The sequence below is a fragment of the Vipera berus genome (assembly GCF_964194415.1).
Source record: "Vipera berus genome assembly, chromosome: 3".
NCBI classification, from domain to species: Eukaryota; Metazoa; Chordata; class Lepidosauria; order Squamata; family Viperidae; genus Vipera; species Vipera berus.
Genome location: NC_138204.1, coordinates 21,469,872 through 21,601,120, shown reverse-complemented (window position 1 = coordinate 21,601,120; position 131,249 = coordinate 21,469,872). Strand labels below are relative to the sequence as shown.

Here is a 131,249-nt window from a genome sequence, read left to right as displayed (position 1 = left end):
CATTCCTCTCAAAACCTAAAATTTCCTTATATGTAGTCACATCATGTTTAAATCCAACATTTATATTTTCTATTGCGGAGCCCATTAGATATTAACATAAACATTTTCATGAACAGAACTATATATTTTTAACAAAACATGAGAAGAGTGATTGTTTTATTTTTGCAGATACCTTTAATATCAGGCAAATATTTTTGATTTCCTGGACATCTGAGAAGGTATTGAGGCAACCCCAGGGGTGTTCAGATGACATTAAAAAAAAAGTCCCAGAGGAACAATCCAGTTATTATGTCTATAGGTAACATTTCCTAATGGAAATATTAGAAGAATGTATTTGGAACAAATCTCACTTGAAAGTACTGTGGGAAGAATCCAGAGAAAAATATTTTTGGAAATATTAAAAAGGCAGAATATATTTCCCCAAAGGAATAATGGAGAAGAGTTTTTTTTAAAGACAGAAACTAGCCCCCAGAAATCAGTCCCAGCCCCTAGGCAGAGGCCAGCTTTTAGAAATGCAAATTCAATAATCCTTTCAGAAACCTTGGAGCCTTCCAGCTAGAAACTGAAGAAATTAGGAAGACAAAGACCCTTAGAATCTACGTACCCCCACCCAAATTTTAAGGACAGGAAACATAATAGCATTAACCCACCAGTTCCAAAAAGGGCACACTCAGACTCAAGTCAAAGTACATGACACAGGAAATACAAAATCTCAAATGGGAAGAACTCCAAACAAAAGCTCAAGAAGGTATAAAAACCCACCATTCCCAGCTACATGTGGTCAGTTTTTCCCAGAGCCATCTTTCTGTCTGGCTCTCTTCTTCAATAAACTTCAACCTTCTTTCTAAAGCAGTCTCCATTTTGTTTATTCCCGGCTTGGACTGGTCCGATGAAAATTTTTCCTTCCAACAGTACAGTATAGTAACTCATATCCTTTTAGTTCATAAACTTAAGTCAACAAAGGATTATCCCTTATTTTTACATTAAGGAAATTGGTGCTCAAAGGTCAAATGTTGCTACTATTCTGGGAATGCAGCAAAGTGACATTGCGATCCTCCTCCCTCTCTTGGCAAACCAATTAAAGAAAGGATGGGTGACAGTAGGTTCTGCCTTTAAACTGGGAGATGCATCCCTTTCTCTTTGTAGGCTGTTGTGAATTTATTGACTGATTGACTTCCAGTTCAGGGTTGCCTCACTCCAAACCAACTCCGGGTGACTTGCAATATAAAGAGAACAAGAAAAAGCTCAACAAGGTAAAGAAGACAGTAAAAGAAATAAGACAGAAATCCAGAAAACCAACAGCAAAATATATGCAATAGATGGCAAAGACATCTAACCTATGCCAAGACTTGGGAACCAGAAGGCCATCTGGGAGAATGTACACTGATTGCCAGCCTGGAGACTTAGATAAACAGTACCTCTATTAATGAGAGATGGCTTTGTGATGCATGGAGTTTCTCCAGACTCTGCCATTCCTAGAGAGAGAAAATCTCTCTTTGATTTACCTCCTTGGACAGAACTCCAGAATTGTTCATGAACCAAGGTTGGAAAAGAGTGGAGATTTTCATGTTCCCATCAGCCTCCAATTAAAATTTGAATATGGATATCTCCAGGCTCATTTCAGGATGCATTATGTTGCAAGATCTTTCCTTTGGGGATGTGCATGTGACATCATAATGTACCTACAAAGGTGACAGGGCTTGCCTCACAATAGTGTGGCATTGCTTTCTTCAGACCAATCTATTTTATCCTTCACAAAGATGTAGCTGGACAAATGTAGGGAAGTAAACAAAGAAACTTCCATATTTCTATACAGGTACAGAGATAAGAGCCAGTTTGTTATACAGGTACTCCTGGACTTAGAACAGCTCATTTAGTGACAATTTGAAGCTACAATGCATTGGGGGGAAAACATTGGAAGAAGGTGGCAGGGAAAAACTACTTCACAAATCTTGCTCAGAAAACCTCCAGGGGTTAATCAAGGCAGGCACCAGAAGACAGGACTGACTGGAAAGTCACACACAAATGATAAACTGCATAGTCAGGAATTTGCTTTAGGGTTTTCTCTCTTCTGTGAGATGTTTTATACTCTGTAACATTTGGAGAATTAGGTATAATTTCAGCCTTTCATCATCCTTCAGGCTGTGTTCAGAATGATATATCTTTTTCTTTTAGAATTTTCTTGTGATCTGATAATAATCTGAAACCACTCTTGTGGTTAAGAGATTAAGGCAGACAGTTTTCCATTGTCATAGGCCCACATCATCCTGTGGTCTGTCTGGAATATGGTGTTTTTGTTTGGATTTTTTCTTTCAAAATTAATTTGTAAGCTGATGCATGCTACGATCTGGCCAGTTCTATATTTTATGTTGATATTACATTGTTATGCTTAAAGTAAAAAGGCCCTTTGTCTTTTTAAAACATATTAATCATTTTTAAAAGAATAGAGAATGAATAAATAAAAATATTTTTTAAAAGAATAGAGAATGAATAAATAAAAATAAAAAATAAAGGTGATAAAAATAATTAATGCAGAAATATAATACGATATCAGTAAGTGGACAAAGGAATTAACAAGGTTATACAGTGCTAAGTGCTCAAGTGCTAAGGAAATTAATGATAAAAAACAAAGTAAGTTGAATTATTTAACAATAGAAGAAAATATCTGAGTGCCCAAATCTCCACTGTTTTGTTATTTAAAGACACAAAGAAAAAAGAAAGACTTCTAAAACATTATAAATAAATATTTAGTTTCCAACTTCCCCTTTGTTATACTCCTATAATATACAATTTTATAAACATTCAAAATGTTCCTGTATTTCTGTTCTTAGTCCTTTAGTCAATTCTTTTTTCTCTTAAAAACTACTCTAAATATTTATATCTGCCTTGCTGCATAATATAGGATATACTCTTGCTTAAATTTGGTAAACCTGGGTTGTAAGTATGTGCTGTTGAATTGCCATTACTTCATATTTTCCAAGTTGAAGTTCCCAGTTTTACATTGTTGGTAATGTATTTCTTTTCCAATGTTGCACTAAGTTTAATAGTGCTAATAGTTGTTAATATATATTTTAGTAAACTGTATTTTTATTCATACATTTTGGAATTATACCTAGTAAAAAAGCATCATAATACTTTCTAGTTTTTATTTCTTTTTTTAAAAAAAATAAAATTAGATTTGTTTCTTTCTTGTGAGATTGAGCTGGTTCCCAAAGTGGGGTAAGTAGGATTGATCTGCACCTCTTCACTATATGGCCAAAAGATTTTGACCTTTTATTCACCAAGAAAATAGCAGATGTCTATCTTCTACCCTCTCTCTCATACTTTGGGCTTGTGGGTTGGGTACCAGGTAAGGTGTCACCTGGAAGGTAGTTGGTTGCAGCAGGAACTGCCAGACCACTACTCAAAGCAGGAGACGGGGTCAGGATATGAAAACCCAGAAGCCTTCAGAGAGAGGAGATTTGAGCATTCCACCATGTAAACCTCAGCAATCTACCATATAAGTACTTGGAGATTCTTTGACAAAGAACAAATATAGGTTACTGTATTTAAGGAACTGATCTAGAACGCAATGTTCTTCCCATCTCACAAATGATCAAGAGAGAGATTTGATTTACAGAAAGCAAAAATCATATAGAAAATAACTTTATTTGTTTAGTCATACACCATCGCAGGAGAAAAAAAATGATACTGATAATGAAACTATACTCAGAAGTACTGTATGTATAACATGTACAGATCAATAATATATTCAAAAGACTCATAACTTTCTTTTCCTTTACCTGCTGAATTGCCTATACAAATTAGGCAGTCCGATGACCAGCAAACTGAAACTCACATACTTTAAACACACTATGTACCCAAAAAATAAAATTGTGCTTGGAAAGACTGAAGAAAATAAAATAGGAAGCAGTAGGTACAGTGGATTGATAATATCATAGAAATTACTGGAAACTGCTTGGAAAATTTCTGAATGGAAAGTAAATCATGATGTGTGCATCCATCCATGGAATTAAATTTTACTTTGTGCAACCTAATTAACTTTATTATAAAAATTTTATGATCGCTTCCTATCTAGGTATTATTGTTGTTATTGTTTCTAGCACTGTTCCTCTTCAAAGAGTCTATCCAGAGCAGTAGACAACAATGAAACTGTTAGACAAAATAGTAAGTAAACAATAGTAAAACAATTAATCCAAAAAACATGCAAGAATTAAAACAAAACTCATCCTTAAGGTCATCCTTTATTAAGTGATATAAACTATTCCTTTAACTGTGTAGGGCAGACATGTCAAACACAAGGCCCGGGGGCTGGATCCGGCCCATGAAGTGGTTTCATGCGGCCCGCGAATCCATCCTGGAAACAGTGAGGGAATGGCCCCCACTGCCTTGGCCCTGGCCCAGAGACCCTCCTTCTGCCAGAGACCCTCAGATCTGTCCCACTCCTGCCCAGGCCCCCATAGGCACCCTTGATGTGAACGATGTAGAGCTGGCCACGCCCACCTAGTAGGCCATATGCACTCTAGCCACGCCCACCCAGTAAGCCACGCCCACCCTGGCCATACCCACCCGGCCCCCTGAGGGCAACCGCAATGCTGATGCGGCCCTCAATGAAATTGAGTTTGACACCCCTGGTGTAGGGAACTAACAAAAGAGTGAAACATGAGTTATATCTCTGCTTCTATGGATCCATGAGGACAGGTACAAAGGTCCCAAAACTGTACAGCCGTTCCAGCACTGATGATTTTGCTGCATAACAGGGAGCTAGTAAAGTTCTCTTTATAGACACCAAAGGAGTCCCAACTGTACAACTCAACCAATTATCTGCTATAAAAAAGAATATTTTCTTTTCTTCCCACTTAAACCCCACCAACTGTTCCACCAATTTATTCAAAATTAGAGACGTCAAAGATGTATAAGGGAGAGTCGAATGTAATTTTGGCGTTTAGTTTAAACTGTTTATGATATTAGAAATACTGTGTATTATTGTTATTTTTCAAGTAAGAGGTTAATGTATTTTATATCTGTGTAATGGAGAAAATTGAAAGTTATTCTTTTTCTTCCTTTCTCTCTTTTCTTTTCCTTTCCTTTTGCACCTTTGTTTTTTTCTTTTTCTTGGACCTTTCTTTTCCCTAAGTCTCTTTTTTAAATCATATCCTTTTGAGAGATAATAATAATAATAAAAAAACTGAGCCTAAAAAGAGAAAAGAAAGAAAATTGGAGGGGCTAAATGGGAAATTAGGTTTTCCTGCATCTGTAACAAATTTGCTAATTTAAGATATTTAATCATTCACATAATCTGAAGATGTTTTCAGAAAGCAAACAAAAACATTGTGGCTTAGATTATTTCTTTCTCTTAAAGCGTGGCTTGTATTAGTCAGAACTAGAAGAAGTTAGTCATACATCTTCCTCAGTCTGGTGCTACTTGATCAGGGGATATGTGGATTATTCCAAAATGTTTGTGGATTGCAGGTCAGGATAGCCTGTTTTATTCCCACTGGTAACTGATGGAATTTAAACTTTTACTGGGCATGTTTCACTGATTCCAAATTGATTCTTTGCTTCTGTGATGCCACCTTCTCATTTGGTTTTGGCAGTGGAGCCAAATTAATTTATGTCTCATGGAAGCATATTCAAAACAGCAGTAAAACTTACCTTTTGTTTGAAATGTTGTAGAATTTTGGGAGCATTCAATTTCAGTGGAGCATCTTGATTCATTTTATCTCTCAGGTTCGGGACTTCAGTCACCCTTAGCTATTCTAAGGGGGAAAGTACGTAATTTGATGGCTTTTCAGTTCCCCATCCTGAAACGGCTTAGATTTCCAGATATGTAATTAGGAAAATACACAGAGCATGAAATAGGAACTTAGGTGGGACAAATTGATTTATTTCACTTTTGTATGGGAGCCGAGGTGAGTAGCTTTTTTTTTAACTGCAGGACTAGTGGCAGTTGTGTCTTCAGCTCCTCAGTATTTAGAGCAGAAGCCTTTTAAAAATCTAAAGTCTTAAAGGTCTGAAACCTCAGACTCCTTCCCAGAAAAGTATAAATACATAGGATATGGACTGTATTACAAAGGATGCCAATTATGCACCAGTACACTTATCAAAGTATTAAATATATATATAAATATATGTGAATATTTATGAATGCATTAAATCAAAAGTAATTCAACAAGGCTTTTAGTGTATAATAGTTTTTGATAGTGAGATGTATTAAAATTAACATTTTTGGAATCGAGAGACAATAAATAGCTTCATTGCTGACATTCATTGTTGAAAAGCTGAATTTCCATTATAGGTTAGTCAAAACAAAGTTGTAATTATTTGGCATCCAAATTCATATCCTGCCCCCCACCCCACCCCCGCCTTCAAATTCCTCTGGTTTAGAAGTTGCCAGAAGTGCCATTATCATTTATTTCAAGCCACTTTTGAAAGACTAAGAAGTAGAAAAAAATGGCAATAAGGTAATATCTATTATCCAGAAATCTAATTTGTTCTACTGATGTCAAAAGAATTAATGCGTTTCGGTTTTTTCCAATTTATAATACAGTTTTTTTATACTGTAATGTACTTGAGATTTTTAAAGAGACTTTTATTATCATTACCACTATTAAAACACTTTCAGGAAACTATGCTAAAATAAAAGAATATGGCATTAGAATTTTTGTTGAAAAAACACCCCTAGCTATTGAAATTTCAATCCTATTTCCATGCAAAGTGAATACTACTGTGTTCAGTTGGAGCTCACTCCCAAGTAAGTGGATATATCCACTTACCTGGGTTCAAACTCTATTAACCTGAATGAGGTATACTCCCAAATAAGCTAGACTGGAATTTCTATTTTTAATTTCTTTTTAATATTTTAAAATACTAGAAAAAATATTTTAAACTGGAATGAATTAAAGTTTGATCAGGAGCCAAAGTACTAACTGGGACAGTGATTCCTGAAGAAACATGTGACCACTTTTTCATTCAAAATATTCCCAAAGTTTTCACCACTAAACTGCATTTGCCAAGAAACAAGTGCATGCATGCATAAGCCTGAGCTTAGAAAAGAGGAAAGAAATCCAAATGGTGGAGTTTCTGTGTTGTTAACTTTTTGACCTGGCAAACGTCATCAGCCACTCCCTGGTGCACCTACAGAAGGTGCATGACTTAACAGATGAACGCTTCCTAGGGAAGATGACACAGATGGCTTAAATAGCTCAACTCGGTTTCTCTTCTATGCAAACAGGAAACTCCTAATGTTGGAGAATAGGTTTAGGGGTGAGGAGGAGGGAAACAAAGGCTGGAAACAATTTTCTTGATCCAATTTAACCAAAGAATCCAACTACATTTAGGGCATCAATATAATAAATTAACAACTCTCTTTTTGCTACATAGATGTATGGAGAATAGAAGAGAGATGCCACACAGTCGCTTGGTCAACCTATTCTTCATGTTCATCAAACATATACCTTCTTACTGGAGCAGATGGAATCGAAATATACCTGGATTTGTGCCTTGTACCTTTTTGCTGTTTCCCACTAACATTTTTGCCATTGTTCTCTAAACCTACAGAAAGAAGCTGGTTGTTGTTTATAGCATATTCCCATATCTCTGGCTCTGGGCACTAGTCTTTCTGCCATATCTGTTCCCTGTTTATATGCAAACAGGATTCATCCATTCAAATTTTCTCCTTTTACATCCACTTTGCTTCTTCTGCTAGGATCAAAACTCCTCCCGTTTGAAACTATGTCACATGGTGTATTTGGACCACACACCCTCGCACCCCTACATTGTGTTTCTGGTTGGAATCATTTACCTTTGATTAAATATATACCATGAAGTCACTGCCAACTTTTATCAACCACATGCATTTATCTTTAATGTTTATTTTTTAAAAACGCCCACCAGTAATCTGCTCATTTTCTCATAATTTCCTTGTCTCGCTAGCAAAGTATATTCAGATCTTGCCTCACAAAGTATTCCTTGGCAGTTTGGGATTTTCCCTCTTGTCTGCATGTTTCATTAACTGAACCTTTAGGAATAAGGAAACACTCATTTAGTAAATCCATCCTCCCCCATGTCTTCCACATCATTCCACACCATTGTGTATGTAAAAAGGCATTGGGTGGGTATGCTCACTCACTTCTTCCTAAACTACCATCTGGGGTTGAAGCTTTGCCTGATTTCTATGCAGGATTGCACCCTTCCAAAATTCTTTTAAACTATAACCACATCCTATTCCAGCTAGTGTGACTAATTCTACTGAGTACAATTTAGGCAGCTTTTCGTGAGCTTACCCTGTTTTTCTGTAAATACATCTGTTTCCCTCACTCCCCCATTCGTTTGTAGGAGAAAACCTTTTGCTTCTTTCTCTTAAAAAGAAATCCAGATGTTATTTTGCTTGGCGTACTCTGGAAAAACTCTTAGCAGTAATACATACCCTAGAGTTAGGGTGTGCTCAGCTGATCCAAAATTGTGCTAAGTGGTTTGTGCTCCATATTTGGATGTAGCGACAACAGGAGAGATGAGAAGGCACAAGAGAAAAAGAAAAAAGTCAGAAAGTTTAGATGTTGAGAAAGATTTCCCCCTTTTTTTCTTTTTTAATTCCTTATCCCAAAAGGGGAGAAATGACACAGTTGATTATCAAATATTTCCCACTGTTTTATTTTTAAGTGATAAAGTGATAAAGACTGATAAAGTGAAGAAAACATGAAACCAGGAGACTGTGAGTTCTAGCCCTGCCTTAAGCACGAAAATCAGCTAGGTGACTTTGAGCCAGTTACTCTCAGCCCAACACATCTCAGGGATGTTGTGGGGAAAATAGGAAGAAGAAGGAGCATTAGGTATGTTCACTACATTGAGTTTGATACAAAAACAGGGCAGAATAAGAACCTTGTTAGGGGCAATATGCTGACATTTGTAAACTGTTCAGAGAATGCTGCAAAGCACTATGGGATGGCATGAGTCTAAGCGCTATTGCTATTAGTTTCATACCAAGCACCACCTTATAAAAACAGTGAAGGTTGGTAAGCAATGGAACATCTGGTGAATGTAATGTTATTGCAGAACTAATCTTGATAAAAAGTGAATCTCAGGACAGGATAAACGCCTTACTATGTAAACATTTGGACTTGTTCAATTCTTTTTTTTTCTATTGCTAAGTAGAAATGATAGATTAAATATAATAAAGTAATTGGATGATATAACTGGTGTAGTGCATAAGAGAGGTATATTCTCTGGCAATTTCTTTAAAAAAAATATTTTTAAAGTCATTTACATTGTCCCTAGGGAAATATGCTGTCCATAAACATAAACTATAACTAGACAATTACTACATAACAACAAAGGGTGAAAGCGAGGAGTTCCTGCCACCTAAGATGTTTAATGGTCTTGTGCTTGTAAAAATAACTACAATAATTTAGATTCTGGACTGAATGATATTTTAAGAGGCCTAACCTTTAGCTGGCAGTTCATATTATTTCATTTACTTTATTTCATTTGCTGGTTGTCCTGCAGTGGGGTCCATCAAGCACGCTACTGAGAAGAACTCTAAACTTCCACAGCAGTGACTGTACAGGGGTGTTAAAGGGTGGATGCAGACAAGCTTAATGATGGCATTATTTAGAATGGCAGGTGTTAAGTTCGGACAGACGAATGACACAGTGAGGTTTCACAGTAAGAACGTTTATTAATGCACATATGTCAACTGTCAACTGTCGGTTAAACTTTGGCTTATATACTCCGGAACGTTTGAACTGTAGCCAATCCCCAACCCGGAATTTCCCGCCGTTTAAACATTAACCAATAATTGCAACCGTGATTCCCGCTTCACAGAAACCTCTCATTAATTAACTACTGACACAACACCCCTTCCCCCCCAGATGATGTTATTTGTTAACGTAATCTTTCAAATATTTTGGTGGCTTGTGAACCCTTGAAGGATATCTATTGGCCTTGCAACTTACATTTGTGTTTGCAGACTGACTGATTGTTATGGGCCTAGATGTTTGGGACACTGGCTCTGATAATGCTCTATCAGATAATTGTTGTTGTTGTTGTTGTTGTTGTTGTTGCTGATGTTGTTGTTGCTGTTGTTGCTGCACAGGAACTGCTGGTCTTTCCATTGGAAACAACTCCCAATCGATTTGACCGTGCTGTGGAATTGTTTCTGCTAACCTGGGTTGAGTTTCCACTCCCCCCTCAACAGCTGTAGTATCAGACTGGTTATGCCTAAACGTAGTGTCGCACATGAGTTCATTTTGACCCGCATTGTCTAACACACTTTCGGGAACCCTCTTCCTTAATTGGTCAATATGTCTTCTGATTACTCTATTCCCTTCCCCCTCAATGGTGTAAGATAACGGCCCCGTTATGTCAGTGACTACCCCTGGAACCCATTTGTCCCCATGTCCATAGTTCCTGGCCCAAACTAAGTCTCCAATGTTGAGAGACCGGTTTGGCATGTCAGGTTCAGCAGATGTGGGCATTCTGTCAGGGTGTAACCTGTCCAATTTAGTGGTTAGCCGTCTGCCCCACCTCATCTCAGCTGGGCTTTTACCGGTAGCCGTGCAGGGGGTCGTGTGCTGAGCCAGCAAGAACTTTGCAAGTCTCTGGTGCCAATCGCCACGTATGATCCGCTTCAGAGCGTCTTTTGTGGTTCTGACGTTGCGTTCAGCCAAGCCATTGGTAGAAGGGTGAAAGGGTGCCGACGTCGCGTGCCTAATCCAATTGGCCTTGAGGAAATCCTGAAATTCAGTAGAGGTGAATTGGGGCCCATTATCAGATACAATCACATCAGGTAACCCATGGGTGGCAAAGAGGCCCCTCAAAACCTGAATTGTTTTAGCAGATGACATAGTGGTAACAGGCACAACCTCCAACCACCGGGAGAAACTGTCCACCACAACTAAGAATGTTATGCCTTGAAATGGCCCCGCAAAATCAATGTGTATACGAGACCATGGGTTCCTGGCCATCTCCCACTTATGTGTATGTGCGTGTGCCTGTTCAGGCCTAGAGCGCTGACACTGATAACACCCTGATACGCACTCTTCAATTGCCTTGTCTAACCCAGGCCACCACAAATGACTTCTAGCTAATGCCTTCATGCGGACAATCCCAGGGTGACCCTCATGTAATTCTGCTATTACAGTATTCCTGTGATGTTCAGGAATGACAACTCGGTTACCCCACAAGATGCAACCCAAATGAGATGATAATTCATCTTTTCTCCTAAAATATGGAGTGAAGTTAGGGTCAGGATTCTTATTTGGCCATCCACCTTGTACCCAGGTTGTAATTCTATTGAGGATTCGGTCTTTTTTAGTGGCATCAGCAATGTCTGTAGCTGTCAAGGGGCATTCAGGTATTTCTTGTAACGACAGAATTTGACCAACCGGCGCGGGGTCATCCTTTGTGTTAGATAAAGGTAGTCTGCTAAGGGCATCTGCATGACCCATCTCCTTGCCAGGTCTGTGTTTCAAAGAGAATGAGTAAGCTGACAGGAAAATTGACCACCTAAGCATCCTAGGAGACATTATCTGGGGTGTCTGTTTGTCTGTGGTAAACAGTCCCAATAATGGTTTGTGGTCAGTGAATATGGTAAAGTTCCTACCATAAAGATAATCATGGAACTTTTTTACTCCTGCCACTATAGCTAATGCTTCTCTGTCAATTTGTGCATAATTCCGTTCAGCTTTGGTGAGCGTCCTGGAATAGTATGCAATTGGCTTTTGATGGCCCTGATTATCCATATGGCTGATGACAGCCCCAACACCATAAGGTGAAGCATCACACGCTAAATAGATTGGTTTATTTTCTATAAAATATGTAACCGTGGATTGGCTAGATAGAATATCTTTTAAGGTTTGGAAGCTAAGTCTATGTTTTTCTTGCCACTGCCAAGGGGTTTTTCTGTCTAGCAATCTATGTAATGGTTCTGCGATAGCAGCTTTATGAGGCAAGAATGTGTGATAGAAATTAACTAGCCCTAAAAAGGCTTGTAACTCAGCCTTGTTTTTAGGTTCAGGTGCTAATTTAATTGCTCTAATTTTTTCAGCTGTAGGATGTATCCCCTTTTCATCAATTCTAAACCCTAAGAATTCAGTGGATTTATTTATTTATTTATTTATTTATTTATTTATTTATTTATTTAATTAAATTTTTATACCGCCCTTCTCCCGAAGGACTCAGGGCGGTGAACAGGGCATATCTTAAAACTACAAAAGTACAAAAGTTAAAAAAGAATTAAATTATTGCCCACAATAAAAACAATAAAATATATATATAAATATTAAAACCCTAAGTAATTCCCCATCAGGCCAGGCCAGCTTGTTCAAATAAATGGGTCTTTAACCCGCGCCGGAAGGAGCGGAGATCCGGTGCCATCCGGAGCTCAACCGGCAGCTGATTCCACAAAGCCAGAGCGCCCACAGAGAAGGCCCTCCCCCTGGGGGCCACCAGTTGACATTCTCTGACTGGAGGCACCCTGAGGAGGCCCTCTCTGTGGGAACGCACGGGGCGGAGGGGAGTCGACGCCGGCAGCAGGTGGTCCCCGAGGTATTCCGGACCCATGCCATGTAAGGACTTAAAAACCATCACTAAGACCTTGAACCTCACCCGGAAGACAACTGGTAACCAATGCAGCTCGCGGAGCAAAGGTGTAACATGGGAGTACCGGGAAACTCCCAAGACAACTCTCGCGGCCGCATTCTGTACCAGTTGGAGCCTCCGAGTGGTCTTCAAGGGAAGCCCCATGTAGAGAGCATTGCAATAGTCAAGACGAGAGGTCACGAGCGCATGAGTGACCGTACACAGAGCATCCCGGTCTAGATAGGGCCGCAACTGCCGCACCAGGCGAACCTGTGCGAAAGCCCCCCTGGTCACGGCTACTACATGATCTTCTAAGGTAAGCCGTGCATCCAGGAGGACTCCCAAGTTGCGAGCCCTATCTACGGGGGGTAAAAACTCACCCCCCATAGAAAGTGATGGAACGTTTTGAATGTCCCGGGATGCCGGAATGTACAGCCACTCAGTCTTGTCAGGGTTGAGTTGAAGTCTGTTCCTCCCCATCCAGACCCGAACCGCCTCCAGGCAACGGGACATCACAGCGAGGGCATCACTGGGGTGGTTTGGGGTTGAAATGAAAAGTTGGGTATCATCAGCATATTGATGATACCCAACTCCAAAACCACGAATGATCTCACCCAGCGGTTTCATGTAGATGTTGAACAGGAGAGGCGAGAGAACCGAACCCTGAGGAACTCCACAAACGAGAGACCTAGGGGCCGATCTCTGCCCCCCTGCCAACACCGACTGCGAACGTCCCAGGAGATAGGAGGAGAACCACCGAAGAACTGTGCCTCCCACTCCCAATCCCCTGAGACGCCGCAGCAGGATACCATGGTCGATGGTATCGAAAGCCGCCGAGAGGTCTAATAGGACCAGGACAGAGGAATATCCCCTATCCCGAGCCCTCCAGAGATCATTCACCAGAGCGACCAATGCCGTCTCCGTGCTGTACCCGGGCCTGAAACCCGATTGGTACGGGTCCAGATAATCCGCTTCATCCAGGACCAGAGGGAGCTGATGCGCCACCACACTCTCAACAACCTTCGCAAGAAAGCGAAGGTTGGAGACTGGACGAAAGTTGTTCAAGACAGCTGGGTCCAAGGCAGGCTTCTTGAGGAGAGGTCTCACCACCGCCTCCTTCAAGACGGTGGGGAAATTACCCTCACTCAAGGAAGCAGATATCACCGCCTGGAACCAGCCTCGTGTCCTCTCCCTGGCTGCATAAACCAGCCAGGAAGGGCACGGATCCAATAAACATGTGGTGGAGCTCAACCTCCCCATAATCCTGTCCACTTCATCAGGGGTCACAGAATCAAACTCTTCCCAGATAACATTGACAAGACCGCCCGTGTCCTGATCGTCAGATTCTGCCCAGCTGGAGTCCAAACCGGTCCGAATCCGAGCGATTTTATCCGACAGATGTTGACCAAACTCCTCGGCACGACCCTGCAAGGGATCCTCCTTCACCTCCTGATTAAGGAGGGAGCGAGTCACCCTAAACAGGGCGGCCGGGCGATTATCTGCGGACGCGATGAGGGCAGAGAAGTAATTACACCTCGCTGCCCTCATTGCTGCGAGATAAGACCTAATATAGGTTCTTAACCGCAACCGGTCGGATTCGGATCGGCTGGACCTCCAGCAGCTCTCTAGGCCCCGTTTCCGACGCTTCATCTCCCGGAGCTCCGCGGAGAACCATGGAGCTCGATGGAATCTGCACCGGGTCAGGGGCCGCAGGGGTACAACTCGGTCCAGTGCCTCAGTGGCTGCCCTTTCCCAGGCTTCCACTAAGGCATCCGCCGAGCTGTGAGCGACGGAGGCAGGTGGGGATCCCAGCGCTGCCTGGAACCCGAGAGGGTCCATTAAGCGTCTGGGGCGGTACCATCTAGTTGGTTCCACATCCCCACGGTGGGGGGTGGCAAGACGGAAGACCAGCCGCAGGAGGTGATGATCGGTCCATGACAGGGGCATAATAAATGGAGAGCCCCCACCAAGATCATCCAACCACCGTCCAGATAAAAAAGCCAAGTCAAGGGTGTGGCCTCCCTCATGAGTTGGTTCAGAAATTACCTGCGTCAGGTCCATGGCCGTCATGGAAGCCATGAACTCCCGGGCTAACTCAGATGACCCTCCCAGGGATGGCAGATTGAAGTCACCCAAAACTAGAAGTTTGGGGAACTCAATCACCAAACCGGAGAGGACATCGAGTAGTACGGGCAGGGCTGCCGCTGTGTGACTAGGCGAAACGTACACCAGCAGCAAGCCCAACTGCGCCCCCGAACCAAACCTCAAAAAGAGAGACTCACACCCGACTATCTGAAGAACGGTGGTCTCCCGCGGACATAAGGTCTCCCTAATAACAACTGCCACTCCCCCGCCCCTACCTTGAGCCCGAGGCCGGTGTAACGCTCGGAAACCTGGTGGGCAAATGTCAACCAAAGGGACCCCACCCTCTGGACCCAACCAGGTCTCGGTGATGCAAGCCAGGTCCGCATGCTCACCCTCCACCAGATCCCGCACAAGGGGAGCCTTATTAACCACGGACCTGGCATTCAGGTACACCAGCCGGAGCTCAGGAGGCTGCACATCTTCGCTCCCGGCACCTCGGGGAAGAACCAGAGGGTCAGAGCGCCTCACCGCTTGCAAACAGCGGAGACGGCCCTCCCGGTAACGATACGGCCCTCTGTCCATACGCCTGCTGCCATACCCCAGTGTCGTGGGAATCGGTAATCCCACGACCCGCTCCCGAGCCCCAGATGTAACCACAACCCGCTCCCCCCGAACGCCGTCAGACCCAGGCCTGGCCTGCAACACGGTTGTATGGCCACCCCCCACAGCCAGACAACCATTACCCCCCACCCCCCTCCCCAACCCCCTAAAAATTTGACTAAAAAATTAACCAGGGGCCTCTTATTAAATTTATATCGAGAGCCCCTGGCCTTACCCGGCCATCTCTCAGGGTCCCAATAATTTAACTCCAATAAAACATTTTTCCTTTTTTAATTTAAGTCCTGCCTCTCTAAATTTTCCCAGTACCTGTTCCAGACGATCAGCTAAAATTTCTTCAGTTTTTCCAGCAATCAGGACATCATCAAAGTAAGGGCATACACCTGGTATGCCCTTTAATGTCCTCTCCATCACCTCCTGGAAGATGCCTGGAGCTGCTGCAATGCCAAATTGCAATCTGTGGACTCGGAACGCCCCCTTGTGGGTAACAATCGTTTGAGCTTCAGCAGCTTCCCTGGAAACAGTGAGTTGCAAATACGCCTGCGCCAAGTCAAGCTTGGCAAAGATGGCGCCGTCCTGGATCGTCGCGAGGACCTGCTTCACCGTTGGGACCGGGTAAGCATGCTTTTTCATTCCTAGGTTCAGGGTGGCTTTATAATCAGCACAAATCCTCACATCCCCATTAGGTTTTAGGGGTGTGACGATTGGTGTCTCCCACAAGCCTCCCTCGACCGGTTCTAGTACGCCTTGGCCTACAAGCTTATCGAGCTCGGCCTCGATTTTTTGTTTAAGGGCAAAAGGCACCCGTCGGGCCTTAAGCCTAATGGGTTTTACTGCGGGGTCTAAATTAAAATTAATAGGGGGCCCTTTGTATTTACCTAAAGACCCATCAAATACGTCTGCGAACTCATCGCAGACAGACTTGAGGGTCTTATTATTAATAGTATTTATTCCCCTGACCCAAATTCCTAGGGCTGGGAACCAATTAAGGCCAATTAAACTAGTTCTCTGGCCTTCAGTGACTAATAAGTCTAAGAAGCCATTAAATCCCTTATAATTAACCCTAATGGTGACCTTTCCCTTAATGTGAATTGGAGTTTTTTGGAAATCCGCTAACTGAATCTTAGTCGAATTAAGTGGAATTCTACGGCCACTTCTAAGTTCAATAAGTTTAAGGGTTTCACTAGAAATTATTGAGACTGAGGCTCCAGAATCAACTTCCATTTTGCAGGGAATTCCTTGCAAATGGACTACAATTTTTAATTTAGGCCTCAGAATATGATTAATTTTTGGGTTCCCTATGTGGTTGACTCGCGCCACTTTCCCACGGTTGGGGTAACGTGCCCCAGGTCTGGGGGTCTCAATGCCACGACAGTAGGGGGTTACCTTACCTTCGGCCCAAACGTCAATTTCATGGAGGCGATTGTCGCGAGGTCGGCTATGGCAAATGGCCTGGATGTGGCCCGTTTTTCCGCACATCCTGCATTTTGCGGAATGGAATCTACATGTTGCTCTGGGGTGGTTGCCCCCGCAGCTTCCACATCTGGTGTCTGTGTCACACGGTCTGGTCGGGTTGTCCCTCGGTTGTCTTTGCGGTGTTGTTGTCTGGTATCTGCGTCCCGGTTCTGGTGCTTCGTTGCGAGAGGGTCTTGCCGACATTTTCCCGAATCTTCTGGCGACTTCGGCTATGTCGGCTTCCCATTGTGGATCCACCTCCCCACTGTCCACATGGCTTTCCAGATTTATTTCGGCTGAAGCGCCCATGCTACTGCGGGGGGGGTCTCGACTTCCACTTCCAGTAGATTTGTAAGTTAGCAATTCATCGAGGACTTCTTGTAGATCGCCGGTGGGCTTGGCAATAATCCGATTTTGTAAATGTTCATCCCGCAAGCCCAGCACTACTCTGTCTCGAATTCTGATTTCGAGATTATCATGTTTGCAGCGCAAAGCTGCCTCTCTGACCGCTGCAACGAACTTCGTGATCGACTCGCCAGGTCTCTGATTGCGCTTTTCAAATATACGCCTCCAAAACAGTTCAGATCTCTTAGGCGTAAAGTGCACTTTTAATTTGGCCAATAAGTCAGCGTACGAGACACTGGATACCGGCATCGGTTGGCACAGGCCAACGGCAACCCGGTAAACGGGTGTGCCGCTGATAGTCAATAGAGCTGCAGCCTTCTTCCGGTCATCAGTTATGCCGTTAACAAGCAAAAACCCTTTGACCTGGCCAACGTATTCTTCCCAATCCTCTGGGTAGTTTGGATCGAACTCTTTCAAAGAGCCAACTTGCGCCATTCGGAGGTTTGTTAAATTCCGCCGCGGCCGCCAACGGTTGACTGTGTTTTAAATTTTACCGCCTTACGCGCAGCTGATTATCGCCGCTCCTTCACTAGTCCGCCGTCAATCCCACCTTCGTCGCCACTTGTTAAGTTCGGACAGACGAATGACACAGTGAGGTTTCACAGTAAGAACGTTTATTAATGCACATATGTCAACTGTCAACTGTCGGTTAAACTTCGGCTTATATACTCCGGAACGTTTGAACTGTAGCCAATCCCCAACCCGGAATTTCCCGCCGTTTAAACATTAACCAATAATTGCAACCGTGATTCCCGCTTCACAGAAACCTCTCATTAATTAACTACTGACACAACAGCAGGACTATGCAGCAAGTTTATTTATTTGTTTGTTTGTTTATTCAATTTACCTTTGACACTTAGTTGACTAGATTAATGTCAGGTACAAAGAACCAGGAACGCATGCTGAGTTCAAAGCACAAGAATTTATTATTGCTACCAGAGACAAGAATCTGGTCAACTAAAGGCCAACACTAAATTGGTGCTAGATAAGGGTCAATGGAATTCACAGGGGGCTTGACCTAGGCCTCTTGTAGCTATGCAATGATTCCAAACTGATGACATATTTAACCTCGCTTTCCAGCTCAGCCTGCTCATCTCCAACAGTTATGAACATATCCCTTGATGCCTACCAAGATCCATTCCCCGCCTACGTAAATTACCAATGTTTATGGATTTTTTTTAACTTTCCCCTCTTCTACATTCCTCAGTCTTCCCAAACATAATGCATTTTTTCAAGCTTATCTTCTGCTTGTTTCACATGTTGCAAATATGTTGAGATTCTAGAAAGAGAGTCTACAGAGAAGAGCAACAAAGATGATTAGGGGACTGGAGACTAAAACACATAAGGAACGGCTGCTGGAATTCGGTAAGTCTAGTTTAATGAAGAGAAGGACGAGTGGGGACATGATAGCAGTGTTGCAATATCTCAGGGGCTGTCACAAAGAGGAGGGAGTCAAGCTATTCTCCAAAGCGCCCAAAGGCAGGACAAGAAGCAATGGATGGAAACTAATCAAGGACAGAAACAACCTAGAACTAAGGAGAAACTTCCTGACAGTTAGAACAATTAACCAGTGTAACAACCTGCCTCCAGAAGTTGTGAATGCTCCAATACTGGAAGTTTTTAAGAAGAGACTGGACAGCCATTTGTCCAAAACGGTTTCCTGCCTGAGCAGAGGGTTGGACTAGATGACCTCCAAGGTCCCTTCCAACTATTATTGTTGTTGTTATTGTTATTGTTAAATATGTGAGCTTTTGCTTGCTGGTTATTGCCTCAAGAGACTAATTAGTTTTTAACTGATCTAGGACCAAGCAATTTTCCTACAACCCATAGTACCCTTAGCAATGCTCTCAAATTTGTAATTCCTTCTTTCTCCTTCTCTTTTTTCTGAATAACCAGCTTTCCCAAATGTATATTATAACTGGAAAAGCTATTGCTTTATGTTAGGTTCGAATTGACGATCAACACCGTGAGGTTTAATGCAAGAACGTTTATTACACACACATAAGTCAACTGGCAATTAACCGTTTAACTCCCCCTTATATAGTCTACTACATTCAAACAGTGGCCAATCCCCAGCCCAGAAACTCCCGCCTTAAATTGCACCAGCCAATAATTGCACCCAGAGTTTCCCGCTTCTAGGATGGCCCATTTACTTAATCTACAGACACAACACCCCTTCCCCCCACTACAGTTATTTATTAACATAGTCTTTCAAATATAATGGTGGCTTGTGAACTCTGGTAGGGTATCTATTACTCTTGTTGGCAACAGTCTCATTTGCTGTCTGGCCACTGGTTATGATTCCAGATGTTTGGGCCACTGGCTCTGATGACACAATGTCAGTGTTTTGTTGTTGTGTTTTGTTTTGTTGTTGGACTGAGCGTCTATGAGATACACTTGAGCTACCCACCGGAAACAATTCCCAATCATTATTGCCCAGTTGTGGCACTGTGTTTGGTAGCCCGGTTTGCGTTTCCACTCCTACCTCACCATATCCAATTGTTGCTGAGCTAGGGTGGTCAGGATTGAATGTGACATCCTGAGCCTGTGGGTATGGGCCCACATCGTCTTGCACAATTTCTGGGGCCCTTTTCCTTAATTGGTCAATATGTCTCTTAATTACTCTATTCCCTTCCCCCTCAATAGTGTAAGATAACGGCCCCGTGACATCAATGACCGCTCCCGGTACCCATTTGTCCCCCGGACCATAGTTCCTGGCCCATACTAAGTCCCCAATGTTGAGAGACCGGGTTGGTATAGCCGTCTCAACTTCTGTGGGTAGTCTATCAGGGTGAAGTCTGTCCAGCTTTGTGGTTAATCTTCTTCCCCACCTCATTTCAGCCGGGCTCTTCCCTGTGGCTGTGCACGGTGTAGTATGCTGTGACAGAAGGAATTGTGCCAATCTCTGTTGCCAGTTGCCGCGGATGATCCTTTTCAGAGCGTCTTTTGTTGTACGGACGTTGCATTCAGCCAAGCCATTGGTGGACGGGTGAAAGGGTGCTGAAGTCGTGTGCCTAATCCAATTGGCCTTGAGGAAATCCTGAAATTCAGCAGAGGTGAATTGGGGCCCATTGTCAGAGACAATCACATCAGGTAACCCATGGGTGGCAAAGAGGCCCCTTAAAACCTGAATTGTTGTAGCCGAAGACATTGATTTAACAGGCACAACCTCCAACCACCGGGAAAAGCTGTCTACCACAACTAGGAAGGTTAGGCCCTGAAATGGCCCTGCGAAGTCAATATGAATGCGGGACCATGGATTCCTAGCCACCTCCCACTTGTGAGTTGTCGTGTGAGCCTGTTCCGGCCTAGAACGTTGGCATAGATAACAGCCAGCTACGCACTCTTCAATTGCTGAGTCTAACCCAGGCCACCACAAATGGCTTCTAGCTAGAGCCTTCATGCGTACTATTCCCGGGTGACCTTCGTGTAGTTCAGCTAATACTGACTTACTATGAGTCTCTGGGATCACTACTCGGCTGCCCCACAGAATGCATCCCAAGTGAGAGGATAATTCATCTTTTCTCCTAAAATAGTGTGTGAATTTAGGGTCCGGATTTTTATTGGGCCATCCTCCTTGAACCCAAGCTGAGATCCTGTTAAGTATTAGATCTTTCTTAGTGGCCGCTGCAATGTCCTTTGCAGTTAACGGGCACTCAGGTATTTCATGTAAGGACAAAATCTGGCCCGCTGGTGCAGGATCACCCTCAGTGTCCGTTAGAGGCAGTCTGCTTAAAGCATCTGCATGGCCCATCTCTTTGCCTGGTCTATGTTTTAGGGAGAACGAGTATGCTGACAGGAAAATAGACCACCTCAGCATCCTAGGAGACATGATCTGAGGTGTCTGCTTATCCGTTGTAAACAATCCCAGTAAAGGCTTATGGTCAGTGTATATGGTAAAGTTCCTACCATAAAGGTAATCATGGAAATTTTTTACACCTGCCACTATTGCTAATGCTTCCCTATCAATTTGGGCATAATTCCTTTCAGCTTTTGTAAGCGTCCTGGAATAATATGCAATAGGCTTTTGTTGACCCTTGTCATCCATATGGCTGATGACAGCTCCAACACCATAAGGTGAAGCATCACACGCTAAATAAATTGGCTTATTTTCAATAAAGTGTGTAACAGTGGAATGGCTAGACAAGATGTCCTTTAAAGTTTGAAAACTGATTCTATGTTTTTCCTGCCATTGCCAAGGGGTTTTCTTGTCTAAAAGTCTATGCAAAGGTTCAGCAATAGCAGCTTTATGTGGTAAAAATGTATGATAAAAATTAACTAATCCTAAAAAGGCTTGTAATTCAGCCTTGTTCCTTGGTTCAGGTGCCAATTTAATTGCTTTAATTTTTTCACTTGTTGGGTGAATGCCCTTCTCATCAATTCTAAACCCTAGAAATTCTGTTGATTTAACCCCAATAAAACATTTTCCCTTTTTAATTTAAGTCCTGCAGATCTAAATTTCCCCAATACCTGTTCCAACTGGTCTGCTAAAATTTCTTCAGTTTTTCCAGCAATCAGGACATCATCAAAGTAAGGGCATACACCTGGTATGCCCTTTAAGGTCCTCTCCATCACCTCCTGAAAGATGCCTGGAGCTGCTGCAATTCCAAATTGAAGCCTGTGAACTCGAAACGCCCCCTTGTGGGTAACAATCATTTGGGCCTCGGCGGCTTCCTTAGACACGGTAAGCTGTAAATACGCCTGCGCCAAGTCAAGCTTGGCAAAGATGGCGCCGTCCTGGATCGTCGCGAGGACCTGCTTCACCGTAGGAACCGGGTAAGCGTGTTTCTTCATTCCTAAATTTAGAGTGGCTTTATAATCGGCACAAATCCTCACATCCCCATTAGGTTTTAGGGGTGTGACGATTGGTGTCTCCCACAGGCCTCCCTCGACCGGTTCCAACACGCCTTGGCCTACAAGCTTATCAAGCTCGGCCTCGATTTTTTGTTTAAGGGCGAAAGGCACCCTCCGGGCCTTCAACCTAATAGGTTTTACTGCGGGGTCCAAATTAAAATTAATGGGGGGGCCTTTATATTTACCTAAAGTTCCATCAAATACGTCTGCGAATTCATCACAAACAGATTTGAGGGTCTTACTTTGAATTGTATTTATTCCCCCTACCCAAATTCCTAAAGCAGGGAACCAATTAAGGCCTACTAAACTAGTTCTTTGGCCCTCGGTCACTAACAGGTCCAATGACCCATTGAACCCCTTATAAGTAACCCTAATGGTGATTTTTCCTTTAATTGTTATGGGGGATTTTTGAAAATCGGCTAACTGGATTTCGGTCGGTTTAAGTGGAATTTTTTGACCACTTTTCCGTTCAATGTGCTTCAGGGTTTCGCAAGAAATTATTGATACTGAGGCCCCTGAATCTACTTCCATTTTGCAGGGTATTCCTTGCAATTGGACCATAATTTTTAATTTAGGCCTCAGTATGTGATTGATTTTTTGTTGTCCTATGTGGTTGACTCTCGCCCCCTCCCCGCGGTTGGATTGTCGTGCCCTAGGTCTAGGGGTCTCTATGCCACGAACCCAGGGGGTTACCTTACCTTCGGCCCAGACGTCCAATTCGTGAATTCGGTTGTCTCGCGCCCGGTTGCGGCAAATGGCCTGGATGTGGCCGGTCTTCCCACACGATCTGCATTTAGCTGAGCGGAATCTGCAAGTTGATCTGGGGTGGTTACCCCCACAGCTACCACATCTGGTGTCCGAGTCTCTCGGTCTGGGCTGGCTGTCCCTAGGTAATCTTTGCGCTGCTTGTGGCTGTTGTCTCCGGGCCTGGTCTGGAACTTCGGTGCGCGATGGTCTGGCTGCCATTTTACCGAATCTTCTGGAGATCTCAGCTATGTCGGCCTCCCATTGCTGGTCCACCTCCCCGCTGTCCACATGGCTTTCAAGATTGATTTCGGCTGAAGGGCCCATGCTATTTCGGGGGGGGTCTCGCGTTCCCGTTGATTCATAAGTCAGTAACTCATCGAGGACTTCCTGCAGATCTCCCGTGGGCTTAGCGATTATTCGATTTTGTAAATTTTCGTCTCACAAGCCGAGCACCACTCGATCTCGGATCCTAATTTCGAGGTTGTCATATTTGCACCTCAAAGCCGCCTCTCTCACCGCTGCCACAAACTGTGTAATCGATTCGCCAGGTCTTTGATTCCTTTTTCGAAAATCCGTCTCCAAAATAATTCAGACCTTTTTGGCGTGAAGTGAACCTTCAATTTCGCCAATAAGTCTGCATACGAGACGCTGGACACCGGCAGCGGTTGACACAGGCCGACGGCAATCCGATATACGGGGGTACCGCTGATGGTCAAAAGAGCTGCGACTTTCTTTCGGTCGTCCGTAATGCCGTTTACTAACAGGAACCCTTCAACCTGGCCAACATATTCTTCCCAGTCTTCTGGAAATCGCGGATCGAACTCTTTCAGCGAGCCGACTTGTGCCATTATTAGATTTTATTCGGCAGCGATGAAATTTGGTTGACTGCGTTTAAATTTTCCCGCCTTGCACACAGCTGTCTTTCGCCATTCCTTCACGGATCCACTGAGATCTCACCTTCGTCGCCAATTGTTAGGTTCGAATTGACGATCAACACCGTGAGGTTTAATGCAAGAACGTTTATTACACACACATAAGTCAACTGGCAATTAACCGTTTAACTCCCCCTTATATAGTCTACTACATTCAAACAGTGGCCAATCCCCAGCCCAGAAACTCCCGCCTTAAATTGCACCAGCCAATAATTGCACCCAGAGTTTCCCGCTTCTAGGATGGCCCATTTACTTAATCTACAGACACAACACTTTAACTATTTGGATCATTGTCAGAAAGGGATATCCTTATGCTTTATCATCTTGTTCTAATCTGTCATTGCCTTTCTCCCTAGGAGTAAAATCTTTATTGCTCTAGCATGTTATCATCTATTCTTATGCCAAAATCAACAAAATTGTCTACCACTTTGACTTTTTCATCATCCGCTATGAGTTTGTCAAATGTATAGAATACACTTAAAATCATAATCTATTTCATTCTCTTTGCTGGTATTTCTTGACTGGTTCAGTCTACTGAAAATACCGTAACATCCAGATTGTTTTTATAGTGGATAAGGCAATAGGTTGGACATAACAAGAAACTGAGGTGTTTCTGAGACTGATGTGCTCTAAATGAGATGGACTAGAACTCCCTTAGCCAAAACAAAAATATGTCAAAATAGAGAATATACTTCACCAGGAAGTGGAGTAACTTTTCTAATTTTATCCCAACTATTGGAGGCTGCATGAAAGAGCGGCACCGCTGCCCATTCACGCGGAGGTGCGCGCGCACCTCCCCAAACCTTTGGAGAGGTGCGCGCGCACCTCTCGGAATGGGCAGGGGCGCCGCTCTTTGAGGAAGCTGCCGCGCCCCGTCTGCGAAGCTGCCGAAAGCGGCAGCTTCGCAGACGGGCCGCGGCAGCTTCCTCAAAGAGCGGCACCGCTGCCCATTCGCGCGGAGGTACGCACGCACCTCTCCAAAGGTTTGGGGAGGTGCGCGCGCACCTCCGCCCATTCGGGGAGGTGTGCGTGCACCTCTCCAAACGGGCGGTGCCACTCTCCATTTGGAGAGGTGCGCGCGCACCACTGCCCGTTGGAAGAGGTGCGCGCGCACCGGGCGGCTGGGAGCCGCAAGAGACGGCTCAAAGAGCCGCATGCGGCTCCGGAGCCGCAGGTTGCCGACCTGTGAACTAACACAAAAGGAAAATTATACAGAACCAAGAAAAGGCAGAAACAAGCGCATGATTAACTAAAAAAAACAGAAACAAAAGTACCAATACTAAACATACATACAGACTCTATATGGAAATCATTGTTGTACAAAAAAATGTTAAAGGGTTAAAAATTAAGAAGAATACTATGCTGTTGTAAAATATCATAGAATATAAACTAAAGAACATTGCTTCATTTTCTAATTATTTGAAAATATTGTCTTTTCCAAAACATAAATTACATATTTCCAAAAGCCAATCCTTAATATCTGGAATAATATCACTTTTCCAATTTCTCAAAATAATTCCTTTAGAAACCTCCACATCCAATACAAACATAATTCTTCAGATTTCAAAGAATCACAGTAACATCTTTAACACTGAGAGATTTTGCTATAAATCTACTTATATACATTCCAAAGGTAACATGCACCTTTGACGTATAGTCATGCTGGCCACGTGACCGCAGAAATGGCTTCAGATAAAGCTGGATCCTTCAGCTAAGAAATGGAGATGATCACCAGCCCCTAGAGTTGGATATAACTGGCCAGGGCAAATCTTTATCTTTATACATTCTGAATAAATGGCAACAGTTTACTACACTAAATTATATGGGTCCATAATCACTCACATTTGTTCATTACCAACAAAGAAAATTTGATGTCTCTTCTTTCAAAGAGATTATTTGGGGAATCAAGTTGCCTCAAACTAGAATTTTTTGATCATTCCAAAAATTATTTTATTTTGACTTTTTAAACAGCTTTAAAACATTACTAATATCACAGGGTTTTCTTTAATTATTGCATCTTGTGTATAAGAGCGGGGTGGTGGCTTAGAGGTGAAGATACTCACTTGCCACTCAGAAGGCTGAGAGTTCAATCCTAGGCAATGACAGATGTTTCTTTATCAGAGCACAAAGAGAAAAATTCTGCTGCAAACTCCATGTAGGCATCAAGAAGGGCATCCGATCAGTAAATGCTCAGCTCCATTCAGCGGCCCCAGCTCCAGCCCAATAAGAAGGATTACAAGGTCATAAAAAATGGGTCAGAATGTCTAAATTTAAATGAAATTAACAAAAACAGTGGAAGAGCACAATTTTGTCTGTGAACAGTTCTGTTTTTTCTTTTTCACCTATTTTTTGCTTTATACCCACAAGTTCATATACCCCAGTTCAAAACGTGACACCTTACTGAGTGAAGGAGGAGTCATAGAAAATGAGGGAGCCAATTAATGTTTACATAATAATGTTTAATAATGTCCTCAAATTGCAACAGTTGGAAACAGAATTTCAGGTGCTAAGAGTGGTTGTTAAACGAGTCATTATGTGACTAGATCTAATTTTACCACCATTTTTACTGCAGTCATTAAGTGAATCACCATAGTCATTAAGCTAACCCAGCTTCCCCATTTGACTTTACTTGTTGGAAGCTCACTAGGGAAGCTCACAAATTATGATTTTTATTTCTTTCTCTTTTGAAAGTGCCCATTTCCCTCATAGAGGGAGTCATGATCACATGACTACAAGATGCTGCAACTGTTGTAAATGCAAGCAGGTTGCTAACCATCCAAATTGGGATCACGTGACCTTGGCAGTTGTGCAACTGTCGTAACTTCAAGGAAGGTTCATAGGTCATTTTTTTCTGAGACCATGATAACTTCATACTGTTGTAAATGAACAGTTGCAAGTTAAGGATTACCTGTCTCATATCACTTTTCTGACCTCAGGGCCTATTACCAAGACAACCTGTCTAGAAAAACAAAAGGGCGTCCAATGAACTGTAATTTTTTAACTCCAAGTGATTACAAAGAAACGTTTTCTTTATGGAAATGGTTTGCTATATTCCAGGATGTTCTTTCAACTTTCCATTCTAATTTACAGTGTGGTATTTCTACGGTCTTCCACACAAGTACTAACATGGTGTGATACTACTTAGCTTTTTACAAAAGCAGCTAACATTGGAAGTATTGCTTCCTATTGCAAAGTTTATTACATCAAATATGGCTGGCCCTGTAATTTGAGCATCACACCAGTTTTCTTTGTTCGTTGTTTTACCCATACTTATTACTTCTTGACTTTATTTGAGAGTTCATATTTTGCCTAATAATGACTTTTGCACTGTTTACAATAATTCAAACACCACTGTGTGACAAACAACAATACAACAAAATGCTATTTCCAAGAATTTAAGTCCAGCTGACAAATACAATATTTCCCAGCAAATCTACAACTTGCCAGAAGAGAACAATAGAAGAAAGCAAAAATAAATCATTGCTGGGGGGAAAGACCTCACTGAGTGGTACAGCTCCACTTCCATACTATCTACCTATACAACCTTATCCAGGAAAAGCTATGTCCTAATGGCCTTCTACAAGGCTAGAAGGGTAGGGGCCTGTCAAGTCAATGGGAGGGTAAGAGAAGTCACAGAAAATGCATATTTCTAAGATCAAACAAAATGGCAAGAATTCAGGGAAAAGACCTGGAGTGTGCCTGTGGGATAGGCAAATATTCTTAGGAACAGGCAATCCCATAAATAACCAAGTCCCATGCCATGTAGGGCTTTAAAGATGATAAAAAGCACCCGGAACTGCACCCAGAAGAAAACTGGAAGCCATTTCAGCTTGCACAATAAAGTTGTAACACAGGACAACCTTTGGTCACCTGATACTACATGTGATGCTGCATTCTGGATCAGTTGTAACTTTCATCTGGTCTTCAAGGTCAGTCCCTGCAAGGTGCATTGCCATAATCCAACTCTGAGGTGATTAGGGCATCAGGAACCATGAACAAGGCCTCCCAGTCTAGCAAAGAGTAAAATTGGTGCAAAGGCTTCCCTAACCATGACTATCATCCATTCATCAAGGAGGAGACATGATTTCAGGAGGACCCCCAAATTGTGAACCAACTCAGGGGCCACAGTCACAAAATGAGCAATCCCCATGGATCCCTATGGTCCAACGACACAAAGATCTCACATCTGGTGTCTTCTAGGGCAAAGCCCCTCTTGTCCATCAAAGATCCATGAATGACAACTACCACACCCTACCCCTGCCCCACCTTCAGTGCCCAACCAGGATTTATCTACAGTCAAATCATGGATGAGATAGGCTTTATGCAAGTCAGCCTGGAAAATGAAGGCTACATGTAGCCAACTTGCTCAGAAAACTAGAGAGAGAGAGAAATGAATTCTAAATCCACAGTTCTGAATCTCAAATGAGCCCTATTGGCTCAAACTGTTGATGACCCTATTCTAAACTGAATAGAGATTTAGATGATCATAACTAATAATTTTATTCCAGAAACTGGAAGGGAAAAACTGATATTTCAGCAATCAGGGAATATGATCCCGATACTTCACTCTAGTGAATAATTTCATAATGTAAATCTTGTCCTAGGCTGCTCATATCAGAGAGGAAGTTGGACCTTATTTTTGAACAGTCATAATTTAATAATTTACCATTTACTGTAACATTTGTTCATATTTCTTATTCATATCTGATTTATGATGGAAGAGTAACAGGGCATTTGTCTAAACTAGCTCCAGTGTTTTCCTTTGTATCTAATAATTCCCTTCTTTTGCTTCCCAACCTCAATGAGAGAAAAATTACTGAAGTCATTTTTCTTGTTTGTTTGTTTTTGCTAACTGAATTTTAAATTAATGACAATTTAATATGATCATTCCTGACTCTAAATACGTAATTCATTGGGAGCCACACAAGTTACACAACCCCTATCAATTTTGCTTAATATTTATCTTTTTTTGTCCATAACTCTGTACAAATACTGGAAATAGAGTATGTGAACGTCATAGAATTTCAAAATCCTGAAAAAAATCCAACCATGTCCTTGGCACTACATAACAGTCATGAGTCTTCTTTATGGAATTTGCGCAGTATCCGCAGGTCCAATATTTGTAATTTAATGAACTAAACAGTTATCTATATACAGCAAATAAGGATATGTAGTTCATCCTGCTACCTAGTAAAAGACAATTTCTTTGCAAATATCCATCTATCATTGTACAGAAAACCAGTATCAGTATCTTGTTCCCACGTATATTTAATCTGGATGTTTATACTGTTTTTACTGTCTTTATTGTTTTAAAATATTTTTAGTATTCTTAATTGTAATGTCTGTATAGGTAGTCCTTGAGTTATGATCACAATTCAGCCCAAAATTGCTGTTGCTAAGTAAAACATTTGTTAATGTTTTGCCCCATTTTATGACCTTTCATAAATCTCTGCAGTTGTCATGTTAGTAATACGGTTGCCAAGTGAATCTGACTTCCCTACTGACTTTGCTTGTCAGAAGGTTGCAAAAGGTGATCCCGTGATCCCTGCAAACATCATAAATAGGAATCAGTTGCCAAGTGTTTAGATTATGATCATGTGATCATGGGGATGCTGCAATGGTTGTAAGTGTGAAAAACAGTCATAAGTCACTTTTTTCAGTGCCGTTGTAACTTTGAACAGCCATTAAATGGACTGTTATAAGCTGAGGATTACCTGTAGTATGCAACATATCTCAATCTTTTTCAGATGGACCAAAAATTACTTTTACAGAATATTAAATGAGATGGTCTAACTCTGCAACTCTATAACTTTATAACTCTGTGATCAAAGACATATACAGGATGGCACCGTTAATGATTCTTTCCATATTGCAAAGGGTGCAACAAAGACCTGATCCTAGCAATTTGCCAGTGTCCTTAGCCACTCAGTTTGAAAGCAAAGAATATTTGTTTAATGCCCCCTCTCCAGGACAAAAAAAACAGAACAAAACTGGGGGGCTTAATTGGTAACTGCAGAATGTCTTAAAGCTGGCAGATGAAACAAGCAACTGATGTTTTGAATGCAAAAATTGTTCAAAGCAGTCGGGCTGCAAGAAACAGGCTGCAGGGCTCTGCGTCAAAGGATATAAACAGTTCTTATTCCTGGCTCATGGATGTTACAAATTAGTCCATTGTTTTTGCTTAATAAAAGGCCAGGAGCTGAATGTCAAGACATTTCTTTTTAGAACAGGGTGTACTTTAAAAAAAAAGCTATAAAGATGAAACATAGACAAGTAGTCCTCGACTTACAACAGTTCATTTACTGAGTGTTCCAAGTTACAACAGCCCTAGAAAAAGTGACTTATGACCATTTTTCACCCTTATGACTGTTGCAGCCACTGGGGTCATGTAATCATCTTTGCGTCCTTCTGACAAGTAAAGTCAGTGGGAAGCCACAGTCGGGTAACTAACTTAACTACGGTCATGATTCACTTAACAACTGTGGCAAGAAAGGTCACACAATGGGGCAAAACTCACTTGACAAATGTCTTGCTTAGCAACATAAATTTTGGGCTCAGTTGTGGTCGTAAGTCAAGGATTATCTGTACACCATTTTCTAAGACATGCCTTACTGAGTCAAATTCTTTGAAAGGAATACTTCGGAAGGCATACGAAGAACCTGCTTTTGAGTCATTAAAGCAGCCTGTCACTAGTTCTTTTTTAAAACCATGCCGATTTAAACCAAACTGGATTGACCCAAGGCTCAGATCCAATGAAGACACAAATGCCCTATCACCCTATAAATGGAAGGAAAGAAGACAGCACAGGTATCGGTGATTTTGTTTAAGCAGCCTTCTCTCCCACGTAGTCTTACCTCATTCAAATTCATGGAGCTACTTTGGAAACTGATTCCAGCTTCTCTGCACGCAGGCCACAAACTTTGTGACATGGTTGCATATGCAGATGTATTGAACAATCTCTTTCCAAAGTTGTCTCCAGCCCTATGTTATTCCCTATTTCTCTCAAATATGTACACAATACAAATCACCATCCTGTTAAATAAAGTTGCTGGACAGATAAAGCAGATGGAACATGCCACTTCTTTTTAAATGCTGAAGGAAAGAAAATTTTGACCCAGGTGGTGCTGGGAACGTAAGGAGATTTAACCTACCCACTCTACACCAATTCAGCAATTTATTGCCTGGACGGTAAATACTTAGATATATACATTTTCTACAGAGTGACAAATACTAGGTCCATTAAACTGTACTTCTTAGTGTTGCTTTCTCAGATCAGCTGAATGAATCTCAGGGATCTAGCACCATTCACCAGGTTTGGTCAATAGGAGAGGCCTCCTAGGAACCTTGCATGAATTGCCATTGTTAAAAGAAAACTGGGACATGAAATGAATGAATAACTCTTTACAGAACTTTCTATTCTATTATAGAATATTATTCTATCAATGGGGAAAAAGCTCCAATATGTCGCGTGACGTCACATGACATGCCTGCTATATATTTTAGTATCCAGTATGAATAGAATAGAAAGGGACGCGGTGGCTCAGTGGGTTAGGATGCTGAGCTTGTCGATCAGAAGGTCGGCAGTTTGGCGGGTCAAATCCCGAGTGCCGCGTAACAGAGTGAGCGCCTGTTACTTGTCCCAGCTTCTGCCAACCTAGCAGTTCGAAAGCACATAAAAATGCAAGTAGAAAAATAGGGACCACTGCGGTGGGAAGGTAACAGCGTTCTGTGCGCCTTTGGCGTCTAGTCATGCCGGCCACATGACCATGGAAGACGTCCTCAGACAAACGCTGGCTCTTCGGCTTTGAAATGGAGATGAACACCGGCCCCTAGAGTCGGAAACGATTAGTACGCATGTGCGGGGAAACCTTTACCTTTACCTTTACCTTTACCTTTACCTTTATGAATAGAATAGAATAGAATAGAATAGAATAGAATAGAATAGAATAGAATAGAATAGAATAGAATAGAATAGAGCTGGAAGGGACCTTAGAGGTCTTCCAGTCCAGCCCCCTGTTCCCACAGGAGAACCTATACCATCTCAGACAAGTGACTATCTAGCCTCTTTTTAAAAATGTCCAGTGATGGAGCATCCACGATTTCTGGAGGCAAACTGTTCCACTGGTTAATTGTCCTCACTGTTAGGAAATTTCTCCTTAATTCCAGGTTGCTTCTCTCTTTGATCAGTTTCCAACCATTGTTTCTTGTCCTGGCCTCTGGTGCTTTGGTGAATAACGTGACCCCCTATTTTTTGTGGCAGTCCCTCATATACTGGAATACTGCTATCATGTCTCCCCTATTTCTTCTTTTCTTTAGACTAGCCAAACCCAAGTCCTGCAGCTGTTCTTTGTATATTTTAGTCTCCAGGCCTTTGATCATCTTAGTTGCTCTTCTCTGAAGTTTTTCCAAACTCTCAACATCTTTTTTGTGATATGGTGACCAAAACTGGCTGCAGTATTCCAGGTGTGGTCTTACTGGGATTTTATAAAGCGGTACTAATACCTCGCGTGATCTTGATTCTATCCCTTTGTTTATACAACCCAGGTTTGTATTAGCTTTTTTGGCTCCTGTTGCACACTGCTGGCTCATGGTTAAGTGATCATTCATGAGGACTCCAAGGTCTCCTTCACAGTTACTGTTTTTAAGCCAGGTCTTGCCCAATTTGTACCTGTACCTTTGAATTTTCCTGCCTAAATGTAAAACTTTGTTTTTCTCCACAATGAAACTCATTTTGTTGGATAGGGCCCATTGTTTAAGTTTGTTAAGATCTTTTTGGATCCTTAGTTGGTCTCCTGGGGTGTTGGCTACTCCTGCCAGTTTAGTGTCATCTGCAAATTTGATGAGTTCTCCTTCAATTACCTAAGTCATTGATATTACAGTATGTATTGGGCTTAAGGGAACACCGTGAGCACTGGCATAACAGATACCACCAGGTGGCGCTGAACCAAAACTGTTGTGGCTGGGATCAGCTTTTGGCGGGAAACAGAGGTTTACCCTGATTGGTTGGATGTATACCTGGCCAGGTATATAAAGGGCGCAGGTAACCCCTATTCCCCAGTACAGTCCCTCCACCTAATAAAGAGCTGCTATGCTGTACTCATCGTCTTGGCATCCTTCCTGCTCTCCAGAACCCAATATGCAACAATTGATGAAGCTATTGAAGAGTACTGGGCCTAGGACGGAACCTTGTGGTACTCCACTGCTTATTTCTCTCCATGTGGATGTAGTGCCGTTGAGGACTATTCATTGAGTTTGGTTTGCCAGCCAGCTACAAATCCATCTGGTGGTGATGTTGTCTATACCACCTTTTTCTAGCTTACCAAGGAGTATGCCTTCCTGAAGTCTAAGTATACTATGTCCACACTATTTTGCTAGTCTATTACTTTAGTCACTTTGTTCAAGAATGAAATAAGATTGGTTTGCCATGATCTGTTTTTAACAAATCCATGCTGGCTACTAGTTTGTTTGCTTCTAGTTGTTCGCAGATCTATCTTTCCTAGGATCTTCCCAGGTATTGATGTTAAACTGATTGGTTTGTAGTTTCCTGGGTTTTTGTTCCCTTTCTTGAAGATGGGAACCACATCAGCCCTTTTCCAATCCTGAGGTAGTTTCCCTGTGCTGCAGGATTTTTGAAAGATGTGGCGCAGTGATTCTGAGATAACATCTGCCAGCTCCTTCAGAACTCTGGGATGTAATCTGTCAGGCCCCAGTGATTTATATTTGTCATGGTCGGGTAGGTGTTCTCTTACCATTTTCTTGCTTATTTTAATTTTTGTTTCTAATTTGTCTTTTACAGTGGTTTTTTGGGTATGTTGGGCTATGGTTTCTTTTTGCATGAAGATTGATGTAAAGTATGAGTTAAGCAGATCTGCTTTCTCCCTGTTAACCACAATTCCTATATTCTATATAGCAATATTTATCAGTTGCTATAAGTCTCTCTCTGTCTCTGTCTCTGTCTCTGTCTCTGTCTCTGTGTCTGTCTCTGTCTCTGTGTCTGTCTCTCTCTCCCCCCCCCCTCTCTCTCTCTCTCTCTCTCTCTCTCTCTCTCTCTCTCTCTCTCTCTCTCTCTCTCTCTCTCTCTCTCTTTCTTGTTTGTGAAATTAGGATTTCCTAGCAAATTCTAAAATGTTAATTTGGATGTCTGAACTGAGCAGGGAATTAGACTTGAAATACCTTCCTACTCCATAGCTCTAGGAAGTCCATGGAACCAACTTGAAGAATAAATTTTGGTCTTTGGAAGTAGCACCTACACTGACCTACTAGTCTTCCATAGGCTGCATTCACATTTGGAAAATGTAGTTTGTTCAGTCAGCCTAAGTGACCCAATGTGTTCAAAAATATACTACTAGTTGAAACCCTGTCAAATTAAATTAAAATTTAGGTTATATGTGAACCCGGCCATTTGATTCTGGAAGGCAATTCCTGGTAATAAACCCTATTCCAATGCCTTCCTTTAAATCTTGTTCTCCTTTACTCTAAATGAACTTTCATGCTCAGGCTACTCTAGATATTTCTGGAATTTTTCCCTGTATTATGTCTTAATTATTTGCTATGACATTTTCTAATATTCAGGCCAGGGTTACACATTATGCTTAGTTAAGATGAAAATAATTTGGTTTTGGCTGAAGGAATTGTCTTAATTCAACCACTGTGGTTTGGAAAATATGCTTTATGGCTGTGTCACGCAAACCTAGATGATTTTGAGTTATTCAGTGAATGATGGGTCATATCTTATGGAAATCTACATGTACTTATTACGCATATACCTTCAGCTTTGCATCAAACTTTTTACAGACAATTGTATGCAACAGCAGCATTCTGAGAGACGGTCCATTAACTTTATTGAAAAGGGAAGGGCAGCATAATCTTACAGAAATTTCAACAACAAAATACTTTCACATTTAGGAATTTATTTACTTCTGAATTCATTGGGGCGGATATTTTTTTGGTAAACGCCCTTTGATGAATAGGAGATACAGCTGTTTATTGGTTAAGGGAAAAAACTCATATTCTCAACTTGAGTGTCTATGGAGATACTCAGTCATTCAGGTCAGGGTTGTCCCAAAGGTGCTTTTTCAAGAGGCAACTGGACTTTCTTTGTTTGAAGACATTTTGCTTTTCATCCAAGAAGCAAATCTTGGATGAGAAGCAAAACATTTTCAAGGAAAAACAAATAGTTCTTTACAACCTTCGCTGTTCGATCTGCTAGCCAACTCTACCAAATTGTTGTTACATGCTATAGATATGCCTTTATTGCAGGGCTTTTCAACCAGTGGTACGGGTACCACCTGTGGTACATTGGCACCTGGCAGGTGGTACGCGACCATCCTAGAAAAGTGGTAATGGGGGAGGGCAATGAGTTGAACTGCTGGCAGCAATGCACAAGCCTGAGTGAGAGATGGCTGGAGCTGCGGGGCTGTCAGGGCTCAGAGTCTCCAGCTGGAGCTCGGCACTGATCCTGGTGCTTCTGAGCCCAGAAGAAGCGCCGATTAGCTGGAATGTTGCAGCATCTCCAGGGTCTTCTGATTTACATCAGATGCTTGGCAAATGATTCATATTTATGACGGTCACAGTGTTTAAGGGTCATGTGAAGTGACCAAAACCTGCTGCAACCACCCACCAGACAGGGGGAATAAAAACCAAACAGCCCCCACCCCACCCACACTGTCAATCCTCAACAGAAATACTCACAACAATGAAAACCTCAGACAGGAGGAAGAGTGTCACCAGATGGGCAGGCAGGTGTCTTGCTCAGCTGTGGCCTGGGGGGCACTTTTTTCAGTACCATTGTAACTTCGATCAGTCACTAAGCAAACTGTTGTAAGTCGAGGACTACCTGTACTACATCACTTTTTTCCTTTTTTTTTTTGGTCATCAAGTTTTTGACACCTTGCTAGGCGACTGGTGGTACTTGGATGTTGCCATATCCTAAAAGTGGTACAATGAGTGACAAGGTTGAAAAGCCCTGCTTTATTGCTTTAACATTTCAATTGTTAGTGCAGAAAAAATTGTTCTCTGTTATTGCAGAACTAATATTGATAAAAAAATATTTCAGCAAAACATTAGATATATTTCTGTAATTGCTGTTGGGCATCATGGCATGGGGCTGGATTACCTATAGAACTGTCTTTGCCCCATTACATCAGTCTGTCCCACCAAGGTCAGGCAGGGATGGTATATTGCAGACCCCACAGGCTAAAGAATTCTGAAATGTGGGGTCCAGAAAGAGAGCCTTCTCCACTATTGTAGAGAACATTCTCCCCTCCCACCCAAGGCAAGGTGGGCCCCCAGTCTCTCAGCCTTTCAGAAATGTCTAAAGACCTGATCCTGCCATCTTGCTTGGGGCCCATAGCGGCCATGGGGCTGGTTAGCCCTCTTCCCACTTTTAAATCAACTTTTAATGCTGAATTTTAACTATCCTTGCCTATTTTTTTTAAAAAAAATATATTTAGTTTTATGTTTTTTTAAACATTTTATTTGTATACTGCCCAGAGTTCTTTGGTGAGGGAGATGGGAGATTTCTAAATTTGATAAATAAATAAATAAAAAATAAATGCCAGCTTCGGGAAAAAAGGCATCTTCACTGAAGCAGATCCTAGATGTCTGTTTATCAAGATAGCCACATATTTTAGTGAAAAAAACTTTCACTTTTTATAGTAATCTTAGGTAAAATTTATCACCGAGGTTTAATTTTTTTTCCTTTCTATTTGAGAATTAGCTTTGCAGTGAATTTTTAATGATTATCAATTGTCTATATTCCTGTTATAACAGGGATTGCTTCCCCCCAAAATAATCATCATAATATACTGTCAGGATTAACGTTACTGTATGCTTAAGAATAACAGAGTTGGAAGGGGCCTCAGAGGTCTTCTAGTCCAACCCCCTGCTCAAGCAGGAGACCCTAAGCCATTTCAGAAAAATAGCTATTCTGTTGCAGAATCAATAGACTCAGACCTCAGAATCAAAAGAAGTTTGTTTTATTTTGCGCGCAAAAGGTTCAAAACAAAAAGCAATGTCAATGTCTGAACACCTTTTCATGGAAAAGCAAGTACATATATAGTCTCCACAAGTAGCAAAACACGGAAATGTAACTTATGAGCTCTGATTGGTTACATGAGTTCTAGGCCCTCTTCTAGCTCATCCCTAGCCCCCCTTTGTGATGCTAAATTATAGGGAAGAAATGGAGGTAGTGACAGATTTTATTTTCCTGGGCTCCAAGATCACTGCAGATGGGGACTGTAGCCAAGAAATTAAAAGACGCTTGCTCCTCGGGAGGAAAGCCATGGCAAATCTAGACAGCACACTAAAAAGCAGAGACATCACCCTGTCAACAAAAGTGCGTATAGTCAAGGCTATGGTCTTCCCAGTTGCAATGTATGGCAGTGAAAGCTGGACCATAAGAAAGGCTGAGCGCCAAAGAATTGAAGCCTTTGAACTATGGTGCTGGAGAAGACTCCTGCGAGTTCCTTGGACTGCAAGGCGATCAAACCGGTCAGTCCTAGAGGAGATCAACCCTGACTGCTCTTTAGAAGGCCAGATCCTGAAGCTGAAACTCAAATACTTTGGCCACCTAATGAGAAGGAAGGACTCACTGGAGAAGAGCCTAATGCTGGGAAAGATTGAGGGCAATAGAAGAAGGGGACGACAGAGAATGAGGTAGCTGGATGGAGTCACTGAAGCAGTAGGCGTGAGCCTAGATGGACTCCAGAAGATGGTAGAGGACAGGAAGGCCTGGAGGAACATTGTCCATAGGGTCGCGATGGGTCGGACACGACTTCGCAACTAACAACAACAACATATTGTGCAACCTTGTCTGTAGCAAAGGTCACAGGTGTCTTGCTAAGCATCTAAGTTTCTGGCCTTCCATTTGTGGTTTAGCTACAAGTGAGACCTATGTGGTTACTGTAACTGAACTTTGTGCTGGCCTACGAGGTGTGCCCTACAGTTGAAATTGTGGTTTGGCATTCTCCATTTCCTTGTTCTTCTTCTAACTAATACACGCATTTTTCTTCATGCCTCACTTTTATGTCCTACCTCACTTTTATGACATGCAGCATTTTTATGTATTCTTTGTATCTTTCTTTATGGCCTGCCTCAATTCAATCTCATCTTAAAAACCTCCAGTGATGGATCACCCACAATTTCTGAAGGCAAGCCATTCCACTGATTAATTGTTTTAACTGTCGGGAAATTTCTCCTCATTTCTAGGTTGATTCTCTCCTTTATTAGTTTCCCTCCATTGCTTCTTGTTGTGTCTTCAGGGACTTTGGAGACTAGGTTGATCCTTCTTCTTTGTGGCTACCCCTCAAATATTGGAACACTGCTATCATGTCGCCCCTAGTTCTTCTTTTCACTAGACTAGACACACCCAATTCCTGTTATTGTTCTTCATATGTTTTAGCCTCCCTAATCATATTTGGTGCTGTTTTCTGTACTCTTTCTAGAGTCTCAACACCTTTTTCAAACCTATGCCTAAACTGAATTAACAGTTTTTATAACTGGCATCAATCATAACATCCCACAGAAAGTCTGGTGATGGTAGAGTTAGAGCTAGAGCTAGGGATCCTTGAAATCTATGCTTCATCTTGGTGTGAGCATGGTGGAGGGGTGTTGTGGGAGTTGAAATCCACACATCTTACAATTGCTGAGCTTGAGCAACGCTGCACTAAATTGTAAAGGAAACAGATACCTGCCAGCTTCCCGGAATTAGAATGCTCCTGGCTTGTACAATGGAAGAATGGTTAAAGTGAAAGTGGCATAGAGCCTGCAATGGTATATTCTTAGTAGTTTGATACAACCTCAGGACTCTTCACTGGGCAAAAATAAGAGAGAAAGAGAAGCAAGAAAAGAGATAGTTCTCTTTCAAGAATAGGAAGGAAATATCTGGAGCAGAGGATGGAACGTAGTAATTTTTCATTTATTCATTGTTTATTCATTTCTTCAATCTGTATAGATGTCTGATCTGTCACTTTGAATGTGCAGAGGTTAGTATTATTTAATATTATTTTATATGATGGCATAATGATTCCTAGTAATATCTTACTCTTATCTATTCTTATTTTATTCTAACTTTATATTACATTTTGTAATGAGTGCAGAATAAACAAAGCTACTACTATTCCTACATTCTCTGTCCCAAGAGAATCAGAAGGATAGCAGCATTGTTTCTGACTATCAAATCTGATTAAAAAGCAAACACTTTCATGAGCTGCAGTTCATTTCATTAGATGCATTGAAAGAGTATGCCTTTTAATAAATAATATTAGCTGAAAAAGTGCTTCCAGATTCCTGATTTTTGCCACCGTAGACTAACATGGCTCTTTTGCTACAAGGCCCCATCAAAAGTCACAGAGTTACTCTTATGAAAAGCTTCAGATCTTTCATTGGCATTTTATTTTCCATAGTATGTATTTTTTTCTGACAGCAGTGACTTTTACCATCTGTGTCTGTTTATATTTAGAATAAAACTCTCTCTAAGACAAAGCCTAAAGAGTGCCCAGAATTATTGAACTTCCAACCTACATGTCTAATTAAGCTGTTTCTCATTCTTACTTTTCTCCCCCTTTTTTGGCTGTACTGACAATCCTTCTAAAACTCAGCTCATCACTGCCAAGCTCATTTTAATTTGTAGAAACAAATTCAAAGAGCGAAATTTTAATTTATTATGAGTTCAGCAAGAGTATCAGAAATCTTTAGATCGTCTTCAGAAGGCAGAAAAGTACATTGAAATAGTTTCAATGCATGATTTGAATTTAGTGCTGCTCAACCTGAAAAAGGTTCCTTCTCTTTTATAGCTGCCAAGGAATGAGCCGGTTCACATCTAGCACTAAACCACAATGTGCTTTGTGTGGCTTTAACTTCATATGTTGCATTATACACTATCACTGTGGTTTGCAACCCATAATTTCTGGTTTAGTATAAACTGGCCAATTCAATAAATCGTGGTTTAATACAAAGTATATGAGAAAGAGCAATGGGTTCAAAATAAGGCTCCTGTCCCAATTATCAGGTGGTTTATAAGTATCAAGGAATGTCTAATAATTTTAGCAATTGCCTCATATAACAATTGTTCACAATTACTATAAGATGAAAAAATAATTTTGCCCATATTTATGACCTTCACAGGTCTGTAAAGGAAAGGAAAGCTGAAGTAAGGTTGTAAAATCATGATATTTCACTTAGCAACCACTTTATGTAATGACCAAGTTGTTGATCAAAATTGTGGTTACTTAACGAGAACTACCTCTACAGTACATTTTCATTAGGAAGACTTTTATGCTTTAGTTTGCAAGAGAAAAAAATGGTTTCTTTCCTTCCTCCTCTTGGTTATCAATTAATAGTAAGTTTATCTTCCTGAGACAAGACATATCACAATTAGCAAAGATGCAAACAGGCAACCTTTAGCCCAGGGACTTCATTTACGAACTTCAAACCCCAGAATTCCCTAGCCAGCAGCATCTGCACATATTCAAATTGCCACGGTTGACAAAACATCACTTTAGCCAATCAGTAAATTACAGTTATACTTGGAAACCGACCACAGAGAGAAGCAACCTGGAATTAAGGAGAAACTTCCTAACAGTGAGGACAATTAACCAGTGGAACAGCTTGCCTCCAGATATCGTGGCTGCTCCATCACTGGAGGTTTTTAAGAAGAGGCTAGAGTCTAGTCACTTGTCTGGAATCGTATAGGTTCTCCTGCTCGAGCAGGGGGCTGGACTAGAAGACCTCCAAGGTCCCTTCCAGTTCTATTCTATTCTGTTCTGTTCTATTCTATTCTATTCTAAATAGCCCCTTTTATCCATATAAGGAGTGATCCTTCCAAAGTCTCCAGCTCCAAAAACTTAATACAAGATCGGCTAGAAACAGTGTGAAATATGACATTGTTAAAATACACAGAAGCTGTTGATATTAATGTACATAAGAAAACATTGGACTTGCCAAGAAAATGTCAGAATGACTTAGGAGGCCTGAAGCATGTTTACACTACATTAGACCCAGGAATTTCATTACTAACCAGAAAACGGTATATTGTAGAGCAGACATGTCAAACTCGCAACATCACATGATGTCGCGCAACATATCGGAGCTTTTTCTCTATTGCTGGCAATGGGGTGGGCACAGTTTCCTGGTGACATGTCCAGCCCATGGGCCAGCAGTTTGACACTCCTGCTGTAGAGGATTCTTTGCTTTTGGAATTTCCATCTAAGAACATATCTACCACTTTTGCTATGCTTTCCTCATGCCCCAGAATTGGGGACGGCTCCCATCATCCTTAATCAAGTGTTTTTCAAACTTGGCAACTTAAAGATGCGTGGACTTCAACTCCCAGAATTCCCCACCAGCATACAGTTAGGTCCAATCCAACTCTACTTTGCTTTAGCATTGAGTTTACACAGTGCTTTTTGTAAGAAAAAAGGTGCCGGAACTCACATCTTTTTAATCTTTTATTTAAAAATTATATATTCGGTTCTTAACATAAATTTAATTTATTGTATTTAACGCAAATGTTCATAGTAAATTCCAAAGTTTTGTCCAATTCTCATCCGGCAAATCTTGACTCCTTTGCTTGCTGTTAGTATCTATGACTGAATGTTGTCCTCTGAGTAACCACACATCAATGTACTTTGAAGGATCAAAAAGTCTCAGAGGTGGTCCAACAAGTTTGATAACAAAGTGCTGAAATTGTCTTAGTCTTTAACGAAGCTCTTGTTGGGGTGGCAATTAGATTCATCTGCAAAAACCCATGTTCACATTCATTTGAAGAAATGGGAATGGTATTCAGAGTCTGTATCAAATACAACAGTTTTTCTGGATATGTCTTTTCAAGAATGTGTTTACGGGATCCACAAATCATTTCTCTTTCATTTAGTTGCAGTCTGATTGACAAGTCTCTAATTTCTATTTCTCCAAATGTCAGTTGAGTATTAAACATCTTCAGGCCAATGTTTTTGATCAAGTATGCGAGATCAATACACCAACTCATTGTCTTTGCTATCAAGCAATCTTTTTTTGATTGACTCTTTCAATTTTGTATAAAATGTACTTGGGTCAATGGGAGGATCCTTTCTTGAATCTTTTTTGTAAAGTAAAACCTCATGGAAGCAAAGATCACATACAGCAGCAACAGCGCATTTATAATAGGGCCCAAAGTTCTGTCTTCTTTCTTCAAAAACTTGTACCAGTATTTTTATTTTCTTATTTGCCTTGTACAGGTCCATGTTGTGGTCCTGTAGGTCCAAACCTAATTCTGATAATTCTTGGAGAGTGTCACACATCAATCCTAGGTCCAATAAAAATTGTGTAGATGTGATTTTTCTTTTCAAGCCATCATGTGCATTTATCATTTTTAGCTCTTGTAGGATCATGCATTGCTTCTTCAAAATGATACACAAGGGATTCAAAATTTTGGATAGCCAAAACTGTATGCAAAGTAGATGAACCCTTTGGGTACTTAAAATTCTTCCAATTTTCAGCAGCTCAGCCCCCAGTAATTCTGCACATAAATGCAACTCTCTACTATTCTTTGCCGAAGCATGGTATATGATGTAAAGTTTATCAATAGATGATTTGAATCTATTTGTTCCTGAAGTTTCCTTGACAGCATCACATATTGATAATTCTAGTCTGTGATTAGCACAGTGCTAAACTATAATAGAAGGAAAATGTTCTGACAGCAATTTTTTCACTCCACTTTTATACCCTAACATCACAGCAGCGCTGTTGCACACCAGAGAAACCAATTTTTTAAAAATAAACTTCTGTCATCCCCTAAGAGTGGAGACATTGGAATAAGGAATCAAATACTGCTTCTGCTGTTACTTTTTCAAGTTCTACCAAGTCCTAAAACAATTTTTTTTTAAATTCCATTTATATCCCGCCCTTCTCCGAAGACTCAGGGCGGCTTACAAGCTTAGCAGTAGCCTTCATTCTATGTATATGCCTGCTTATTAGGGCTTTCACACACACCCCAAGCGGCATTATTACAAAGTCAGCTTAATTGCCCCCAACAATCTGGGTCCTCATTTTACCTACCTTGGAAGGATGGAAGGCTGAGTCAACCTTGAGCCTGGTGGGATGCGAACCTGCACTAATTGCAGGCAGCTGGTGTTACTTAAGGAGGCATTAGCCCACTGCTCCACCAAGGCTTATTATTGGTGAATTCATTCCAAAACCTTCAATACAGCATTGCACATATAGTATGAGGGTAGGTTTTTTGCTTATTGTGATTGATTCATCAATTATCAATGAAATTTTATTATTGGATTGAACAATTTCTTTAACCACAGTTTTCCTCATTTCTTCACTTGTATGATTAACAATGTTAATACACGCATTTGTAGAATGAAGAATACAACCCATTTCAACCCCGTTCAGTTCTTGCAGATCAATTTCAGTTTCAAAATGATGCAATGATTGATTTTCCTTTGATACTTTATATGCAGTTCAAAAATATTTGCAGTTATTATTTTTTCGTGAGATAATGACATTAAAAATATTCTCAAGAGTCATTTTTTTTTGCTTTCAGCAACTATTTTTAATGCTACTTTATGTGCAGCAGATTCTCTGTGATCAAAAAATTTTTTTTGAAGTGAGCTCAACTGTTGCTTCCCATCTTTGTCAGAATAGGTTATCTCATTGTTGGTCCATTCTTTGGAAAATTTCATTTCCATTTTCATTTCAACTCATTTTTCAAGCAAAAATCATTTTTTTTGATCATAGGTCCAGCAGTCCAGCCACTCATTTGTAGTTTGGCTTTGCTTCTCAAGATCAGATTCAGAAATATCAACAGGGTCGTTATTTTTGTGTGTTCTGTCATTGTGCCTGTTAATATTCTGGCCTTTTTATTAGCAGGACAGGTGGTTGAGAAGTAATTGGTAATTTTTTCCATTTTTAAATTTTTGGTCACACTTTTACACTAAAAATTTAAAAAAGATTTTCAATTCACCGATTTTTTAAAATAAGAAATTATTTACCTTTTGCACATAGTCAATCACTGTACACATACCCACACACATCAGTTGTGTAACAGAACATAATGGTCACCACCCACAGTAAGCACTCAGTGCATGGCCACATGACCAATCACAAGCCGAGCAGTGCCACAAGCCGACCAGCGCCATCACAACTAGCGCAGATGAAGTATGCATGCATCGGATTTGACACACAAGCAGCCTTCATGCACTATTTTAATGATTTTGCTGCTGACCTGCTATGCTTGACAGGGCGATTCAAGTCCACGTGGACCAAACATCAAATTTTCAAAAGTTATTTTTAAAACTTGGAAAATCTATCAAAAAAAATGTGCCGGAACGCCATTCTGGTGCATTCTATAACACAAAAAAAACTGAGTTACAAGAGACCATGAGTTTTAAAAAATAAAACCTTTCCTAACCTATTTTAGCTAAATTAGAACAGAATGTGTTATTCAGAATTTCCAAGTCAGATGTATGGAGTTGAAGTCCATACATCTTAAATTTGCCAAGTTTTAGAAACTAAATGTGGCTGGTCCCACAGAGTGCTCTTACTGCACAGCCATAATAGGACTATGTTCTGCTGTTGTTCATAGGATTGGTTTCCCCTGGGTGAAATTCCAAAATCACAAACAAAGAAAAAAGTCATCACTAGTCACTAAACAAAATGTCTACTAGAATAATGCTTGTATAGACCTGCACTTTTCCCCATCCCCCCTTTTTTGAAGGACCTGGTGATTTATCTAAGGGACGCGGTGGCTCAGTGGGTTAGGACGCTGAGCTTGTCGATCAGAAGGTCAGCAGTTTGGTGGGTCAAATCCCGAGTGCTGCGTAACAGAGTGAACGCCTGTTACTCGTCCCAGCTTCTGCCAACCTAGCAGTTCGAAAGCACGTAAAAATGCAAGTAGAAAAATAGGGACCACTATGGTGGGAAGGTAACAGCGTTCCGTGTGCCTTTGGCGTCTAGTCATGTCGGCCACATGACCACGGAGACGTCTTCGGACAAGTGCTGGCTCTTCGGCTTTGAAATGTCTTTGAGCCCCTAGAGTTGGAAACGACTAGCACGCATGTGCGGGGGAACATTTAGCTTTACCTATAGGGCAATAAAGAGTTTGGCTCTTAATTGCAACTATTAATCATCCAGATTTGTGCTGTCCAGAGGTAGTCACTGCATAAGTGTTCTTCTTTGGATTTGTAGGATTATTAGATTCGTAGATCTAAGATGGCGGTGCCTGGAATGGCTGTGGCTGCATTGGCTCTTGAAGTCAAATAGTTTTGGGAGGGATAGTAAGGGCTATAGGCCACATGATCAGGAAGATTTTAATGTGTTTGAGCAACATGGTGGAACTAAGGTAACATACGACATATGACCAACAATCTTTGCTGGCATGGCGAGTTTCTAGTTGTTTTGGAACTGTTGGTGAGACCGTTAAAAGTCATTGGCACTGTTTGAATTTGTTCTACCAGCAGCAAGATCTGACTGCTGGCCCAGTGATGGATTGTATTGCAAATCAGGGCTGTTTCCAGAGGAGGCAGAGGAGGAGAGGACCTGGAGCTTATTTTTATTTTATTTTATTTTAATTCCATTTATATCCCGCCCTTCTCCGAAGACTCAGGGCGGCTTACAGGTGCAACTGGATGAGGCTGTCGGCAGGCCCAGAGGAAGAGAGAGAGGCTTTTGGAGGAGTTGGTGGCGGCAGCAGCAGCGTGCTCCAGGGGCGAAAAGAAGCAAGGCCTCTTTAAGAAAAAGGTGGAAGAGTCAGCATCAGAAAAAGGAAAGAAGGCGAGGTTGTCAGAATACAAGCGAATTTGAGGGCTAATCCACATGGAGCCCCATTTCCATCTGTCCTGTGTGCCATCGTTCACTCCCTAGAGACTAAAATGGACAATGTGAAATTTGAGCGGGCCACGAACAAGAAGTATATATCGGAGGTGGTGACCCTTTGAGAGCTGTATGCAACGAAATTTCATTTTGATGTATGCCGATTGGTGTACATTCAAAGTGACAATAAAGTTATCATTATTATATAGCTATATATTGAGCTGTGGGGTGCTTCCAGGTGAATTCATGTGAATTTTCAGGTTATTTGTTTGTCATCCAGAAAGCCTATGAATTACTAAGTGGCAGCAGAGAGTTAAGAGGGTTCTTTTTTTTAAGCTTTTGACTACCAACCAATGGTAGTCCAGATGCATGCAGCACTGGATATGTGCCATTGAAAATTAGGAGTTTGAAATTTTCTGTATATGCAGGTACAAATGATAAGTTGATCCATCCTTCAGATGGCCTTGGAATTGCTGATTCTAGTCTTTCTTACAATAGATAGCCCTCTTTAATGCTATCATTTAATAATATTTATATATGCATTAAAGCTTTAATGCTTTAATGACTTTAATGCATAAATTAAGCTCCATGGACCACCAAATTTATATACAGCACAAGTGGAACTGATACCCAGTGGCGTAGCGTGGGGGGTGCAGGGGGGGCCGGCCGCACCGGGCGCAACATCTGGGGGGGCGCGCTCGCACTGAGCTGCTCAGGGAGCCCCAAGGGCTGCACAGAGTCATCTTGGCTCCGCTCTCGAGCTGCTCTTTCTTGCAAAGCGAAACGAGTCCGGCAGGTGAGATGGGCGGCCACATAAACTGAATAAAATAAATAGAAGCGCCCAACTCTCCGCCCAGGCTCAGGCCAACCGCAAGCGCCCCGCAGGCACCCCGGCAGGCTTGGCCGAGCGAAGATGGACCCGCCGGCCGGCTGGCCTAGCTTCGTGCGCATGCGTGGCTTTATTTAGCGGGGCTCACGTGCGAGCTTGAATGCAGCGGCTCTTGCAGGTCGGAGCCCCGCCCAGCCGCCCTCGAGAGGGACCCGGAAGCATCCCGCATGCGCGCGACTCTTCTTGGAAAGTCTACGCCGCTGCGGGGCGCGTCTTTTCGGCGGTGCCATGACGTCACCGGGTTAGGGGGCGCAAATTGCCCCGGGTGCTGACAACCCACGCTACGCCACTGCTGATACCAAGAGTAAGAATGGGGTGAATGGGTGTCCATGAATCAGGAACTGCAAGGAAAATGGCTACTGAAACTGGAGTTCTGGTCAGAATAGTCAAAGAACCTGGTGACTCTTGTAGACACAAGGGAGCAATCCCATAACTGATCTGCCTTGCTCACTGGAGCTAACCACCTCCTTCATGCACTCTTATCTGCATGAAAATTTTGAGCAGGTGTAACAAGGAATATACCATTTCCATGCAGGAGTACCTAAATCCATCTTTAGGGTGCAATAAGCTGCCTTAGAGTAAGATCAAGGCAACGTTGTCCTTGGCATACAATAAGAGGTACATCATTGCATCAGGGTGAAGAAGCTATATGGTTGGTTTTTAAAAAATGGTTGGTTGGAAATTATTAAGAGTTTTCAGAATCTCAGACGTAATAGTATTCACAAATATATCACATCTTTGATTTGTATATTTGGTTTTAGGAACATCTGCTATAAATGTATGCCATTATTTCAAAGGGACTAGCTATGTTCACCCATCATAGCAGGGAAGAATTCAGAATAATTCTATAAAACAAAAGGATTCTGTGCTATACTTTTTAACCATTCCCAGTTCCTTGAGAATCAGGACAGGCTAAACAAACTGTGATAGTTCTTTATGTAGTTAGACCTGTAGAGATGTGACAGAGAAAACAATAAGCATTTCTGCTAATATACATTTTAAATAAAATGTAGCTCCTCAGTGAAGATGGCAAAAAAGAAGCAGCAATACTCCTATTTGGTCTTAGCCTTCTCTGATATAGTCTGTCATGGAGTGGAAAGTGCTGGTTAACACACAGGATTCTAGTATTAACTTGATAAAAACCTAGCTAAAGAATAGTTTAGCTCAAAGGACTTAACTGGTTTTGACTGAGTTTAAGTCCAGCAAACTTCAAGCCCAGAAGTCATCATGATTTGGGATAATTGTGAGCAGATCAAAACAGATTGATCTCCAAACTTCTTGAAAACAATACTATGATTACTAGAAGTCATTATAGGTTTGTCCTTTCAAAATACTCTAGGATTGTATTTTAATATCCTTACTAAATTATAGGAATTGATTGGTTATATGCCATCAAATCAGTGTCAACTCTTGGGGATCACATAGGCAGCTTTTCTCCAAGATCTGTGTCAGTCCTTCAGATTTTCCAATGATGCGCTCGTTGTTTAACCAATTTGTTTAACATAATAACAGAGTTGGAAGGAACCTTAGAGGTCTTCTAGTCCAAACCCTTACTCAAGCAGGAGACACTATACCAGTGATGGCGAACCTTTTAGAGACCGAGTGCCCAAACTGTAACCCAAAACCCACTTATGTATCATCGGGTGCTGGGTGGGCATGGCCCATTGGGTGGGCGTGGCCCATTGGGTGGGTGTGGCCCATTGGGTGGGTGTGGCTGCAGTGGTAGCAGCAGATTGGGTGGGACTAAAAAGTTTAATCAATCAATTCCAACTCTGTGAGATCTTCTTTTTCCCCACAAGAAGTTGAAATTAATTGATTGATTGAACCTTTTTTTTTTGTTTTCCACACGGCGGTGGAGGCCTAAAGCAAAAAGGTTTTATAAAACCCAGCTGAAGGCCTAGGACTAGGGCGATGGCGTGAGTGCTGTTCCACTGATTGTTCTCACTGTCAGAAAATTTCTGCTTAATGATAGCTTGGATCTCTCCTTGATTAGCTTCCACCTATTACTTTTTATCCTGCCATCAGGCTTTGGAAAATAGGCTGACACCCCCCACCCCTTCTTTGTGGCAGCTCCTTAGATATTGGAACACTGTTATTGTTATGTCGTGGGCTCTGGTGAGCAGGAATGACGACACAAGGCTGAGTACAGAGAAACTCATTCTTTTATTCTTGCTGGAACTGTACTTGAGCTTGGGTCGCACCCAGCCACAATATATAGCCTAGCCCTAAGGTGGCAGCCAATAGGTTTGAACCCGTGCTTGCCGCCTGGGGCTGACCAATTGCAGGACTGGAGTCGGCCTGTCTGAGTTGCTGGAGAGCCATTAGCTCTCCAGCAACGCACGTGGTGTAATACTACAAGCTCAATACATAACAGTTATCATGTCATCCCTGATCCTTCTTTTCACTAGACTAGGCATACCCAATTCTTGCAACTGTATGTTTTAGCCTCCAGTCCATAATATTCTCAGAGGTTTTCTCCAACTCCAAATTTCAAATAATCAGTATTCTTCCTGCTTCTTCAAAATCTAACTTTTGCTGGACTATCATTAGCACCCTCAATGACTTATTGTTTACCATCATGTGTGAACCATGAACTTGGACTGGATCCTCCCAGATCAAACAGTTCAGTTGTGACCTGAAAATGTTGATGTGTTGTTTGACTTCTAATTCCTGGCTCAAGAAAATCAACTGACAGATACTGGAGTAAACAAATAACAGAAAAAAATAATAATAGAATCAATGATTCATTTAATGCAACTCAGTAAGTGCAACTGAGAAGCATGTACATGAACTCACTCCTAGGAATAATAGGGAAATGTGCAATAAAATACACCATATGAACAGATTTCATACACTAACATACATTTCCTAATGTATATTTTAATCTAATCTTTGAGAGGGACAATGAACCATTCAAATAAACGGATGCATCTATCCATCAACTAATAACAGCTATTATTGGAAACCTATTTCAGTCCATTTGTGGCTTCCAAAAAATATATACCTCAGGGTTCCAGTTCCATCCACAACAGGAAAAGCATTGGTTTTAAAATCCTTTTTACTTGTCCTAATAAAATTGACGTGGACCTCCCCTCCCTCCATTAATTATTTCAAATAATACTAGCTAAAGGTTACCTCCTAAGTTCCTGAAAGTTTTCCCTCTGTCAAAAGTACAATTTTTCCATTCCATTTTAGGGTTACTTTAGAACTTATTTCGAAATTTCCTTTGGGTTTGGAGTTACTTTATCATTGCAAGATGTGAAAGAACCCCACCCATGAAACTTTCACTGAAAAGTTTTTTTCTTTTTTAGAAACAGAAGTTGAGAGTCATCCCTTTTCCATTAAACTAAATGTTGAAAACCATACAAATCTAGAAGATCAGCACAGCATTGTTTCACATGAGTGGACTGAGCACCAAAGAATTTATTTAATTAAAATGCTGAACTAATTTGATTGTGGTAAGCTGGAAAACAATGTTCCTTCTGGATAGCTGATCTGATTGCCATCAAAGAGAGTTGGAGGACAATTACAAGAAGGAGATCAAAACATGTCAGGACAAGAGGTCTGCCAGGAGAAAAACAATTTGGCCTTCAGGTTTTACAGTGGAAAGTTTTCCATTATCTTCTACTTTTTAGTAGGGAGATTTACGTGACTGTTTGGCTGTTGGCAGCTTTATATCACTAAAGTTTATGGTCTGGACAGCTCTTTTAAACTTTCTGCAAGGGAAGAAGCCAAACTAGGATCTAGAAGCAGGAGAACACTTCGCTGCGTGGGTTGAATTTGAAATTCACCAGATTACACGAATCACTATTTTCATGAAAAGCAAACATTAATGTTTTCTATGTGGTTAAGCAAAGTTTCATAACAAATTATCTGCTCATAGCATTAGCTCTTAGTCCACATTTTAAAATGGCATTCACAGCTTCCAGTGACAAAGGATAAAGAAAAAAATAGTTTACAGTGTTAGAAAAAAGAAGGACACCTTAGCCTTCACTCTAGAGAAATTCAACATGCAAATTTGGTGAAATGTGCTGCAAAAAGATGTTGAGACACTGGAAAGAGTAGAGAAAAGAGCAACAAGGATGATTATGAGGCTGGAAGCTAAGACATACGAAGAACAGTTGCAGGAATTGTATGTCTAGTCTAGTGAAAAGGACTTGGGGAGAAATGATAGCAGTCTTCCAATATTTAAGAGGCGACCACAAAGATGAGGGGGTCAACCTATTTTCCAAAGCACCAGAAGGCAAGGCAAGAAACAATGGTGGAAACTAATTAAGGAGAGAAACAACTTAGAACTAAGGAGAAATTTCCTAATGGTGAGAACAATTAACCAGTGGAATGGCTTGCCTTCAGAAGTTGTGGATGCCCTATTGCTGGAGGCTTTTAAGAAGAGACTGGACAGTCACTTGTCTGAAATGGTATTGGGTCTCCTACTCAAGCAGGGAATTAGACCAGAAATCCTCCATGTCCCTTCAAACTCCATTATTCTATGTCAGGGGTCTTCAAACTCAGCCCTTTTATGACTCATGGACTTCAATTCCCAGAATTCCTCAGCCAGGCACACTGGGAGTTGGAGTCCATGAGTCATAAAAGGGCTGAGTTTGAAGACCCCTGTTCTATGTTCTATATTCCATGTTTTCAGTAGCAATAAACCTTCTGGCTGGGGTATAATCCTTACACCCTAGCTAGAATTCTGATGTTGTATCATTGTTTTACTTCTAGCAACCACATAGAAAGTTTTTCTCCATGACAATATATCCCTAATCTGTTTTCAAATAGCCCAATGGTGCATTGTAACTGGGTTCATCCAGAGTTACTCTTTTTATCTTGCCTTCTACTTTTCCCACACATAGTATGTGTGAAATCAGATAATTTGATCCTCGTGATTTGTGCTTCAAGTGAGAATTCTGAGTTGATTTGTTGGATGATTGTTTGTTTTCTTAGCTCTCCACAATATTCTCAGAAATCTTCCCCAACAGCAAAGTTCAAAAGCATCAACACTTTTCCTATCCTGCTTCTTTAAAGTCCATTTTTCACTTCTATAGTGTGTCACAGGTAATACCATGGCTTGCATGACTCTGATGCTGATGTGTCTTTGTATCTATTGATGGCCATTTCTACCAAAGAGGAAACTACACCCCTACCAAAACTAGCAGGGTAATCTACTATATATTGTATATAGTATATGTAGTATACTATATATACTATAGGCAGCAAACAGGCATCATCACTTGCACTTGAAATATCTGCAAGCAAGCAAGCAAGTTTAGAGAACACCAAGTACTGTATAGTTTGAGCCTCAGCTACAGATATTATCTTATATGGGAACATTTAATTTTCCTACTCTCTTCATGGAGTTGCCAATAAAGCATGGACAGAAAGATAAGATAGGCATTGCATAATAATTTTTTTACGGAAAGGAAAATTCAAAGCAGCTGTTTTCAGCAGTAGCTGAGTCTGTGTACATCTTGTGAGCAAGCAACAGCTGCATTGCATTCTACACTTAACATTTTGAAAAAGGGAAAGGCTAAAGTGAGTGGGATGATAATTAATGCCAGGAGGGTAAACTCAAGATTTTTGGAGTTTCCTTGCTTGGGATAAGAAGATTTCGGTCCTTTCCTTCCCTCTGCTCCCCTCCACTCCCCTGTTTCCTTTCCTTTCCTTTCCTTTCCTTTCCTTTCCTTTCCTTTCCTTTCCTTTCCTTTCCTTTCCTTTCCTTTCCTTTCCTTTCCTTTCCTTTCCTTCTTTCCTTTCCTTTCCTTTCCTCTTTGATGGCAAGACAAGCAAGATCTCCACATAATTTATAATTTGACATAAAGTTACTTCAGGATATGATTTGTTGTGTGAAATTATCATACTGCAGAAGGCCTCTTTACCCATTTTTAGATAGGCGCTACTATACTTCTGAACCTCAAGTCACTGGCTCCCCCTAATGGCAGATGCTGTTTTATTGACAGTGAAGTTTATGATCATACCAGGAGTTGTGATCCAGGTTTGCTAATGAAGTAGAGTGAGACTCATTGACGTTTATGAAATGATAAAATGGTCATTGTTAATACTCCTTAAGATATTTGTTCAAACCTGATATATGTCTAGCAATAGCAATAAGCACTTAGACTTATATACCGCTTCACAGTGCTTTACAGCCCTCTCTAAGCTGTTCACAGTGTCAGCATATTGCCCCCAAAAATCTGGGTCCTCAGAAGGATGGAAGGCTGAGTCAACCTTGAGCTGGTGAGAATCGAACTTCTGGCAGTTGGCAGAATTACCCTGCAATTATAACCACTGTGCCACCGCGGCTCTTTTTTTTTTATTAATGCAACAACTAAAGATGCTGGCAGTGGTTTCCTCTCCAAGCTTGTTTTAATATAGTTTCTGAATGTTTCATTACCAAACTAGGTAACATATTTTCTATTATTTCAAAACTAAGGATGCTCTCTAGAAACACACTTGAATGGAAATTCTAATTTATTTTCATATTGGGTATAAAGCATGTTCCTCCATTCAAACCATGTAGCACTTATTGCTCTGCCCTCCAGTAAGACTAGTCTCCCCACCATCCATCACTTGAGGTGTCTACCTCATTCAACTGACTATTTACTTCCCATAGTTTTATCCTGCTTGTTGGACAACACTTGTGGCCCTTCACTTCAATTACAAATAAGAGATAGTCCCTTCCTTCTAGCTCACATCAAAAAAGACAAGCTACAAAAGGGACGAGAGAAGGGATATCAGTTTTTCAAGGCAGCATTTATATAACTGTTTATATATCTGGTTCAGGCCAAGTCAATCATCCTTTGCTTTTGCTTAACCAACAATTGGCAGCTCTTGTTCTCTGGACTGGAATAACTGCCAGTAGCAAGAGGTTCTATCTGGTGGGGAGGAGAAAAGTAAATTCTCTGCATCTGCTCCTTCTGTGGCTCATATAAAGGCCTCTTCATCATGTTCCTCCCAGGAAGCTGGTTGTACAACCTCATACCACCCCCAGCCAATAGGGGGGGCAGATGTATTAATTCTAGGGCAATTGAGGAGGTTGATACCAGTCCTTTTATTTATATTTCATATGCAAAGAAAAGAAAGCAATTGAGCATAGTCCTTCTGTGGAAATTTGTGTTTTTATATTTTGCAAACCAAAAAAAGAATGGCAATCATCTAGTGAATTGCATGGTCTTTGGTCCTGTTCTTAAGGAATTTGGAACCTGTGGAACTGTAAGCAATTCTGATGAATTGTCACCAAATTATATATAGCTCTATGACATCATCATCATCATCATCATCATCATCATCATCATAATGTTGGAAGGGACCTTGGAGGTCATCTAGTCCAACCCCCTGCTCAGGCAGGAAACCCTATACCATTTCAGAGAAATGGCTGTCCAGTCTCTTTTTAAAAACTTCCAGTGTTGGAGCATTCACAGCTTCTGGAGGCAGGTTGTTCCACTGATTAATTGTTCTAACTGTCAGGAAGTTTCTCCTTAGTTCTAGGTTGCTTCTCTCCTTGATTAGTTTCCATCCATTGCTTCTTGTCCTGCTTTCAGGTGCTTTGGAGAATAGCTTGGCTCCCTCTTCTTTGTGGCAGCCCCTGAGATATTGGAACACTGCTATCATGTCCCCCCTCGTCCTTCTCTTCATTAAACTAGACATACGCAATTCCAGCAACCATTCCTTATAAGTTTTAGCCTCCAGTCCCCTAATCATCCTTGTTGCTCTTCTCTGTACTTTTTCTAGAGTCTCAACATCTTTTTTATATCGTGGTAACCAAAACTGGATGCAGTATTCCATGTGTGGCCTTACCAAGGCATTGTAAAGTGGTATTAATACTTCACGTGATCTTGACTCTATCCTTCTGTTAATGCAGCCTAGCACTGTGTTGGTTTTTTTAGCATCTGCAGCAAACTGTTGCCCCCTATTTAAGTGATTGTCCAGTAGGACTCCAAGATCCCTCTCACAGTTACTACTATTGAGCAAGGTACCTGTAATGTGTGGGTCCGACGCAAGGAAGAGACGCCAGCCGGAGTACGTGTTCAGCTCTTTATTGTGTGGGGGGGTTCGTACTGGAGAACAAGGGCTACCTGGCCTCCTTATATACCTGGCCAGGTAGGCGGCTAGCCAATGGGGTTGGCCCTAGGTTTCCCGCCAAAACTAGGTTTCCCGCCAAAACCGTCCAGGCCAATGCCCCCTAGTGGCCGCTGCTATGCAGATGCCTGCACCTGGATACATAACACCCCTCCCCCCTTAGAGAAGAACTTCCCTTATAACTATAACACACATAACTATATACACATAACTATATACAATGCGTACATATTACGAACAACGAGTTGAAATCACTTGCACACATAGTCTGCTAGGTATGCAGGTGTCCTGTGGGGTCTGGTGGACCATCTGGGTATGGCTTCTCCCTGGCCCGGCACATCTGGCTCGCAGTGCTCCTGCGCTTGGTTAAGTCTGGCTGCCGGGTTCGTGCCACCGATGATGCCCTGCTGCTGCTGCAGGGCTGGCTGCAGAAGGCCATCTTCCACTAGTTCAGGGTCCGTGTGGTTTCCGGTTGGTCTGGCCTCTTCTGGTGTGTGTTTGTCAGGTTGGGCATGTGTGGTGCACTCAGGGACCCTTCCTCTGAGCTGGTCAATATGTCGCCTGATGTGTCGATCCCCCTCCACCCCTACGATGTAGGATAGAGGCCCCGTTTTGTCAATCACTGTCCCCGGAATCCATGTGTGACCTGCCCCATAGTTCCTTACCCAAACTGGGTCCCCCATGTTGAGCACCCTGTGTGTAGGTGGCTTCTCAGTGTTTGCCGCCACCCGGTCAGGGTGCAGCCGGTCAAGCTTGGTGATGAGGCGCCGTCCCCATCGTAGTTCTGCTGGGCTCTTTCTGGTGGCAACGCACGGTGTGGTGTGTTGTGCGAGCAAAAATTTTGCCAACCTGTGATGCCAGTCCCCGCTGATGATGCGCCGGAGTGCGTCCTTGGTCGTCCTTACCATCCGTTCAGCTTGCCCGTTAGTCGATGGGTGGAAAGGCACAGAGGTGACGTGTCTAATTCAGTTTGTCTTCAAGAACGCCTGGAAATCATTAGCGGTAAACTGAGGCCCGTTATCAGACACAATTACATCGGGGACAGCCTGGACAGCCCCGCAGGCTGCTTCGTGGGCCAGGATGGCATCCTGGGCTTCCTGGAGCGAGACCTCATCTTTCGCGAGCAGGCACTCCTGCAGCCTCGTGTCTCGTAGGCCGCAAACCAGCCTGTCATGTAGCCGCTCCTCCAAGTTTGAAAATTTGCAGGCGACGGCTGCTTCTTGCAGGGCGATGATGTAGTCGGCCCCGGACTCGTCGGGACGCTGGTCCCTCTTCTCGAACTGCAACCTCAAGGCCAGTGCAGACATGCGGGGCCAGAAGTTTGCACTCAGCTTGGCGACGAGGTCTTGGTAAGAGACAGATTCTATGGGGTCCGGGGAGAACAGGTTTGCGGCGACCTCGAGGAGTGCAGGTCCGCCGATGCAGAGCAGGGCTGCCGCCTTCGAGCCGTCCTCCGAGATCTGATTAAATCTCATGTACAGCTTGGCGTGCGACAGATATCGGGCCCATTTCTCCGGGTGGTGGGTGTCGAATTCGCGGGATTGTCCTGTTCGTGCCATCGATTTTCCATCGGCTGCTGCAGTGTTTGGTTCAAGTCACGGTTGCGGTGGCCGGAGCCGGTTTCAGGTCGCTCACGGTGGCCGGGTCGCGGTGGCTGGCGGTCGCGTTGGGGGGGAAAGAAAGATGCCTCTTCCCTTCAGCACGCGGTGCATTCCCCCAGTGACTTCAGCTCTTCTATCAGCAGGATCCCACCTTCATCGGCACTGTAATGTGTGGGTCTGACGCAAGGAAGAGACGCCAGCCGGAGTACGTGTTCAGCTCTTTATTGTGGGGGGGGTTTCGTACCGGAGAACAAGGGCTACCTGGCCTCCTTATATACCTGGCCAGGTAGGCGGCTAGCCAATGGGGTTGGCCCTAGGTTTCCTGCCGAAACTAGGTTTCCCGCCAAAACCGTCCAGGCCAACGCCCCCTAGTGGCCGCTGCTATGCAGATGCCTGCACCTGGATACATAACAGTACCCCCTATTCTATACCGGTACATTTGGTTTTTCTTGCCTAAATGTAGAACCTTAATTTTTTCACCATTGGTGAAAATTAATATAGATCTGCAGCAGAATTTGTCCTGGGCTAAGAAAACGCAACTCATAACTCAGATTATGACAGAGTGGAATACAGGAAAAGATGTAGGCTGTATTACAAGCACGTTCCTCTCTCTTTGGTCATCTCTGCCTGTTGGTCAAGGTTGCAGATGGATTACTCTCTTGTTAGTCTATGCTGTCTTTGAGAAGTCTAGCTATCTTTCATACCTCACACTTACCAGCAGGTGGTGTGCCTGTACTTACATGGAAATAAATTACTACTTTTCGAAATCTGGTTTTTAAAAAAGATGTTGCACAAACTGAAGAAACCACTGGCATATTAGGAAATATGTATTTGAATGCAGTATGTGATTCCCAGGTATCTGCATTGCTCAATCATCCTTACAAGTTTCAGTACAGCCTTAGTACAGTTTACTAACACCGTGCAGCATGGACAAAAGCCGAAAGAGCTAGCCATTGAAATCAGCAGGCCAAGCAGAGCGTTTCTGAAAAGGGAGCAAACGATTGCTTATTTGTTTTTATTGTTTTATTTGTACTATCAGGAACAGAGATAGAGGTTTTGTAATATTTCTGTATACCAAAATAGTCTTGATGCTTTGAGTATTAGGTGCCTTGTGGAGGCATGGGAATGGAGGACAATCAACCAGTGGAACAGCTTACCCCCAGAAATCATGGGCGTTCCATCACTGGAGATTTTAAAGAGGAGACTGGACATTCACCTGTCTGAGATGGTATAGGTTCTCCTGCTTGAGCAGGGGGCTGGACTAGAAGACCTCCAAGGTCCCTTCCAGCTCTATTCTATTCTATTCTATTCTATTCTATTCTATTCTATTCTATTCTATTCTATTCTATTCTATTCTATTCTATTCTATTCTATTCTATTCTATTCTATTCTATTCTATTCTATTCTATTCTATTGCCTGTTTTGAGCTCCTATTGAAGATGAAATATCCACAATTCCAAACTATTTTTGTTTGCCTCTCCCTTTGTCTGTTGTAACAGGTTTCCCTTTATTGTTTAAGTTATCAGTGTGTCTAGAACTTTGGACTTTGGACTATGAAGCTGACAAAGCTGGCAAATTAATATGCTGTGAATCATTAAAATGACAAGATTTGGGGTGGCACTTTATCCTTCAGGCAAAGATCAATGGGTTCAAATACTTGATTAAGAGATTATGACTCTATGAAGACTACTTGATCAGACAAAGGCCTCTTTGGTCCAGCATTTTGAGCCCAAAGTGACCATCCAAAGGGCTCTGAAAAGCCCACAAGCAAGATAAGTGCCTCCTGCTGCTGTTATCAACCCCCACAGTCTCTTGGATTCTAGTTATTTTAACTATTAGACCAAACTGTTCCTTTCCTCACAATCTCTAACACAGTATTTGTGTTTTCATCAAGGCTGACATTTTTGCAGGACTCACATTGCCATTAATAAACATGTGCAAATGAAGACAGAAGGAGGCAGCAGAAGCTTTGATGCCTTCAACGTCAGGGTGGATTCTTGGAGGCTGCCTGGACTAGTCCCTATGGTTAATGCAGAACAAGAACAACATGTTTAATGCCTTTCCTACTTTTGATTTTAATTAACTTAAATCAGGGCTTTTCAACCTTTTCACCCATTGTACCATTTTTAGGATATGGCAACATCCGAGTACCACCAGTCACCTAGCAAGGTGTCAAAAACTTGATGACACCCCCCCAAAAAGGAAAAAAAGTGATGAAGTACAGGTAGTCCTCAACTTACAACAGTTTGCTTAGTGACTTTTCAAAGTTACAATGGCACTGAAAAAAGTGCCCCCCAAGCCACAGCTGAGCAAGACACCTGCCTGCCCGCCCGGCGGCACTCTTCCTCCTGTCCGAGGTTTTCATTGTTGTGCGCATTTCTGTTGAGGATTGGCAACGGGGGTAGGATGTGGGGTGTTTGGTTTTTATTCCCCCCCTCTGCTGGGTGGTTGCAGCAGGTTTTGGTCCCTTCACATGACCCTGGGACACTGTGACCATCATAAATATGAATCGGTTGCCAAGCATCTGAATGTAAATCACAAGACCCTGGAGATGCTGCAACATTCCAGCTGATTGGTGCTTCTTCTGGGCTCAGCAGATGTGCGGGATCAGTGCTGAGCTCCAGCTGGAGCCTTGCACTGATCCTGGTGCTTCCACTGAGCCCTGACAGCTCTGAAGTGCCAATCAGCTGGAAAGCGGTGCTGATCCTGGCACTTCTGCTGAGCCCTGACAGTCCTGCAGCTCCAGCTATCTCTTGCTCAGGCTTGTGCGGTGCTGCCACCGGTTCAGCTCATTCCCCTCCCCCACTACCACTTTTCTAGGATGGTCGTGTACCACCTGCGAGGTGCCAATGTACCACAGGTGGTACCCATACCACTGGTTGAAAAGCCCTGATTTAAATCATTTCAGATTCTTTATTCTTCTTCCAAGTCATTAGTGTATGTGATTATTCAGTTGCTTACAATATATACACTTGTCGTTAACAGCCACCTGACTCATTGTAACAGGTATCCAACCTGCATTAATCTTGTATCTAGAATTTATAGTTAAAAGCTTAATTTCTGAATAAGATAGCTTATGCTGACCATTCAGTTATAGGTTCTACTCTGTTCTCCCCCCCACACACACACAGATGGTTCTAATACAGAAGGGAGGATGTGTTTCTACACATTTGTTATGATACAATATATCAGCTTAGGTCTATTTAAATTTAAATATTTCCACATATGTTCTTTTTAATCAGCTTTCCTAAATGTACACTAACTTCTACAAAATGTTCTTATTCCTAATGATGGTAGAGACTTGTCTCATTTCTGCTTCTCCTGCCATGGCTTCACTTGTATATTATCACTTTATTTACTTGCTAGAGCAATTACATCAATTACCCTGAAACAGAAAATATTGTGGAAGGAAGGAAAGAAGGTGTGTTATATGTTACGAATGTTAAGAGTTAAACAGTTGTAATATTGTGAGGTAAACACAGTGACAGGGGAACACGCGGGAGCTTTTGACAGCTGTCAAAAGCCGCCGCCAGCAGAAGCGCATGCGCAGCCAGTTGACAGCTCTCCGCTGTCAAACTAATATCGCACCACGCATGCGTTCCAGCCACGAGGACGCAGAGCTGTCAAACACACACCACTTCAGAAGGAAGGAAGGAAGGAAGGAAGGAAGGAAGGAAGGAAGGAAGGAAGGAAGGAAGGACCCAAAACAATACAAAAGTAATCTCTCAAAGCTGTATTCCATTGTTTTTTTTTCCATGCAGCACCATACAAAGTCATATTTCTAGTTCTCACAGAAATCATTTAGGGCAGGAGTTCCCAACCAGGGGTGTGAGATGATATTCCAGGGGGTGCGAAAACTTGGCTTTTCAAAATTATAGTGTATATGCATAATTCATTGCCATTATTTTGAACTTTTGTAAGGGGTGCGAGAATATATCAAAAGTGTTCCAGGGGTATAGAAAAGGTTGGGAGCTGCTGATTTAGGGAAATGAATGTCTTGTTTTCCCCACAAGTCATTTCTTTATAACAAACCTGAAATATTGGTTTCATATATCCCCCAAGATTTGGTTTATTTAACCATGATATATTTATTAATTTACAAAATGTGGAATTGGCACAGTATGCTAAGCTATACATTATGGCTTGTAGACTACAATATGTTCATGTAACCAAACCACATAATAGCTTAAGACCAGTTGGAGATGGTTTATGATCATCCAAAAAGCTCTGGGCAAACTGGGGAAATGAACTTATATTTTCTCATGCCCTTACACTCGCTGCCTTGGAAGAGTGAGAAAAATTATCAGGGATGACTCACACCCTGGACGGTATCTCTTTACTCTCCTACCATCGGGTAGGAGATATAGGAGTATAGACAGCCGTACCAACAGGCTGAAGAGCACTTTTATCATGGGCTGTTAGGCTTTTGAACGGGAAATAATTTTATAAACTTTATGCATGATTGACTTGCGAGGCCAGTGTGTTGTGCAATTAGCTCACATGGTGTAATAAGATGGACGGTTTGTGTCACTGTGAGTTGGGGGTGGGGGCATGAAGGGAGGCTCAGCCAATCTCAATGTATACATGGTTGTACTTTCACAATAAAGGTTCATTCATTCATTCATTCAAATTCACACTCAATTTCAGAATCCCCAGCCAGCATGAGCAAGAGTCATATTCAATCCCCCTTGCATGTATTTCCCCCCCAATATAAAACAGAGAACTCTGGTAATTGCAGCCTTTTTATATTGAATAACCCCAAGCTCCTGTATTCCAACATTATTCTGTGTAATCTTTGTTTACAATATCCATTATCTTTAATCCTTGTACCTGCTGGGTAGAATAACTGGAGATGTAAGCTAAAGCATCTGAGGAAGGCTGGTTTAATAATTATCCACATTTGCTGAATTTGTACATTGCATTTACTCATGGTTTAACTATAGCTTTTTGAAGAAACCAGAGTTACCTCATTTACTCAAAACACTACAGCTTTTCAGGCCATATTATTTATTCATTCATTCATTCATTCATTCATTCATTCATTCATTCATTCATTCATTCATTTATTTATTTATTTATTTATTTATTTATTTATTTATTTATTTATTTATTTATTTATTTATTTATTTATTTATTTGACTTATATGCCGCCCTATCTCCCGAAGGACTCAGGGTGGCTAACAACAATAAAAGACAATAATACAAATGTTTCTTTTAAAAAATTAAACTAAAGCCCCAATGATAAAATATTAAAAACATTTTAAAAAATCCCTGTTGTCAGTCCAGGTCAGCCTGATGGAAAAGAAATGTTTTAAGGCTGCGACGAAAGGACCGGAGGTCCGGGGCCATCCGGAGCTCAAGGGGAAGTTGATTCCACAGGGCAGGTGCCCCCACAGAGAAGGCCCTCCCCCTGGGGGTCGCCAGCCAACATTGTCTAGCCAACGGCACCCTGAGGAGGCCCTCCCTGTGTGAGCGCACCGGGTGATGGGAAGTCGTTCCTGGCAGCAGACGGTCCTGCAAATATCCCAGGCCTAAGCCATGTAGGGCTTTATAGGTAAGAACCAGCACCTTAAATCTCATCTGGAGGGCAACCAGTAACCAATGCAGCTCACGCAGGAGGGGTGTAATATGGGAGTATCGGGATGCTCCCATCACAACCCGCACAGCTGCATTCTGCACCAGCTGGAGCCTCCGGGTGGTGTTCAAGGGCAGCCCCATATAGAGACCATTGCAGTAATCTATACGGGAGGTAACGAGTGCATGAGTGACCGTACGTAGAGCATCTTGGTCCAGATAGGGGCGCAACTGGCGTACCAGGTGAACCTGGGCAAATGCCGCCCTGGCCACAACTCCTATATGCTCTTCAAAACTGAGTTGTGTATCCAGGAGGACGCCTAAGTTGCGCGCCCTATCAACGGGAGGTAACACCTCTCCTCCCATAACCAAAGATGGAAACTCTTGGACTAAATGAGATGCCGGTACGTAAAGCCACTCAGTCTTGGCCGGGTTGAGCTGGAGCCTGTTCTTCCCCATCCAGATTCGTACCGCTTCCAGGCAGCGGGACCTCACGTCGAGGACATCACTGGGTTGGTTCGGGGTGGAGATAAAAAGCTGGGTATCATCAGCATATTGATAATACCTTACCCCGAAACCACGGATGATCTTGCCCAGTGGCTTCATATAGATGTTGAACAGGAGGGGAGAGAGGACCGACCCCTGGGGCACCCCACAACTAAGGGGCCTTGGGGTTGACCTCTGCCCTCCTGCCAACACTGTCTGCGAACAGCCCGAGAGGTAGGAGGAGAACCACCGTAAAACGGTGCCTCCCACTCCTAACCCCCCAAGACGTCACAGCAAGATACCATGGTCGATGGTATCAAAAGCCGCTGAGAGATCTAATAGGACCAGGACAGAGGAACAACCCCTATCCCGGGCCCGCCAGAGATCATCCACCAGCACGACCAATGCTGTCTCCGTGCTGTACCTGGGCCTGAAACCCGATTGGTACGGAACCAGATACTCAGTTTCCTCCAGGACCAAAGGGAGCTGCCATGCCACCACGCTCTCAACAACCTTCGTAAGAAAGTGAAGTTTGGAGACACAATGAAAGTTATTTTGAATAGCTGGATCCAAGGCAGGTTTCTTTTTTTTTTTATTGAAAAGTTTTAGAATACATTTTGTCTTTAACAATCCCCCCCTCCCCCCACCCCCGCCTATCCCTCCCTACCCCTCCCCATTTCCCCCTCCCCCCCGACTTCCCAGAGCTAAGTACAAGGTATAGAAACAAAAAACAATCATAAACATCCATATGCTAACAACAATAAACTCTTAAATCTATCGCTCTCTAGCTCATATAAGATAACTACAAGCAATATTAATATTACATATAAAAAGAAAGAAAAAAGAAAAAAGAAAGGAAGACTTATTCAAATGCTAAGTGAAACTTTTTAGTCCCATATTTGTTCTGGATATAGTCAATCCATTTTTTCCACTCCATAATGTAACGTTCTTGCGAATGATCTTTCAAATAAGCTGAGATCTTTGCCATTTCCGCCAGGTCAGAAACTTTTAAAGTCCATTCTTCTATAGTCGGCAGTTCCTCCTTCTTCCAATATTGGCCTATTAAGAGTCTTGCTGCTGTAATTAAACTCAACATCAACTTAGTGTCCACAACAGTAGCATCTGTAATTATGCCCAACAAAAACAATTGCAGACAAAACTTTATCCTTTGCTTGAAGATCTTCTGCATATTCCACCAAATTTTTATCCAAAAAGCCTTAACCTTTTTGCAGGTCCACCATATGTGAAAATATGTTGCATCTTCGCCACCACACCTCCAACATTTTGGCTGATAGTTCGGATACATACTTGCAAGCTTTTTAGGATCTAAATGCCATCTATAAAACATTTTATAAAAGTTCTCTCTTAAATTTTGAGCTTGTGTAAATTTTACGTTCCTCACCCAGATCTTTTCCCACGTGTCCATTGTAATAACTTCTTGAATATTCTGGGCCCATTTTATCATACAATCTTTAACAAGTTCTGTTTCTGAGTCAATTTCTATCAATGCAAGATATATCCGTTTGATATGTGCTGGACCCTGATTTCTAATTTGCTTTATCAAATTTTCGTCAGTCATTGCAAAACCAATTTTCTGATCTTCTTTCCACCTGACCCGTAACTGAGTATATTGAAACCAAGTTTGAACAATCTTCTCATCTCGCAAAAGGTTGTACGGCTTTAAACACCAGACATTTCTTTCCAAGCTTAAAATCTCCTTATACGTAGTCACATCATGTTTGAAACCAACATTTATGTTTTCTATTGCGTGTTTTGGAATTGCCCTCAACGGCATCTTGTAACCTAACTTATGTCTATACTTCTTCCAAACTCTCAGCAATGCCTGTCTTAAAATATGCACTTTAAACACATTATCTACCTTCTTATCATACAACAAATATGCATGCCAGCCAAATAACAAGTCATGGCCCTCAAGATTTAATAATCTCTCTTGTGTCAAATTAATCCAATCACTTATTCCTGATAACGCAGCAGCTTCATAATATAATTTAAGATTAGGCATTTTAAGACCACCTCTTTCACGAGTATCCTGCATAATCTTAAGTTTTACTCGTGGCCTTTTCCCTGCCCAAACAAATTTGTTGATACCCCGTTGCCATTCTTCCAAATTAGAATCTTTTTTAAGGACCGGTATCATTTGAAATAAAAATAAAAATTTAGGCAGGACATTCATTTTCACTGCTGCAATTCTTCCCAACAAAGACAATTGCAATTTTTCCCAGCTCTCCATTTCTTTTTGAATTTTCCCCCATAACTTTTCATAGTTATTTTTATATAACTTTGTATTAGAGGGTGACAAAAACACCCCCAAATATTTGACCCTTTTAACAATCTCAAATCCAGTTAATCCTTCTAAAAGGGCCTTTTGCGATGCTGTCATATTTTTGGCCAGAATTTTAGTTTTTTGTGCATTAACTTTAAATCCAGAAACCTTCCCATATTGTGTTATTATCTCCATCAGGTCCACAACAGAGTTTTCTGGCTGGGTCACCGTAACAACCAGATCATCTGCGAACGCTCTCAGTCTATAATCCTGATCTCTAATTTGTATACCCTTAATTCTTTCCGAATTCCGTATTTTTACCAATAATATCTCCAATGTTAAAACAAATAATAAAGGTGATAACGGACACCCTTGTCTTGTGCCCTTCTCAATATTACATACTTCAGTCAAACTATTGTTAACTATTATTCGGGCAGTTTGTTTTTGATATAATGCCCTAATTGGTTGCAAAAATTTATCCCCAAGATTCATTTTATCTAAAACTTTCATCAAAAATTGCCAATTCAATTGATCAAAAGCTTTTTCAGCATCTAGAAAAATTAGCGCCGCAGAGATCTGGTTGTTCCTTTCCAAAAACTCCATCACATCAACTATATGCCTCACATTATTTTTCATTTGCCTACCACTAATAAACCCGGTTTGATCCCCATGAATCACCTGTTGCAGAACCCTCATCGATCTGTTAGCTAACACCTTGGCAAATATCTTATAATCTGTATTTAAAAGTGATATCGGTCTATAGTTTTTTACTTGAGTAGCATCTTGATCTTCCTTCGGAATCAAAGAGATAAAAGCAGTTCTCCAAGACGGAGGCACCTTTCCCCCTCTCTGAATCGTCTGGAACAGTTCCTTTAACGGCTTTATCAACTCCAGTTGTAAATTTTTGTAGTAAGCCGCAGTCAAACCATCCGTGCCTGGCGCTTTATCCACCTTCAATTCCTTAATTGCTACAAGAATTTCTTCTTCTGTTATCAATTGATTAATCTCCTCCCTTTGTACTTGTGTAAGAACCGGGATGCTAGCATTCTCCAAATATACATCAATGTCTTTTTCATTAATCTTCTCCTTAGCATATAATTTAGAATAAAAATCCACAAAAGCTTCCTTAATAAGATCCTGTTGAAACACAACCTTTCCCTTATATTCAATTTTATCTATATTAGAAGCCCTTTGCTTTTTTCTTAGTCTGTAAGCTAGCCATCTACCTGGCTTATTAGCATTGCATTACCTGGGATTGCTTTGCAAAAGCATCTTGTAAGTCCTTAAGCGTCAATGCCACAGGAGGTACAGGAGGAAGCAAAGCTTGCAACGAGGTCTGTTGCACCGGGGAAGTTCCTGCACTCCGAAGAACTTTAGAGGAAGATTTAGCCGCCATCTTTCCCCACTTTCACTTGTTGCGTACTTTCACTTTAAAGCTATAAAATCCATTGAGCTAGGGAGTAAAAATAAAAGTCCACTTCACCTTGACCTCTTGTACCGCTCTGCCTGCTCCTTATTACTCAAAAGTCTTTCCTTCTGGCAGGGGTGGTCGCTAACGCCTGGCTCTGCTCCAAAAATCCCGGAGCAGAGACGCTGAGCAGCTCGGAGCAACCCAGGCTTCGGGGGGGCTCAATCCTTCAGCCGCCCAAACTTTCAGCTCAGGCGGCCCCGGAGAACTCAACCCCTATCTGGGGCCTCACCCCCTCCTCTTCTCCCGAGGAGGGGGCTTCAAATCCACCTAAACAGCTGATCGGCGCTGTTTTCGGTGGATAAACACAGCTGCAGAGCGGACAGCCCGAAAACGGCTGTCTTCGGCGCCGCGTCGCCACCGGAAGTCCCAAGGCAGGTTTCTTGAGGAGCTGTGTTCATAGTGGCTAACAGTCCTAAGCCAAGTCCAAATAAAAATATCAACTGTCAACTTCCCAAACACTTGATGGAGAATTAAGACAAGGTCTCCCTGACAATGATTTCTGCAACTGCACAATTACAGTAGTTGCTGTTGTAGGCAGTGTGAAGCATAATGGTCACTCTGCTGATTAGAAGCAATGGATGGACCACTTCATGAAGTCACTCTGAAGAGAAGGTTCACTTGGATCTTCATCTTCATTCTTTTGAAGATCTAGACAGCCCTGATACTAAGTCAGTTTTGATGTCGTGTTTTGCTCTTTACTAGGACAAGTGGCTCATCCTGTCCCTACCCTGCCTAAAACATCTATCAGCTGGAGATCTTGAATACCTGGGCTGCTGCTCTACATTCAGTGCAGCTCTGTGTCTTTGAACTTTGCTCTTTCTTCCCTGCAAATTCACTTTGCCCAGAATGATATTGATTATGAACAGCAGTTATCCTGAACCCGAACAACCCCTTTGTGTTGTAAAAGCAAGATGCCTCTCCCAACCTGCTTCCTCTAGAATCTAGATAGTCATTTAATGGCATCCAAATGCAAGGTCAGGTAGGTGAGTTTTTCCCCCCCTGAATCAGTGGAGAGAAGGAAAGAGAGATGGCTTCATATATTTCTTCACATCATTTCATTCTAGTTTGGCCTTGTAGGGGCATGTTGGATATGTTTGTTTGTCAGAGATACTTTTGCATGCATAACCAACACCGCCCCACACATTTATCAGGTGTCGTCTTCCACACTATAAAGGAAGGTTGTGTGACTGCTGTTGTAGCAGTGAAGATGCAAAACATTGGCATTTATATAATAACCAGATAAATAAATAGCTCAAGTCCTTATCTGCTCATGATATGCTCTGATTGCCATCAAACAATGAAATGATAATTGATCCACATTAGACTTCTAAGATTCTTAGATTTTTTTTTAATTAAACCTGATGGATAGCAATAGCATTTAGACTTATATACTGCTTCATAGTGCTTTACAGCCCTCTCTAAGCCATTTACAGAGTCAGCATATTGCCCCAACAATCTGGGTCCTCATTTTACCGACCTCGGAAGGATGGAAGGCTAAGTCAACCTTGAACTGGTGAGGATCAAATTCCTGGCGGTGAGCTGAATTAGTCTGCAATACTGTGTTCTAACCATTGTGCCACCAAGGCTAATTGATTAGATAGAGACAATTGGAGCACATGATATAGAAATGTATACTAATTTGGGGCATAGAAACCTACACTAGCCTAAGCCCCCTATGTAAGAAATAGAAGTATATAGTTTATCACATCTAGTCTAGCCTTCCAGTCAATGCAAAAAGTGTGTGATTCCCCAGCAGACAGCCTGCTTAGAAATCTCAAATTCCTGGATTCTAGATTAGATTTCTTCAATTTAATGTTTTCCATATATATAAAATGTACCCCCAATATACATGGTTAATGGCTAAATAATCAGGGTGTAATAGAAGTATAGATATGTCGTCCATATCTCATCCTTTATAAGAGAGCAGCTCTAATAGATACCAGGTGTAATGGTTCTGACAGATGAAACTCTTCAAAAGAACTTTGAGGCATTGTTTACCTTAAAGAATCTTTTATTTGAGAAACAAAGTATCGGCACTACATAGTTAAAGCCAAAAACTGAATTCCCCTCCCCTGGGCACAAAGTAGCAAAGCACAATTCCCTCCTCCTATTAACAGTCATAAATCATATTCCCCAGTTAGCTTGAAGAGTGGGCTTTCTCCCCAAGTCTCCAGCCCGCAAAATCTTTATCAACTCTGGGTGCGATAACCTTGGATTCTCATGGCTGAGTTATTACTGTTATGACTAGCTGGACTCTCATTCACATTCCCCCTCCCAGCATCAACTAAAAGCAAAAGAGTAAAATGGCTGCATTTCCATCTGTTGTCAAAGCAAGAACATCCAATGTTAGCAGCGTTGACACCAGGAACAACATCAGAGCTCTCTATCCAGAAGACCGCAGTGCTAAGAACAGGTAAGATCCTGCACAGAATTCTCAAACTCCCAGGCCTCTGGTAGATGACTTGAGTTTATTTATTTATTTATTTTATTAAATTTATATACCGCCCTATTCCCGTAGGACTCAAGGCAGTTTACAGGGAAAATTAAAAGCATAACATACAAAAATTAAAATCAGTTAAAACAATTAATTAATTCAAGTCCCCGAAATTTAAAACTAAAACCCAATTAAAAATTAAAACCCCTCAGTCTGGGCCAGACAGCTTGAAGAGCCAAGTTTTCAGGTCCCGGCGAAATGAACGAAGGTCGGGGGCAGTCCTAGGTTCCGTGGGAAGTTGGTTCCATAGGGCTGCCGCACCCACAGAGAATGCTCTTCCCCTGGGAATAACCCGCCGGCATTCCTTAACCAGCGGTACCCTGAGAAGGCCCTCCCTGTGGGAGCGCACAGGATGATGGGAAGTTGATGCCGGCAGCAGGTGTTCCCTTAGATAATCCGGACCCAAGCCATTTAGGGCTTTATAGGTCATTACCAGCACCTTGTGTATGAGAAGACACAGACTATCCATGAGGGTGAGAAGGGATTTTATATATATAAAAAAACCCCACATAAACATTACAGTTGTTTTTAACCATTTCTTGTTTTATTAAACAAAGAACTCTTTAAAACCACTCTTGGTTTTTTAATTTAGTTCTAAAATGAATAAATAATTAAGAACCAACTTCAATTTGTAGTTGATGATATCAGGAAAAGCTATTTGAGAAGCCAACTGTCTGCCAAAAGTAAGACGTGTGTTATAAAATAAATATAATTTTAAATCAATGCCAACAGAATTGCAACCTTGCAGTTCCTGATTTTAAATAAGAGGCTTTTGAGAAGTGAGTTGTTTCTATTGGAAAGCAAAATAAAATGTATCTTTCAAAACAAGGGCAAGATACACTCTAGAATCTTACAGTAAGGAAAATTCTTATCTTTTTTTATACCAAGAGACTGTACTAAAATATTGAGGTGTGGTTAGATATCTCATTTGATTGCTTTAAAGAGTTCAAAGTCTCAGAAAAATAACACCATGGAAATTATGAGCAGTATTATCTTGCAAAATTTACAGCTGGGTGTGGCAAGAAGATTTCTTGCCTAACAAATATTACATGGGTCTTTCCCCGCTTGCATGTAACCTTGGTATAAATTTCCTGTTACATCTTCACAATGCCTTCATATCATCCCCAGGTAACAGAGGCAGATTTAAACTATTTGTTAATGTCCAGGTTTAAAAGTAGTTTTTTTTTCTTTAAGCAGGCAAACAGCTATGGCCATTGCACCATCGGTGCAATCTGATATGCTTCACCAACTATTCATTTGGTGTCTCATACAGCTGACCTCACAAGTTGGGATCAACTTAGTATCCCTCTGCCATCTTAGGCCACTTCAGGAATATCCAATTCCCTCTGCTCCCTGAGCACCATCCCCTGGGGTCTTTTTGCTTTACAGCCAAACAGGCCACTTCTTTCAGACAGGCTGTCATGCAACGCATCCAAGGTCTGTGAGCCCCATCTCAAAGGCCCAGATTAGCCTGAAAAGCCTGTGACCAAGAGTGGCAGTGGGAAGGCTGCATAATAAATCAGCGGCTTCATGCTGAACTCTCCTGTCAGCTATTGTTTGGCTGCTTTTAAAGACCAGTTTAGCACTCTTCTGGAACTGAGCTAACTAAACCCATGTTTAAAAGGAGCCTGACTTTCAGATGAAGCAGTAGATGGTGAAACACTCTTCCAATGCACCATATTAAAAGTGTTTGTGGATATTTTCCTACTGGCTGGTGACAATTTGTGGGAAGGGAGATGTATGTTGAGTGAAGTGGAGTTGTTTCTGTTCCCATCTTAGAAACATTTATGTCCTATGAATACCAAAGCTTCTCGTGTAGTGCATAACCCAGTCACAGTTCATCATACATAAGGAATTTGGATCTCCAGGCCAGCAGAAATTTTAAGGAAGCATTTCTCTGGATTTCCCCCTTTCTGCAGAACTAATGTTTAATAGAATAAAAGTTGACAAAATCCCAAGAATTGTTCCTTAGTCACAGTTATACACAATGGCTGCATACTGTAACTGAATCAAGGGGGAGAATTAAGGGGAATGAATGTGCAGAACACCAGAACATTATTGTTCACTCACTTCCTCTCTTCTTCAGTTTAAGAACCATTAGCAAAAGAACACAGAAACAGGACACTCTTAAATCAGTGTTTTTCAAACTTGGCAAATTTAAAATGGGTGGACTTCAATTCCCAGAATTCCCTGCCATTATGCCAAACAGGAAAAAACACCGCCCTAAAGAAATCTTGATGACACATTTACCAATTCTCCCCTACAAATGACTTTTTAAATGAACAGTCCTTAGAACATATAGAACTTTTCCCTTTAAAGCCTTAACTCTGAATATAAAATAATGAAGATCCAGCCTTTAATTACAACTTGATGGAACATAGTTAACTAGATTCAGAGGCAGAATAGTAAAACGGATTTGGAATTATCCAAAACACCTATAAAAATGTTCCTCCTGCTGTCTTCAGGAGGAATTGATAGTGTTGGGGAAAAGTCATATTTGGAATATTCAAAGAATGGCAAGTGTGCTCTTCTCACAAAGCGATTGCCATAGTTGCACAACACAAACTGGTAAAATTCTTCTCTGTTGCTCCAAGTCCTGTTCTGAATGCCACTTTTGTTATTTTTCTATACAAGTATCTACATATCCACTAACCACTTTTATTTTCTAAGGACAAATATAAAATCTATGTATGACACAGAGTCATTTTGAGAAGTATGCTGGAAGCTTAACAAAAGCATACTTTGCAATAAGTCAACTCCCTATTAAAATAAATAAAAATATAAAGCCAGTAGAGACCATGAAAAATGCAGTGTGGCCTGGTATCTACTGGTGTCCATAGAAACCATTCTTCTTTCCCTGATTTGGAGTTAAAGGTCTTGAGTATAAAGACATTTGCTTGATTGCTAGTTCATTAAGGTCAACTGTCCTAGGCACGTGAATCAAGACAGGATATCCAAATATCTTCTGAACAGAACAAAGATTTTGTAGGCAAGTTCTTTTGGCATCGGACACACTAAGACTCCCCTTTCTTTCTCTTGCAAGAAAACAGAGGTGCCATCAAAAAAAGACATTTTATCTTTGAACTTATTGGTATAAAGGAAAGGCAAAGTGCGACAAGGCTTTAGATGGACATCTATACAAAAACGTTTGCTTCTATATTCCTGCCTGATTTCAGCAAAACTACACAACAACCTTCAAACACTGCAGGCCCAACACAATAATTGGATCTGTGCAATTTCAGACTTCAAATTTCTTTACGCTATTACTGTACGCTATCATGACAATCATAATAAATTGTAACTTATTTCTGACACCACAGTGCTGTATTAAATATAATTTTGAAGTAGAAAATGACACTCAATACATTATGTTAAATAATAAAATGATCATTAGTAACTATGCACCAATCTGTTGATACGCTTAAGGCAAGGCTTGCATCCAAGTAGATCCCTATGTAGCCCTGTTACCAAAGTTGGCCTTCTTTTACCATGGATGAATATTTTGAACTGATAGTCCTATATTGGGATCCAGCTTTACTCTACTACTGAAGAGAAGATGTTGGGGCAAAAGTCCAAATTCCAGTAGAAAGCTCTAGAAAGCCCTACAATTGGAACAGAGTTTTGTTTTTATTTAGTTTTTAAAGAGCAATAAGGTGCAATATCGTCTTTGGTCATTCCCATCAAGGGAACACAATGTGAACATATCTCCAGTGGCCTCAGCCAGCATTCCCTGTCCTGAGGTATGTTGGGAGTGGTAGGCCAGCAACAAACGAAGTACTGTACTTGTGCAGTCATGTGAACACCCTCTCTCTCGATCATAAGACCATCCAGTCTGGAATCTAAAAGTACTATATGCATTGTCAGAAAGAGAAAGTATTGGTTCTGTCATGCAAGACTTGGTATGAAACCATAATCTTGCTTAGATGGTGCGTTTCTCTCTCGTGTTTAATCAGAAGCATAAGTCTTTTCTTGGCAGCATAGTTTAAGAATAAAGGAGTGGTTTCATTCTTACATTCTAATTCATACAATCATGTTATGATTTGTGAGCAGAGATTTCAGGAACTATTCATGTCTGATGACATAACTACTATCTTTGAAGTCTCCTCCTACCATGGAAGGAGAAGTAAATCTGCAGCAGAACATCTACCACACCCCCTGCGAGTCTTACCAACTGCCTAGTAGGTTGAAACAATGGCTTTCTTTCGGGTACCTTCAGAAAAAAAGCTTTAAAGGAAAAAGGGAAAAAAAAGTTACACAACAAGCTTGTTATGGAACAAACTAGCAGATGGGTTGATTGGATTAGGTTGGGTTACTTGAGTTAGATGGGTTGATTAGATTCCAAGGATCCAGGGCTATCTTAACCTCATATTAGGCCAATCATTACCAGAATTCTGCTCTTATTTTGGTAAAGCAGTGAAAGATTTAATATCATTATGCTGATTCTTATGATATTAAAATGAATGTTTTTTAATATCTATATAGATGCTTAATCTTTATTATTGCAGGCTTTCCCCCTTAATGGATAGTTTTGATTTTCATATTGTTAGGAAAATTGTTTGTGCAGAGGTCTCCTTGTGCTACCAAGGAGTTGCGCAGACAAGGAAGAGTACTGAGAGCAGTAAGAGTCACACAGTAACCACAAGAGTACACTGAGTTGTGGAAACAAATGTATTTTACTTTTGAGGTGGTGTAAAAACAAAAATGCACGGTCAAAAATAGTCCAGGTCATACACAATAGCAACAGTCCAAGGAGTATTCCAAATACAAAGTCTTCTTACCGGTCCAGAGGTCAATACACAGTTGTTCAGGTTTATCACAGTAGTAAACCAACAGTACAGCAAAACAGTAATAGTAGAGAGAGCAGTGAATTCAGAGAGAGAGAAGCTATGTTCCTAGCTCCCTTTTATGGCCATGGGAACACTTACACACCCATTGGCCAATTAACATCTTAAAGTCACAACATCATGGTTTATATATTTTCAACCCAACTATGTAGGCTATCACCATATGCCTAACACATATCATGTTTTTCTATTTTGTTTATCAGAAGTATTAAGAACACTAATGAAATTATAATTAAGCTAAAATGCACATGAAAGACACAGATAAGTGACCACAGGAAACTGAGGGGTCCATAGCAGCTTCAACAGGTCAACAGGAGTTTAACAAGATCCAATGCTGACTGTGCCATCCTGAAAACCTTCCTATGCCGAGACTTGACTTGAGAGAAGATTAAAAATACTACTTTAAAACTAGAGCTGTGAGGACACATTTGAGTTGCCTGTAGAAAGGGCTAGGGACAAGATGAAGAGTTGGCCATCTCCCAGAAAAGTTATTGGGGTGGTTAGCAAGATGTGAGAATAAGCCCTGACACACAAAAATGCTCTATTCTGACAACTGGTTTTTCCAAAGATTGTGGGAAAAGAAATCAGTCAGGTCCACTCATTGATGTGTAACATTGTAGACACTATAGATGGAAAGCCGTGTTGGGGAGATAGCTTCCCATGGATTTCAGTCTTAGGGAGTCTGTGCAGTCTCTTAGGTAGCTAGAGTGCTGGGGACAAGTGGTCTGAATACAGAATCTATAAGGTCTGATATTTCAGCTGTGATGGTTCTGATGTTTGAGACAATGAGACAACTAGCTTACCTCGTTTGTATACTTTGGGAAGTAGATAGAAGATGGGCCTCCCAACGTTGTGTATGGGATGTGACTTGGAGTCAATGTGACTATCTAGTTTTTAAATCAGCATCACAATTTCCCTTTTTTTTGTCTTGCCATCCTTCTAGTTCTGGAAAGAACAACATACAGAATTGGAAATAACAGAAAATAATAGGCACCTAATCCAATTTCTGCAAGTAACCTGCACACTGCCAGCTCATGTTCAGCCTTTCTTACAGCCCACACACATCACATCTGGTTGGGAGCTGCAAGGAGAAACTGGGAAGGGTGTGACCCTCCATCCTGAATGTGACTCTGCCAGAGTTCTTCTCTTGGGAGTCCAAGTATAGCAGGCCAGATCTTCCACACTTCCCTTCCCCTAGGCTGCTTGGCATGTTCAGAAAGTCAAGGAGAGACCAAGAAGTTACCTAAGTAGAGGTGATCCAGCCAATCCTATGTATCTGGCCTTACAAAATGCTTTGGATAAGGTCATCCATTTGACATTTGGCTATGTTAAATTTTGAAATGCATTACTTTTGTTAATACACAAAAAGGTAAAAAACAAAACACCTAGCTACAAGAAATGCAAAATCAATGAATCAGACTACAAATTAAAGAAGAGAGAGAAAAGAGAAAAAAATATCAATATCAATATGAAACTAGGCATAGCACAGTCATACCTAGCATGAAATAATGAACGTAAATTTCAACTTAGAAACAAAATAAAAATGCTGTTGTAAAATATTATGAAATCTATGAGAAAGGAAAGATATGTTTCCCATGCATAAATTTAGTCATTTGGGATTAAAAGGACAGATTTACTAATAGATGGCCAAATGGCTAAAAGGCAGGAAACAGATTAATATAGTAGTTCTAGAACTAGAATAGTTGTCATGGTGATGAATTTTTTGATGATCTCCTTTCTTTGGGCAGCCTAAAGGGCTACAATAGTTTTGCACAGAAAATAAATAAGGAAAACAGCATTTTAGCCGCTTATAGGAGAATAACAGTTCAATGAAAATGAAAATAGTAAGCACTTAGATTTTGTTGCCAATATATTTCTTCTTCTTTCATTTTTAGTTTAGGCTATCTGGGCATTTTGTTCCAAATATCATGGTTTGAGAACTCATTGTACAACAATCCATCTAAAATGTTAACTGAGGGTTGTGCATAAGGAACAGGATCGTTCTTAGTATGGTATTGCACTGGACCTGCCATATCTTGTTAAAAAAATCAAATATCAAAAGGAAGAAAGCATTAGCAGAAGGATGAAATATTCAAGAAGTAGGCTGTGCTCTGAGTCATGCCTATATTTCCAGGAATATTTTCCAGATCTTGTGGTAATCATAAGAAGAATTGGATATGAGGAAGAACCCTGTGATTTTTTTATGCTATCCCAACTTCAAAGAAAAGTAACATCATTATCCACAAGGCATGACATTTCCTGATCTGGACTGAAGTCAATATGACTTGGGAAGAACTGAGAAGAACAGACAACTTTGGAACAGTGCTCTCATATATAAAGGGCTTAGAAGACAGGATTTTAGCAGGGGGGCCATAGGGTTAAAAAGAGGCCATAAACAGGGCAGAGTAAAATGTCTGAAGTTAAGCAAGCCTGGATTAGATCATGTAAATTTAGATTAAAAATGCTATCCATCTGAGGAAGATGAGAACTATGCTACAGATTCAATTGTACTGGATAGGTTTCATCAGAGAAGTCAAAGAAGCTGGGACATGTAACATACAGAAACCTATTCTGAATCGGCTATCTGGTGGCAAGTGAATTACTGAATTTAGGACTATTGGGTGAGCAACCAGGGCAAGCAACTGTAGGACTACTAGAAGAAAAGTTGCTTAATCATTGCAAATATATAAAGACTTGAAACAAAGAAATAATTATTTGCTATTACAAATTAAATCAACAAGAATTGCTGGAAAGTTAGTACATATGAAGACAATGCACCAGTCCAGGAAAGAATAACATCAAGAATTGAGAATAACAGAAACTAGCATATGAATGTCAATGGTTTGTGCTTAAATTGTAAGCCGCCCTGAGTCTTCGGAGAAGGGCGGGATATAAATGGGATGAAAATAAAATAAATAAATAAATAAATTTATTGTTTTAGCATAGTATAGAAATAAAAATATCCACAGAGATAGAATTAAACTGCAAATATCTACCCAGGGCAAACAAATTGAAGCCTTGCCACAAGTAGCTCAGATTGTAGAGGCAAACTACAGAGAATCAGCAGCAAAGGACTAGCTATTGAATCATTTCCATTCTCAAACTATCTCTCTGCTTTCTCCTCAGAAAAAGGAAAGCCCTCTAGGAAAAAAACAACAACAGGAATTGAAACAAAGAATAACTGAAAATCTAGAGCAGCACAAAACTATAACGGTACCTGCATTGACATGTTACAAAGAAACACCGAGCACAAGTTTTAAAAGATGCCAATATTGTAGTATCAAATATAAGCACTATCTCACTATAAGAGAGATCCAGTATAAACATCAGGCTGACTCTGACCAACGATAATCAATTCCAACCTTGCCTCTTCCTAACTATCCATTGTTGAAGCTATCAATAGCTAGGGACTCCAATACATTGCCTAGATATAGATGTGGACTTTTTCAATCCCAAACTATTCCTATAGTCACCAGGAAATGAAATGTAGCAGTTAGATAGTCCTCTACTGAGATTCGACTGTGAGCTCTTCAAACAGCATAATATCAATGGTAGGTAGACAGGCTTACTGTTCATCTGCTATTTGGAAAAAATGAATAGAGGAAAATTAATGACAGATATAAGGAAATATGTCTTCATACCTATCAGTTCACTCATTTCACATATCCATGGTTTAACTATAGTTTATTAACGAAACCATACTAAACCATACATTGTGATTCACAAAGCCTAATGATTTGCTGTTTACAGCTGTTTACTCTATAAGGTCTTAGCTCAAAATATGAACTACCAATGTTCACATACAATATCAAACTAGTTTATGGGTGGTTTGATTAGTTTGCAAGCTATCACATCTTATTTTATACTTACTAAATAATAATAGGTGAGTTTATATTTCAGTTTATAGTTTATGAGTTTATAGTTAAATGAAATTTAACTATATTGGAACTTAGTCATTTTATAGAATTCACTATGTCAGTAAATAATATGCTTCACTTCTTAGGCAATCAGTAACTTCTCTAAGGGATTAAGTCTGAGTCTCCTTATGGTCAAGACCATTTTAAAGTCATTTTCTTAGACAGCTAGGATAACAGATGACACATGGAAATCACTTTTACACACTTCCCAGTCCCTCCAAACTATGCTGAAGCTAGTGGTAAAATCTTTTCCATTCCTGCAGACCGTGGAATGCAGAAAGCAGAAAGGAAATCAGTAACAGGTTAACAAGAGAAAGGAGCCTGGCAGCCATTCAAACCACATCCTGAAAAATGAAACTTATTTGTGTAGCAGATTATTTTCAAGACTTTATACTGTTTGAACATTATGCCTTTCTGCCATTAAAGCAATATATTTTTTCCCCACGAGATTAAAAAAAATGTTGCTACTTAAAGAGTTGCACTGAGTTGACACACAGAATGCACGGAGCTTAAAACAGCAGCATCTTTTGGATAAGTAATCGAGGGGTGCTCTGCTTGCATGAGTTCTGAAGTAATTTCTTCCTAAATATTTTCATTGTGTGCAGTGTTAATAACAGTGCATTCAAAAGTGCTCTAGGTTGCCTAGTAATTATCTAATATTGGCCACAGGTACCTATGTCTGACCTAAAACTTTATTTCTCATTTTAATTGCATGTTGAATTAACTAGTTCAGGCACAGATAGCTGTCTTACTTCTTTTGCAGCAGTTATACAAAAAAAGTCACCCACCTCCCAGAAATCTCACTTGTCTTGATAGCACCTGTTTTGGATATGCTAATTTTTTTGTAACTGCTGTTGGTCTGCATTGTGAAACTTATCAAAGTATTTTACTTTCTTCTTTGTGCAAGTTTTGCTTGTTTTTTGGAGTAAGCTTTCTTTTCTCTGATACTTTGACATTGTTATCTATGCTGTAAATCTCTGGCTTGCACTGTGGTGAACCACAACTATGGTACACAGTATTTGTGTATTGCTTTGGTTTATTCAGTTTCCTGAAGTCACAGGTATTAGCTGATCATTATTACCATGAATAGGCATGAATGGAAAAAAACAAAGAGCTCTGCAAAATTTGAAAACAAGCTTTTTTTTCCTCCCCAAGTAAAATAACTGATGCAAAACATCACAAGATCATCAGCTGAGAAGAGAAATGATAAACATGCACGAGGCTCCATAAGCTAATAGAAACTTTCTAATTACACCCATATTGCTAGATAATCTGATTAGTTAAGCTCCCAAAGTATTAAACAGAGACAGGCTAATCTCTTCTCATACCAGTCTCTGGAGTCAGAAAAGAGTTTAGCATCAAGAAATTGTGTATGCAAATAGCCCAACTCATCTCCAACTTAATGCAGTCCTCGAACTACGACTACAACTGAGCCCAAAATTTCTGTGGCTAAGCAACAGTTGTTAAGTGAGTTTTGCCCCATTTCTTGCCACAGCTCTTAAACGAATCACTGTTAAGTAACACAGCTGTTAAGTGAATCTGGCTTCCTCGCTGCCTTTGCTTGTCAGATCATGAAAGGGAATTGCATAACGCTGGGACACTGTAATTGTCATAAACAGGAGTCAGTTGTCAAGCATCTGAATTCTGATCATGAGACCATGGGGATGCTGCAACGGTCGTGTTAAAAGTGGTCATAACTCAGTTTTCAATGCCATTATGACTTTGAATGGTCACTAAATAAAAGGTTGTAAGTTGAGTATTTGAGATTGTGGCTTGCTTTACGCTGCCCTGAATTCATTATTCCTCCTCCTCCTTCCTTGTCAAGTGTAAAATGATAGCACTGAGGTAAGCATTAGGCAATTGTGAAATTTCAACCTCTGTTCCTTTACATATTGTAAGTTCTTCAGTTTGACAATATTTGCCATATTCTAAAAAAAGCTTCAATGTGTTAGTGATTTTAATAAAAGCCCTCTTCAATAAAGGTAGCGCAAAGGATAATTCTACATTCAAATCAATGCTAATTTGCTCCCAAATCACTTTTCAAGGAGATAGAAGAAAACGCCCTGTGAACAATGAGAATCAGGAAAACCTGGCATTAACTACCACCATTACTTCTCAAATATTAAAAATAAAATAATCATGTACATGAGGACTGTAGACATAAAAGTGTTTCTGAGATTTCTTGAACAGATGGCTAATTCTCATGACAAAAAAACTTTAGTCAAAACTTTATGATTAATGCTAGTTTTAGATCTATATATGTTTTGAATCTCCTTCCAACTGTCTCCAAAATTAACCAAGTAAGACTTGATTAATATTTGAATGGGCATCTACCTGGCAACACTAGACTAGGATTACACAGCTAAACTGAAAATATAGGAAACTTTTTTCCATACTGTTGTCAATAAATTGCATGGGCTTACCCGTGGAATCACCAGAAATCAAGCAACAAACTGATTGTATCACATTGCTAAGCAACAACCAAAATTATTAATCAGTAAGTGAGCAAATGGGATGACTACAAATAGGTCTTTGGAAGGGGAAGCCAAGGAGAAAGTGCTTTTTTGTTATTTCTTGTAACTGCAGGGGATGTGTCATGTTTTTTATACTGAAGATGACAAGAACTATACACAGTACAGGATGTATTGCACAGGTTCAGGATGTATGTCCTGGAAGAGAAGGTGAAGGGACTTATGCTTAGGAGGGAAGATGGGAAATTCTTAAATTAGATACAGGAAGTGATTGCAAAACTGCAACATGAGAACATCCAAATCCATAAAAATCTTTTAGTATCCCAAGGGCTTCAAAATGGAGTCTCACCATTGATTAGTTTTCTGAATTCCTGGATGAAGAGAAGCCACAAACCTCAAACACTAAGATGTCCAAGTGGATGAGTATAGGCCAAGTTATTTGAAGGACTGCCTGTCTCCCATGGTTTCTGCCTGTCCAGTAAGATTAGGCAGAGTTGGTGTCCTCCGTGTTCCTTCAATTTAACACTTTCTACCCAACTCAGAAATTTTACCATATTTGTTATGGTATTTGCACTCTAGAACATTATCTCCCCTAAAGATCCATCCAAATGATGTTCCAGAAGTTGTTAAAAACATAGTTTTTCTCCCAGGCCTTGAGGCAGGTGGCCATGGAGCTCTGTTAGGTGGTGGTTGTTTTTTTTTTAACCCATGGGTTATTATTGTCTAGACACTTCAGATTTTTCCTCTATTTTTATGTTTAAATTGTAAGCCAGAGTCATTTTGGAATAGGCAGTCCAGAGCAAATTAAATCAAAGTTTAAAAATAAATTTCAAGGATTCGTGCCTCTACTTTAAGAAGCGACAGGTGGTAATAATCAGAACCCCCCCCCCTATTGAAAGAAACAGGTGCTAGATTCTCTCTGGTGATCAATCAGGCAAGAGAAAGTCCATTGATAAAATATCCTCTGGTCTAAGGGTAATGGCAGAAAGGTGAAAGAGCTGGGACACAGATGGTATTTCCTTCCTTCCTTCCTTCCCTTTCCTCCCTCCCTCCCATCCATCCTAGGATGTGGCTCAATAAGCGTAAGCCTGGAAACATCTGGCTATACAGAAGAGGCCAACAGAAATGGTTTAGATTTTAATAAGAAAACAAGACACGAGACTCCTGGCAGGGGACAGGTTGCATCTCACAAGAATTGGACAGAAGGTATTTAGAAAGTGCTTTGCTAACCTGATCCAGAGACTTTAAACTGAATTGGTACTGAGACTGGAACTGAAAGAAGTATGCAGGATGTGTCGACAATCAATAACAAGGATGTAAATACAGGAAGGAGCACACCAAGTCACAAGGATTTCAAATGCCTTTATATAAATACTCAGAATGTGGGGTACAAACATTAAGAATAAAAAACTTAATGCAGGAAGTCAAGTAAGCTGTGGTGGTGCAGTGGTTAGAATGCAGTATTGCAGGCTAATTCTGCTGACTGCTAGGGGTTCAGTCTTCACCAGCTCAAGGTTGACCCACCATTCCATCCTTCCGAAGTCGGTAAAATGAGGACCCAGATTGTTGGGAGCAATATGCCGATCTGCAATCTGTAAAATCACTTAGAGGTCTGTAAAGCACTGTAAAGGTGTAAAGCACTGTGAAGGTGTGTGTGTATACACACACACACACACATATATACATACATACATGTATATATATACATATACACACATATGTATATGTATATATGTGTATATATGTATATGTGTGTATATCTATATGTGTATGTGTATACATATATATGTGTGTGTGTGTGTGTGTGTGTGTGTGTGTGTGTAAATTATTCAAATTGCTAATAAAGAATTAGGGAAGCTGATATGGCCATTTCGAACTTATTTTGTTTTCATCAGTCAGTCATACCCTTTATTTGAGATTCGAACCTGGACTAATTATATATTAGGCAGTTGTTTTAACCCCTAGGCCACAGGCTCTTCTCTCTTTATTAGCTAGGAAGCAAGGGAGATATATGTGTTAAGTATTTGTCAAGTCTTTTGAATACCTTGCTAGTTAAATTTTCTTTCCTGTTTCAGCCTAACCCAAGGCTATCTGCAGGCTGTAAATTGTCACAACTGTATATATTGTACTGTTTTAATTTGCCCTGTAAACTGCCCTGAGTCCCTCGGGAAAAGGGTGGTATATAAATCGAAATAAATAAATAGATAGATAGATAGATAGATAGATAGATAGATAGATAGATAGGCAAGGACAATAATCATTGATAAATTAAACTTCAGGAAATAGTAAAAGCCTTTTCTATTTCATACATTCTACTGAAATTATCTAAAAGCTTGTCTGAACAATGTGTAATTTTTAAAAAATGAAGCAATTTTTTATTTAAAAGCTGAAATTTGAAAGTTATCCTTCTCAGGATACCGCCGGTTAAGGAATGCCGGCGGGTTATTCCCAGGGGAAGAGCGTTCTCTGTGGGCGCGCCAGCCCTATGGAACCAACTCCCCATGGAACTTAGGACTGCCCCCGACCTTCGCTCATTTCGCAGGGACCTGAAAACCTGGCTCTTTGAGCTGTCTGGCCCAGGCTGAGGGGTTTTAATTTTTATTGGGTTTTAGTTTTAAATTTCAGGGACTTCATTTAATTAATTTTCTTAATCTGATTTTAATTTTTGTATGTTTGTTTTAATCCTCCCTGTACACTGCCCTGAGTCCTCCGGGAATAGGGCGGTATATAAATTTAATAAAATAAATAAATAAATAAAATATGAATATGTTTAATAAAGTTCATGTGTTGATTTTTGTAATGAAAAGGAAACTGAGTCAAATAATTAACTATCTAAAAACATTATCTTTTTTAAGTTGTAAAAATAATCCAATTGTGCCTTAGGCATACCTATAAATTTGGCTCTTCAAGCCACTGAATTGCACGTTAGTAACTCATTAATAAAGCAACATCATTACCATTTCTTGGTTCTTGAATATGTATTCTTTTTACTGAAAAAAATCACTCATAAGTTAACAAATACAAAAATGTACAAACACACAGGTGAATAAATGCAATGATACAATGAATTGCTTTGTTGAAAATTGTGTTTTAACACTAGATTTCAGTGCAAAAATATACCCCTGGAGCTTCACAGAAAACAGAGCAGCTCAAAACAACAGAAAGAAAGAAATTACCTATGATTCAATTCTATCTTTGACAGTAGATGTTTGGCAATGCACAGTGGTTGCTCAGATGTTAAATTGATTACAAAACAGTTTTTACAAAAAGAAGAGGTTCTAGCAAATAAAGATCCACATGGCTCATATAAAACATACAATATTAGCTGACAGTGCTGATGGAAATGAGGAAAACTCTGTTGAAATTTCAGCTATTAATGTACACATTTTAAATGATTTTTAAAAACACCATAACAACGCATGAGCTTGACAGTTATGTTTCCAACAATTACATTTACCATACAATAGCTGATTTACTGTATCTGATAAGAGCAACAGTGTACATTTAAAAGATATTCCACACTTTTAAAGGAAGGACAAGAAAATATTTTTTTTGGGGGGGGGGATCAATCCAGAACTATTAAGAAGTGAAACTGACTCTTTCACACCAATCTTCAACAAGTGCATTTCTTAGCAGAGGTAATTTAGAGGGTGTAGTAGAAGGATGCATAATCTATTTTTAAAGTGTGTGTGTGTGTGTGTGTGTGTGTGTGTGTGTGTGTGTGAGGGCATCACTGCCAAATAGCTGTTTGGAAATGTCAAGGTGAATTAAGACAGATTGAAACACATTTTCAACTGAAGCACCATTAAATAAAATGTTAATTTCTACTAGACTTCCAAGTTTAAAAAAAGAAAAGAAAAAAATACATATGAATTATTCACAACTGAAAATTATCAAACTGTAGTCTTTATTGCTTCATGTGTCATTAAAAGAATAAAAGCTAAGTTATTACCTCTGCAGCAACCATAAAGGTTTTATTATGAAACATTTTAAAGCCTACTTATCAGCAAATTCAAGAACAGACCAACTGCACTTTCATTATCAGCCGATAAGATGCACACATGCACGCTTTCTCTCACGTACACAAACACACACTCACCCCTTCATAACTCTCAAGATTCAAGAAAATAGGTCTGGTTAATCACCTCCACAATAGTTGTCTATGGGGGGGTCATATATGTACCAAACCCAACATCTAAAAAAAACACCTATACAAGTGAAAGCAACTGAAGGCAACAATGCAATCAAAGAGATTAAAGTACTTTTCACATTAAACTCTGTCTATAAATATATATTAAAGAACAATTTGTTTTACCAGAGTAAATACCCCGGTTTAAAAAAGTCTGTACATGCTATATAAACAGATGGGACTGGCTTTAAACCAGAAAAACAAAACAAAACAAAGGCACAAACCTATTATGGTAGGTTAAAACAAAAACTAGAGAGAGATTATGGACCAACCAATTCTGCCTGATATTCACATTTTTTTAAAAACTAGTATCAATGCCCTTCATTCTTTTAATTAAGAGTTGGAGTCTGGATACATTTATCCCAGTACTTGTACTTGTGCAATGTTTTCTCTGGTTAATAATCATACCCAAGAACTTCAACCTACAGTTTTAGTCTATATTAGTTCAGTTTCATTTACACAATAAATATATCAAAATATTATTCATATTCCCCCCCAATTAAAGTTACAGAAATCAGTATAGACTTTTCCAACAGACTGAATGATTTGCAAACTTTAACGAAACAAAGTGGAAACTTGGTTAACTCTCTGGAGACTTTTTGTCCCTTACAAAGATGAAACAGATATTTTCTCTGATGTTCTGCTGTCTGTTTGGAATATGCAGTGGGTCAACAACAAAAAAAAATCAACAACCCAGAAAGGCTATGCAATTCCCCAAAATGCAATTGGCCTTCGCACTTTCATGAATAAAAATCAATGCCAGATTCCTCCTTCTCCAATAAACACTGGTATTGGTTCCAAAATAACCAATGAAATGACAGCCTCAATCCCACTAATAACTGCTTAAATAGCCCTGAAGAGAATTACTTGCATGAGTGTCATCCTGATGTACTGAAGTGCTTGTAGTTATGCTAAGTTGTAAACCTTCAGCTTCAGTTTTGAACTGTGTTTTTAAAAAAATAAAGGAAAGCAATTTATACAGCTTATCTACATCTATACTTCTTTAAGAAGTGATTGTGTGTGTGTGTGTGTATATATATATTCCTTCAAGCAAGTCAATTAGAAAACCAATGCAAACACAAATGCAAAAGAATGGCGTCACTGTTAAGATTGCAGCTCATCTCCAATAATGGTCATAACTTACAGGATAGCTTCCAGCACCCTAAGTCAAGAATCCAAGACTTTTTTTTTTTTAGCCAAACTGGTTTTATCAGCAGGAAAGTACATTCAATCTCTATTTCTTACTGGAGATTGCTTAGAAATGGAATGCTGGGACAAAAGCAGCAGATCACACCATTGTTCTTTTTAAAAAGAAATCAAAAAGCAAGTCAAGTCCAAACTCACTGACAGTGTGAATATGTCTAGTCTGATGATCTCTGTGCGTATTTTTGAAAATTATTCTTCAAAATACTGTGATCCTTCATTAGATACAAGATTATTCTTGTCCAGGCAACATCTATAAAACCATCTCTTGACATTCTCTTCTCATATTCTCTTAGTATTCACTCACCAGAGCCAGCTCTGGTGATAGATTGACAGTTATGTTTTTATACAAAGAATCATATGTAATATTTGGAAAATAGTTCAAATTATTGAGGCCATCCAATTCTTGCCTCTCTTTGGACTTCCTCAGCAGTGCATATCTATTGGAAAAAAAAGAAAGAAAACATTAAAACCAGTATTTTCCAACATACAACATAAAAGACTATTAATATGGATACACATTTTGAATATCAATAGTTTCTTAATTTATTAGAAATATCCAAGTGTAGCCTACAGGCATCAAAAGTCCATTGATGTCCACTTTAAAAGGTATGACTTTGTAGCCAGAATACAGATTCACCCTGATTCCAAAACTTTACATCCCACTTGTAGCTTCATTTTGTATTTGCATTTGTTTATATACACAGTACATAAATATGTACTTACAGTATGAACAGAGATAACTGGATTAACTGAGAAAACTATGAATAAATTAACCATGGGTAGGAACATTATATGAACACAATCATGCCTCAGAACTAGATATCTAAACTAGTATAATGGATTTGTACTGAAATGCTCTGATCCTGATAAATAAATATTGCAAAGAAAATATATGTAAGCAACACCAAAATACAGACAAAAACTAAAGCATTATACATTACAAACAATAAAAGAAGCTTTCCTGTTTTAAATTGTCCAGTTCTTTTCTTTATTTTTTTAGTCAATAAACTTTATTGATTTTTTTAACAAAACATAAATCACTCAAAAGTTGGTAAACAGTGTGTTGTCTGGGTTACATTTGTAAAACAATCCTTAACAGTTAATTTCTATAATCTATATTTCATATATTAATTTTAATTGACTTCCTCTTTCCCCAAGACATCCTTTTTTGCAAACATTGAGTTAATAAAATTCATTGTTTGATAAATAACAACTGAGTATATTTTTTCCAATATTCCTAAAAATAATAATCATATTTGTATAATAATTCTTTTCAGTCAATTTGGTTGCTTTATCATAAATCCTGTTACAACCCTTATTTTAGTTTATTTCTCCCACCAAATTCTAGATATTCTTACCAGTGAAAATTTTCTCAAATTTAATTCTATTTTTTCCATATAAGCCATCTCATACTTTTACATTTCTTAAGAAGTAGATAAAACACTGAAAAGAGAGAAGAAAAAAACAAAAAAAAAGAAGAAAAGAAAGCAAAAGCAAAGAAACATAAGAAATAACATACTACTTAAAATACCGTATTTTTTGGACTATAAGACGCACTTTTTTCCCCAAAAGTGGGGGGGGAAAACGAGGGTGCGTCTTATGGTCCGAAGGTGATCCGTATGGCCAGCCCCAACCTCCGCAAGTGGAAAGCAAGGGAGATTGCCAGGAGCACGAATCGGCACGTGCTGAGAAACGCCGATCTCACGCTCCTGCACTTTCCCTCGCTCGGTTTCAGCTTCCCTTGCTACAAGAGAAAGCAGGCTGAAACGGAGTGAGGGAGATTGCCTGGAATGAGAATCGGCTGATCTCACGCTGCTGCAATCTGCCTCGTTTCAGCCTGCTTTCTCTTGTAGCAAGGGAAGCTGAAACCAAGCGAGGGAGTTTGCAGAAGCGCGAGATCGGCCGATTCGCATTTCTGGCAATCTCCCTCACTCCGTTTCAGCCTGCTTTCTCTTGTAGCAAGGGAAGCTGAAACCGAGCGAGGGAGTTTGCAGGAGCGCGAGATCAGCCGATTCGCATTTCTGGCAATCTCCCTCACTCCGTTTCAGCTTGCTTTCTGCAAGAGAAAGCCGGGCTGCAGGGCTGCCTCCGCGGGTACTGCTCTAATGCAGAAAGGGAAGGACAAAGAGGGAGGGAAGGAAGGAAGGAAGGAAGGGACAATGGGAGAGGGAGGGAGAGAAAGAGAGAGAGAGAGAGAAAGAGAGGAAGAGAGAGAGAAGGAGAAAGAATTTTTTTTCGTTTTCCTGCTCTAAAAACTGGGTGCGTCTTATGGTCCGGTGCGTCTTATGGTCCGAAAAATACGGTATATATCCCTCCTAGGTTAATAATATATTTGTTTGCACAATTTCTTATTCTTTTTAACCATAGTTAAGAATATATTTAATCTTTAAACGTTCCATTTAATAGGTTTAGTCAGTGCTTTTTTTGTAAAAGAAAAAGGTGCCAGAACTCACAGATGTCATACAACCCGCCTTGCCTATCCTACAAGGTTCCATCCAAAAAAGGTGCCGGAACTCCGTTCTGAGCGTTCTATGACAAAAAAAGCCCTGGGTCTAGTCATCTAATCCCTTAACTCTGATTCAAAACATTTTTTTATACTTTTCTTAAATTCAGTCACATTTAAGTATCTAAAACGGGGGTGTCAAACTTTTGGGTTTTGGGTGTCATCCAAAAGCCACGCCTACCCCATTGCCGGCAATGGCGAAAAGGCTCCGATACGTTGCATGACATCACGAGTTTGACATGTCTGATGTAAAACATTTCCTTTACTTAAGTTGTTTCAGCTTTTTTTTTTTTACAGAAAAGAAGCATATTATATTATTTAGAGAATTCATCCCTCTTAGAGTGGTATATTCCAAAGTTTTTCTATTTCTTTAACCATATTAAAACAAATGTTTCTTTTTTAAGTATTCTCTCTGATAGGTCCTATCATCTATTTTCTTAGTTTCCATCTTAATCTTTTTTTCTTTGCTCAGTATCTTTCTTAATCAATGTACTTTGCTGAATCAAAAGGTTTTTACGTATGATCATAAGTGTTGCTGTAGATATAGAAAGTAAATCAATATCTTTGTTATGGGCAATTGCCCACTCCTTTTTATTAGGAATCTTTCTTCTTCCTTTTCTCTCCACTCCTCGTCACTTTTTGTCTCTCCAGTTCTGGGGTTTTCCCTAATATCTCTGTAGAAAGTTTTTTTCAGTCTTTTTTCTTGTCCTCAAATTTGCTTTGTAGTGTTGAAATGTAAGTTGTCTTTTCCAAATCTAGTATTTCTTTAAAAAAAATTCCACTTGAATTGAATCATACTTCTTTGTTTTGTAGAATTCCATCTTTAAGTCTCTATGCTTGGATTTATGTTCAGTCATCTGTTTTGTCTGTTCCCTCTCTGCTATATTTTCCTGAGGGCTCTTTTGGAATAAAATTAAATTGGAGATAAGTTGACTTATACTTTCAAAGTTATTCTGTATTTCTTTGTAGTTGGAGATCATTGTCCTTTGAATTAGTTGCAGCTTATCATATATTTCCTCTTGTGAAGTATTCATTATTTATTGGTAAGTGCTTTCTATAAATCTGATTTTCCACGATGACCTCTCCCTTCCTCACTCTTGGAGGTTTGTTTTTTTGCTTCTTGGGAGTTTCTCCTCTTCAGGAAAGTAGGTAGGATAGAGAAAATCAATATTCTTACCCAAATTCAAACACGCTGTTTACAATCAGCTTAAAGTAGAGCTTTTGACTTCTGTTGCTTGTAGCTGGAGCTAGACTATGGAGTTAGCTAGCCTTTCTCCTGTTGGTTTCTGGAAGGCTTCTCCTGGACCAATCGGGGAGACTGCCGTCTTTCCTAGGTCCCTGGGACTTCCTTCCTTCATTGCCACCTCTCCGGGCTGGCTTCTGGCCCATTTAGGGTCCCCAAACAGGAAGAAACTTAGCTGGAGGGCTCGGCGTCCCGAATCCCTCAACTGCCTCGCTGCTTGCAGGAACTGGAAGTCCAAATTGTCCAGTACTTTTCTTACACTTCCTTGAATTTTCTAATATTGGTCAACCAAAGTATAAATTTCAACATGTTGCCCAAGATCTGCTCTGACCAATTCTGATGAGAAGCAAAACTATTGCATCCATTTTCCTTCTCCATAAGTCTCATCTTGAATCGTAAAAAAATCCATTTTCATTTTATATAATGAAAGATATATTATAGTACCCTGGTACTATATAATGGCATGGGTCCAGATTACCTTAGGGAGCACCTGCTGCCAGCATCAGCTTCCCATCGTCCTGTGCGCACCCACAGGGAGGGCCTCCTTAGGGTTCCGCCGGTTAGATTGCCGGCGGGTGATTCCCAGGGGGAGGGCGTTCTCTGTGAGTGCGCCCGCCCTTTGGAACGAACTGCCGATGGAGCTTCGGACTGCCCCCGACCTTCGCTCGTTTCACCGAGACTTAAAAACTTGGTTGTTTGAATTGTCTGGCCTAGACTGAGGGATTTTAAATTATATTAATAAAATAAAATAAAATAAAATTAATTTTATTTTTTATTTTTATTTTTTTAATTTTAATTCCATTTATATCCCGCCCTTCTCCGAAGACTCAGGGCGGCTTACAAGCTTAGCAGTAGCCTTCATTCTATGTATATGCCTGCTTATTAGGGCTTTCACACACACCCCAAGTGGCATTATTACAAAGTCAGCTTAATTGCCCCCAACAATCTGGGTCCTCATTTTACCTACCTCGGAAGGATGGAAGGCTGAGTCAACCTTGAGCCTGGTGGGATGCGAACCTGCACTAATTGCAGGCAGCTGGTGTTACTTAAGGAGGCATTAGCCCACTGCTCCACCAAGGCTCCTAAAAATTTTAATTTTTAATGTTATCTTAATTGTGGGCTGTATTTATATTATTTTATTTTATTCTCTCTTTTGTATTGTTTTTAACTTGCCCTGTGAACTACCCCGAGTCCTTTGGGAATAGGGCGGTATATAAATTCAACAAACAAACAAACAAACAAAGAAACAAACAAATAAATAAATAGATAGATAGATAGCATGCTCAATGAACGGGACTCACTTCTGAACATGGATTCAAAAAATCATTCTGTTTGATAAAATTCGTCCTTTATAAAGATTTCAGACATTTTATAAATATACATAAGAATGAAAACTCTTTTTCTGACACTTTCATTTTCTTACATTCATGAGAAAGACTGGAGCACAAATAATTAATTAAGAGCTTTAATACAGTTCTTATTTATTCTTATTTTTCATGCAATCATTTAATAGTTCAATCAATTGGGTTTATACATTGCATAAAACTGTAATGTGGCTTAATGCTGTGTGAGTCTGCTAACTATGGTTTATGCAACAACTGATCATTAAATAGAGGGTTTTTGTGATGTAAAATCCAAGCAATACATTTTCCCAAGAAAAAACTGACCCATATGTTTGCAAGATATAACTGAATGAATCACAGTTAAGACAGCTTTCTGAGTTCATGTGACACACTGAACTATACATTAATCACACTGATTAACATATAACTATTTTAAAATAGTCTATCTTGACATATGAATCCAGCAATGTAAAGCAGAAATAAAGGACATGATTGTAATTTGTATGATTAAGTGATTAAAAATATCAATGCTTTTAAGACCATAAGTCAGTAAAGGAACTGAAGGAAGATATCTTCCCTTTTAATTCTCTATTTATGGATGATACTATCTATTTTGAGGTTCTGTTATAGAAAATTAAGCCTTCTGTCTTGTACTGAATAATTCTGTATTCATCTTTTCTATCATTTACACTTCCTACAAAGAGCATGTCCACACAAATGAGTTACAACAATACTAGATGGCAGGACAGAGATTTCAGTTCAAAATATTATGAAGCAAAAGGAATATAAGCAGGTGCTTTTGTAAGAGGATATAGTTATCAGTGGTCCAATTCGACAGCAATGAACAAAGCAAGATAAAAATGTGCTGAAAAATGACCCTGAATGTATAAGAAATCTTACACTAAAATACAGAAACTACAACACTAAATGGTCTTCCAAGTCACACATAAGTTGTTACAAAAGAATTCCTGATATGCTGATATAGTCCTTTTTATTCTATAACATTTGATGCTTTTATATACAGTCACAGTGACCTTTTTATACATTTACTGCTTGTTGAAGTTTGAGATCCTCAAGCTGAGAACTCTCTCTTCTCAAATATATAATTGGGAGCATGTTCATGTGTACGTATTACACATTGCATACACACGTGCATGTGCATAGTTCTTGTTCCATATCCTGAAGCAACAATATATTGCATACCAGAGATCTCTAGCTGCACCCTGTTTAGATATGGCATAAATGTCACCCTTTCACCATAGAGCTATAACCTCTGTCAGCATATATTCTCCACTAGCAAAGTGTAACCAGAAGAACAAAAACAGGTAATGACATGTATATCACATATATGTTCATAATCCCATAATTCCTGAAGGTGCAATTTTCCCCTCCATCTCCCCTTCAGTAAGAGCAAAGAGAAATATGTTGCTGGGATAGAAGTCCCTTTAGTGAACTCCTTGTCAATCAAACCAATTAATATTCTATCTCTTGAAAATTACAGTCTAAATTTCTCCTTTGGACTTCCTAGCTGCTGGAACTAAAACAGGTAACCATTTCATAATAGCACAAGGAATGTGGGGGGGGGGGAAGAGAAGAGACAGTGTGAGAATACAGGAGCTTTGAATAAATCAACTAAACAACTAAAAATGATTACTTCTAAAACAAGAAAGCAACAACTGTAATCCACAGGGGAAAGCATTTTAAAAAGTTGCTTTTGAAAGCAAGTTTCCCCTAAATATGGTACTCTAGAAATTTTCCTTTAAAAACTGTTTAAATGTTTAAGGTTTAGTTAAAGTAGTTATTCATGACTTAATGAACCCTAAAATAGGCTTTGACCCAAAATAGTAACTTTTTTAACTAAACCAGCTTGGGGTATTGAGCTATCTTTTGCTTTCCTTTCTGCACAAGCATCAATGTCCCACAAACACTTGAAGCTAGAGAGAAAACCTCCAAATTATAGTTGCTCTAGTTCTCAGTTAAGTGGTAACTTCAACAGCATTGTGAAAGCTAAGAGAAAAAGCAGGAAGAAATATCATCTCAAAAATGAAATGATTGACTGGAGAGGAGAGATTGGAAAGCAGAACACTGTATACTATAAACTCATTTTGTGTTTCAGAATACTATTACTTGGAATATACACTGCAATATGAAATTTGTATTTTACATTAAAACAGGCCTATAAATATCTCTATATGCTTGATACATACAAAGGCCACTCTAAAAGATACAATATTCAGTACCAAGGATGTCATTTCAATTTATTTTCAAGGTTATTACAAATCAATACTGATCTGCATGAGAGATCTTGACACAAAATTTTCTATGAGCACAAACTTGTCATACAGCCATATGTAAATGAAGATAAAGAAGATAAAGCTATGGCATCATCTTGCAGCCTATTTCAGTGGGAAGTAAATAGTATCCTCCCAATGGTCAAGACTATAACTTGAAGCCAGAACTGTAGTTGGGATGGGAAAATATGTGGGCTACAAGTACTCCATGTCTTATGACCTTTCATTTAAAGATCATTTGAAGTTATGAGAGCACTAAAAAGAAAGACATATGATTGGTCCTAACATATACAACAGTTGCAGTGTCCACATAATTACACGATCAAAATCCAGGCATTTGACAACTATTGTGTACTTGCAACCATTCCAGGGGGGTTTTCATAACCAAATCTGGATTTGCTTAATTTTCATGTGATTTGCTTAATGACTATTGCAAAAAGGTTGTAAAATCAGGTGGAATTCACTTAACAAATGCATCACTTAGCAACAAAACTTCTGATTATAAGTCAGAGACTACATGCATATCCTTGAAAGCAGAGGTTACAAAGACATTATGTTTGCCAACAAAATAGAAAAAGGATCTTAACATTTTGCTGAAATCTGTCTGAGAATAATCCATGTTTGTGCTTTTCCATTAGAAACATCTCAACATTTGGCAAGGCTTACAATCGTTAGGAAGCTGCTGGGGACAAATACTGTATGTATTGAGTGGAAAAACAAGGAGTCCTGAATTAGTTTGTTACATAAGATAATCTGAACTACCATTATTACCTATTCCACAAATACATATATTTTTATGCAGAGATAGCAAGTTAGTTCTATCTTAGAATCATCTTAAACTAGAAATATAGTCAGATGATCAGAAGTCATAAAGAAAGAAAAGAAAAAAGAAAAGATTTGGGGTTGCAAAGTAAAGATCCACAGGATTTTTTTTAAGATGAACTGTTTAATGGGTTCAACCATCTAATTGGTGAATGCATACAATAGTTTGTCTACATCGTTTAAGAAATACACTGGAGGTTTTAGATGGTTGAACTTGATTTGTGCTTAGATTGTAAGCCACCCTGAGTCTTCGGAGAAGGGCAGGATATAAATGGGATTTTAAAAAAAAAACTTCACCATACCTTTTAGCTTTTAGAATGACATCCACTCAAACTGATGAAGAAATCTGCATATGCACAAATATTTATAACAACATTTTACTTACCTTCCTAAGAACTGAACTTCCCCTCTGTGATGATGGGGAATTGACTTGTATCTCCCTGTATCTCCTTCTGGCCGAGTAACCAAATAGCCTGCATAGTGAACCCTGAAGGAGAAATGGAGTCATTAAACTGTTTTGAATTTAGTATTTGCCAACACTAATCATTTGAGCAAACATCATTATTGACATTATTCATAAGCATCCCAACACACCTCCTAAATTAGCTTATTTATACACATTTTCATTTGAATTAGTTGTGTGGTAGCCTATTATTATATTCCAGGTAGAAAATGGAATAAGCTGTTTATATACTGATAACTATGAAGCTATGGGGCACAATTGTAACGAGTATGGTTATGTACTTGTAAAATCTGCTTATCTAATAGAGTAAATTAACTGTACCCAGGAAATAAATTTCATGGGTCAACTTAAATTATAAAAGTGGAAGATGAAATAGATTTTTTTATTATTATTTATTAAACATATGCCACCCATCTTGCCTGGAGGCAAATCTAGGCGACTTACAACCAGCTGCCTGCAGAGCTTAGGACTGCCCCCAACCTCCGTTCATTCCGCCGGGACCTGAAGACCTGGCTCTTCGAGCTCTTTGGCCCAGGCTGAGAATATTTTTAATTTTAATTTTAACTGGGTTTTAATTTTCTCAGGGTTCTATTTAATCTCTTTTAATTTGTTTTAACGTTTGTATTGACTGTTTTTTAAATGCCCTGTAAACTGCCCTGAGTCCTTCGGGAAAGGGCGGTATATAAATCTAAATAGATAAATAAATAAATAACACTAAATTGATTTAAAATTAACAAGGATGGGAAGGAAAAGTAACTTTACATCAGTGATAATGACATGGCTGTGGAGGTGGACATTATCTTACGTTATTTTGTAAGAGTGGCAGCTGCCAAAACAGAGCTGAATAGCATAAAGAGAAAATAGGAGAGACTTTCAGGCAGTTGAGTATTGCTAAGACGTAACCAAGGATACAAATTTTCCAAAAGTCACTCCTTTTTAATTTTATATTGCAATTCTTTTTGTTCACAAGTCTTGTAGAATCTGAAACTAAATCATGGAGCCCTGTCAATTGGAGTTTACATGCAAACCATCCTCTCCACCCCCAGCAATGCAACGCACCTGTTCCAAAGGTCGTCATCCTCTCCACCCCAGCCCCAGAACGCATTTGCAAAGCCATTGATTTTTTTGAACTGTTCCACAGTCAAGCCACTCACTCCACCAAAAAATTCAGCATATGGAAGGCTACAGATATATGAAAATAAAAATGTCAGTCAAGTTTGAAATGAATAGTTTTTAGTGGTCAAAGCAAATACGTTGTTGTAGCATGTCTCAATTAGTTTTAGTTACAGTAGTATCTGCTTCTAATTAATTTTCTCTTTTAGCATTAAACTTACTAGGAAATTGCACTTACTTACATATACATGTACTTATCCAACTTAGCAGCAAAGTGTCTTGGCATCTGTCCACACCCATAATAGTTACGATTGTTCTCAGGTATATGGTCCACATCGTGAAAGATCAAACAGTCCCAGTCCAAGTCCTTCATAGCTTCCCGAAAGCCAACATTAAAGAGCATAGCACGATTAAAGGGCTGATTCCCTGCCTAGAAGACAAGCCCAATATATAAAAAATAACATTTACTTTCATTCATACGACAATCTGAGTTCCAATACTTGAAGTGGATGAATAGGTGCACTTAGTTGCTTTATATCTTAGAATATATAAGTTTCCTTTTTCAAAGACACAAAGATTTTTCTTTCGTATTTTGCCTAAGAAAATTTTGTGTTTCATTCGATTGCCATTTCTGACATACGAGCAGATTAAGCTCTATAAATAGACATATGAGGGTTAGGGACCACCCTAAAGCCTAAATACAAATACCAAAACAGACACACACTATTGCCAGGCTAATTCTTGATAGATAGGAGTTTAACGTGTGCCTAGGGATGTCATGCTATAGATATATAGGGTGAATTTGATTAACACATAAAATATAAATGCAAAGCAAAATTTATATATCACTATTGTCCCGTGATAGCCCAACCTAGTTTGTACAAGAATACAAGCATAAGGATCTCACTTCTTAGTTGGATCTTACACAAATGTGTGATAAAAAATTGTACCAAAAAAGAAAAAAAAAGCAAACATGCAAACACTGTAACAGTTTCATCAAGGAGAAGTGTGGCCATTTAAATCTGTTTGCGGAACTACTAACCACTCTTTAGTTTCGTACAAAGTTGAACCAATTATTGGGGTATATTGAGTCACTATATGTCTTAGGAAGTACCAAAATTTTGATTTAGATAGTCTTAGGTTTTAACTACAAATCAACAAACAAAACACACACACCCTCTTGGAAGATTTGCATGACTTGAAATTGCATCAGTGATATATTGTTGAGCAAAACCCTATGAGTATATCTTTCTTATAGGATTTTTGGAGCCCTGGTGGCTAGAATGCAGTATTGCAGGCAAACTCTGCCCACAGTCTAGAGTTCGATCCTGATGAGCTCTTTCACTCTTCCAAGGTTGGTAAAATGAGGATGCAGATTATTGGGGGCAATATGTTGACTCTGTAAACCGCTTAGAGAGGGCTGTAAAGAACTGTGAAGGGTATATAAGTCTAAGTGCTATTGCTATTATACAACAGATCAGCATTTCTCCATCATTAGATCCTTAAAAGTTTCATTTTATAAGTTCAAGTGAAACATTTCCTTGAAGACGTTTTATAAAGCAATAAGGTCTCCTTGCTTCTAAAAAATGAAATGTATACATCATTTCATTTCTCTCCTGAGGCCTCCTCCAGCAGTTCCAGTAACAGAAAGAATATTTTATATTTGCACTCTGCATGGGTAGAAGTTTCTGGCTAGGGAAACAGGCAGCCCTCATTAAAAAATTACTTCAATATTTGACTTGATAAGAAATTGTTATCAAAACAAACTTGTCAACACAAATCTAGAAATTAACCTTGAAAAGAAAAACAGTACATGCAAACTTACTTGCTCAATGACATAAAATGCAAATTGCAAACGTTGATGTTGCAGCATTGGAATAAGATGTCTAAAGAGAACTGGCAAATGTTCAAAACGATTGCGGAATGGAATAAGAATAGCCACCTACAAGGAGAAAGATCATTAGCTCTTCTAAGATCTTGCAAGCAACCTAAGCTATCAATATCATTCCCAAGCTACTCTACAGATATTCTCTTCTATTACAAAAGGGGTTCCCAACCAGGGGAGCCACTGTATTACAATATAACTGCTACCAATATTTTTTTTTAAAAAAAACCCTTGAATTATAAGGCCAGCAGCTTCTATAAAAAGCATTTCAAAAGAAAAATTTAAGCACACAAGCAGCTCAGTATTCAAGATGGTATATAGCATTATTGTTTTCAGCATTCCCTTTCTGCAGCTTACTTTCCAGCGAGGCAAGCAGTCACTAGGCTTCCAATGACCTCCTAATTTGATAGTAGGGTCTTGAGAGAAGAACTGGTGGATCTCATCCATACTGATTTCACTCATATTTACATCAGTTAGCCCCTCTGTGTACGTAAATAGCAGAAAATGAGAAATAGCAAGCACAGCCATAAGAACATGTTTTGCAAATCAATTGTAATTTTCAGAATTAACTCCTCCTTTACTATTTTAATCATTATTTTCTGAGCAAAGTAGTAAGCCAATAAATTTATTTAAAACTACAGATTGTTTGGAAGAATAAACAAATGGAAGCTATTACTTCCAGATGCATAACATATAACAATATCACACTCTTACTGTACTGCTGAGCATGAAGAAAGGAAGCACATAAGCTCCACATAAAACAAATATCTGGATTTGCCAAACTTGCTGGAGGGCAATTGCTACTTATGATAGGTGACAAATAATTTTACTGGGCCTCATTATCCTTCACTGATATAATCACGCTCATCAACCAAGAAAGCTTATTCCCAAATTTAGAGCACAGAAACTCAGCAAACACTGATAAAACATGAATCTTTCAAGTACATGCATTTATAATGTTTCATTGGATATACCAGCATTTAGAAACAGTAGATGGAACTTAACATTTTAGGATAATCAATCTATACATGATAAATAACGTGGTAAAAGGTCTCTATTTCTCTCCCATCCTACAACTGAAAAAATCTGGACATGAATGAAATAAGATTTTATTTAATAAACAAAATAATATCTGGACCATGTAAAGCCATGAAGAGATGCTTCACTCAAGGAATATTTAATGGAATATCCTTTTTGTTTCTGTTTTGCTAAGCAATATTCCCTGCCCCCTTTCTATAAACAAGATAGTTATCTTTCTTCACTTGACACCAATTTAATGGCTTATCCAGCATTTCAAGAAGTTGCTTCTGTACATTCTGAAACTATTGGATGAAGTTTTGATGTAATATAAAGCAATTCAAGGAAGTAAGCAGCAATTTCCTTTATAATATAAACTTAGTTCAGCAATCTATTTATTACATGAATAATTAATTCTAAGTTGTACAAATTTAATTAACAAATCAGTTGTACAAATTGAATTCAGAAAAATTTAAAATATATGAAGCAATACTGAAATAAATAAGGTTTCAGACAATTTATTTCTGGTTGGAATATGACTTTATATATGTTAAGCATATAACTGGAAAGGGAAAAGGGTGATTATATAAATTGTAACAAAACTTACTCATAGAAGGGAGCCTCTCAGGGCAAGTATAATTTGGAAAATAGGTAAAATCTTCAGGAAGGAAAGTTGTTGTTTGCAGAAAGTTTTCACTGTGATTCAAATCAAAAGGATAATCTGATGGAAGAGTGAGAAAATAAAGACTGCTACTCAAAATTATTTTATTACTTTCCATTACTAGCCAAGTCATTAGGTTTATTTCTTAATATCTTTAGTATTATACAACACAGACAATAACTTTCATGATTTCATCATTAGGAAATGAAATTTTCTCCCTAGAAAAGAAATTCCAGAATTAGTGCATTAAATATCTTTAAAAGCCAGTAAAGGACACTGATAATTGCATCAATATATCATTCTGCTTATTTTATTCATTTGGGGAAATTCCAATGTTTATTTTAGGATTTGCCATTTGCAATGCTGTGCTCATATTTTATACATCAACAGTGCTATGAAAGCAACATCTGGATTTTTATTATGTAAAATTGAAAGCAGAAGCTGATAGAATTATGGAGACTTAATTCAAGCGAAGTACCTGATAGTGGCTATAAAAATACTAGCTGACCTATCTCTTTTGATAAAGAAACCATTCTTCTTTCAAACCAGATTATTGTTAAGAAAAAAAGCTTTAAGTTCATTAATACACCACGTGCACAATGAATTTAAAGTTTAATCCATGATGCCTCCAAATAGGGCTGAAAAAAACCTCCATCTAACATCCTGGACAGGCACTGTACAGTATTCTGAACTAGACAAAATTATCTAACATAACAAAACTGTTTCTTGACGTTTCCAATTGCATCTTTAAAAGACTCTATAATGCATGAACACAAATGAAACTCAAATAATCTACTCACTCTTCCATTAGCTACAGTGTACCGTTAAGAACTTAACACTGATTTAAGAGTACAGGTTGCTCCCCGGGATCAGCAACATTTCCCATTTCTAATATCCATTGATTGGATATTTAATTTGGGCCCATTTCAATTTATATGTTATACCACATTTTTATTTATGATTAGCTTATTTCATTTTACAATGGCATATACCAATTATTTTGCAAGACTCTGTGCAAGTAAAACATAAAAATAATAACATAATAACCAAAATGAGTACCAGGTATCAAGTCAAAACTAACAGGATGTTTATCTTTTCAACAACTTCAATCTATCAGCTGAAGACCAAACAAAACAGAATGGTCTTCACTTGCTTCCAAAACATAAAATGCTCTTCACTTCAGAAAGAAGAGAATTCCAGTGACGCAGGGAAGCCATAGGGAAAGCCTGGCTCTAAGTTGTTGTTTATGACAAACGTGAACAAATGTTCCAGCTAGCTGCAGTTATTTACATAACAGTTTTTAAAATGCCTTATGTGACAAGTATATTTCCTAGTACTGAAGGTGAATATTTTTCTTGTTCTAACCTCACATACCAAATCTTAAAGAAATGCAGACTAAAGTAAAATAAAAAGATTCTAATTTGTTTTCTCCAAAATTTAGATGGTCCTCTATTTTTTCCAAGGTCACAGTGTTAAAGAGTTCAACTATCAGAATGTGTAATAATTGCAGCAGTATGCTCGTATTTCACCATGACGGAGGCCAACATGAAACTGAAATTAGACAATACAAGGCACTCCATTAGTATATTAGCAAGGTTATTGTACTTACATGCTACTATCATAAGAACATATATATTCTTATCAATAACAAACCACTAATTCCTTTTTTCTGTTTTTTTATCTTAATTTTTATGATAGCTACACTTTGTACAGATCTGAATAATGCATAGACAACTAGAATTTTAACTCATGAATTTCCTTGATATAAAACATATTACTCAGAATGCTTATTTTTAAATTTTACTATTTCACTTCTAATGAAATTATCGTGGCTTTCTTATGAATGAGCCTGTGAATGTTCATGTGACAATATGTTGATTTTCATGAGAAAATTACATGTAAAAACAAAGAAGGCTGGCGAATGAGTTCAGAGGCAGCAGAGCCCTCTAAATATAATGAGATGTCCAGAGTAAACATAGGACATGGGTATCAAAATCGCCACATCACCTGACATGCCGTGATGTATTGTGACTTTTTTCGCACTGCCAGAGCTGGGATGGATGCGGCCTCCGCATGATGCAACCAGCTGTGGGCTGGCAACTTGACACTGCTGACATAGGAGATCCTTAAATTCAATCTCCAACCAAGTTTTTTTTTCTTTTTTGCGAATTAACTGCTATGGAGCCTTAAATTAATTTCAAAGTTGCTCTAAGATAAAAGTAAAATAATTAAGAACTGCAAAATTCTTTAAAGTATTGTAAAATTATTAGGGAGCAAAGAATGGAGAATAAAATTATTTTGCTGCTACTATTGTATTATCAGCAGTAAAAGCAGCAAAAGCACATAAATTAAGGTATCTTTCCAGATACCTTAAACTTTTATTTCATAAAAACTGTGACTGCACCCTTTAGGTAACTTTTTTTTTCATTTTTTAAATTTCAGATAGAAAAAGGGAATTAATGAAGGGGAGTTAAAACATATGAGAGATACAATTTGGATGGTGTATCCTAGCAATACATTTGGCAGTTGTTTTGCTGCATATCACCTTGCAGTGTTTCTCTCCCCCCCCCCCATATCAGGAAAATGTTTTAAGAAATGGAGACAACTGAAATTTTCAAAGAAGGTAAGATTGGCTGGGAAATCTGAAAAAAAGATTTCAAAGGCAGTGTTATATGTATTTTGATGACTACAGAAGTCAAATCCTTGCAAAAAAACCAAACCAATTAGAAATGATTTTCTTTTTCCCTGGGTGTAGTTTCCTTTATATGGAAATGAAATGATGTTATTGTGAGACGGTACAGAGAAAATAAGCAGTGCATTTTATTATGAATAATAATAATTCAAGAAACACATGTCAACACAAAGGCCAGTTTCTGTAAAAACATGCTTACTCATTTTAGGGTGAAATATCATGGACAGAGACATCAGTGCAACACAACATCCCAGCTAATAACATTTCCACAACCAAGCATAAATTATTTTGACATATAACATTTTATATTTAAGAATTAAGCTAGAGCAGGAAACAAGAGTAGAGAACTGCCCTGCAGTACAAATGAACCTCTAACAAGATATTTTAACTTTCTCTAATGCATCATTCTCTCCAGTCAAATCATTATTTTTTTATTTATTTTTTTATTTTAATCCCATTTATATCCCGCCCTTCTCCGAAGACTCAGGGCGGCTTACAATCTAAGCACAAATCAAATGTGCTTAGCAATAGCCTTCATTCTATGTATATGCCTGCTTATTATTAGGGCTTTCGCCCCCCCCAAGCGGCATTATTACAAAGTCAGCTTAATTGCCCCCAACAATCTGGGTCCTCATTTTACCTACCTCGGAAGGATGGAAGGCTGAGTCAACCTTGAGCCTGGTGGGATGCGAACCTGCAATAATTGCAAGCAGCTGGTATTACTTAAGAAGGCATTAGCCCACTGCTCCACCAAGGCTCTTTTTAATAATAGCATTACAAGTATAACCAGATATTTTTTACATTTTAATCTTCAGTTTTATTTTAAAGTTCTTGCTTCGTGCTGGAACAGTAGTTTTTATGTGTTTTATATATTTCCTATATAGTACTCTTTTCCTGTTTCTTTCTCTCTCTTTTTTTATGTTATCATCTATGTAATTCACCCAGAGAATTTGGCTATTGGGTGGGTTAGAAGTAAAATCTTAGTTTGAATGGTGTTAAAAATAAAATTCAAAAATTAAAACAAAGCACTCTTTTTAAAAGCCACAACTATTTAATTATATTATTTTATATGGCTGCCCGAATAATCGGATTATGATTATGATCCACCCACGTAACTAAAGGCTGGAGCAAGATACAGAAGTTGGTTGTGCTAAATAAAAACATCTACATTGATAGTAACATTGGTTACTGCAACAGAAAATTTCCTTCTTTTTGCGCCAGGGACCTCAGTCACACCATCTAAGCCAGTTGAAAAGCGAGAAAACACTGAACAAACCAGGAGTTTTGCTGTTCTTATTAAATAGCTGAAGAATAATGAAGCCAATGTTAATTTTCGAAGAAATTGTGTCTTCCACTTTGTTTTTTCAGTTGCACTGAAAAAGCAATTTTCAAAGACATTTGGCTATGTGTCGGAATCCTTATCAGTCAGAATTCAGAACCTACAGGACAGAAATGACATTGGTTGTGCTTTTGCATGACCTCTGGCATGGACAGGATGGGGGTAGTGCATCCATCCTTGCCATACTGAACCTCTCAGTGGTTTTCAATACCACTGACCATGATATCCTTCTGGATCCGCTGAGAGGATTGGAAAAGGGCAGTATGGTGCTGTGTTGTTTGGTCCTTTACAACCAATTCTACCACCACTTAGTGATGATTGAGGTGGACCAATCACCAATCTCAGGAATCGGTGTTTTTCCTTTCCTTCTTATCATCTACATGAGATCCCTGTGCGAACTCATTTGTTGCCATAGGATGAGGTATCATCAGCATTCTGACATGCTCAAATATATATCTCCATCTTTAGTGAATAAGATGATGGTATGAGTGTTTTATCCTTATGCCTGGAGGCTGCAAGGGTCTGGACGAGGAACAACAGGCTTCAGCTGACACTGGCAGGACTGAGTGCTTTGGATTTGGGGGCCCACTGGTTTCACTAAATCATCTTTGCTGGTGAATGGGGTTGCATTGCCCCAGACTCAGGGCACAAACCTGGGGTGCTCCTTGACTCACGATACCTGCTTGATGAGCAGGTGATATTCCCGTTTAGGAAGAGCTTTGTACAGCTTTGTCTTGTGCACAAATTGCACATGCTCCTGAACTGGCATGCCTTGTTTACAGTCACTCATGCCTAGTCATTTCCAGATTGGACTACTGCAATGCGCTCTGCATTGGATTGCCCTTGAAGAGTATCCAGAAGCTTCAGCTAATTCAGAATCCAGTCATGCGGGCAATTATGTGCATTCTCGAGCAGAGCATGTTACATCTCTGCTCTGTAATCTGCACTGGCTGACAGTTTGCTTCAGATCCAATTCAAGCTGTCGAAATAACTTTTAAATCCCTTCATGACATGGGAGTGGGATATATGACGGACTGCCTCTCCCCAGTTATAGCAGCCTGTTCCATTAGTCCTGGCAGCAAGGTCATGTTGCGGATTCCACCAGCTGGAGAACTGCATTTGATAGTTCCCAGGAGATTTGCCTTCTCTGCCATGGCACCTAGCTTAATGAACAAACTTTCCTCCAAATTTAATTACCTACCTCCCTTTTGATATTCCGAAAGGCCCTCAAGTCCTTATTTACCCCAATTCTCACCAAACATACCAGAGTCATTTCCAGTGCTGTTCCTCTTGGCATAGGCACTGCGGACCACCTGTTCATAAACCTGGGCTCCTATTGTTCTCATATTTTCACGTATCATGATACCTTGGGCTTGCACCATGAAGAGGTAGGTGTTCACTGCAAGAAAACAAAGATAAGACTAGTTATAGCCTTCTGAAAAAGGGAATGAATTCTGAAGTATTTCAGAAACCACTCTTCTTTTTTACCAATATTTTAGAAAGTTATCATGCAATTTAAATAATTTAAAATAAATTTAAAATATTTCTAGTAAATATGTTCCAGTAATACAATTGTAGAAATTGTATTATATATTCCAAATCATCCCAGAACAAAAGAATATTAAGAAACAAACACATTATTTTGTTATATTTAGATCCCATCTTTTCTCCTCCTGTTTATTTAATCTTATAATCCAAACCTGTGATATAGTTTGAGCTGATGTGCACTAATTAATCTAAATTTATTAAAGTGACTTTAACTTAAGCTATCCTAATCATGATCAAGCATCCCAACCATTACAGCTGGTAAGTTCTTATGAATGTAAGAGTACAAATTATTTTTAAACAAAAATAGTAACCCTTTTGCATATGAAGTTCATTCATTCCCTACTTAATACAACTGATATTGCTGCTTCAATTCTCTACCTTAAAATTTCCATTTATTACTTCTGAAATCCAAAGAGACCATAACTTTTATTTTAATAAGCTAATCAAAATTTTACAAAGACAATCTTTTTACCAACTTCCAGTTTGGATATATTTAAAAAGTGCAACAGCAAATGTAAAAGCAATCACATTTGGGGAGGGTGGGCTATTAGCACAAACACATTAGTATTAACTTGGTAATTATGAACATGCAGTAAGTATGTTAAGTTTTAAACTCTTTTGAACTCAAACTGCACACTGTTTAAATCTTTCTAGAAATATTACGCACTTAAATTATAAAGAAGCATTGTGACCTTGAAAGATGCATATTTTGAAGTTAGAACACTTTCTGGAAAATTATTATTGAAGTTCTAGGAAATGATTATTGAGCATAAAAGAGGATAAGATTGTAAAAATATTAACAGAGGGCTAGAGAAAGAACTTGAAGAAGATCAAAATACTGAAAAGAAGTCAGAGCACAGAGAAGGAAGAATACAGGAAACTGAACTCAGCTATTTGGTTCAACAACCTGATGCATGTCAGGAGCTTGTTATGCTTGGCAATAAAGACTGACATATGCTGGTATCAGGAAGCTCTAAACCTTAATATTTATCACCTTATTTGTACAGACAGAACTAAAGTTGGGCTATTTGAACTACTGCTCTTATATTCAATTACATTTTCTAAAAAAAAAAGAAAACCCAACTCAGAAAAAAAACTAAATATTGCAATTCTTACACTGACATTATGTAAACAGTAACTACATTAAGCAAAACAAAAGGACAATTCTATGCAAGAGATCCATGGCTACAGAGAACCCTGTGGTGTTTTGAGCTTTGGCAGGTCAGCAAAAGGTTACTTTAAATATTATAATTAGAAACTCAAAACTGTAATCTAGCTCACATTACAAACATGGACATTGTTTCTACCTGCTCTTTTTAAAAGAGTCTTCCAGTTTTCTTGACTTAAAAAAACAGGATTATGAACAAGCCATCCATCATAAAAGATGTCCTCATAAATCAATGCCAGATGGATCCCCCACCCCTTTCCTAGGGCAGCCCTTCAATACAGGCTCTGTGGCAATTTAACAAAGATGTTTCATTTCTTTTCACAAGAGAAATGAACGTGTGTTCACAAGACAATTTATAGGTCTATAATTTATACAATAACATTCATTATATAATTTTGTTCCTTGGACAGCAAAGGTGACTAACAAGCAAGTACTTGAGCGCATAACACCGGACATGTCACGAGAAGACAAAATCACGAAACGTGAGTCTGACTTACTTTGGCCATGTCATGCAGGGAAATTCACTGGAAAAAGCCATTATGTTTGGAAGAGTTAGTGGTTAAAAAAAAAGGAAACCAGGCCGTCAAAGAACACGGTGGCTGGACAGACACTATTAAGCTGACACAAGTCAGATCATAGAAAAACTCAAAGAAGTAGTGCAAGGTCTGAAGATGTGGAGAGACCTGGTCCATAGAATCGTGAAGAGTCAGACATGATTGAATGGGTATCATCATTATCATCATCATCATCAAACTTTGTAATGTATTTATTCTGCTCTCAGTCTTCAGCTATTACTGTTTGTTGGGCATTTCTAAACATTAAAACTAGGTTTAAACACTTTCTGCTCTAATGTATATGTGACAACTTGAAAAAGCCATAGAAGTATCAAAATTAAAAGGATCCCCCTAACTGAATGCTTATGGTTATGTTCTTTTCTTACTTCACAAAAAGGGATTTAAAAAGATTTCAAATCCAGACATTAAGAAGCCTGAAGCCACTAGCAAAACAGTATCGTTATCTTCCTATATTGTTCTGCACAAAATTATATAAACATTTTAATTCAATCTAGCTCTCATTCACTTCTAAACTGCCAACTATTTAAAAAGTTACAATTCAATAAAATAAATTTATCACACTGAGACATGATATTCAGAGGGTAATAATTAGAGATATGCCATTTCTATTAAGGCTGTTTAACTAAATAAAACCTAGATAAAACCTGAATCGGAAAATACACATTTCATATATTATGTCTGAACACTTGATGATGGTTTCTTCTGCTTTAATCTACTTCAGATACATGTTGAAAGGCTGTTCTGTAAATAACAAAAAATACAACACACTGGCCTAAAAACTATCAAGAACACCAAGTATCTGAGCATTATCAAAGACAAACCCCACCGCCCCTTGCAAGACTCTTAAATTTTAAAAAATCCTTTGATTTTGTTATTCTTTTTTTTAAGAACAGCAGAACACAATAAATTCTCAGAAACATTTTTGTGAGCTACTGTCGCCAAGGTATCACCAAATAAAATCTGCAAGATTTCAGCAAATGTGGCAAATCTGCACCTGGCCTTTCAGACTGGAAGACTGCCTGTCTCTTTCCAGTAAAAAAAAATCTCTGAATAGGTACCAACATGACTTTCTATGTAACAATCTGTCAGATCCAATATGTAATTTTCATTTTAAAATGATTCTAGGTCAGTTAAAATCCTTCTAACATTAGAACCTGTAACAGCATACTTTTCTTACAGATATAAACTTTCAGCCATACACAAATATATATTTGAGTCCATCTGTTCTAAAACCCTAAATATAGAGACGGTAAGTACCCAACAATAAGAAAGTGATTTGGCCATCCTTATCTGCCTGGATGCTCATCTGGTAATAGGCAAAATACTGTCTCTACTTATTTTGGATTACTACTATTCAAATAGGTATTTGAGGCATCTCAAATCTGTATGCATAGTTAATGGGTTATTCTTAAGAGGCAAACATCCACTCTCTTACAAAGCTCTTCTCAGCTTCAAAACCATTTTACCTAGAAGCCATTTAAAAAATGAAAATCTCTTGCATACAAAATTGGGTGAAGTTCTTATTCTTGTTTATACAATTATGATTAAAATTGGAGAGGAAAAAATAAAAGTTACTACTTTGGCAAATTGGAGGAAGATCTTATGGGGAAAAGGCAAACACTAACTTCTGTACTTCTGTAAAGGATGAACATGCACAAAGCAAGCTTCCTTGGTTTTGAATATCTAATTATTTTTCAGAATATAGATTTTTTTCAAGCAAACCAGTGAACTCATTTTTGGATTATATGTGCAGCACAATCCACTTAAACTATGTCCATTAACTCTCTAGTTGGTGGAATTAATTCCGCCGGTATAATGTTGGTATGTTAAAAACTCATTCAGGATTTTGTTTAAAACCATACATGTGAACCAGTACTTATTTCAGATTTTCAAACTAAAAAAATAGTTTCCTAGAAATGGCTAGAATAATGCTAAAATGGCAACTATCAGAAAAATCTGCAACATTCTTACCTATTTCAGTAATGCTTGAATAGATATTTGAGAAAAAAGTACAGAGCAGCACTCTCACACTAATTAGAAGAGGAATGTCAGAGAAGAAAAAAATCACCTTCACTATTTCATTCTCCCAACCATCTGGTGGATGAAAAGTTGTTGCATCAATGGAATGATAGCACCAGTTTCCACCTTATTATCAGATACTTGGCTTCTATGTTGGCTGAATTATTTAATTATATATTTGATGTAATAAAAAATTCTAAAAAGATAAGCTGATAATGCTATCAAGTTGATATTTTGAATACCCTGAAATAGAGGGTACATGTAATGTTTTGTGAACTGACAAAACATAGGTTCTCCAAAAACTTTTAATTACAAAAGCAGTTTGCTAACCAGTAATGAAAATCAGCATGAAAAGCAGAAAGATGCTAAAATAATTGTATTATTTGCTTAGCAATACCATGGGCATTTAATAATGCAGATAAAAGACTAAACCTAATATTGATTTTAAATTGGAGTGAATTGTGGTTTTGGTGTTACATTTATTCATTTATTGGGTTTTGAGGCAGCCCAACCCTAAAAAGACTCTTGGTGGCTTACAATATTTAAAAGAATACATAATTGAAAAGGAACATGACTTTTTGGACAAAACCACATTAATAACACTCTCCTCACAACATCCCCACACAAATAATTGTCAGGGGTTCCTTAAAATCCTTACCCCAGATATGAGAACAAAGCTAAGACTTCAAGAACATTTGAAGTAAATCAGCTACATGCATCTCCAGAGGGCAGGAGCCATAACAGAGAAGACATATTTCCTCAGTCTTGCAATATGACAACATTTAATTGAAAGGATCCAGAGTGTACACACTCTGCTGGATTGAAGCAGATAGGTAGAAATAACTGAAAATGGTAGTCCTTCAAACAATTAAGCCCTGTGCCAAGAAGCAATTCATCCAATATAATCAGTGCAGCTTTATGAAACAATGACGACATATGGGCATAACAAGAAGCATGCCACTGCATTTTGAAACAAATGTAGCTTCCAGGTGGTGTGCAAGGGCAGTCCCATACAGAGCACATTTCAATAGTTCAATTGTGAGGCAACTAGGACATGGAGACCACTTGGTTGAAGAAAGGGTGCAATTGGAGTCCAAAGTAGACTTGTGCAAAGGCCCTCTTGGCTGTAGCTGCCATCCCCTCTGTTAAGGTAAAAATCACCTTAGTAGAGGGCGAAGGACCGTGCTTCAGAGAATGCATGATGTGCATGAAGGGAGGTAATAAAAAACACGCATAATCTTACTAAATACCTTTTAATTACAAAAATATAAAAACTAAATATATATTATAAAGAGAGCTAGCTGACTACATCCTAACGTAACAGACAGTAACAGCAAAGTAAAAGACAATAAAGAAATAACTGTGAGAACTTTTTTTAGACATGCACACTAAACAGACTGAAACCATAACATAACTGGTCATATGAGATTCACTATGGTTACCAGATAAGTTATCACAACAGGTGCAGAGAGCAGGGGAAATGTACAGTTAGAAATGAACTTTTCTGACAAACAAAAAAAAAACAAAAAACGTGCAGTGACACCCTCTATGAGCAATAACTGCAAGTCCAGGAGGAAACCCCCCCCCCTAATTGCACCAAAGTCTTCAATGGATAAGAACAACCCCATCCAAAACCAAAGGTGAAAACATCCAAGACCCAGCAGGCCCAAGCAGCCACAACTACTCAGACTTGTGAGAAATGAGTCTGAATTTGTCCTTCCCCAAACAGCCTACAGACACTGGGTTACCACATTGACAGTGCACCTGTTTAGCCTGGGATTGAAATGTACAATTGGATATCATTAGCATACTGAAAGAGACCAGATCTGACAGATAGCCTAATCTAGGGGTTTCATGTAAATGTAAATTAGAAGCCTAACTTGGGAAGCCTTCTTAGATTTGAGGTAATACAATACAAAGACAGCTTGTTAATACCCTTGGTGGAGCTGGGATGGGGATGTTGCATCCATCCTTGTGCTCCCTGATCTGAGCATGAGGATGGATGCAACATTCCCATCCCAGCTCCACCAAGGGTATTAACAAGCTGTCTTTGTATTGTACTACCTCAAATCTAAGAAGGGTTCCCAAGTTATGCTTCTGATTTATTATTTATACACCACCTTTAATTAAAACTAAGCTTTCATTTAAAAATCCACTGACATCTTTTTCCATATCATTTTTATAATCTAGCTTATTTTTTTAAAAAAATCCAAATCCACATTCAAATCAGCCCGTCTATTTTATTCAATAAAATCTGTTTTTCTCCTATATTCTCTGTAATAGTAATAGACAATCTTGTAAGCAATTATAGCATACACTGTTCCCAGCAGCCTTAATTTCTTCTATAATCAGATATTACTCCATTGTATTAATGAGTCTTCTCCTTTAATTGTAATGCTTACTTCTCTCTGGTTCCCTCTAGCAAACCTTCAAACCTCATCATCTATTTATTTTCCAATTAGCAAAACTTTCCCATAGGAGGATTTCTTACAGTTAATTTCAAAATCTTCATATATGATTTTATAAAATTTTAAACATCCCACAGAAAATATTCTTTCACGTTCATCCATCCCACGGGTGTGCAATTAATTTTTCCAAGCAGCCACATGAGAAACTGAGACTGTTACGGAGGGCCACTGCCCAGCGCCCCAACCCTGTCATTGTGGGCCAGACTGAGACCACTCGTGGGGTAGACGTTGCCCAAGGGCTGTAAAATGTCCAGATTTGATCTATCCCGTTTACTTTCTAAAGTCAACTTTCTAGTTCCCCTTTTGCTGTCTTCCAAAAATTAAAGTTTTTATTTTCTAAACTTTTTGAATCTCAGATAGATTGCCCTGTCTTCTGGATGGTTCTTAATATCTAGAAAGCAGCTTTCTAAAGTAGTTTAGAGACGAAATGGGCAAAAACACTGTTCTTATGAAGGGTCCAAACGGTGAAATTTTCCCCAGGCTCCCAGAACTCTCAAACTTGCTAAAGATCACTACCTGCCTGTTCTAAGCTACAACCAAGGTCTTGGCTGACCTGCCCAGCAGATTACAGGTAGTTTTGACTTAGAACCACAATTGACCCTGGAATTTCAGTCACTGAGTTCTCACATGACCTATGATTTTATGACCTATTACCACAGTTGTTAAGGGAATCACTGTAATTAAGGAAATCACATCGTTGTTAATTGAATTTGGCTTCCTCAATTGATTTTGCTTGCCAGAAGTTAGCTGGGAAGGTCACAAATTGTGATCACATGACTGTAAAATACTGCAACTGTTGTAAATGAGGGCAAATTGTCAAGTGCCCAATTGTGATCTTGTAGCTGCAGAGGTGGTGCAACAGTCATGACTTTTGAGGATGGGTCTTAAGTCACTTTGTGAGGCCATCATAAATTTAAACCAATGTTAATCTAAAATCAAGCTATTTTTATGTTATTAAATAATCTGTTCCTTGACAATTAATGGCATCTAAAAATTCCTACTTGTGTATGCCTATTCATAGTTTCACCTCTGTAAGCATTTCAAAATAATATCCCCCACAAATTGAGTATAAACAGGTGGTAGTGTTTGGGTAAAGGACCTTGTGGTGGGTTTTTTTTGGTACAATGTTCTTCCTAGGTGGGATCATGTAGCCAATACTTTATAACCAAGCAAAACCATTCCCTCGTCAAGTCTTTGTTAAAAGCTTGAAATATTAAACTTTGTTATGATATATTGCAGAAATATAATCAAAAGATTTCTAAAGTAAGGTACACTCTGCAGATAGGCTTAAAATCAGACACCATGTAATTAACTATCAGAGGAAAAATAAGAATTTTGAGGGGCTAACTTACATAGGAATAAACAAGGACTTTCCTACTGAGCAAACATGCATAATAGACAACAGCACTAAAATATTGTTCTGCTCGAGTGTTTTACTGCTTCCTATAACTTTAGAGGTTGCTGTTAGAATTATAATCTCTGATTCAGCAACCACAGAGAGGCTGGGGAAGGGAGGACCATATACTAGTAATGTAAACTTTGGCAGCAAGCCAATGAGCTTGAAAACAATGAAAAATAAAGCTTTGGATAGAGAAGAAGGCAGGCCTTTGCCTAAGGAAGTTTTCATCCTTTTTTATTTAATTGCCATTTCAGATTTAGGTAGCACTTCACATTTTTGTTTGATGCATTAAAAGCACGAAATACAGAAGAAAAAACTATACAATAAATATTTCTAAAAAAATGATTATTTCTCCTATCATTCTGTATGTTACTGGCTTTGGACTTTTCTTCTTGCAGGTATTATGCCCATATCCTTTTTAATGGTTTATTCTTCAACTATGATTGAAATATAATTTTATTACCTTGACAATCAAAACTATTTCCACTTCACTTTTACCCAAGTCACATTTTCCTGTTCATGGAATGGAGGCAAGATACCATATGCATAGCATAAAGAAGTTTATTCATATTTACTTTATGAACACAATGTTCTTTTTTGGTGGGTATTTGGCATTTTAGACTGCTTTTGGGTTCCCTGCTATGCTAGCAACAGAAAATTTCAAAAATACCCCCCAAATACTTTTGTCACAATGCAGAAAGTTCAAACACTCCTTGAAATGATACATCAACATACAGGTAGTCCTTATTTTATTACCCCCCGTAGATAGGGCTCGCAACTTGGGAGTCCTCCTGGATTCACGGCTCACTCTGGAAGACCACATAGGAGCTGTGACTAGGGGGGCTTTCGCCCAGGTTCGCCTGGTGCGCCAGTTGCGGCCCTATCTAAGCCGGGATGATCTATGCACAGTCACTCACGCGCTCGTGACCTCTCGACTAGACTACTGCAACGCTCTCTACATGGGGCTGCCCTTGAGGACCACCCGGAAGCTCCAACTGGCACAGAATGCAGCCGCGAGAGTTGTGTTGGGAGTTTCCCGATACTCCCATGTTACACCTCTGCTCCGTGAGCTGCATTGGTTGCCAGTTGTCTTCCGGGTGAGATTCAAGGTACTAGTCATGGTGTTTAAAGCCCTACATGGCAGGGGTCCGGAGTACCTCAGAGAACACCTGCTGCCGGCGTCAACTTCCCTCCGCCCTGTGCGTTCCCACAGAGAGGGCCTCCTCAGGGTGCCACCGGTCAGAGAATGTAGATTGGTGGCCCCCAGGGGGAGGTCTTTCTCTGTGGGCGCTCCGGAGCTATGGAACCAGTTACCGGTTGAGCTCCGGACGGCGCCCGATCTTCGCTCCTTTCGCCGCGATCTGAAAACATACCTGTTCGAACAAGCCGGCCTGGCCTGAGGGGGGATTGGTGGGGTTTTTACTATCACTTTATTGGGGTTTTATTAATGTATTTATTGTTGGGCATGTATTTAATTACTTTTTAATTTTTGTAGCTGTGTGTTTTATTCTTGCCCTGTACACCGCCCTGAGTCCTTCGGGAGAAGGGCGGTATACAAATATTAATAAATTAAATTAAATTAAATTTTAACAATCATAATTAGAACTGGTTCCATCTGATGCACTAGTTTTATTCTTTCCTAGTACAAATAATATTCTGTTCTCTAACATAAACAAACTAAAGCATCAGGAATAGACTAAATGAAGAAAGCAAGGTATGTCAAGCGTATGCAAGGAGGAAAACTGTTATGCTACAAGGAAAATGAGAGCTCAAAACATGTCCCTTACCCTCATGGCTTTTAGCCTAATACCATAAAAATATTGCACAAACTTTGTATATAGCCAACAGAAAAAAACTGCAGTACAATTTTTTAAACATGCTTTGAAAAAAAATATTTTCTGGAATTCCAATAGGAAACAAAGGACAATTTAAGCATGCTTTTGTTTTTTCAATCTTCCTGTAGTAAAACTCAATAAGGACTAACTCCCACTATGATTCGCATTAGCACATCCTATGAATAGGAACAGTATCCTAAATGTCAAGAAACCAAAGCAATATGGTTTTGCATTTTAAGCTTACAATATTAACAATATTAAGATATAGCATAGAATGCAAAAGCAGCTCTGAACAAAGACTGACATAACATGCCTCTACTTTTTCTGGAGGAAATTATTCTTAATGCTATTTATTTTAGATAATGAGAAATCCATACCTTGTAGGGAGGTGCAAAACATTTTGAGCTTTAAACACTTGGGTTTCTAATTCAAGGCAGATGATTACAATTTCAAAACATTATTCTAACAATTCAAGAAATATAATTGAAATATATTCAACTGAGATCTATCCCAGAAATCAAAACATCTGCCTCAAAATAAAAACAAAGCTACTTCAAGCTGAAATCACTTCCAGAATGAAACAATTCATTTTGAAAGTAGACACACCTGGCTTGAACTAAAATGCCATTTGCACTGCAATTTGTAATTAGGTATATCTAATACAGTAAGCGTTTTGGCCATGTTCTACCATTGTGTGAAAAGCTTGTTAAAATCATTTAAATTGGGTTTCAAGGGTGGTGTCAGGACCCACTTCAAGCCCACATCTTAAAGCAGAACTCTTGGAAACAGTTTCTTCCAAGCAGGAACTTTTATTAAGAGTAGGTGATAGCAGGCTTAATAGACAGGATCTGAGATTTTCCCATGCAACGCAGTAGATTATAGTGCCTCCAAGCAGGACCCCACCCCAAAGATCGACCGAGCGATGTGGGATAGCCAATCCCCAGGTGTTAAGTCCATTGTGGAAACCAACGAGATAACATCGGCCCATCTCCAGCTCACGCAGAGAGGATCGGTGGCTTCTTCACACCTTTCTCTGGGAGCGTAGACATAAACCAGGCATTTGAGGTTACATGCCTTATTCCCTCCTTTGTTCTTAACTGACAGTTTAAAAGATAAGAGTTCAGAGAGAGAGATAATGCAGGAGACAGACCCAATAAACAAAATAAAGGATTACATTGTAGCAAAAGGAGGAAGTGAAAGCAATAGCCCTGCAGGCACATCCCTGCTCCCCCTTGGAAGCATGGCAAAACCCAGGAAAGGTGGGATGAAATAGAAATGAAATGAAATGAAATAAAAAAGGAATGGGTTTTGACAGGTGGTCTCAATATACTAATTGATCATTTTCTTCTGCTTATTGCTTAAATTTTTGTATTTGATAGTTTTCTAAATTTCTGGTAACATGAACCACAACTGTTTTTACTACTAAATAATGGGATTCTGATTTATACACAGAATGAAAGGAGCAGATGAAATCAATGGGGAGAGGATATTGTTTATGCATTTCAACAACCATTTTTTCCATAAAATATATATTTCTCAAAGGTACATGGAAAATTGTGCATGATAGCCAAGGTAAACTCTGAAAGTTTAATCTTTCCAAGAAATATGAAAATTCATGTCAAAATAGTCAAGTGAGACGGGATTTTTCTATACTTTTAGTAACGTTAATTTTCATTCAGGACAAATTGAGAAACATTATTTTGCATCTTTGTCTAGATGAACTTCAATTTGCTACACAAATCAGCAGTATTATTATTTTCATCTACTGCTAAGTGTGTTATTCTTAAAGCTGATGAATTGCGGTTTCTCTTTTCTGGAGAAGAGTCCCATTGGGAATGCCTTTAATTGCTCTGGGGAGTATGCTAGTAAAAATGTTCACATCTCTAGAGATACATTGGCTGGGAAAGTATGAACAGAGAAGTATGAAGTAGTTTTTATCAAACAGCAACAACAGAATCACTGATGAATTATTGATAAGATAGGTAAAATTGTTATGCCATTGAATCTAAGATTTAAATTAATGAATAAAAATGCTGCATACCAATACTAAATTTGTTGCTTGCATTCCCAAGCAGAACTTCATCCTGCAAAGCTTTCTGGCCATAAACTAGTTAATATATCTCTCTTGCAAACAAGTAGTCACAAATTATCAGCCAGAATGTTTTCATGAGTTTGAAGATGACCTATGCAGTCTTATTCTTTCTAGCTCGACTCAGGCTGCTATCCTAACCAACAGAGACAATAGCTGAAAATTAAATCAGCATTTGCTCCAAGTACAATTAATGTATTTGGTCAAAAAAACTAAATACAAACTAACATCCAAATCATACTGGAGAAAATGAAAGTTATCACAACCCTGGTATGTCTGTTAATGTCTACCATAGAGAAAACATGACAAAAATCCCCTTTTATTTCTAGATACTTTATTAGCGATCATAGGTAAAAGAAAAGTACATTATATAAATATATCAGCACTGTTAAAACTGACAAAAACAAGAAAATTCATACAAACTGACTTGCATCACCTCATGGATTGAAATATAATGAACAGAATAAAAACATATTTTTGAATGATGGACAATGGCAGTTCAACTGCATCAACTGAAACTTTTACAGAACATGGTAAAGTAGGGATTTTTCAGCAAGAGATTTTATAGTTGATGGGAACTAAGTATCTCTGACCTCCTATGGTTTGGAGCTTTCTGCAGTGGGGAGTAAATAAGTCATCAACTTTAGTCAATCATGCCATGTGTAAAAAAAATCCCTGCTATTGGCAAGGACGTGATATTTCTGAAGATGTCCATCAAAATGCATTGAGTCCAAGATATGGGAATACAATGTACATATACCATGTTGTTAGTTGCGAAGTCGTGTCCGACCCATCGCGACCCTATGGACAACGTTCCTCCAGGCTTTCCTGTCCTTCTACCATCTTCTGGAGTCCATTTAAGCTCACGCCTACTGCTTCAGTAACTCCATCCAGCCACCTCATTCTCTGTCGTCCCCTTCTTCTATTGCCCTCAATCTTTCCCAGCATTAGGCTCTTCTCCAGTGAGTCCTTCCTTCTCATTAGGTGGCCAAAGTATTTGAGTTTTAGCTTCAGGATCTGGCCTTCTAAAGAGCAGTCAGGGTTGATCTCCTCTAGGACTGACTGGTTTGATCGCCTTGCAGTCCAAGGGACTCGCAGGAGTCTTCTCCAGCACCAGAGTTCAAAAGCCTCAATTCTTTGGCGCTCAGCCTTTTTTATGGTCCAACTTTCACTGCCATACATTGCAACTGGGAAGACCATAGCCTTGACTATACGCACCTTTGTTGACAGGGTGATGTCTCTGCTTTTTAGTGTGCTGTCTAGATTTGCCATGGCTTTCCTCCCGAGGAGCGTCTTTTAATTTCTTGAAATATACCATATTTCTCTCTTTTCTATCCCAACAAAATTAAACAACACACGCCGAAACATTGACTGTACTTAACACTTTACAGAAAACTCTGAAAAAAGATAAAACACTCCTTCAACTCCACCTCCCCAACTAGTAACATTGGTTTATAATTTATACACAAAATAGCATCAGGAAGAATATATGGTGCCTCACGTTGCATGTCTTAAAAACTTTCCAAATGGCCCATTCATAAATAAATCATATCCATTCCAATCTGGTGCTTAAGCAAATAAGGAGTTCTTAAGTTACCAATGGAATATTCAATCTAGATTGTATCTAGGAGGTAGTTAGCTAAGGTGGTTATTCTTTTTACTACTGTCCTGGCCCTTGGCTGAGTGCAAAAGATCATGCATCCTAGCAACTTCAGGAAGATCAATCCTTTATTAATGAAACAGCCATTAAATGAGCATACTCAGATGAGCCCCATGGGAACAGGAGTTGGATGGGGTTGGACTGGGGGAGTATAAATGGTGTTTGAACTGCTGCTCAGAGCATGTTTGGGGTTTGCAGTGGGAGCATCCTTGGAAAAACAGAGGTGTCCTAAGAAACCTGTGACTGTTGGTAGGTCATTAAATGCATCAGAAGAGGTTTGTGGAAAAAATGACTGTAAACTATTATAGATACTACTGTAGTAGATACTACTACAGTATCTACAGTAGTAAATTATACACTACTGTAGTAGATACATAATACTGAAAATATTAATATTTGATGAAACAGTGTTCCATAGAATCACAAGTTGGAAAGAGCCATTAAGATCTAAACCTCAGCTATAGGAATCCAAATTAGAATATTTCTGATGGATAACTAACCCTTCAAGGGGAGTCCATCATCTCTCTAAATAACTGTTAAGAACTTTTCTGACCTAAAAGCAGAATCTACTTTGCTATAACTTAATTCCAATAATTCTGGAAGGATTCTGGTTTTCACTTTCTCTTCTATGGATTATTTTTCAAATACATGAACACTTCTATCCTATCCCCTCTCTGTTATCTTTTTTTAAGATTAAACACTAAACTTTTCTTCCAAAGACCTAGTTTCCACTTACTTGACCTACTTGGTTCACTTTTTCTGAAACTATGCTTCTGTTTGAATCTTTTAAAGTACCGTATATACTTGAGTATAAGCCGACTCGAGTATAAGCCGAGACCCCCAATTTCACCCCCAAAAACTGGAAAAAGTTATTGACTCGAGTATAAGCCGATCCGCCATTCTGCAAGCCTCCGCCGCCGGCAGAGGCTCGATCCGCCATTTTGCAAGCCTGAATACACAGGAATACCCTGTGTGGCCGCGGCTCTCGGGGAAGCCCTGGCTGTCCGCTTCCTCGCTCCACGCTGCCATTCGGGGCCCGCGCGTTCCCCAGGCAAATCGCGGCGCCCAGCAGGCGAGGAAACACGCCCGCTCCAGTCGCCCCCTTCCCTCAGGAGACGCGAAGCAAGTGACCGCCCGGAGCTTACCGAGGACTTGCGCGCGGCCGAGGCTTCGGTGCTTCCAGGATCGCGCGCACCTCTCCCAAGCCGCCGCCGTCCGGAGACCTGCCGAAGTTTGGGGAGGTTTGGGGAGGTGCGCGCGCACCTCCCCAAACCTCCCCAAACGTCGGCAGGTCTCCGTTCCTCCGCGCCCTGCCTGCCTGCTTCTTTCCGCTGCGGAAAGAAGCAGGCAGGCAGGGCGCGGAGGTCCGGAGACCTGCCGACGTTTGGGGAGGTTTGGGGAGGCGCCCAAACCTCCCCAAACGTCGGCAGGTCTCCGTTCCTCCGCGCCCTGCCTGCCTGCTTCTTTCCGCAGCGGAAAGAAGCAGGCAGGCAGGGCGCGGAGGTCCGGAGACCTGCCGACGTTTGGGGAGGTTTGGGGAGGCGCCCAAACCTCCCCAAACGTCAGCAGGTCTCCGTTCCTCCGCGCCCTGCCTGCTTCTTTCCGCTGCGGAAAGAAGCAGGCAGGCAGGGCGCGGAGGAACGGAGACCTGCCGACGTTTGGGGAGGTTTGGGGAGGCGCCCAAACCTCCCCAAACGTCGGCAGGTCTCCGTTCCTCCGCGCCCTGCCTGCCTGCTTCTTTCCGCAGCGGAAAGAAGCAGGCAGGCAGGGCGCGGAGGTCCGGAGACCTGCCGACGTTTGGGGAGGTTTGGGGAGGTGCGCGCGCACCTCCCCAAACCTCCCCAAACTTCGGCAGGTCTCCGGACGGCGGTGGCTTGGGAGAGGTGCGCGCGATCCCGGAAGCACCAAAGCCTCGGCCGCACACAAGTCCTCGGTAAGTTTTTTTGTTGACTGGAGTATAAGCCGAAGTGGAATTTTTCAGCCCAAAAAGTGGGCTGAAAAATTCGGCTTATACTCAAGTATATACGGTACATCACCTACAACTGGACACAATATAGCTTATTTTCAACATTCTGACCAAATAGAGCAGGGGTAGGCAACTATGCTGGCTCAGGAATTCTGGGAATTTAAGTCCACGAGTCATAAAAGAGCCAAGGTTGCCTACTCCTGAAATAGAGGAATAGCACCAGTTATGCCATACATAAGCTAAAGTAAACTAAATCCAAAAAGCCTGGAGATATTTACTTATTTTTTCCCGTTATTTGGAGAAAGAAAAAACATTTGATTTCTTGAAAATAATTTATTTGATGTTTTATTTAAAAATGTTGACATGTAAGATGTATCAATTCACTATGTAAATCAGGAATGAATTTCCTCTTGATAGCATTATATGATTGGGCAACTTCTTTCAAAATTTTTGTTTCCTGAAAAAATTTCGGTGATTATGACAGACCCCTTCAAACTGAATACAAATATCGTTTCAGAACGATTGTATCACATAGGAATCAATCTTGAGAAATATGAAATTACAGTAACTTTCAATGACTATATTTAATTATGTAAAGTTACTGACATGATATAAGAGTTCAACAGGGCTGAAAGTGTTTTATTGCTGATTTTCGGTTATACTCAATGTCCAATGCATCTTGCTACACCATTTAACAATAGGAAGCCCACACTGATGAATTCCAGCTGCCGATATCATTTGTCCGTTGCAGCATCATATAGCTTAAACCAGTATATAAAATATATAGGAAAAAAGTCAGTAATATGCACAAAATCATTCTAGCATAGAACTGCACCATAATCTACAGTATGGTTAACCTTCCAACACATAAAGGTAGGTTTGCTAGTAAAAAATTCCCAAGACCATGGTAAAAAAAAATCGCTATAGTTCAATTTTAAATAATGGTACGATAAATTATTTAAAACTCAGCTTTTGTCTCTCCGATGTTAAAATTACAGACTGAATTCCCAGAAGCAAAGTTTCATTCAGGTCTATTTGCACTGTTCTATTTTGTTTTGCAAAGAGCAGCTTTGCATGAAATGATACTTGTCACGTGCTATGGCATAACTGTAACTCTGACAATTTTATCTTGCATTGAATATATTGTCATGGTTGTATTCGTGTAATTATTTATACATTTATATCAGGCTTATTGGTTGCCTGAACCTACAGCATGTTCCCAAATGCTTATTCTTGCTCAATCTTATAAATTTTTTTTGACAGACTTTTAAAAATCAAAGTAGCTGCAGAACAGGCATGTCAAACTTGTGATGTCACGTGACATCACATGACGTATTGTGACTTTTCCCCATTGCCGGCAATGGGGTGGGCGTCGTTTCGGCATGACGCATCTGGCCCGCAGGCTGGCAGGTTGACATGCCTGCTGTAGAAAGAAGGAAAAGTGAGATCTAATTGTTCTTCACACATACTTTAAATCATTACTTAATCTTCATTACAGAAAAAAATTCCTTTATTTCTATAGCAATTAATTCAGCTTTTAAAGTTAACAATCACTAACAAATTTTGATCAATTTAAATAAATGCTATCCCCTTTACTACATATAGAGAAATACATATTCTTTATGATGCACATTTATTTTTATTTAAATAAAGCTTTTGAATAAAAGACGTTTACTTCTTTATACAACTTGATACAAACATCTTTCCCCCTTTTTTGCTCAGTTAAAAACAGTGGAGTATGCCTCTCAAACTTACTCATTTCTATTCTGTTCCTCTTTTTAAGCAGTAGGCTTTTAAACTTCATAGAATAGAAATGGCTTCCAGTAATATTTTAAATTTCTGATTTAATGTGAGCTTGCAAGAAATGAACTTTGTTCATGTAGATGTTTAATTCTTATTTCAATTCCAAAATAAAACACATTCCAAATACCATCCACTTAAAGAGTCAGTCACCATGATCCAAAGCAAAAAACCACTAACTGTAAATAATACATTCTTTTGAGAATTTGTTCTAGCACACTGCCTTAGAATCATTCCAAATGTTTATAGCCTAAGTAAAAGAATGGAAAATAAACATTCAACTCAGAAATTTAGATTATTAAAATTGCCTGAAGCATGGGAAATACAGTATTAGTAGTCCTTGTTAATGACTGGTCATCTTACAATCATTTGAAGTTACAACCATTACAACTTGTGCTTTACAGCCCATAAAACATCCCTAAAGGTAAAGGTTCCCCCGCACATGCGTGCTAGTCGTTTCCAACTCTAGGGGCCGGTGCTCATCTCAGTTTCAAAGCCGAAGAGCCAGCGCTTGTCCGAGGACGTCTCCGTGGTCATGTGGCCGGCATGACTAGACGCCAGAGGCGCACGAAACACTGTTACCTTCCCACCGTAGTGGTCCCTATTTTTCTACTTGCATTTTTACGTGCTTTCGAACTGCTAGGTTGGCAGAAGCTGGGACGAGTAACAGGCGCTCACTCTGTTATGCGGCACTCGGGATTCGACCTGCCAAACTGCCGACCTTCTGATCGACAAGCTCAGCGTCTTAACCCACTGAGCCACCGCGTCCCTAGTCATTGTAAATGGTGAGCTCATCTGTCTACTTGTCAGGTGGGTTAGCTGTATGAATGGTCACGACATTCCATAGTCCCAGGATAATTTGTGATTTTTTTGCTGGTTTCTGGCAAAAAACAACAACCCAGCTCCTATTCAAATGAATAAGTTCATTTAACAACCGTTGCAAAAAAAAAAAAAGGCCAGAAAATTACTTCTGGTCACATGGGTGCATCAACTTACAACCATGAGTTACAATTGCAATTCTCGGCTCAATTATAGTTATAAGTTAAGGTCTAGCTATAGGCAATTAATCAGGAAAACAGCCAATAAAGAATGAAGTAAATCACCTAAATATTTATATTTGGATTTGAAGATAAAAGTTCTTCCATTTAAAATTTCAAAGGAACATTACAGAACTTCAGTAATGCTACCAGAATAATTTTTTTGCTCATAAGGATCTATATTTTCCCCAATGCATTTTTCCCCATTTTCCTTTTACAAAATATATCTCTCTGTCTCTTTCTCTCTCTCTCTCTCTCACACACACACAGTCTCTCTCTAAATCCTTGACATAAAAGAGCTTTCCAAACAGGACGTTTTCAGACCAAATAATAATTGTTTGCTGACCTTTTGTTAAATATTGCCGTTATAAAAAAAAGTTAAAACTATTGAGGATTTAATATTTAAACATGACATTTTCCTCAATTTCATGAGGCATTTCTTTTGTCCTGAAACTAATTTAACAGCAAATAATCCACTAGAATTACATAACTGTTTTTGCTTTGTGAGCAATAAGCCTATTGAGTTAGTGTAGTTCTGAAATAAAGTTTACTCTTTTAAGACTGTAAATCATCATGGACCATTCAGCAGCTAAGCACATGTGAATATTAATAGATAAGATCCCTTCATTTAGAGACAGAAAATAACTAGACATTATTTTTAAATAAAATGAGATTTTCATCCAATTTCATGAGTTCCATATTTGGATTTTTAAATAACTGAAGGGCTACTTTGTTGTTGTTGTTGTTAGTTGCGAAGTCATGTCCGACCCATCACGACCCCATGGACAATGTTCCTCCAGGCCTTTCTGTCCTCTACTATCTTCTGGAGTCCATTTAAACTCATGCCTACTGCTTCAGTGACTCCATCCAGCCACCTCATTCTCTGTCGTCCCATTCTTCTATTGCCCTCAATCTTTCCCAGCATTAGGCTTTTCTCCAGTGAGTCCTTCCTTCTCATTAGGTGGACAAAATATTTTGAGTTTCAGCTTCAGGATCTGGCCTTCTAAAGAGCATTTGTTATCTTCTTTAATTGATATGCTGACCATTTCAACCCAGTGACTATGGGCAGATAATAACTTTAAAAATATATTGACACCAAAACAAGTATAGATAACTAGATATACTAACTTACATATTTAAGTTCCAATAGGTAATTTAGATTAATAATTTAATTATAGGGCATGTATGGTCATTCATACAACTATCTTTGTTTAATAAACATAAGAGATATTGGCACTTTGCAGACTTTTTCTCCTTTTCTTTTTACATATAATTTCACAGCTAACCTTTTTGGAAACGTTTTACTTGGTGTTGTGGGAAAATATCCATTTAAATAAGAAATATTTAATAAAACTCTCAAATAATAGTATCCAGCATGCTCATCGTATCTTTGGAAACAAGCAATTTTACACCAATCTGGTTTTAATGGGTACAAAGCTTTCAGCGCTGACAGTAGATTATCCTTTGCTTGGGTCAGCTCTGCTCCAATGATGAGAGTCTGAGTTGGCCAAGCTGCTTCTCTTTATAGTCTAACCTGATCTGGATTCATGATCAGTAATTCATTTAACACCCTCATAGATAGGGCATTGTTACATTTATCAATAAATGTCTGGAAAACAAAGTCTAATTCCTGTTGAAACCTCCCAGGATCAATACATATGGACAGAAAGTTACTGGCCACGATATACATATTTGACATGCATATACATGGTTCTTCCTCGAATCCCTGGGTCTGGAACCTGCAACATGAATTTCAGTTGTAACCCAGGGTCAGAATTTGGAATATAATGCCTACACAGAACGTCCTTCGTTCATCTTCTTAAGATCATCTCCTTTCTCTCCTCCACTAATGCCTTCCAGACATCATCAGCCACTGCTACTGATGGAGGGGAGATTATAGCACACATTTTCTCCAGGTGTAAGACCACAGTCCTCCAGCAGCAGGGCAGATGACTTTGTTAAGAAGAGCCTTTCTGATGAAGACCTCTTTCTTAAATGACAACAATCCTTATTTTCCTTCTTGTTTCCTTCCTGAGGCATTTCTGTTTATCCAGGTTACTAGGGAGCCCTCTAATAATCAATTCGTTTCTTAATAATAGCTGCAGTCTACTAGTTCTCAAAAAACAAGCATCACTTTCAGCCCTTGGTGGGTACAGCTAGGAAATTGGATAGGTAGCTCTATTCAACAGTGGGAATTGTATTAGGGGATAGGCAAAGTAATGGTAAAAGCTCCTTGTTTTATTCTTTCGTGGTGTGGAAATCTCCTATCTTCCCCTTTCTTTTTCATGGCCCGAAAATCAGAGGGAGAAAATTCCATAACTCCATGTGTAGGATGGCTGAGAAGTAGGGATGCTCAGTCTGTAGACAGTTAAGATGTTTTTGAAAGGAAACAATATTCCCTTGGTGGAGCAGTGGGCTAATGCCTCCTTAAGTAACACCAGCTGCCTGCAATTAGTGCAGGTTCGCATCCCACCAGGCTCAAGGTTGACTCAGCCTTCCATCCTTCCGAGGTAGGTAAAATGAGGACCCAGATTGTTGGGGGCAATAAGCTGACTTTGTAATAATGCCGCTTTGGGGGGGGGAAGCCCTAATAAGCAGGCATATACATAGAATGAAGGCTATTGCTAAGCACATTGGTTTGTGCTTAAATTGTAAGCCGCCCTGAGTCTTCGGAGAAGGGCGGGATAAAAATGGGATTAAAATAAAAATAAAAAAATAAAAAAAAATAAATTTAACATTTGATATTTATAATTTTCAAGTTTTAGCTAACCAAAGTTTCCTTTATCGAGCCATATTTCTATGGCCAGTCTTTCGTCCGCCAGTTTGGAGGGCTGCTCCGGATCAAGCGGAAGGGCTACCGCCCTCCCACGATTAAGCGGGGATCCTCTCCTTGCTTGTCGCCCCTACAGGGCAACTCTCAACCCTTTCCAGGGTCCCACAGCAGAGCAAAACTGAACGCAGAAGACAGAGCTTGTCTTTCAGCGGCTGCGGCAGCCACGATGGCAAACTGGAAGTAGGAACATGATATATATCCTGTGACCTCTACCACCGGAATGTGTCTAACAATATTGATTCTGACCTTAATCTGCATTCTTTTAAACAGGATACTACTCATTCGAAGATACTATCATAATGTACTACAATGTCAGTTATTGTACCCATACGAGAAGAGCCTAATGCTGGGAAAGATTGAGGGCAATAGAAGAAGGGGACGACAGAGAATGAGGTGGCTGGATGGAGTCACTAAAGCAGTAGGCGTGAGCTTAAATGGACTCCAGAAGATGGTAGAGGACAGGAAGGCCTGGAGGAACGTTGTCCATAGGGTTGTGATGGGTCGGACACAACTTTGCAGCTAACAACAACAAAAAAAGACAACAGTCTTTTTGTTATACATCTCCTTCCCTGGGTCACAATTATAACTGCCTGCCTTTTTTCCTAATATGAGTCTATTCATGCCTAAACCATCCTCATTTTCATATGTGCTTTTAGATCTCAATGCCCTTTTAAAGTCTCAATTAAAGATATCACCTGTGAGAAGATGGATGTGGATTCCAGCCTTACCTACGTTACAGAGCATAACTGGCTGGGGAATTCTGGCAGTTGAAGTCCACAAGTCTTAAATTTGCTCAGTTTGGACACCCCTATTATAGAGAATTGTGCATCCAATTCGCTGCTTAGATGGGTGCAGGCTGCTGGAAAGCTTGTAGCCTGGTGGGTTTTTTTGTTTTTTTTTAAACTTTACTGTACCTTTTGACTGGCTTGTAAATGTGGTTTATTTACGTAAAAATGCAAGTAGGAAAATAGGGACCCCTACGGTGGGAAGGTAACAGCGTTCCGTGCGCCTTTGGCGTCTAGTCATGCCAGCCACATGACCACGGAAGACGTCCTTGGACAAACTCTGGCTCTTCGGCTTTGAAACGGAGATGAGCACTGGCCCCTAGTCGGAAACGACTAGCACGTATGTGCGGGGGAACCTTTACCTTTACCTTATTGATGGCTGATTTGTCTGAATGCCATGTTTCCAGGAATTCCCTAGTGGTTTTTTTTTAATTTAGCCTGGTCTAGGATGTTCAGTTTCCTTGTATTCTAAGCTAAGGAGGGAACGAAAAGACATAATATACCTTCTCCAACAGCCTGCAGTCAGATAGGCAGGGATTAATACCAAACAAAAAGTCAAGCAGAAAATAATACCTTAATCAAGGAACTGCCAAAGAGAAAACCGCACTACCAACAATGTCAGGTCAAGTCACTGTGCATACACAAGATAGTATGTCACACATTTGTTGGTTGAATCCTATTATAATAGAAAAAAATTCAGACTAAAGCTGTTTCCTAAACTGGCTTCGCTGGAGATTTAATCTACATTGTTTTTGACATGTATACATCTCCAGGAAACAGAGACGATGGTCTTTGTATCCCATTCATAGAGGGAAGAGTTCTATATAAATCTAGATTTAAACAAACAATAGTAGGTTGGTGCTTAAAAACAGATATCTTGTTCATTCTCAAAGTGTCTTTTCTATAGCAATATATTCAAATTTGATTTCATGGAATAAATCAAGAATCACTGATATGAACTAAATATAAACAAAAGGTTCTGCAGATTATATAAAATATGTTTAAAATATCCAAAGATTAACATATAGAAAAATGAAAAATAAAATAAAAAATCAAGAGAAATAGAATGAAATTGTTTCAATATTTCAAAACATTTAATATATTTCTATTTCTATAAAGAGATTAGTGAGCATATCACACTAGTGTTCTCTATAAATTATTCATGCTATACTAAAGATTGAGAATCAATGCTCAGTGCAAAAGAAAATTAACAAAGGAAAGGAGATCCAAAAGTGTTAATAATGATACTAAATTTTTTTAAAACATGTCCATTCATTTAATGGTGGTTCAAAGTTACAACACCCTTGGAAAAAGTGAGTTATGCCTCCTCCTCAAAATTACAACCCTTACACCAACCCGTGGACAGTGACCGCAATTCAGACACTTGGCAACTGGTTTGCATTTACAACAGTTGCAGTGTCTTCTGGTCACAAGAGTGTGATTCATGACCATTCCATTCAGCTTCCAAAAAGCAAAGTTAATTGGGAAAGTCTGATTTGCTTAACGACTGTTGTAAAAATGGTTGCAAAATTGAGTCTGGCCATGTGATGACTTGTTTAACAAGTTGTAAAATGAGGCAAATCTCACTTAACAACTGTCTTACTTAGCAATAGAAATTTCAGACTCAACTGTGGTCATAAATTGAGGACTACCTGTAGTAGCCGATGCAAGTTATAAGCAGGCCCTTCACCTATAGGCAATAATGAATATAATAATTAGTGAAAAAAAGGAGATTAAGAAAATAATTTTAAAAAATAAACTAAAGGATTAACTAAATCTATACACCAATCTAACAGCAAGAATATATTGTTCTCCTGTGCTATCTGACCCAAACAGTTAATTAATAAAAGAGTATCAATTCAGATTGAAAGTATTGGTACAAAAGTCACCACATACATGTTATATTACAGCAATCGATCTAAACAATGACACAAGATCTAACAATGGCATGTTATTAAATTTTTCATCTAAAATCATAGGCAGCAAGATCTACATAGGACAAAAAGGAAGTTTAAGTAATTATGTAATTCTCTTGAGAACAGTATTATTACAGTACGAATAAGCTTTGCTTTCAAGGACACTTCTTTTATCTCTAGAGCAGCTCTCATATAACAAAGTTACATTCAGAGGCCACTGTAATTCAAATAGGAGAATATGCCTTTCCTCCAGGAACAAACTTAAAAAAAACCTTATTAATGAGAATCAACACATATAAGGAGGTACCTCTTTGTGAAGTATACTTGTTCTACGGCAATTATTGCTGCACTTGTTTACAAATTAATTATTAATTCATTCTGTTTTTAAGTGTATTTTAGAATTTATTTTTCACCACAAAGAAAAACTCTTAAGTCTTAATAAATAATTCTAAATTGTCCATAGTTAACACAGATATCGCCTATTTATTTTGTAGTCAATGCAGGCTGAAAAGAAATAAAATATACGGTAACTTTCAAACTAATTAAACTATCTGCAGTTTTATTGGATATTCTGTCCAACAGAATACAAGATAGACGGGGGGTTATACACCACTGTCCTGAGCAATAGTTGTTTTTGTGTAACACTGCTGTTAACCAAAAATAATCAATTAAGATTAATTAACACTACTGTTCACCAAAAAGTAATCAATTAATAAAGCAAATATTATCAATGTTCAGCTTGTCTTTTATTACACTGAAAAAGTCTGCTACACCAGAGACTTCACTTTAAATGGTTAGATCTGATGCTCTATTCTAAAACACCAATAAAAACTAAATTAAATTTAAATGTTGCATCTTATAAAGAAGCATCATAATATCAGGAAAATTGTTATTTAGAAATTTTTTCCTGATGTAAAAGCAATTTATCATTTTAGGTAGTTCTTATACCAAATTTCTGATTCCCTGTTCTCTTACTCAAACCTCACCTAATATGACCTAAAGGAGTGAATAGTCTATGCTCTATGACATCTACAGGGCACCCAGACTAAGAAAGCAATCTTATAGTACAGAGACATGTAGACAGACAGCTACTAGTATTTAATTAGATCTAAGACCAAATTTAATCTGCAAGTGCTTGCATAGGAACACTATACTTTCAAGCCATTATTGTTGCGTTGCTTACCACTCATCTCTAGGAAATTATTATTTTGGCATTAAATAAAGTTGTCATTTACAGTAAAATGTGACCAATTTAGATTGAATTCTGTAATTTCAAGCCACATAAAAATATCCATGAACACCAGAGAGCAATAATGAGAAACTTCTCAAAATCTATTTCACATAAAGTATAAGCAGCCCCAAAAGCAAGATCTATAAAAGAAACTAAGTCATTTTAGCTTATGTGAATAGAACTTATTTGCAAGAAATACTTGAAGATCAACAGAACATCTCTATTAACCAAAAGCTAACTAACAATTGACTATGGGCAGAATACTAGCACTTGATACTGTAGTATGAGACAAAGGGAGAAGGGAGGGAGAAAATAGCAGTCAGCATTACTTTAACCATCATCACTTGACCCAACTCTGATCACAATCTGCAGTCAATATAAAGGCTTCTCTACCTCCAGTGTTTTTATACTGTCTACCTACTAATGTGGGCTAGAAATATATCCAGCAAATACTTTCATGATGCTTTTTTGTTAAAAAAAAAGGGGGAGGTGAAATACAAACATACTTTTAAATTCACTTTCCCAATTCAATGCCTAAATAGTATCCCACCCCTTCCCTTCCATTTTGTATGTAGAATTTAAAGGAATAAAGAGCTGAATTAATCAAGGTCAAAGATAAAAGAACAGGGGCAAAATTTAATAAACCAGAGAATAGTAATGTAAAAAGAACACAGTACTAAGGAGAGAAGAGATAAAAAAAATGCTTCTGCTGATGTCAGGGAAATGTCTGATACTGTTCTGGCTAGATAATTTTAGGCCAGTCACTCTATCTCAGGGTTGTTGTTGGGAAAGTATTAGGTATGTTCACCACCGTGAGCTATATATATATATATAAAGGAGAGATGTTATCTTAAATGACAAAATGTCCCACATACCAGAATATATACTAAAAAGAAAAAAAAGAAACCTGACATTACTCAAAGATTTTTTTTTATCACGACTGTATTATGGTTGGACTACAGACATACATATATGCCCAAATGACAGGAAAACCGCTTCAGAGAGGAGCTAGCAAAGTATATTGCTAGCTAAGCTTGTAAGCCGCCCTGAGTCTTCGGAGAAGGGCGGGATATAAATGGAATTAAAATAAAATAAAAATAAATAAATAAAATAAATATTCCTTTTTGCAGCCTAAGAGAACTCTCGTTTCCCGAGGCTCAGAAACGGGAGTTCCCGTGAGCTGCAAAAAAAAAGGAAACACGAGCCGGGAGGGCAGCCTCCAAGAGTCCATGTCGCCAATACATACTAGGGAAAGAGGAAATGTGTTTTGTGAGGAAGGAAAAGAAAAGAGCGCGCTTCGATCCCGCGACACCCGTTGGCGAAATTTTTGGAAAAGAGAGGCAAGAAATCCCAGGCACCGAGCCCCCACCCCTGGTTGCGGCAACTGGAGCGGGCGGGAGGCAGAGAAAGGAAGGGAAAGGGTGGGCAACACAGCCGCTTTCCCCCCGCGCTGCAACAGCGGCAGCCTGAATCTGGCGGGGTGCCCCTCATCACCTCAGTATCCTCCTCCCCCTTCCTGCGCTACCGTTAGACTCCTCTTTCCCCCCCCCCACCCACGGAGGGCGCAGGCGCGCCAAAATCGCGCTCCCCTCTCCTCAAAAGTCCCCCCCCACCCCACACCGGGCGCCTTCGGCTGCCCGACGTTCTCTCCCTCTCCCGCAGTTCCTTCACACAAGCAGGCCGGGCGGGGAAGCGCGTCTTGCTCTCGAGCGCGCCGCCCCTCCTCGCCAGCCCAGAGACAACCGAGCCGCCGCGCCTGCCCGCTTTTTTCCCCCTCCGGCGCCGCGCGACCCTTACCAATGCCGGGCGCCACATAGACGAAGTAGAGGAACGAGGAGGAGAGCGAGAAAAGGAAGAGAGCGGCCAGCAGCGAGCGCCGGGGAAGCCTCCAGGGGCTCCGCTTCCACCGCATGGTCCGCCCCCTCCTCGCCTCGCTTCCAGACCAGCAGACTGAGGCGAGAAGGAGAAAGAGGAAGGAGGCGGATGGCGGCGGCGCAGTCAACTGAGGGGACGGCTGACTCGGGAGCGGCGGCGGTGTATCGGCGGGGGGTCGTTCCTCCTTGCCTCACTTGCTCTCCCGGTGCTTCCGCGCGGATCCCCCTCTCCGGCGACGGCGCTGCATGAGTGAAGCGGCGGCCAGCAGCACCGCTCGACGCGCCCCTCCGGCCTCCTTTATACCCTCTTTTTGGCCGCTCCCGAGGCTCGAAGCACCGGCAAACGGAGGGGGAGGAGCCGTCGAGGGCGGGGAAATCGGGGCCTTCAGGGGCTCTCTGCAAAATCCGTTCTCCGGAGCGTCAAAAGCGGACCTTTCTCTTGGCGCTCTCCTTCGGTCTCGTCCGGCCACCTCTCAGGGACCGTCCGCAAACTCCCCTTTTCGCTCTTCCTGGTCTCGTGGGCAGCCTGGGAGGGGTGGCCTTGGCGAGTGAGGTCACCGACCGCGCTCTGCTCTGGCGGATTTCGGAGGCTCTTTTCGCTCGACCTGCTCTTTCAAAGCGTGGCTTCAGTGGCTTCTTATGACTTAGTGACTCGACTCCAACACCAGAAGGAATCTGGTAGCGGCTTTCCAGACTAATGAA

At 39.8% G+C, this 131,249-nt stretch overlaps 1 protein-coding gene across 2 annotated transcripts; it reads right to left on the bottom strand.

The window, feature by feature from the left end:
- Window positions 1-62,799: 62,799 nt before the first annotated feature.
- On the bottom strand, window positions 62,800-130,833 carry B4GALT5 (beta-1,4-galactosyltransferase 5). Of its 2 annotated transcripts, none has more exons than XM_081322860.1 (9): window positions 130,471-130,833; window positions 103,609-103,743; window positions 98,260-98,373; window positions 96,993-97,117; window positions 96,576-96,692; window positions 94,993-95,180; window positions 94,697-94,819; window positions 93,560-93,661; window positions 62,800-63,173 (listed from the first exon to the last, which is right to left on the bottom strand). In XM_081322860.1, exons 1-9 carry the CDS (start codon window positions 130,583-130,585, stop codon window positions 63,095-63,097), a joined length of 1,098 nt encoding a protein of 365 aa, XP_081178986.1. In that variant the 5' UTR covers window positions 130,586-130,833; the 3' UTR covers window positions 62,800-63,094. The 2 variants fall into 2 exon arrangements, with proteins under 2 accessions (XP_081178986.1, XP_081178985.1); XM_081322859.1 differs by lacking the exon at window positions 62,800-63,173 and adding an exon at window positions 82,365-85,409.
- Window positions 130,834-131,249: the final 416 nt, after the last annotated feature.

What these genes read in the sequence shown, in the direction of transcription:
- B4GALT5 (XM_081322859.1), bottom strand. Translation starts at nt 130,585, where the DNA reads ATGCGGTGGAAGCGGAGCCCCTGGAGGCTTCCCCGGCGCTCGCTGCTG. An exon ending in CTATGTGGCGCCCGGCATTG is followed by an intron (nt 103,744 to 130,470) that starts GTAAGGGTCGCG and finishes GTTTTCTTGCAG; the next exon opens with TGAACACCTACCTCTTCATG. An exon ending in GAAGTTCAGTTCTTAGGAAG is followed by an intron (nt 85,410 to 93,559) that starts GTAAGTAAAATG and finishes TTTTTCCAATAG; the next exon opens with ATATGCACTGCTGAGGAAGT.